The sequence below is a fragment of the Lipophrys pholis genome, assembly GCF_963383615.2.
Source record: "Lipophrys pholis genome assembly, chromosome: 1".
Classification (NCBI taxonomy): Eukaryota; Metazoa; Chordata; class Actinopteri; order Blenniiformes; family Blenniidae; genus Lipophrys; species Lipophrys pholis.
In genome coordinates this window covers 51,604,364-51,748,542 of record NC_137635.1, presented here as the reverse complement: position 1 = coordinate 51,748,542, position 144,179 = coordinate 51,604,364, and the positions used below count along the sequence as shown (strand labels likewise).

Below are 144,179 nucleotides of genomic sequence, written 5' to 3'. Positions count from 1 at the left end.
ACACCAGTGTGAGTCCGTGCACGGTTCCAGGGAAGAAGAAGGCATGCGGAGTCGTGATGGAGGTCAACATTAATAAAAACCCTAAACCTTTAATAACAACGTACAATATTACGCTTGTAATTACACTCATTATCTTAATATCTGCTCGTCTATACCGTACAGGATGAAGTGCGGCTCGCGGCTCTCTGACGCTGAGAACATATGGCGCATTTAATGATGTGGAGAAGAAATAAATGAAATAACTTCTTTATAAATCTAAAGCCGTTGTTTATCTGACCGTGCCACGGGGACTGCATATGTTTCCATTAAAACTGATAAATTGAAATGTTGTTCTTTATATTTAATTGCAGTCATTACCGAGCCAAGTTATTACTTCTCCTGCAGCTTGATTGGATGGATTATATCTCCGTCTTAACTCGGGGGCGGGGGCGGGTGGGGGGGTTCATTGTCAGAGGATGAGCCGCACACCTCCAGAGAAATCCATTGGCTGTGCCACCATTTTCTATAAACAGAATGACTCTATCTACCTGCTCTCGTGCTGTGATGAGATTTTACAAGGAGCACAAAGTGCCGAAGACACATCATTAAAACCGGCCTGTGAAATAGCAAATTTTAAGTAATTATTGTCGCGTTCCCTGTTTTGCTGCTGATCACTGAGACTCTGGGACTGATCTACTGGTCTGTGTGTGTTTGGAGATAAAAAAAAAAGCACAAACCCGATTTTCCACACGTGTGTGTGTGTGGAAGCAGATCAACAGAATAGCACACGCTATCAATGTTGGGCATTTTCTCTCGTGAATGTTGAATGTCGGGTGTGTTCACCAGGTCGTGTAATATACTGGCGCAGGTTTGTGATGAGAGCATAGTTAATGTCAGCCGTAGCCTGCAGCTATAATTAGCATTAGCAGCCTTAAGTAAAATTTACCTTCATGGTAAATGACCGGTTGGTTAAAAGCTTTCCCCCACTCTGAGCATTAGCTTTAGCTTTAGCATTAGCTGAGCCCCGTTTACGCTTTTCAAGTGAAAACAAAGATTATTTTGGAGTTTTCGTTTCAGAAAAGCTTCACGTTTACACATCAACATTTCAAAAACTATCTCAGTTTACACAGAAATGGTAGAAATGCTTAAAATGCCGTTGGCCACTAGCAGGTGATGTTGTTTGTTTTTGTAATGAAACCAAACACGTGTGTACAGAGAACAATCCGCCATAAATAATAACAATAGAAGTACACGGACATTCATATGGACAAATGATTCAGTTATTATAGTTACTCTCGACTATAAAACTGCCAAGTCCCAGGAGAATATCGACTGGGAGTCATGACACTCTGGAGGCCGCCATTTTTGTTATTGTCCATCTACTTGTGCATGAGCAATTTACTTCGGCCGTGGTGCGCATGTCTCGTGGCAGCGATTCAGAAAATCTGCATTTTTCCACTGTTTCCATGGAGACGTTTTTCAAAAAGTTGCATCTTCAATGGCTCCGAGCACTGCTGTCATGTAAACTGCCACCCAAAATGCAACAGAAGTTTTCCATTTTCACTCGAAAACGTTGCAAACACGGTCTGAGTTACTGTTTCACTAAACTACAGAAAACAAAGCTCCACATTCATCTTGATCTCGCTCAGTTCGCAATGAAAACCGCTGATTTCAGCTTTAGCACTCATCAAAGTTATCATCTTAATGGTTACAATTTTGATAAACTCCTGTCTATTGAAGAAATTATGCCGAAATGATGAATGCTACCAATCATGTGTCATGGCAACACAGCTGACAAACACACACACTGAGCAGAACAATGTTCACTTAATAACAACAAGATATTATCAATTTCCATCAGTAGGAAAGTGACCACTACTTCTTGAAGAAGTGAAATACCAATTTACAGTAACATGCATACCACCAATTGGAAATCATTTCTTTCCTACCATGGAAACTTACTGATCGCTTCAGACTGAATCCAGAGAGGTTTGAGAAATCCTATTTATACAGTCTATTGTGTTATCTTCTCTTTTTTTTCTTTCCCTCGTTATGATTTTGCCAATATCTTCATGGTGCAAGGTTACTCCTCCAGCCATCCAAACAACAGCAGCCAGCGTGAGCTTATCAGCTTTAATCGAACACAGCGAGGTCATCACACGCGGAGCAGCCGCCGCTATCGAGGGTGAATCTGCAGATTCACGGCTGCCGATGCGAAACACTGGAAAGACTTCACATCTCTAACTGCTGCATGTCAAGTGCAATAAACGCAGTTCACCGACACTCCGTAAACACAACAGGAAAAGTTAAGACGCTCCGTGTTTGTTATGTTTTTTCGCTCGGCGCGCGAGGTACGTGGCTGCTGTTTAGTGAAGCTTAACCTTGCTCGTGTATATTTAGACCCTTGTGAAGGTGTGAGGGAACTTGAGGGTGGATACTCCTCCGTCTCTTGACCAGAGCATGCAGCTCTACTGGGAGCGTCAGCAGGATGAGCTGGCATTGGATGGTTGGATGGAAGTTGCAGAGTCTCTCTCTCTCTCTGAATAGAAAAATCTGTATTGCCAATAAGAGGCCGTGTGTAAGAAATAACCAAACATAGCATGTACATTGTATGAAGGAGGAATCTCTGGTCCGGAGCTCACCTTGAGCTGGCAGCAGTACAAAGTACTGCAAAACACAGAAATGGGAAGGAATGCTGTTCCCTGAGTAAAACTGGCATTGTTGTTGGTTAAAAGCCTCACATTCAGCCGTGGTAATGTATACGGATGGAGGAAATAGTCATTAAATCCTGACTGCAACATGAAAGATGGACCGTTGCCAAAACACACAAATAAAGGAACAGTTTAAAATTATATAGTAAAATAATTCATTCGGTTTCCTAAAATAGAATTAGTTATCCTTGAACATTCTGAAGTTAACTAGCTTTAAAGTATATACCTTATTAGACAAAAATACAGCACAGCAATCTATCGATCTATCATTACTCTCCTAGTAATCACTGCCTCTGCATTTTAGTGTAAAGAAAGAGTACAGGAATATGTAATGAAGTTTTTTTTGTTTGTTTGTTTTAATGGAACAATTCTGAAATTTAGATAAAATCATGCCTTTTTTTTAATGATGCTTCTTGCTGCAGTGAAAATCCCAAGTTCAATATCTTTTTACATTTTGTTGAAATTAAAAATGCAAGAAATTACTTGTATAAACCTTCTATTTAAAGGTTTATAGTTTCTTTGTGGACCGTGTCGGACACCAATGTTTTATGTGGTATAAAAACTAAAACGTTTAAAAAAAAACAAAATGTATATTAAACTGAGGGGTATTAAATGAAAACCGATTGTGAGTGAAGGCCAGCCTTATGTCTCAGGAAGCCGTTTGCCGGAGTGAGGTATACTCTTGGTAAAGAGAAGCACTGATCCCAGCCGTCTTTGTAAAGAACCATCTGCTCTCTATATGAAGCTCAAACAGCCACATCACAGAGAAGAAATCCTCCGGCTTCAAGTACATCTTGATAAAAAGAGAACACACAAATGGAAGAAGTCCAAGCCATAGGAGCGGTTGGCAGACTACACGCGCCCCTCGTCTCGCTGTTATTTCTCAGAGAAAACAACTCCCGAAGCGTCACCATTGTTCACCGCTCGGCTCCATTTTCTCGGGGCAAAACGAACACGGGGCCGAAAGCGGCAAGCGTCGCGGCGGCGAGCAGCGCAGCCTGACAACCTCTAACCTCAGACTGGACCACACAGAACGGCGCCGTCGCTGCAGCCCAGCCAGCGTTGGATGTATATTTCAGCCGCTTCGTGGGGGAGTGAGGCGCTGCATTTTAAGTGGGATCTGCCCGAGCCGGCTCGCTGGCTTCTCAACTAATATCAAAAACGTCGCTGGAAGTGTTCCAATTATGGGTTAAAAGAAAGAAAGGAAAGACCAGATTTTCTGTATTTATTTCCCTGGAGTTGCTGTTAATTTGCTGTTGGCACTCAAAACGCGCACCTTCACCTAGAAGCAGTAAACCAGATGATGCTGAATTAGTACCGACATTGTTTGTAAAACAACCAATTTTAGGACAGGAGAGTTTAATATTTTGGACATATTATTGAATTGTACTGTTATTGCTCTGCACAAGCTGCACTCAGTGTGCTGAATGCCTGTGCTTTTGGTCTCCATCCATTCTGAAGGTGATCAATGTGGAATGAGACCATGAGTGGTGACGTTCTCCATGGAGCGCAACGCTCCCACAGGCACAAAGTGGAAAGTCAGGTTCAATGGGGAGCAAATAAATTTGGCTGAATTTAAGAAAAAAAAGCCCAATATGGGAGGTGATCTGTCACAGAGTCACAGCTGGGAAAGAGAACTGCAATGGAAGAAATCAGAAAACGATTTCCAGTCCAAGATAATTATTTTCACTATTTTCCACCGAACATGCAAATGATGTGAAATGAAGAGGAAAACCATACAGATAATTACACAGGGTTGCATATATGAAGTGTCATAGGTAGAATTTAGATATATTTTATTACGCTTTTAGATTTTGTAGGCATTTTTCAAGTGTTTTTGATGAACTTTCCTGCTTTAGCCATTTTATGCATCTTGGCTATTTTAGCCTTTTAAGCTATTTAGCTGTTGATCGCTGTTTATTTCCTCGTGGTTAAAGCAATCTTTTTTTCTCTTTCCCTTTATGTTGTTCTTTTCTCTTTTCCTATTTTCTTCTCCCCCTTTTTCCTTTATCATCTTTTATTTTTTTCATTTTTGGTCTTCTTTTCCCATTTTTTTGTTTTTGGATTTTTTTTTTCTATTCCTCTTTTCCATTTAATTCTTTTCCTTGTTTTTTTTTTTTTCTTTACCTCAACTACCCTCCCAACATGCCAACAATTATAATATTTGTATTATTTTTACTGCATGATTTTTACAATCATTTAACAATTTTTTTGCAAATTCCAGCTATTGTATCTTTTATTTTTTGGTTTGTGGCTGTTTTACCTTATTTAGCTGTTTTTAACTTGGAAATTAGACGATTTTTGGAAAATCTATGTGAAATGCAATTAAAATAAAAAAGTTAAAATAATTATTAACATTACAATTGGTAAAAGCTTCATGAATCTCTACATAGAGGCTGAAGAGCCACATGTGGCTTCAAGTTGCAGAACTCTGTTCTCAGAAGTAAAACACCGAAAGTATTTTATAAAAAAGTGTGAAAATAAATGTCTTTTGAGGGGGGGGGCAGTTAAAGAATGTCTCTCAGCATAATAACAGCAGCACCTCGGCTAACAGAAACAAAATAAACAAAATAAATTGCAAATTATACAAATGCTTTCAGACGGAGTAAAAGATATTGAGTGCTGTCAATTAATCGTACATATTTTGTGTTTCATTACTCTGTGAAATCACATATAAGAAAACCTAAACATTGAGGTTGGTAGAGTTAAAATTCACATGTAGGACTGCCACATCAAAATAGTCAAACCCATCTGAGAGGCGAAGGAAAGAAGGCGGGGCCCCCTAGTGGCTGGTCCATGAACGACAGGTCAAAGGTTGAGCTCGCCCACATAATCAAAGCCGAGACGGGAATGTTGACACGGTCCCCGCAGAGGACACAAACGATAGGATTGCTCATTGAAGTTGACATTGTCAGCATACTGGCTGCAGATCCCGCAAAGTCAAGTGTCCATTGCTGTTGATAGTCGTTTCATCTCCCCGAGATTGCAGCGTCTTCCCTCCCATGTCGCCCTAATGGTGTCTGCATTGTTTTTATATTTTCATTCTCAGCTTTATTGATTTATTTATTTCAGAATCCGCTATGACAGAAATTATCTGATACGATCAAAAAAAAATAAAAAATAGAGCGAGAGAGAGAAAGAAACAAAGCAGAGGGAAGCTGAAGCTCCTGAAGTATTAATCATAGTGGTGAGGGAGATGGCGAGGGAGAGCGGGTTGTGTTTTTTCCCATTTATTTTGGATTGCTTTTGTCCTCCGCTCTGGTCTAATCAAAGAGTCAAGCATCACTGTTCACAGCCTGAGACGCAGTGTTTAATGAGGATGTTGTGTCCTGGCTCCCTCCTCCTCGATAACGCTGTCTTCTGTGTCGCTGGACACATAATTGTGCTAATTATAGCTTTTTATTTGGCACTTTTTTTTTTTTTCCACACACACCTTTGATGCTAAGACCTCGCATTGACATCATAGAGGGACGAGTGCGAATGGACATTTCTCACATGGCACGACCTCTGCTTTTGTGTCGCAGCTGCAATGTTGTTTTTCATTCCTTATTTTTTTATTTTGTTATGGTTTTGCGTTTGTGTTGCAACTTTTGTAGTGAAGTTCTGGCGTTCGCATTGTGTTCTCGCTGACCCTCTTGGGGGGATATAATCTTTGAACTCTGCAGATACATAATCAGTTTCAGATAAGTGACCGTGTTTGTGTTTTGCACAGTCCAAGCTCCAGTTTGCTTTTTGTTGTCATTTATGTAAGTGTTCGTGAGACATTTTCAACAGCACCGGGAACGTTTTGTTCACTAAACATGCAAATATATATACAGTATATATATATTTATAGCACTTTACTATGGCTTAATGGTGTCAGTGCGAAGCAAATTGCCATGGTCCATACTGACTTAAAGTCATTACATTCATTGTTTTCAGTTTCTTCATTACTCCCCATTTTGTGACCACAGGAAGCGTCGAAGCCGCTGAATGCAAAAACTTAAAAACCACATTATTTCCAGAGGAGAAAAACCCTCACGCCTCCGTAGGATTTATGCTCGTAGTGGCACATTTGTTCATGCTATGCAAAAATACATCCCAGAGAAAGCAGGGGTGGAGGCTGAGCTATGAACCGGGAATAAATTAAACCCAGCGTATATTTCAGTAGCGGGAGAACTTAAATCTAATGCACTGCGATGATTTGTGCCTCGTTGTGCGTCACAATGATTAAAGTTTCAAAATCTCTCCGTTTTATTGGATTTTATTCAGTCTAACATGTTTCTTCATCTGGCCATGTTCTTTAAGGCCTGTCCAGGATATGTAAGAGTTTATTTTTCTGTATTTCCAATAAATTGTTATTGACAACTCAGGGTTTGTGCTCTATCGAAGGAGACGTTTCTGTGGAGTGCGCGCAGGTAACCGTGTCGTCAGTGTGTGAATAAAATTCTCGGTCCCAACAAAAACGCTCACAAACGGAGATAGACGCACAAAAATAAACCGTGTGGAGCAGCGACAATGTGCAGGCATTTTTTTTTTGTCTGATGGCCGACCGGAGTATTCAGGAGGTCGACGGAGCGACCCGCTACGAGTTTCGGGGATGTCTCCGAGCCGCAGTGTTTTGGATTGACTGGTTTCCCTGTTACTAGTGACCGGCTTCCTCAAGCATCCCCTTTTCACAGCAGATGTTAAAAACCAGACCAGACTCCATAGCTGTCCTGGTTAATGCGGTTTAACCACATTTCCGTTAAAGTATAAAGTATCATACCGTTGGTTTATCTTGTTTTTACATCAGCCGCTACTAACTGCTTGTGGCAGAAGTCACCAGTTAACAGGGGCACCTGTGAAACCGAAACACCGGACAGTGAACAGTGTAATATTATTAATAAATGTATAAAAATGTATACTATTTGATTTATTATTCGAGCTAATATCCCATAGACATTCGCGCCGCATCATATCAGGGGGGGATGACTTGTGCGCGACGGGAAAAATCTGTGATGACTCGGCCCACGCCGTTGTGATGCTATGTAATGGAGAACAAACGAGGCTGAGTCGAGTAGAGGCAAGGTGAGGAGGAGCTGGTGGGAAGCGCCACATATCATGGATCCCTTGATCAAAAGTTGATTGCTTGAACGAGTCAGAGATGAGGAGAACGTCTTGTTACAAGGGTTCGGGTTTCTGGGTTCCTGCCAACTCTTCCAGTCGGCTTTCAGCTCACGCTGTTTTCTGCTTTTGCTTGTGAGCCAGAAGAGATGGTTCTATTTGCTGTGATGGGATTCCACCCCAGAGGGACTAATAAAGGGTCTTATCTCCAGCCCCGACAAAGGTTATGGTCTAGAGGCCCTCATCCGGAGCCTCCTGCCGGCAGCTGAGTGTGTTTCAGGATCCCTGAAGACCGGTGATTTCAAGTTCCCAAGCAGAAAAAGGTTGGATGAGGTCGATGGAACATCATGTATGAAGATCATGGACGACCTGGATCAGGAACCTTGTAGTGTGTCTTTGACAAATTCCCATCTTGCCCAGGTTCTGCTGCTACACAACTCTTCAACTAGAACTACTCTACACAACTAAATACATTTTTACACATCTCTACATACACACATCTAAATACACTTCTACACACACATCTACACAGCTCTATAAACACATCTGCACACCTCTACACACACATCTATGCACAACTCCACAGAACTCTACACAAACATTTACACCCCTTTACACACACCTCTACCTTTACAAACATCTACACAGCACAACTCACTTTTGAACACACACCTTAACAAACCTCTACACACACCTGTACACGTACCCCTTAACACACATCTACATGCACATTCACACACACCTCTACCTCCGAACCCCCTGTCCACTAAATAAGAATGTCCAAACTGCAGAGCCTCGCGGGATGGCTCTATGTATACGTATGTAGTTATCTTGAAGTTGCAACTTCTGTCTAAAACGTTTTTTCACTTTCAGCTCACTAAAAAATATATGGCAGTGACACAGTTCTTAATACCAGAGTTGTTAAAATATAGTTTTACTGTATAACTACACGTGGACAAAAGCTACAGCTTTCAGACCTGAGAGGAGGCGACAGGAGAGGAAACCACTAACAGAGATGATGTTTGATAATGCAGCTCCAGATTTTTGTGCTAATGGCTCTGAAAGCCTTTGTGAGCATCGTCGTTCTCACTTGAAGTCACATTTTGTGAATTTCACTTCTTTTCTCTCGTATTTGAAGACACGTACAGTCTCACACATGGAAATAAGTTTATTTTATTTATTTTTTAGATGTCAGAGCCTTTATAATATGTGAATGTAATCTAGTAGAGGACGGAGAGATTTCAGATGTGGTTACATACCATCTGTGACCACTAGATGTCACTGTGTGACAACAGAAAGCCGCTACAGTAACACAGAAAAACCTCAGTATTTAACTCACAGAACAAGAGAAATGGCTCCAAAAACAACAATCTACACAATTTAAAGTAAAAGTGATCACACGTGTGTATAATTCAACAGCTACGTCCTATTTTTTGCACAAACATAATATGCAAGCAACTAATGGACTGATCAAAAGGTTGCCGTGTGAATGCAAAGCTTTTCTGAAACAAAAACGATAAATTTTTCACTTGAAACATTGCGCAAACGGGGACTAACTGTATGTAGACATGTAGATAGATGTAGTGTGTCTGTTTTATGATGGTTTTGTAATATGTAAAAAATTCAATTGCGATTAAAGCTTGAACGTTTTGTAAGGATTTTGCCGGATCTTTAATAAAAAGAAACAAATAAAGAATCTTCAGTCCGAGGATAGAAAAATCTCATATTACAATGAAAAGCAACATTGAAGATGGCAGTATTCTTTTATGCAAAACTTTGAATATTGTTTGAACTAAATTAAATGTGGTCCTTGAGAGATGGTACAGGAGACAGGAGTCGTTTGGTAAGATTGTGCAACTGTGTCATCATTTCTGTTCAAAATAAAATGGCCTCGGTCCTCAAACCTTCTGTTGCAATCGATTATTGCTTTTGTGTCATCTGCTAAGACCACAACGATTCAATAGCTCCGCTCCTATCTCTGCACTTGTTTTCATCTGGGCTGAAAGAGAATATATATAAGGTATTATCGCTTTTTTTTTTTTTTTTTCTTCTGCTCTGCAGTGTGCAGGCTCTGATACAGAAAACTGTGTGTGTGTGTGTGTGTGTGTGTGTGTGTGTGTGTGTGTGTGTGTGTGTGTGTGTGTGTGTGTGTGTGTGTGTGTGTGTGTGTGTGTGTGTGTGTGTGTGTGTGTGTGTGTGTGTGTGTGTGTGTGCGTGTGTGTTCCCTCATGGTCATCGCAGTGAAAAATTATCTGCAAACATTCCTGTGAAAGCAGACAAACAAAATTAGACGGAGCTGATGCGAAGGGTTTGCAGGCCAACGCCGCGGGTTGTTAACGCCGCAAATTTAAGTGACCGCACTTTGCTGCCCCCCCACCCCCGTTCCCCACCACCCCCCCATCCCCACCCGCTCCACATGTGGCTCAGATTTGCAGGAAAACCAAAGGACCTCTAAGTGCTTAAAAGCTGCTGGGAGTCAAGGACAAATGAACCTGAATTCTAAAGTATTTATTTTTTGTCCGTGGCTGTGCTGCCGGTGCTGAAGTACTCCTAAAACTACCTGTTCCTGCTGAATTCATTTAGCCAACCTCTGACTTGGTTAAAGCCTGACATTCGGATTCAGTGTCGGATCAAAATCTCCAGTGACGCCGGACACATGAGGACAAGCGTCATCCACAAAAAGCAGAGACGCCACCCTCTGGTGGAAGGAAGTAACTCGTGGCTGAAAAAGCTGTTGAGATGCAGGAACAGATACGAGCAGGGTGACTTTGATACGAACCATTTTTAAAACATGTTCGTCCAGCGTTGGGTTAAGTCTTGACTTTGAGCAATGGGGGGGGGGGGGGGGGGGGGGGGGTTGATTCCTGATGTGAGCAGGAAAGGTTTCTGGTGTAAAAACTGGTTGAAAATGTGAAATGTGAAAATGATCAGCCAACTAGTTACTTTCATACTATTTTTGTCCACATTATACGACGTACCCAAACACCTAAAAGTAAAGTTTTGCACACTGGACCATTTTAACATCAAACGGTGTCGATTTTTCTTGCTCCGTCAGTGTAATACGGTAGTTATGGAGGTTTTTCTGTGTCACTGCAGCAGTTTTCTGCATCACACAGTGACATCTAGTGGTCACAGATGGTATGTACAATTGTATTTTTATCACCAGCCTAAGAACTTGTGCCCCATTTACACAACTTTTCAAATGAAAACACATTGTTTGTACGATTTTGTTTCAGAAAACTTTTCGTTTTGAAAACGATGTCCGATTACCCAGAAATGCTGAAACGACATTGTTTTCCCGTAGGGCCACTCGTGGGTGCCGTTGTGGTGAGTACGCGGACATTCATGTGGACTGGCGAAGATGTTGGATTGTTATTGCGCTCAAGTGTAAAACGACCAGGAGAATATTTTCAAAAGGTGACATTACACGTGGCTCCGAGTACTGTTATCATGCAGACTGACACCAAAAACGCATTGTTGTTTGAACATACTCTTAAAAAGTGTGACTTATGGCCTAGAAAATACGGTCGTTACTGGAGATCTGACACACTTCCACTGATCCGCAGGCAGGGAAATGGGCCGAACCATTTCAATGGAGATGCTAGAAAATATTTGAAAAGTTACAGATGCAGCATTTTGTATTAAATCGGCACTTGTGCTTTCAGCTTTTTCTCAACTAAACAGATTACATAGCTTCCTTAAATCAAAGTCCATTATTTGTTTTTGCAAGAAAGAACACGCTTGACGTCCTCCAGCCGACAAAACACAGCGAAACCAGCACAGCATTTCCAAATCTTGGTCTCTTATCAAGCCGCAACATCTGGGTTCGTTCAATTAATTTTTTTTTTGCGGTGGGATGTTTTTGTGAAGGAGTCATGAAAGTAACCAGAGTGGCGTAAAACTTGGGATAAATAGGCAGGTGGTTGTTTGTATGCTAATAACTCCTCCAGCATGAAACATGAATGAATGTGAAATATGAATATGGAGGAGTGCGGCGCTCGCCTGCTGTTTTGGGGCGCCGCCACGTCGCTGCTGCTCCTTCAAGGTTGTGTCTGTTCTTCACGTGTCCTTCTGGGCCCCGGCTGCATCGCTTCGGCATTTAACGTCATTAGCGGCTCCTCTCCGGGAATCAAACTCAGCGCTGGACTCTCGTTTGAATATAAAGCAGACGTATATTCTTTATGCAGCACGGAGAGCAATTTTTTTTAATATATATATTCTGACACTGGAGCCAGCTTCTGGAAATAAGGGAAAATAGATTTTTATGCATTTTGTTTGATTAAGAGTCACCTCTGGGGAGCCGCGCTGCCTCTCCGTCTCCATCATTAAACAGTCTGAGGATTACAGGAGTCGGAACCAAAGCTACAATCTCTGTATAATTACCATCGCTTGGTAACTTTTAAGATTCTGCAGTAGAAGCTCAAACGTCTCAGGACAGATGAGCAGCTCCCACAGTACTAAAGATGTGTATTCGAGTATCAATTCCTAATACATTCGTTGAATTCTACTCAATTTGAAGTCAGTAGCTTCCATTGAGTTATGAAATAGCTACATTAATCGCACATTTCACTGAAAAACCGCAAACATTTGCGCTTTTATGAATAAAAATGTAATGAAGGGGATTACTTGGTGTGTAATATACTTAAATATGAATAATCTCAAAGCTACATTAGGACTGATTTACAAAGATCCTGCAGGAAACATGCTGAAGTACAACAATCATGCAAACAGATTTAGATTTTTGTACATTATAAGGGCGATCAGCTCAGAGAAGATCCATAACGTGTGTGAGACGTCGTGTGCAAACGGGAGTATTGAGACCAGAGTTTTGTGTGGATTATTGATTAAATTGGTGAATGCATTGGTGCATGTAGTAAATAGTTCTTCTTGCACATGCACGTCAAGTTGGACACTCACAATAATGGTCTCCAGAGTGACGTCACTCCCAGTCCATATTCCATACATCCTTTTTAAAAAGTTGCTGCGTAAACAACCGGGCAAAACCTGTAAAAAAATCTGCATTTTCACTTGAATTGGCATATTAACAGTGTATTTGACTCATCCTGCTATTGAATTCCTTTTCCAAATTCGAAATGAGTGAATTAATCCTTTCTTTCATGCATGTATCTGTAAAAAACACGGAAACATTGTAACATGAACAGTGAAACTGAGGAAGAATTGTAAACTTATTTCATCATAAACTTATTGAATAATATCTCTCCGCTTTAATCGTGAGCCAGTGGAAGTGGTTTGGTTATAGCAATCTCAATTCACTCTTTCACTGTTAGCTGGATAAAGAAAGCATAGAAGAAGATGGATGGATGGTCGCTTCAGTGTTTCAGTTACTGCAATTTCATAAATTTTTTTATTATTTTTTTTTAAAAAAGGGAAGAAAAATGAGACCTTGGATGCTGGGAATTATTAATTAAGAGAAAAGAAAGCAATCTGGCTCAGGGTTTGGACACCACAGAAATCACAGCACGGCTGCCAGAGACAATAAAAGCACAGATGCACTTCAACTAAACACACACACACACACACACACACACACACACACACACACACACACACACACACACACACACACACACACACACACACACACACACACACACACACACACACACACACACACACACACACACGAGTCACTGTCACTGTGAGGCCTTCCCATTGACAGAATGCTTTATCTATCCTTTACAAACAGCCCGCAAAAAGCATAAAGCCACTAGGACTGCACACTCACACACGCACATAGATTGTGCTCTCAGTTTGTGTGTGTTTTGCAGGTGATTCACTAATGAAAAAAACATCAATAAAAACAGTGACATAATGTGCAAACTGAAGCATTTAAATGAGGATTATTCACGGATTAGTCTACATGAGACCGACCTGATTCATCACTGCGCTGTGAGCGAAGACTTGAGACGTTATGGAACGCACAGAAAGAAAATCAAAATCTATGATTGCAATGACTCATCTCGAAAGTTCCAATCCAGTGAAGATGACACAGAAGATCTCTGATGATAAAGTCTGCAGGTAAAAGTGGTGGCGGGCCAGCTGAGGAACCGGCTCCCTCTATGACGAGAGGAACTTCTCTTTTACGTCTTTTTACAATGTGAACACCGATGCAATCACAAACATTTTCAGACGTAATGAATCACATTTTGAGTTGGACATTAATCTATTAGCAGGAAAAAACATGCCTGCTTTTACGTATCCATGAACGAAGACGAGCTAAATTGATAAATTTGCACATCTGTCAGATCATCAGCTTTCGCACGTACGCATGCATCACATTTGAAACTGTTTCCATACGTGTAAAGCTTTCCCAGAAAAGATTTAGTAAGCTCAGCCTACATCTTAATCATTTAAAAAGACGAGAACTGCTGTAGAGTTTGACGCATTTTGGACAAAACGAGATAAATGGGAGCATCTAAGTGTGTTGGACTGCGGTTCTGCTGCCTCACAATGAGAAAAATATCACACACACATGCACATTGTCTCTATACAACCCCCCCCCCCCCCCCCCCCCCCCCCCCCCCCCCCCCCCCACACACACACACACACACCCCCTCATTTCTGCTGGACTATTTTGTCATTGTGGGCTTCTGTGTGAGGCTGCAGGAATGCAGCATCCAGCCAGGAGGAGACCCCCGCTTGCCAAACTGACGAGTCCTGCGAGCAATCACAGCACACCGAGTCACAGGCGAGTGGAAAACGCCAGATAAACATCACACTGGGAACGAGCTTCCTCCCTCCGTCTCTGGCAGTTTAAGTGCTTCAGGAATAGCTCCGCAGACGGAGCTGCTTACTTTACGTGACACGCCGGAGTCAGAAGGTCAAACAGAAAAACGCACGAGGTTGGAGCAGGCGAACAATGGCGCTCGGCGGGTCGGGGGACGGGAGGGCGCACGGCGGCCGGTTTTGCCCCGGGAACGCGAGGCCTGCACGTCCGTCCCTCTCGCCTGTCATCTCCCGTTACGTACTAAGGCAATAAAAGGGCGGGGGACGGCGGCCGCCCGCTCAGCCGTCCAATTCACACCTTCACGCAAACATTCACAGAGGCTGCGTGTAATTTCCTGCGAGAGCGCCGAGGAACGGGGGTGAGGAGCGAGCGGCCCTCCCTACAGACCGCCGCTGTAAATCACACCCGGCCAGCTCTGATGTTTCATTTTAGCCTCAACATCTCTCAGCTCATCGACCGCGAGGTGGAAAGCAGCCTGCGAATCGTCTCATGATGTCTTATACAAACCGAGAGGAACTTACACCAAGCTTCCCTTTTTTTTTTTTTTTTTGTAAGTCTTAATAGCTTTTTCACCTGTTAAAGCAGCGAAGCTATATATATATATTTATATAAAAAAAATAAAAAAAAATCTCCTGAAGTGTCAAGTAGCTGAGGAAAGTGTTGAAGTACATTTATTAAAGCCAGGATGAGATGGTTGACAGCTTAATGTCAGTTTTTGATGGCTGGCATCTTCGTTTTGGATTTTAATTGTCATTATGAACACCGTGCATGAAAAACGATGACGTCTCGCTGAAGACACATCGTTTTTATACTCAATCTTAACATTGGGCATTGGGATTATTGTATTTTCATGCAAACTTAATGGAAATAAGGCAGATAATTGCAGAACAAGATGAAATAAACTGCGTTATTTCTGTATCTACAGTGAATATATACTTTTATATTGGTTGAATCTTGTGAAATCAGATTTCCACAAAATTCAGTAACTCATCTTAATAAATATGACATATGTCTCTCTGTGTCTTTTAGCTAATTTGGGTATAGTCTTGTTTGAAAATGAAGAAATTATAAATACTGTTGCAGTAAATAATACTGAAGCTTCTTCCAATGTAATTTTACTTTAGTAATAATCAGATGGGAGTTTTTTGCACGAGATACCAATTTTACAAGGAAAACGTTCATATGAATTTATTGATATCATAAAAACAAATTGCAGTTTGTCTCTCATATTATCACATTTGAGGAGCAGATGTTTATAACACTCATAAAAACATATACACATACACGTGAGGGAATTCTTCATACACTTTATTTGTAGTTTTTTGACATTCAAATGTGTGTGATTACAGTAAAATGTGGGGAAAAAATGTACAGTGAATAAAGAAAGCTTCTCAGATGTCATGTGCTTATAGACTCGACAAATATTAAAATGAGGAAGCACTCATTTTATAGACGTTTTGAGGTCAACTTTATTGAAGAATAGTTGATTGATGACGAGAAGAAAGAAAACTGTAGAACCTTGTGCAATTACATAAATGCCATCATTTTGCGTAAACCAGGCATGCTTTTTTTTTAGTTTGTGGAAAAGCTTTCCAGTTTTAATTATATTTTCAAAGAAAAAAAAATCATGAATTATATTTCTTGTTTAATCAGGGAAAAGGGGAATAAAATGGCCGTACTTAGTATGAATAATGTGGCACATTTTTCCCCAAAAAAAAAAGAATCATATATGTAGGAGAAGTTGAGGACTGTGAGCGCAGCTGGTTTTATTTGTCGACTTAATCTTGTATCCTGTAAACATTTACAACATATTTCTACTGATGACAGCAGTGGCACGTTGGAGTAGTGGTTGGCTTCTCGCTGTGCACGTGTGGATTTTCCTCTGACAGTCCAAAGAGCTTTCCTGGTGAAATACGTTCACACTGCAGGCAAATGTGACCCAATTCTGATTTTCTGCACACAAGTGACCCATATCCCGTCGGTTTTGTGACAGTGTGAACGTTGCAATTCCAATTTCTGCACACCAGACCCAGGCCTTGATTATATGTGGTGCCGAACCGGATATGCAACCGATTTCTTTCAATGCGACCGCCGTCTGGACGGTCAAGTTGAATGTATGCGACCACTGACAAAATGTGTGAGGAAGAATGGAAGAAATAAACATGGTAGGCACAGGTAGTGAACGATCACGTAAAGAAATCGGATCTCAGCAAGAAATCGTAATATTCTGAATAACAGAGAAGAAATAGTATTGACTCTGCGATGGCCCGCTCTCCCCTTCAGCCCTGCAATCTGTACAGCCGCTGCTCAAATCAGGCAGTGACCAGCAACTGTAAGCGCCCAGCTCCCCCATCGCCTTTTCTTGCTGGCATCTGCCAGCCGTGGCAGCCGGTGATCATGGCAGCGTTCCCTCTCCGGCAGGCGGGCTCAGGTCCAGAGTGGTCCGAACAGCAGAGGGCTGCAGAGCTCAGGCCTCCCCTGCTGAGCTGCTGCTGTTTGTTCCCCCAACCGACACGCACTCGTGCATCCACTTCCTGCATGAGAAGCTCACAATAACGACTGTATAGGCATCTTACACACACACACACACACACACACACACACACACACACACACACACACACACACACACACACACACACACACACACACACACACACACACACACACACACAGTGACCTCACAATGCCACGTTCAGTCTGAGGTAATTTCATTCTGCACACACAGCGTCACTTTGCAGGCAGACACTCTGCAGCTCTCCTAGCTCAGGCAGTGATCCTCTGCACTCACACATCATCTCACACATCTCTGAGAAGCACTTCACTCCTCCTCCAGCCTACAAGGAGTATTTATATCGCCGCTTTCAGTATTGGGACACGTGATTGATCGTCACATGGAACGAGTTAGGCGGCGTTTTTACATCCAAAAATGGCAAAGAAGCAACCAACTTGGTTTTTGGTTTGCTTGAGATTAATTTCTACTTTTACGCCTCACTTGAGTTTGAAGTATCAGTACTGCCTCGTCCTCTGACCTCATTGTTACAGGTTTGATCTGTAAATTTCAGACATCCGTTTCAACATTTTCACCAAAGTAAGATACAGAACAGCTCTTTTTGTATTTTTTTATACCATATTTTCTAGACTAGAAGTCACACTTTTATTTGTTGATTGTCTCGTCATGTGACTTCCATTAAGAAGGAACTTATATATCAAAATATATTTGTATGTATAATGTGGGACCACGAGATGTCACTGTATGGCCACAGAAAGCTGCTACAGTATCACAGGAAAAACCTCCATTACTACAATATTTGACTGACAGAGCAAGAAGAAAGTCTCCAAAAAGAAAAATGTCCAGAGTAGAATTTGAATTAAAAACCAAAAGACAGCAGGAGAAAGAAATCAGTGTGTGTGAAACGTGCGATGGACTGGAGAAATAAATTAAATAATATAGTCTGGTGTATACGGTAATTTAGCAAACTGCTTTTTAAAGATGTTAGTCTGGCCTCACCAGCAGTGTTGTAAAAGTTCATATGTAACTACACTTACTCCTTTATAGAGTGGTGGTTACCTTTTCAGATACACCAGATACATTTTCATTTGTCTATAGTAATCTACATTTGATCATTTTAACTACTGTATATTGTTAAACGTGTTGAATCTATTTTAAATGTTTTAAATCTGAGGATGTTACGTGTGCTGTGGACCTCTTTGCCAGGTTACCCTTGAATGAGAACTCTATTTCAATGTTTTTTTTCCCTCCCGGTTAAATAAAAATAAATAAAATAGTTAAAAAAAACTTGTAGTGGAGCCTGCACATCTTCCAGAGAGAGAAATTTAACTTGATTCAAATATCCTAATGCTTATCACAGCTACTATAATCACAGGCTAATACACCCGGTATTTATGTTGCTGTTGGAAGGTGGAGTAAGGCCCAGATTACGTGACGTTTTAAGTAAAAACACATCATTTTTGCATTTCTATTTTGTTACAGCGTAACATTTTGAAAACAATGTACATTTACACGGAAATGGCAGAAATGCTTAAAACCACGTAGTTGGCATGCCGGGCCACAAGTTGGCGCTGTTGTTTGTTTTTTGTGAGCCACACACATGCATGTGCAGAAAAACTGTTTACTACGGCTGTGGTGTGTAGTCTTTAAGGAAAATTAGATTTTTCCCCATTTCCATGGAGACGGAGTCGGAGCGTTTTCAAAAACCTCCATCTTGGCAAATGTTATTGAAAAGTAGAATTTTCAGTGGCTCAGAGGACCGTTGTCCTGTCAAGTTACCCAAAACACATCAAAAAGTTTTCTATTTACGCGGGCATTAATATCTGATTGATGTGGCAATCCTCCCCGAGTAAACAAGGGTTTAATGAAATAGTAATACAGATTCTCTTTAATGGAGAAAATCACCTTGGATAATGCTAATGCACTGCATGGGTCAGTCTAATGATGGCTTCAATCATTACCATCATCTGAAGTGGAGAGAAAATACTTATCAACATGCCGATCTGACTGATGAGTGAACTTTATCATGACCGGTGATGCTAATCGCAACTGCTGTGGATACAGGCTAATGCTTATTCCAGCAACAACGTGAGGCCGGGGGAATATGGTTAGTTTAGGATTAAAAGGGCAACAGCTTCTGTTAATGCTCAAGCCAACAGTTTGTTATCTGCACAGTTATTGTGGCACCATATGCAGACAGGGTTGCAAATGCTGAGCTGCTGAGGTGAATACCTGCAGACATAAGCATTAGTAATTTCCCAGGAAAGAGACAAAAGGTAAGGAGCATCCTCCTGTCAGCTCTTGGCAGAAAGCCACGTTGCATCATGTTGTTGTCGGAACAATATGGTATGAATCTGAAGGTTTTCAGCGTGAGCAGGCCAGTGTGACACCTCATGATGGAAAGTATCAGAAAAGCTTGTCTCACACGAGCAGCTGAAAATGGAGTACATGTCACATGGGGGAAAAAAGGGCAACAGCCGCGACTCCACAGTCCCCCCCCCCCCCCCCCCCCCAAAACAAAATCAATCTGACTCAAGTTAAAAAAAGAGAGAGAGAGAGAGAGAAGGCAGCCCTGTTAGAAGTGAAGTTTGGTCGGTGAGTTTCTCAGGATGTCTGCAGGGCAACACAAACACAAACTCCAGCGAGTTCCCTTTTAAACAGTGGCTGTTTTTAATTTGAGCGTGGGTCCAGCGAGCCGGAAGAGAATTACTGTTTGCCTCTGCTGGGTCTGACCGAAGCGCCAGGTCAGCACAACACTGCAGCTCGACGCCGAGACGCAGATAGATGGATTAGGACACCTCGGAAAACCGCGCGGCTCGCAATGTAGGACACGTTTTCCTCGCGCGCAATTTAAGCTGCTTAGCTAAACAAATATGAGTGAAGCTAAGGTAACGCAGCAGGATGTAATGTGCCTGGTTGTTTTGGTTTTTTTTTCTCCCTCTCCCTCTCTCGCTCTCTTTTTCTTTTTCTTGTCTTGTGCTTTCTTCATTGTGCTCCAGCACTGCTGCAAATTGAGAACAATTGGAGCACATGGCGTGTTAGAAATCAGTTTGACTAGTCTGGCACCGACTGAACTGTGAAAGTAGGACTGGCAGAGCGGCCATATGCTCCATGCCAGATCTTTCTCGGCTATACACGCACACACACGCACAATCGTTATTTAGACGGAATATAATTGATTTCCTTCTTTTTTGAGGATCCTCCACTTTTTAAACCTCGACTTCAAAGGGAATAAAAAAAAACAACAACTGACAATTATCAACAAATCTTTTCCTAAACATTAATATCTAAGGTTTTTTGAGCATTCATGCTCTGATGAAGAGCTCTTGAATCTGTATTTTAACCCAAGGTGTCCAAAATGACATTTAAATTTCTCTTAATTTTATTAGGGTCTGTTTTCATTGCAACAGGATTTATGATAGTACTGGTTAAAAAGGACAAATTGTATGTGTTGAAAGTCAGCATGAATGTCTTTGACAGTTTGCTGGCCTCGGATGATAGTGAGGAGAAAAGAGAGAGACAGCAGTTGTGGCTGCAAACGTTTTTACTACGACAGAAGTTTTGATCTTGGTTTGGATCCACACTCGCGTTAATGCTAGTTATAGATACCTCTTTAACGACGCTCTCACCAGGTTTGTGTTAGTTCAGGATGGATGAGCTCCTCCTCCAGTAAACAGGAGTGTAGTGATATAGTAGGAATTAAAATGACTGATTGGCTAACGTTTAAGCAGATTCTGTGGTTCCGGTTCGGGGTGAATCTGTATTTCACCTCAAAGCTGTGAATTGTTTTGACTTTTCAAGTTACATTTATGTTCTTCCGTTCATGGTGAACTCTTTATGCAACTCCCTACAAACATCAGCTCATCAGCATTGTGGTTTAATAGCAAACTGAGGGTCTGATTTAGATCCTGGATGAAGAGTTCTAAACTGTCAAAGCTGTGGGGAGACAAGAGGAACAGCTTGAGAAAAGACTGCAAGTCTGAAGAAGATGTAGAATAAAGAATATATTGTGGCATAAAGTTGCTGGCAGAAGTCGTGGGAGGCCGGCTCAATAGATTCTTCTCACCACTATGACAGTAGCATCAGAAGGCTGAGCTAAATTACACTCTTCAAATGTGTTTAAAGACATATCTAATCAGAATCTTTTCCGTCATAAAACACATTGACATTACATTCAATTATTAGTATATATATATACATTTTCAAACCCATTTAGTGCATCAGACACAAACATCTTTAAATGAAGTCGATCCAGTCATCATTTTAGCATTTCATAGTCTGCAGCTATAACTGAAAACTATTAAGTGCAATAGAAAGAGACACTAGCCTCTCATGCTAATGCTAACTGTAATGGTCAGTCCAATGACGCTTTATTCATTTGACTAAACTGGATTTACGTCAACAGTAAGGCTGAGATAAACCATCAACCTGCAGACTGGATTTAGGCATCGTTTACTTATGGAGCTAATGCTAATAGCTATTTTAGCTAAGATAAGTTAAGTGTCTCTGCTAACACTGAGCGGAGAGAGAGAGAGGGGCAGCAGCTCTGCATCTGTTTTCACCTGCGAGCTTATAAACTTACTGACACTTGACAAGTAACTGTAACTAATTTCATTATAGATGCAGTTGCTAATGCAACCCTGAACTCCAGAAAGAATGCATAAAACATGGTGGCCCTGAAACGTCCGGCGAGGAAGCAATATGATTGATTTCCTTCTGTTTGAGTATCCACTGCTTCATGGCCTCTAGTTTGAAGGAAGCTTAAAAAGGAGTAAAAAAAACCCCCAAAACCTACAAAAGACAGCTCTTTTCTCGTGGCGTAATATCAATATCAAGGTCATTTAAGTGTTTATGAGAAGATGAGGAGCTCATGAATCTGTATTTCAGCCTCAGGTGCTTAATTGTTGTGACATTTCAAATTACATTTTTGTTTTTGGTTCCTGGCGGAATCTCCCCTCGGCCCGCAAAACGAGCAGGGAATATTTTTCTTGGTAAATGGCACAATTTCCCCTCTTTAGGCTAAATATATGTGGAGAATAATTCATGAGACACACTTTCATAGTATCCGTTTTGCTTGTAATTCATTGGCCATATGGTGTCATTGTGTCTGGATGATAAAGTGAGTGAAAGCCGCGGGGAAAAAAAAAGAAGAAGAAGGACATCTAGGAATTCCTTTGAAGAGCACAGCTGCGCTCATATCAGCTGTATATGAAGTGTAATGAGGGATCTCCTTGTCACTGTCACCTGTGATAGACTCATCCGACTCTGAATCACAGGGCTAATGGAGAGATGGCCCAGCGGGATACCAGGGAGGGAGAATGTTGTTGGAGGTTACTGCGGCACCTGAGCATTGAGATGGGAGGCATAATGGCGGATTTATTTATGGTTTTAATGTATCGGAGAGCAGCTCATTTGTCTGTCAGCATGTACACTTGACTGGAGAGGATGGAGATTAGCCCCGGAGCCAATGTGACCTTTCCGTCTGCCATCCCTCTTCCCTCCTCGCTCAACTCCTACACCCAGCTTTGGTGGTTTTTCTTTTTCCTCAGACTGTGCATGCAGTGACCATGAACTGGGATTAGCGAGGGTCTGAGGCAGCCTTGCTTCTTGATCTCGTGCTTTGGATTAGCACATTTGGTGTTTGTCTAACGGAAGAAGCTCATAGCTGCTGTTTAATTCACCAAATTAAAAAGCTTTTTTTTTTTTTTAATCAAGCTGTCCCATTAAGACCATTACAAAACATGTATTAAAGTATTCTGATAACAAACACGGACATGAAACTCTTAAGAAAAGCAACAACGTCTCTCCTTCAGTATAATCCTAACGCGACCCTGGAGTAGCATTAGGATTTCTTGCCTGGGATCTCAGCGTGAATGATTTCAAAACACACGAGCAGGGTATGAAAAGGTAATGAGGAGGTAGGCTTTTTTTTTCCTCCCAGAGCCATCCAAACCTCATATGTATTTTAAAAAAAAAAAAACACCACATGGAAGAACTTACCTGGTAGCTTATGGGTTTTAAATGAACAGTGTGAGTTTACTCAGGATTACCTTGAAGATGAAAATAAACCGGTGCTAATCTTCTGCTGTCGGTATCGTCCAGAACTCGACAGTGTTTGCATTTAAATGAAGATGCACGATACAATTAATTCATCCTTAATAAATCAAGATGTTGCATACTGATTTGATTACACAATGGATTCAAGTAGCCTGACATCCTTGTGGCATATCTGTGAGTGCCATGATGGTTTTCAAACCGTACCGTCTGGACGTGAACCTTTCCTGAAACAATCAGATTTATGCCGTTTCCACTTGGAACCTACAACAGCAGGTCAGCTGCTGTTTGTGCTTGGAAATACTTAATATGTCTTAAATGATCAAATGATGAATTTTTGAAAAATTTGAGAACTTTGCACTGCGCTATCTAACAGAGGATCAAACTGAAGTTCAAAAAACACTTTACTTCAACAGTTAAATCTTGAAACTCCAAGTGAAAGAAACAATCTTCAAGAACTCTGGATTCAGATTTTTTTTTTTCATGACTTCTTGCTGAAATAAAGTCAGAGATGGCAGCATGTGGACGGATGCAATCATCTGCAGTAATGAAATGTGTCCGTCATGGAAATAAGACGATAAATGTCCCCAAGAATCCAATCCCCAAAAAATAAAGACATGAAAGTTGTTTTTCTATAATGAATACAGGAAGCGGTGGGAAGGGTGGGAGGCGAGGGGGTACCGATCACGTATCGATGGGAAATGTGGTTGAAGTGGTATCAAAAATGATTAATCTTTCATTAGCAGTCGCTTTGGACTCCAGAATCTGTGAGTCTACACCCGGACTTCATCAGATCCGATGGATCACCGCTACGTACATATTTCTATTTGTTATATGTTTTAATGGGTCAACTTTCACATCTTGTTTGCATCACTTTTTGCTTTTTCTAAGGGCTTGCCAACCACTGATCCACCACGCCACCCTCAACACATCAGTTTGTACTTAATACCGTAGGAAGACCCTTTAAAAGATAAATATTTGATTACAGCCTTGACAGGCATCAGAATCAGAGGTCAAAATAAATTTGGAGCGCAAAAACCTTCTTGACCAAATGTATGTAAAGATTAGCCGCAGCCGAACCGGCAGTTTGATTATTTTTGATTGCACGTTATTAGCAGTTTCCGTCTCGCAAACATTTCTGCCTCTTGCTTGGCGAACGAAGACTCCCCCATTGTTGATTTCCTGTTTCTCAGTGTTACCAGAGTTCAGGACAACACTGCTGGCACTGGGATGATTGGAGGGAAAAAAGCGAGCTGTGACAGGCTTGAGCAAACAATCTCAGCATGATCAAAGCTGCTGAGTGGAAGAGAACACTGTGTACAATGATCTGGGAGGCGAAGGAGGAGGAGGAAGAGGAGGAGGGCACTGTAGTGAAACGGATCACCTCGACACAAAGTTTCTCTGACACTGCACTTCATGGGATGGAGTGGGGGGGGGGGTGTAGTTACAATCCATTAATCATTACTACTTTACCAACGTCAGGCAATAGCTTTGTCGCCCATACACCGACTCGTAGTCGAACTTTACAGCCGGTGGAGATGTAATACTTGTTCCTATTAAACTGCACCCTTCATTTCTCCAGCGATTGCACCTGAGCCGTGACGCCCGGCAACAACAAGCGCACGTGTCGGGGAGAGTGTGCGGCGCGGTCATCGCCGTACGTCGTAATCAGACTGACAGGGTAAGTACCACCACTCTGCGTCACGTTCAGCATCTTCCCCTCTTGTGCATAATTACCACATCTCTCCCCTGGAGTGAGCATTACCGGCAGGAGATGCCTCCCTGTAGAGGCAGACAGACATGTGACACCGACCACCATCATTACACTCTGAGTGGGGGCAAAGATCAGCAGACAACTCCCACCTGATGGAGGCACACTGGGATGAAGAGTAAAGCCCTTTAATGAGGGTGCTGGAATTAAATAGAGGCCGTGACTGGTAGGCTGCAAATCTGTAAAGGATGCTCAAGTGTTGTAAGATGTAATCTTCCCGACCTAATAATACTGTAATATTAATAATGCAAAGTAATTAATTACTGATATTAGTTACTCAGAAGAGTATTTTTTCCTTTGCAAAGTACAAAGATGCACAGAATACATATTTAGATATCAGAGTGAGCATCCGTATTAGAAATGTATTTCAATATTGATGATAAAGTAGATCAAACCTTTCAGATGAAAAATCATACAAGTATTACAACCTTTACACTTTCAAGCAAAAAGAGACTGAGAAGAGAAAAGCTATGAAATAAAACATCTTCATAATCCTTTGTCACCATTCAACAAATGTATATTTCAGCTAATTACTTATTACTTTTCATGAAGGCCATTCAATTTAGAGATTGAATACTTCTTTGAAAGAATCCTTAATACAGCCACTTGTATGATAGTATTCATCTTTGTATGACGGTCTTGAAAGGTTGCAACAAATACAAAAGCCACCACACAAATGGGCACAAAGTCTAAGTATATATATATATATATATATATATATATATATATATATACACGCACACGCACACACACAGAAAATCTGTCTTTTGCATTGGTGCCACCTGCTTCTGGGCCAACGTAGTTTTGCATTAAACATCTACACAAATTATAATTTGAATATGCTCTTCAGTTGTGTGTCCTGACTCCACTATTGGCATTCTCATTTAAAATGTGTGTGTGTGTGTGTGTGTGTGTGTGTACAAGTCTTCACATATACATGAAGGTTGATATTATGCGGACACTTCTGGGTCAGATTCTAATCTGCTCCCTCTTTGTGCAATTAAAGTACCACGGAGGAATTGTATTGTACTGCGCCCCAATTATATTCTTCAAATGTTCAGGGAAACATTGCTCCAATCTAGCCCTCCCTCCACCTCCCCCACCCTCCCTCCACATCTAAGTTTGGGCGACAGGCGTCTGAAATACCTCGTCTGTAGAGCCTCTCACAATGCCCCAGATCCATCATTGCGGGGCTATTGAGGCTCATTGTGCGCATCCATTAACTGTATCTATGGTGGAACCTTACAAAGGGGGCAGCTTGAAGAGGGTCATTGGTGCGTGGGCCCCAGCCATCATAAATCTGATGCAGTCCAGGCCTGAACCTCCCCTGTGTTCCAGTAATGGTGCTCTAATCACGGATGCCATTTCCTGGGTGGGATAGAGGAGTGTGTGTGTGTGTGTGTGTGTGTGTGTGTGTGTGTGTGTGTGTGTGTGTGTGTGTGTGTGTGTGTGTGTGTGTGTGTGTGTGTGTAATGGGGGTTGGGGGCCTTTGAGGAGAGAGGGTGCATAAAACATTCTTCATTTGTTTTCAACCTCAGACCAATGAGCTCAAACTAATCGCCTGGCTTTTTGTCTTTGCTATAAAAGTGTTTCTAAAGAGTGTAAATTAGCCAACTGCTTTAGTACACTTCCTTTGTCAAGATATTGATATTAATCATCATCTCCGGAGCAGCACAGTCTTAATATCCATATGAATAAAATATAGACTGTGCACATGGGACGGTCGAATCCCTTCCCTGGCTCGCTTTTGAATGGAATCTCATTGTTCCTCATTATTGAAGTGGGTCAGTGCCTCTTCACCCCCCTGCTCACCTGTGGAAAAACATACGGGGTTGAGAGGGAACTGAAATATTAATGCCCCCATAAAGCAGAGCAGACCTTTTCTGCAGCCATATATCACCGTCAATATAGGTTTATGTTTTGTTTGTCGACTAAGAACAAGCTCGATAAAAACACTGTGGGAAGTCGTTGTTTCCTCTCAGGATTTAACTGTACAAAGTCCAGGAAATAGGGACATTTGTGTTTGGTGAGTTCTTTTTCTGCCCCAAAGGAGGCGTCTGTGCGTCACTTTGCAAATGGGAGACCAGAATACTGTGGTTATTGTGTTGGACCGTGGCGGTGAAGAGAAAGTAGAGCTGAAGAAAAAACTCTTTGTTTACTTGATAGACTACATACTTTCTTTCATCCATAGTCACAAGTCTACTGGAGTAGACTGGAGGCTACTTTGGTCTTGATGTGACTTGAGGTACACTAGAAGGTTTGGAGGAAGTTGCAGTGGACAGAGATGTCTGGTCCTCTTTGCTATATGTACAGACACTGCAACCTTATGTGGACTAAGCCAGAAGGAATGTGGATTGATTGCAATGGATGTTGGACTGTTGGAAAGCTCGGTTATGTCCCTTTTGAAAGGAGTTATGCAAAGTTGAATATGTGGGCTGCATCCCTGAAGAATTGGCTAAATCCTCTCTGCCAACATATCCCCTGTATGCTGATGGCACACTAATATATTTACCTCTAAGATTCAATGGTTTTTCCATCTTTAGATTGTTGTTTTCTTGGCTGATGTCTCAAACTGGGCTAATTCCAAGAAAGCAGATTGTCTATTGTTATGGCTGAACCAACTCAGTATTCACTAGCAGCATCGAGTATCATCACCAGCATTACATAGACACCAATAACTGGAAGTCATCATTTGTTATCGTGGTCTTTATAAACTTGGAACTCCCATTTTGGCTTTTTAACTCTTGACAACTTCGATTTGAGATTTAAATATCCAGTCTAACAAGTTTTCATTGTTTTCTGTCACATTTGTCATGGGGACATCTCGCATGCTCTGCTCTGCTGGTCATGTTTCATACAAATCTGGCAAGTTTTAGGAAGACATAATCAGGCTTTGCAACAAAAATGTCTTGCAAAACGAAACGTTTACTCTTTTGTAATTGATTAATTTAAATATAGAGAAGAACAAATAGCCCGTCGTAGTGTTGATATCAAGCGTGCTTTTAGCTGTGAAACAAAGTGCGTGTCCTTACTATTTTCCACTGTCTACATGACGCGATTGTTTACAGTGTCCACAGTAATAAATTCAGTGAAATTATGCTGTTCTCTGTTGATATAAACATTCATTAAATTTGGCTCTGATTGCTGCCAATTATCTCAGCACTAAAGTGTTTTAAAAAAAAAAAAAAAAAAAAGAAGAAACAAACAATATGGGCTATGCAGCAAAGTCATACCCTGCAGAAGCGGATAATTAGAAAATACGTATGAATACATTCATGTCGTGAGTAAAGTTCAAGAGAAATTTCATCTCTTCAGGATTGTTTTTCACTGTCTTTCACTCTGTCAAAGCTTGAAAACTGGCGTTCATACCAAAGTCACAAATTGTTACCTTGTTTAATGTGCTTCCCTGTGCTCTGAATGCTGAGCAGCATCCCTGTAAGCATTGCCATGCAGGTACAAGTGTCCCACTAATTTGCCTGCAGGGCCCTGGGAACAGTTAATTCCCCCGTGCTCTTGAACAACGTCTAAATTAGGTCATTTTGAGAAAGCGAAGCAGGATATGGATGTATTCTTTAACTGTCAGCATCCGACAGTTTGTCTTCTGAAGATTGGGCAAATAATTTACAGTTTTATTTCCTTTTTTTTTGCTCACCCCCTTTAGCTTTGTGGGGGCCTCAGTCAGAACATCTCCCTCTGCAGTCTGTGGGTGTCCTCTCAAGTGAAGTGAAAAAGAAAAGACGCTCCTATTGGTCTTCCTTTTGCATCCCACCCACACACACATGCAAAGGCGCTTCTCCATTATTCTCCAATCATTCCCTGTAAAAACCTGGCAGTCATCACAGTGTCTGAAACACAAAAGGAACGTGTCTGCCTTAATACTGTCCCTGGGTGCCCGGCGATGCAGAGCCACTATTGGCAACAAGAGAAGAGCGCCGACGCTTCAGGGCCCCCCTCCTATTCACTCGGTCCCCCTTCGTTCCTTCATATGGTGGCGGATCAAACCTCGGAGGAAGCTTCAAGTCAAGTACAGCGACAACAATGGCTTCTTTTTTTTCTTTCTTACCCTCAACCAAACACTGCAGGGGTGACTGGTGGAAAGCAGCCAGTCTTATTCTCACATCAATTACAGTGTTTTCGATAATAGACTGTGTCCAGTGCTTGATTTGCCTTCATGCCTTTTTGTGAAGCTCTAAACTGTTTGGTGCAAAAAGCAATAAATAAACTAAATAACTCATAATTTCTGATAAAGTGCAAATTGTTTCACTCTGAAATTATGATAATGAAGTGCTGTTTCATTTGTCCCCAGTGCAACCCCCCCCCCCCCCCCCCCCCCTTCTCTCATTCCAGGTCACATTTCATTTCAACGCGCGACCCGGCCAGCTAAGGCGAGCATGCAGCCTTGTTGAGCTAATTAATAGAAGTTAGTTACTGTGTCTGTGTCCTCTACTTATTTGCATGGGCTGTCTCCAGCCCGTTGATTCAGAGTTGCATTGGCACTGCCGCTGCTCTAGCCGGGGGCTAATTGGCTGTGTCTGGTAGCAGCTGAGTGGCAGGAACAAACAAGTTCAACAGTAGGATACCAGACATGTTGCCTCCGAGCTCATTGGCCTCCACACAAAACAAAAAGTGCCACAACTCATGAATATAAGTGGCTGTTTTTTAATCTTTACATTATGCCGGGCTGGGACTCATCAATTACTGGTAATTTGACGCCAGGGGCCATTGAGTGTGGTCGAATATTGTGCTGTTGCCTTTGACACAGCGGATGTTCCCTCTGCTTCAGTTTGTGTGAATGTTTCTCGTCAATGTGGAAATCAAAAGACGCTTCCTGACACTGCTGAGCTGCACATGTTGGAACCGCAGGGATCGATTTACTAAGATCATGTATCAAATATCGAAGTTGATCGACCAAGAAAAACACCATTATGACCAACCATTGGATGCAAACTGGAGTTGATCTGACACAAAATCAAAAGAATAGATTCAGAAAAAGATTTCCAAAGTTAAGAAGGGGCACAACTTATAAATATTTATTGATGAAGTCTACAAATAAAAGTCATCATGAGCCAGCTGAGGAAACATCTCTCGTCACAGAACAAGAGAACAAACAGTTGATTTCCGGTTCCTTTTCAACCACATAACAATGGAAATGTTTTCAGACATTGCAGGTCACATTGAACATGAATCTATTAGAATAGACTGCTCCCAGTACAATACTTCATATTTATGAAGGCAAATGACCTCAGTTGGTTGTATTGTTTTTCACATCAGACAGATCTGATTGGCTCATGATTGGCTTCAGTGTGTGTGTTTCTTTTAATATCAGGGTTTCACCCATTTATTTTAATGCACATTACATTTATGCATGAATAAGCACAGTAATTGTGAAGCTGACACAAAAAACAAGCATGTATTTAATTCAATATTTTGGTAAATCAGTAACATTTGCTTCTATACTATTTGCATGACATTACACGTAACTGCAAGTGGAGAATAAATTTATTTCACAGGAGGGTAACTCTTCCATTACTTATTTCTCCAACATCACCATTGTTCTACAGACACGTGATCGCCATCACCAGCAACAGGAACAAGAAACCTATTTGATATATTTTTAATACCATTTCTAAGCTTGGGATCTTTGTTTTTCACCATTATTCTTGAACTAACACCATTAATATTTAGAAACGAAGTGAAACCATGAACTTACATTTTTCATGACATTTTATAAACACCCGAAACTTTCAGTACCTTTCTCCTCTTCGTTCACACTGGAACTTTTATGTGGTGTTCGTGGCACCTGGGAAATATTATCCCAAACTCAATGGCGAGGACAAGAAAAGAAAAGAACCTAGTGAGTAAATGCACCTCTAATAATAGACTCAACATATCACATGTCACACTTTTCAACCAGTTTCATGTTGCCTCCTGCTGACATCTGTGATATTGTGTGGAGCCATGTCACACTGACAAAAATCATTTTAAAGTGCACATGTGGCAATATAACGTGCAAAATTATTTCAGGATTCAGTGCGTTTCATATGCAGTCAGAAACAAAGCATGCCCTTCATTGTGGCTTTTTTTATATTATAAAGGTTCACATGATTTTAGCTTTTACTGAGCTGTCAGCACTGTGTGGGTCGGTATAATGACCGAGTCCACGTGTCAGCCGGGTATTTATAAAAGCGGATAGTCACACTCTACGTTTAAAAAAAAATTGTTTTCACCAGAGTGTTTAAAAACGTATTCATTTCCGAAAATCTCCATAAAAAAATCACAAAGAGCTATGAGCATGCCAAACCTATAGGCGGCAGTGTAAAGACAAGCGTAATGTCTCTGCTCATCGACATAATGGGGCATCTGTCATTGTAAATGTGAACAAACCAAAAGCTTTCAGACAAACGTTGAAACAGGCACTGCTTTAACAGCATCCATTATCATCACAGTAGCCAAACTGTAAACGCAGAATGCACTCATATGACGCCAATGACGCTTCTGTTGCATGCTGTGACGTTAACCCCCCCCCCCCCATTTTTCCAAATCTCCACTATGGCCAGAGTTTTCAGATATAATAGTTTTCGGTGAATTGTAGCTTCGTTTACGTGTAAATGAAAGGCTCAAATGCATTGAAATGTCACTGTTTTTGCCACATGTAATGTTACAGAGAGGCTCTACATCGCTTTCATTTACAGCATTACCTTTACTAGAACTCCCATGAGTGTAACTGCATTACCAATTTCACGATCATAATCAGTTACAAACAAGATTAGTTACTAAATAGAGCGGTATTCAAACGCATGAGACAAAATAAAACTACGCAAAGTATTAAAATGCTGGGGTGCTTTGTATTTGAAATGATGGCTTTTATTCCCGCAATAAACTCAAGTCCAGTTAAACAGAGCTCTTCTGAACCGTGGAAAACAGCTGTGGATAATGCTAATGCTAAGTGTCGTCTCAATGAGCAACAGAGAGACAACAGCTCGAGTAGTAACTGTAACTGTGTTACTGAATACATTCTAGTGTTCGATTACTAACATCTAACTGCCAGAAGTCATTCCAGCGTCACATTATTCCCAGCAGCGCTTGTCTTTCACGCCGATGCTAATTTAATTGTGAGCCCCAGACCAGCCACCGTGTAACTATTCAGACCTACTTTAGCTGATATATGACTTGTCCTTTGTGGTAAAATGTCACTGAGAGAAAAAAAAAAAAAAAAAAAAAAAAAAAAAAAAGCAAAGAAAAAGTGATTTTAGTGAACATCAATATATCCTCTTACTTTCAGGCGAGCGTAGGTCTGTGGGAAAAAAAACCAAACGAACAAGCCCTCATATATATATATTGGCTTTCTTGCTTGAGTAACGTCTTAATTCTTTGGAGAAATGGTTGCTTGTTTCATATGTTGAGCACACAAACGCGTATATCAGGTTATATGTAGTGTATTTAACATCGAAAGAGCGACTGAAAAGGGATTAGGGGAATAATCTCTTTTGACAAAATCTCTACCAGCTCAGAAATGAGCTATTGTACAACACCGTGGATAATCTTATCTCAAACAGTGTGCACACGGTGAAATTCCTCTAACTGCACTGCCGGAATTCCATTTAATAAAGCACATTGTATGCATGAGTGATCCTGAAATCATTACAGAGCAACAACCAACAGGTAGCCATGAATATCCGTCCTTATTTATTTATTTGCCGGCCGGCTTGTTTGCATATGTATTTGGTATTTTAGTGGAGCGTTTCGCCCTGGCTCGCAGAGGGGAAGCAGGACCTGGGCTGAATGTTAATCCCGGCGGGCCGACGTTCACGTTTGGAGGAGCGCTGAATAACACTCGGGCGGATCACCAGCCATCTATCACCGTTGTGGGACTGTTGGGCACAACCTTATCAAGGACAACAGTCATGTTTACACTTTGAAAATTACCTCAGATGAATATCTGATGGCTCTCTCCGGTGTATTATGCCACACGCCTCACTGATAATAAAGTGTGTCTGCGATATATATTACACCTGACAAAATAGTTTCTCCGTCACGAGATGATGGCTGGAGGAGATACCAGCATCGGCCTTCATTAGAAATGTTTTCAGATGCGTCAGCAGTCCCTGGCAAATATGTATTCTGACTCTGACATCCCCTCATAACTCCTAATCAATGAATCAAACTTTATATACATTGCACACTTCCTACAGGTTGATGCAATTCAAAGTACGTCGCGGGCGATAAGGGGAGGAAACAAGTGAGAACAAGAGGAGGCAGAAACTTTTCCAATTAACCTGATCTATCTGAACGAGCTCAGTCGAGTCCTTAGCAGGAAGTGGAATCCATAGGGAAAACCTCACTTTCAGGTAAGACAACTTTGACTTTACAGGAGAGCCTGCTCTCACAGCAGCCGCCCCAACGGCCCAGATTTACTTTCTAGTTTAAGAGCGTCTTCCTTCCTCTAGCTGATGTATCTTCAGCTTACGTCCAGATTACAGAGCATCTTCCTCTCACTGACTGATCAGCTAGAGTTGAGTGAATCAGTCATTAAATGCACACGGCGCGAAACGACGCATGGGAATCGAAAACTGGTACTTTATGAGAACCGGTTCCCCGTGTTTCAATTCCTTCGTTTGCCAGTTTTACGAACGATTCCCTATCGATTCCAGTGGACGAGAAGGTCGTGCCTTCACCGCTGCAGCCAGAAGGAAATATGGCGCCCAAGCGGCACAAACGCTCAAATCTTTGGTTCCATTCCACGAGAAAGGATGACGACAGGACAACTTCTATACTTGCAGGGTGGATATTTCATTAAAGGGAGGAAATACGACCAATATGCAGAAACAGCTGCACGCAAAGCAGCGATAACTTTGAATGGATGTTGCGTTTTCTTGATCCGCTGCAGAGTGAATCTCAACCCAGCAGCGGCGGCGGCAACGTTAGCAAGTCCTCTGCTGTTTAATACTGCAGGTTTCATTTCCAAATGAGAATCGATCAAGAACCGAATCCTTCAGCAGAATCGAAAATGGAATCGTTAAAATGTTATCTTCCCATCCCCAACAGTAATACAGATTTTTACAGATTAAGACAGGACACGCTGACTTTTGAACGGTCAGAAGTAACTATTCCGAGAGAATGTGGAGAATTTGATGTAGATCGTTCTCATCGATTTTGGAAATCTTACAACATAATTTGGGGAAATGAGTTTCGAAAACCTGCAAGAAATACTGGGTTATGGGAATTCAGTGTGCTGCACTGTACTGTATATGTGCATTTTAACTGAAAAGAATGTAGTGGGAAACGATAGATACTTGATAAAAATACTACGAGTGGTATGTAAAAAAAGCTCGTATGAGAAACTGGGAGAAGATCCACCCAACGATGGATGAACATTATTAAAGAAATCTACACAATGGAAAAAGTAACCCACAAACTGACTACAAGGACAAATGGACAGTAAATGGAAAAAAAAACTGATTGAATATACGACTCAAACTGGCAGAATGCAATACAGACACCCGAGCATTGTTCATGTTTTTGTTTTCTGCAACTACTCGCGTGCCTCCAATACTTTTAAAGACGTGTTCAGTAACTGTATAATGCGAGCGCTCGCTTTCAGTGGCCTGTTCGACACTGCTGATTGCCGAAAGCGTCCGCCGTGTGGTGAAACTATTCAATTATTCCTCCGCGTCAGGAAGGAGGTATAAAGTGTTGCTCTGGCGAGAGAAAAGATCAGGTGAAGCAGAGTCCAGGTCGCGCCATCACGTGATTGTACGGTGCTTTTCTTCTGCCCGTGAATAAACTCTAACATTTCACTTTTTTCCTCCGCCAATTCCCATTCAATGTCGCTTGATAACGCCAAGCTCTTCTGGAGAGGCTGTTTTGCATATGAATGCTTAATGACTCAAGCCCACCCAACTACAGCCCAGGCATTATTGGCTTTGCATAGCCAATTCATGACTAATGTGTCTTAATGACATCTCTATGGTTCCCATTTAGGACACTAATGGACAGTAACAGATTTCAAACTGTGGTGTGTTATATTAGATTAATTATTGATCTCGGCCTCTGTGCAATTCGTGTCTCCGTCCTTGGATACCTTGTTATCGATGGATTCTCACCGTTGCTGGAAAGTGTGTCTGAAGATGAAACACATCAGACTGCGGAGCTCCGAGCCGACTCGAAAAAACCAACGCGCCAACACCCTTTCATCTGTAATGATGCAATTTGTAGTTCATATTGAAATGAGGGAGATCAATGAGAAACACACAAAGAGATGCATTTATGATGAGTAGCCCCACTGCATGAGGATGGAAAACTCATGTTACATTCAGTATTAATGGTCAGCAGATTTTGCCCCAGAAGGAAATTACTCCTACAACTTCGACTGATACAAGGAGAAGTGAATGTAAAGGAATTCACGACGGACAAAACGTGGACTTCCCATTGGATTAAAACAGCTACAATGCTTTAAATTTTTCACCCGGTCTATTAATCTCACACTTGAAGCTTTTGCATGAGGTATCGGTATCAGATCTGAGTCTTGTTTGTGCGTCTGACCGGAGCCGCTCGCAGACGCCTGAACATAAAGATAATAAAGTGGTTTTGGAGTTGTGAGCTCTGTGTCTGAGCCTCCAAAGCTGTGAAGGTGATTTATTCCTCTTGGCAGCCGCGCATTTCTGCTTGTTTATAAACTGAGGAGTTTATGAGGCTCTTAGTTTTGGCACTGCTGTCTTCATCTGTCTTGTACTACTACTTTTCTTGTACAGATGAAACAGTTTCTATGCGGCAGGAGATAGCACTCCGTCTAAACATCGCTTTTTTTTTTACAACCCGCACTTGCAGAGGGGATTTACAATACGGCGGGGAAGATAATAAAATGTATAGAAATTCAGATAACTCAGGTTAATCCTGACACTGAACCGGGTAAATGTGGTGGCATCCTGGATTTTCATGTCGGTTTCAGTATGACGACGCTTCGCTCTGCCCGACCGGGCAGCATCTGGACTGTCTGTGTGTTTGTTTGCTCATAATACAATTTCTCCTGCTATAAACAAGTGGATCTGTGTGGTGTGTGTGTGTGTGTGTGTGTGTGTGTGTGTGTGTGTGGTGTGTGTGTGTGTGCGTGTGCTAAAAATACTCATGTGAACAAACACAAAAGGAGAGGAGAGAGAAATATATATTCTCGAGCTGACAATGTTTTGAAATGTTTTGAAACTGTGGAGCAACCGTAGCGTTATGTGTCCTCCTCCCCTCACTTAACACGGTGTGATTACAGATAAATCAGCAGGGTGGGAAACGTGGTATTTATGTGGATGTGTGTGGAAAAGCTCAACTTCAGCATGGGGGTTTGTGGAATGTAAGAGTCCATGCATTTGAGGGATGTGCAGCAGAACACAGTATAAGGACTGTACCTGTGACAATATTGCTGAGTTTTCCAAAAGTTTATGATTCATGACCGACAAACATTGTCACGTGGAAGACATAACTCATGTTGGTGTTTCTTTAGATGGAGTCTTGTTATTGATTGTGGGGAACCCGAGTTTGAGTCATAGTGTCAACAAGAAGAGCATTCGGTGCAACAAAATAAACACATTCAAGTTGGCGTGACTTTTAAATTCTACGTATTACCCCAACATTATAATTTTGCCTCTCGGGGGGGGGGGGGGATTTCATCTTCTGTCCACCAGGTGGCAGTTGGGTTTCAGTCCTACTTTAGATGGTTTGATCCCCATCTCGACCTGTCCACTGAACCCCGGGTTGCTCTCATATCACCACAAGAAGACTCGTGTGTGGAGTTTGCATGTTTTCCCCGCGCATACGCCGCTTTTCTCGCCTCTCAATCCAAAGAACGAGCGACGTTGGCCAGAGGATTCGCGTGTATCCGTTTCTGAGTGTAGAATGGCACTTTTTCGGTCCGACTGAAAATCCCATATTTATTATAGTATTTCTAAAGAAACATGCACACCTTATTTCAATTCTGAGCTCGGAGGCAGCGTTGCCAGATCTCACTCATAAAACCCGCCCACCTCAATAAAAGCCAGCCCACATCTCAACCTCATGCGTGATAAAGAAAATGTCATAAGCACACAACTGCACTAAATAAACAAAGAAAAGCGATAACACAAACAGGCTCCCAAGGAAGCCCGATCGGGCTTATTGGAAACACGCCCAATCTGGCAACACTGCTCGGGGGTCTTTCCATGTTAGATGGAAGAATAAGAGCCTGATTAACTAAAGGTTTTTATAAAAAAACATGCACAAATATGCTATTTTAAACACACATGGGAAAGCGAATCGGAGGAACACATCTGATATATGTGCAAGATAACACATACAGTGGTGAAAATGATGGTGAAAACAAGCTCGTAAACGATACACTTCCCAGCGGGTCTTTTTCATGTACAAACCATTTAAAACCCAAATTTAAATACTCCCATTAGCATGATGTCAATCATGTTTTTATTCTCCATTGATTACCCGCGAAACGCACGCAGCCCAAGACTCAAATCTATTTAGCGCGAGCCTGCAGTGTAGCACATTTTAGTCAGGATTTTAATAAATCAGGCCCTAAATTGTGTGTAGGTATGAGTGCGGGTGCACTAGAACCCCCCCTCCCGTGTGAAAATTATAAAGAAGTTATTATAGCTGCAATAAAGCGGTTGCAGCTTTGTAAGCCATTTAGCTGGATAATGTATAAAGTGGGCCGCTGTGAGGATTTCACAACGACTCGATGTATGTTTTCTCAGTATTTTTTTATTACTTCCCTCCGCAGGAGACATGCAAATGAGTGAAGGATTTCAGGTTAGCAATAAGCCTCAATGTGACACTTGTGAAAATCTCCCTCGGGGGAAAATTCGAGCTCGGACTTCAGACTTCTAAAGGACACCGCTTTGTAAAAAAAAAAAAAAAAAAAGAGAAAAGATGCTTCCCTCCGTAAGCCGCACTGCTTTTGAAGCTCTCCTCCACTCAGGATTGAGGCTAAAGGGTCAAATCATAGGAAGGAGACATTTGTAAAAAATCAGGATGGCCTGAAGAGAAATTAACCAGCGGCAGGTGAAAACTCATTTACAACCATGTAAATCTGTTTTACACTTTCTGAGAGCAGCCGGGGCTGCGTCGCACGACCATGAAATACCAGTTTGAGCTGTTTATTATATCACAGGAATTTTGTCAATTGAATTTAAAGAAGGAGAAAAAAAAAAAAAAAAAAAAACAGGTCTGAAAGAAAGCTTTATTCCACTTTTCAGCAAATCACAGTCGAGTCACTGCCTCATTGTAATAGGTGACATTAAACACATGTCAAACAAATAAAAAGCTGATTAAAACACGCTCGAATTGACTCTCACATGCGCTCCGGCATCCTCTGAATAAAAAGTGATGTTGTGTAGACGGACCCCGGCTCGGGGAGCTTTTGTAGACGGCTCGTTCCTCTCGCTCTCGGCTATCCGCACTACAATGGAGTCAGCAGACGGGAAACTCTGGCCTTCCCAGTGGCCTCCTTTCTCCTCCATGTCCACAATAATGAAACGACCCCCGCTGTACAATCAGCCGCACATTGATCTCGGGGCTGTCTGCCCTTCAGCATGTTTATGTCCCACACTGCATTCTGAACTATATTACACGCAGGGCCCAATCCAAAAGGACTGTATTCGGCACCGTGTTCTGATAAATCAGCTTCTTAATTACCAACATTCTATGAATTTATGTGTGAGAATTGATATGTGTGAACATATTTAATTGGATTAAACGTTTTACATAAATACAGTGTTTTGGTTTAATGACTCCGTGTATTAATAATCCAACAAAATCAGCTGAGAAAAAAATGCTCTTTATTGTGGTCACAGTTTCAGACACTGGATGCAACACATAACAACATTGGATTAATCTTGAAGAACCCCCACCAAACTTGTTTAAATTCACACAAAACTAAGCACTTTAAAAAGATTATAATGAGCGGTGTAGTGGTTTGCACTGCCACCGAACAAGGAAAACATCTGTGACTCCAAATTGCTTAAATGTGAGTGTTTGACCTGCCCAGGGTGTAGATTGAGATCAAACCATGAACATTAGTTGTTTTGAGGCAGAGCTGTGTAGAAACAACAGAGGAACAAACGTGTTATATAATGCAGTACCATACAGAGATCGGCTATAAACCACATGGATAAACCCACAAATGTTGACCGACGCGAGATGCAAAGTTCAGAGTTCTTTAATTCAAACTGGGTCAGTTCACCAGAGGCAGTCGAATGAAGCAGCGGAAATGGAATCGGCAGGCAAAAAGTACAAAATCCAAAGAAGGTCAGAAAACACACAGGAGACCAGACCCGAACGAGAAGACATAGAAACTGAGCTATTAACTAATTAGGAAAACCACGGAAACCAGACAAAACACACCAAAGATTAGAACGGGCACACTGAGCAGGGAGCATCTCCATGGCAACAGACGCTGATCTCCTCTGATCTCCTCTGATCTCCTCTGATGGCTTCCATGATGTGTCTCTCTCATCCGCTTTGTTTAGAAAAAAAATGCTCAGTTTTTTTGGGATTTACTCAGAAACAGCTGGTAGCGTAAAATACATACATACATACATACATACACACACACACACACACACACACACACACACACACACACACACACACACACACACACACACACACACACACACACACACACACACACACACACACACACACACACACACATACATACACACATACATACATACATACATACATACATACATACATACATACCAATAAATAAAAACACGCAGGTGACCGCAAAACCTTCTCGAAAAGCTTTGTTGGTGCAATGTAATTAAAGCAAAACTGTCAACTCCCACACACGGATATTAAAACTCACCCCCCATGCTTCACATACTTTGTGTAAATGCTTGACGTCTAGATTAAGGCCCCAGTAACACAACAACATTTCAAGTGAAATTGCATCGTTTTCGCAATGGGAGTAAACGGACATTCTCCCACGGAGTTGGAGCATCTGCGCAAAGTTCCAAGAGCCATTTTCAAAAAGTCACTTATAACAGCTATTTGGATCATAATAAAAAGCATCGAAGGAAGATAGTTTGAGGTTTTTCATCGTGCAATTAATACAAGTTTTTGTGTGAATCCTGTCGTTTTTCTTTACTAAAACACGATTATTCACATTCGCCTTTCTACGTAAAGTGTTTTGCTTCAACATGAACACTTGTGTGGATGTTTTAATGTCTCTACAATGTTATTTTCGGTTGGTGTGTCTGGTTGACTGTCGTGTGATGATGTTAAGAATTCACGACTCATTTGGAAGCCAGATGTTTAATCTCAACGGGCTGTAGAGAGAGAGAGAGAGAGAGAGAGAGAGAGAGAGAGAGTGAGAGTGAGAGAGAGAGAGAGAAAGAGAGAGTGAGAGACTGCTGAGTTTAGAGTGAGTTTCCTAGAAATCATTGTCAATGTAATGGCTTGTGTCTGCATACATGCTTGTGTGTGTGTGTAAAAGTTGTGGTACAATGCTGTGTGTGTGTGTGTGTGTGTGTGTGTGTGTGTGTGTGTGTGTGTGTGTGTGTGTGTGTGTGTGTGTGTGTGTGTGTGTGTGTGTGTGTGTGTGTGTGTGTGTGTGTGTGTGTGTGTGTGTGTGTGTGTGTGTGTGCGAGTGTGATTGAACCCGTAAAGAGCGCTGAGACCACAAAGGTGAAAATACACTCTATAAGCCAATTAACCATTTGCAATATCACAGGATTCAGAACTATGCATTTATTTAAGTGGCGGTTGAAGGTCCTCTGAATTAGTTCGGCCAAAGTAAAGTATTTGTTCTTTATTGGAAGAAATTACCCCGTTATTGCGCCGGTGTGACCGAGGGACCTGAAGCCTTAATGACAAGAGGGTGATGGAGTGTCAAGTGTTTAAAAGCATGAATAAATCTAAAGGCTCTCCAGGGATTCTTTGTTTCCCACCTTATGCTGTTTTTTTGTTTTATTGTTTTTTTTTTTAATTTCTTCCTCTCTCTTGCATATTATATTTCACAAGAGAGTAAAAATATATCAAAAAGTATTTCTCTGGAGTGAGTAGCTGCTTAATGTAATTGCTTTTCTCGAGCCATCGTCAGGTTTGAGATAAAGATGGTTGGCGAGTGTGTGTGCGTGTGAGAGAGTGTCTTTTAATGTGTGCACGCTCCGTGATTATTTGTGGTGCACATCAGCCGGAGAGGCGGTGAGGAAGTGATATTAAACGTTCACGTGTGTGTAGGTGGGGGTGGGGGTGGGGGTGGGGGTGGGGGGGTTCCTCACGCAAGGCCGATACGCATCTCAGGGAAGAATTCAACGTTCATCATATTTGTCTCAGCGTGACTGCTCCCTCCAACACCTCCTCCACATCCTGTGCCCACAGTGTCACGACTGTGTGCACGGGCTGAGAGTAATGGCGGGCCGCGGCCTGATAAATGAGAGCTGATAAATCAGCATCGCCAACACGGGCCTGAACAATATCTGCTGAAACAGAGGGGGCGAGGCGTCGGAGAAATATCTGCCTGCAGTCAGCGGGAACACTGGGGGGCTGTACATCACGAGGGGCCTGCAAAATAAGAACGAGGAAGACCCGGAGAGGGCGGGGCCGGGCGGGTCGTCACCGCTTCTCCACTGCCGAGCCGAACACACACACACACAAAAAAAAAAACCACACTATCACAGTTTGGAGGATGAGCGTGCTTAAGTTGATTCCACACAAGTGATCGGCTCTGCCTACAAATGCATTGAAGGCTGCAGGTGAACTGGCTGTCATCTCCTCGACCGCTTACTTACTTATTCATTCCAAAGAGGGGGGGGGGGGGGGACCATATGAAATATGCTCTGCCTGCTCCGGGCCAGAAATTTCTATCGATAGCCTGGATAACATCCATCTTCCCAAAGTCCACCAAAGGTCAGGAGCAGCATAACTTAGAAGCTGGTTTGCATCGGATTCTGGTCTGTATTCTGCATGTTTACTGACAGCACCCACACGGAGGCTGGGTGGCTCTGTGACACTTCCACAGTCACACGCACACGCACACGCACACACACACACACACACACACACTCACACACACACACTCCTCTCCGAGGAAGCTGAGGATAGCTGTCTTGTAAATCTGCTGTGGTGAGGGGGTGTTGGTGAGAGCATTGTTTCACAGTCAATAAAAGTGGCCCTGGGGTGCTTGTAAGAACAGCAATCTGCAGCCATTTTCCAAAGACAACATCTTGGGAGTACTTCAGCAGGGGGGTGGGGGGTGTCATGAGTCGAGTTCCTCCTCGGATTTGCAGTTAATATTTTTATTTTTATTTTTTTTAAATCCCAAAATAATAATCTGCCCGGCACATATTGCAGCATCTAATGGGAAAAAGATATGGAATCAGTGGAAATGCAATACGCACACACCAGCCAGATTTCACTCCAGGAGAGACAACAAAGCCCTCAGTACCCGCCAACAACTGATAGCACATTCATTATTTATTTATCGTTTTGTATTCCTGAGGTGTTTGCTTTCTTTTTTTCCCTTTTTTTTCTTTCCATGTGCACATTTCTGTACGTCAAAGACATCCACACACGAAGGCACAAGGAACCGAGTGTCATTCCCTTCCAGCTTAATTAGCCTCCGCAAATAATATGCCCGCACATTTAGATTACATTACTATTTTTATGGGCTTGTCAAGCGAGCTAAAATGTGCAAATGAGATACTGTTTTTGAGCAATTATTTCGCCCAACCTTTTCCGGACCATATGGCAACAAAAAGAAAAAAAAAAGAAAAAATGGATGAAAACATGCTCCTTGAACAATACTTAGTCTAATTACTGCTCAGTCAGTCAATGTCAGTGATTATGAGCCTTGAAAGATGGCGTGTTGCGCTGTAACGTATTCCTGCTGCTCCCTGACTGGAGCCTTTCCACTGCATTATTCCTCTAACAGCACATGTCTATAAATGGTCGCTGTATGTTTTGGCGGTGGATATTGAAGGAGCTGTGCAGCAGCTGCCTTTATGTCCTGGGCTCTCTTAGATTGCCAGCGTACCTTCGGGGATAATCCATGTTGTGAAATTGAAGTGCAGCACTGGAATATCAATTCTTTTTTTTTTTCCCGTTTTTTTTCCCTTGGCCTTGGTGAGGGTTGAAAAATGAAACAGGACTTGACTGCTTGGCGGAGATGAACTCGTCGGAGCAATCTGAACATCAAGATAACAATCCCAGCCGGGTGGGAGATCCTGTAGAGGAACAGAGCAGCACGCAGCCACAGCGGGGACGGATATTCATCTGTGTGGATTGGAGGACCGAAGTGTGTTTCACATTGGGGGCGTCACCATGGAGCTTAAGATAGCTTAGCATGACATGGCGAGCTTGGAAGCTAATGAGGCTAATTCATGATCTCAAAGCATTTTGAGCCCACTTGGCCGGTCACACACACACACACACACACACACACACACACACACACACACACACACACACACACACACACACACACACACACACACACACACACACACACACACACACACACTATACTCAAGCGTGCAAACGGCCATATAGACGATAGATTTGTTGACATCTTTGATGTTTTTTATACTATAGTGCAGTAGTAATGTATAGTATGATGAACGGTTCCTGAAGGTTTGGGACATAGAAATAAAGTGATTGAATCACAAGACTCTTCAAACTCATCAAAACACCGGTGAGTTCTAATCAGGACAATCCACTGAGTTTTTGTTGGCCAAGATAAACAGTGACATTTCAATCAGGTTAATGGAGTGATCCATCTCAGGAAACAAATAGAAGTCGGTCCAAAGAAGACTTAGCCTCTTCCTTTAATGGTGGGAAAATCTCCTGAAAGTCTGTCCCCGCTTGGATGCTCAGCTCGGAGGCCCATCGGAACCATAAAAAGGATTTGATGAAGCTCCTTTAAGACGTTGAGTCACTAACCACAGCTGTGCCTTCTCCGAGATCAAAGCACAGCCGGTAGTTAGCCCAACGTTTAAGTGGTGTAAGTCCTTCTATCGGGGAAGCAGAAACAAAAGCAAACACGTTGAAAGCAGACGTCTGGTTCGAGGAGCGCGCCGTGTCGGGGAAGCGATTTGGTAAAGCGCGTCTAATTCAGCTGAAACAACACTCGGAAGGTCAAACACTGCGTTGGTGAACATTTTGTCCCGAGAACTTGTTGCTCCTGGCAAACGGAGCGCCAAACCCTACTCCGAGATAAGTGATGTGCAGCAGACAAGGTCCTTTCAGAAGGAGTAAGTCGTTGGCTCGTGATCCAGAGTGTGTGTTCTTAAGAAATACAGGATGTGGAACTGATTAACAGGGACCAGCTCACTGATTACAACGGCTGAAAAACAAGAGGCGAGCACGGTTCGCTGCTTATTCTCTAATAGACATTCGGCGTGTTTTGTTTGAGGACGACAGAAACCAAACTAGCTCCTGTCTAATGTTCTTTAATTAATAAGGCATGTCTGCACCTATTCAGCACCGTAAACACCGACTCTGTGAGCTCCAGGTCAGAACCGAGGCTAAATGCTCCCTGACGCTCATTAACCAACGATGCTAACACACACGGCGGCTAAACACACACACACACACCACACACACACACACACACACACACACACACACACACACACACGCATGCATACATGCACACAAGACATTATATTGACTTACATTTAATTCTAACCAACTCACTCTAAACTCAACTGTACCCTCTCTCTCTCTCTCTCTCACACACACGCAGCATTACATTGACTTACATTTAATTCTTGCTGACTCACTCTAAACTCAACTGTACTCTCCCTCTCGCGCTCTCTCTCTCTGTCTCGCACGCACACACACACACACACACACACACACACACACACACACACACACACACACACACACACACACACACACACACACACACACACACACACACACACACACACACACACACACACACACACACACACACACACACACAATGTAAGACCTTGCATTGACCTACATTCGATTCTTGCTTACACACTCTAAACTCAAAAGTAACTGCAATCTGCCAAATCTTATTTTAAGACTCAACTTTAAAAAAAAACGTTTTATCAAACAAAGAGGACATGGGTCACATGTCGGTATGCCTTTTAAGGAAATTGCATTGACTTACATTAATATCCAGCTAGTTCATTCTAAACTCAGCTTCTGGTATGGTTTTCCCCTCGTGGGGACGTTTTGTGTGCGTTGTGTTCATTAGCATAGCAGGGTAATAACTCTCACGTTTGTGTTTCAATGCCTTCCAGTGACATTTTATTGACTTTCGTTCTTTTCCCGCCGTGCCACTCTCACCTCATCTTACCCCATAGGACTTGTGTTTTTGCTACCAGATATAAGGAAAGTCACCATGTACATGCATTTAATAGTGAAACACACAGACTTTGTTTTAAGGCTGGTGGCATTGCATCAACTGACATTTTAACAAACTCAACTGTAACCTTCAAAATCCTAAATTCCCCCCAACAAGTCTTTGCCAAAAGGAAAATCTTGTTGTTTGTTTTTGTTGTGAGACCGAACACACATGAAGACAGAACAATACACGATCAACATTAACAATGGTGAGTACACGGACGTTCATACGGACCGACAGCAAAGTTGGATTGTCATTACCGGCGACTCTCAACTCTAAAACTACATGACACTTTGGAAGCAAACGATATTGTCCATCGACTCGTGGATGTGCAGAAGAACTATTTACTATGGCCGTGGTGCGCATGCACAGTAGTAGCGTTTCATAAACGTTGGGGTTTTCTGCCGTCCACACAGAGACAGTCGGAGCGTTTTGGAAAAGTTTTCTCTGAGCGCCGTTGTCATGTAAACAGACGCCGAAAACACGACAAAAGTTTTCCGTTTTCACTTGAAAATCTTGCGTGAACAGGGCTTTAGTCCAACTCTTAAAATATCTGTACGCTGGTGAGACATGGACTCGTTGTCTTCTCAAATACTGCACAACACCTCCAGGACACACACACACACACACACACACACACACACACACACACACACACACACACACACACACACACACACACACACACACACACACACACACACACACACACACACACACACACACACAGAGACACGTTGTTGTATTGACTTGATGCTACCTCACGTGAAACTCAGCCGTCACCTCCCTAACATTGATGTTACCTTAAAACATGTCTTTACATTAAAAGAAAAGTATGATGTCCCTCATGGGGACTCTTACAGCGAGTCTTTAATGCCTTTCGGAGACATTTTATTGACTCGTCTCTGAAGCCAGCTGTAGCTGAATTTCCTTCGAAATGCGAATTTAGTGATTATCCTCATGTGGACCACAGTTTCTGTCCCCACGGTAAAATGAACTCCCACGTGTCAGGGTGCTATCGGGTTGATGTCCCCACTAGTACAGAGGAACCAGACCGCTCACACTAATGTCTTTTTTTTTTTTTCCCTTTCGTCACCTACATTCATGTCGACATCATTAGAAATTCCTCATGAAGAGTCGATGTACATCCTCAGAAAGACAATGAGCTCCGATAATGAAAGGATGTAAACATGCTTTGTCCTCCTCAAAAGTTATAATTACACACACACAGTAGATCTCGACTAAAGAACCATATTCCCGTTGGCATAACGGACAAACATCAAAGAAAACAAAAGAAAGCCTAACCTTGAGCAAGATTTTGAATCTTCTCAGCCGACGCGGTAGGTCACCTTCAGAGAACATTGTGTTGACTTCCACTGATTTCAAGTTGACATAATAAATGTAGCTTTAACTTTGCTGTAACCCTCAGTCTAAATAAAAAAACAAAAAACAAAAAAACACCTTCACAACAAATTCTATGGTTTTCCTCCACAATGAGAGTGTGTTAGGCGATTTAGGTCCCTGCGTCACGTTCACAACAAAACTGTTGTTGTTTTCATCCTTTCCAAAGTCTCAGGAGACCAGATATGCAGCGAATCCCCAGACGCAGACACACACAAAACACTTTTTTTTTTTGTTTATCGTGCCTTCCAGGGACAATACATTGAGCTACATTAATTTCTTGATGACCTACTCTGAATGTCAGCTTTTAGAAAGTAAGCCAGTAGACTGGTTTAGTTAAACATCGTGAGCTTGTATTCATGAACACACCTGAACATTCCTCTATTTCATTATACAAAAGATTGACTTCCATTCATTTCTGCCAGGTTTAATCTAAAGTCAAGTCATTTCTCCACCTCGCCTACAGTTACGCTAATCATAATGGGGATCTGGGTTTTGGTCCTCAGTGGGACATGACAGCCAATCAGTAGAGGAAAAGAACAAACACACAAGGTGTGTTTTCATGACTTTTGAGGACATTTTTATTGACTTTCATTCAATTCAGGGTCACAGGGGGCATGGAGCCCATCCCAGGTGACTGTTGGGGTGAAGGAAGGTTACACTCTGGACAAGTGTACATTGAAGGACGTGCACACACACACACACACACACACACACAAGTCAATTTAAAGTCACCAATTAGCCTCAAAGGCATGTTTTGTTTTGATTTTTACTGTGGGAGAAAAAAACCCTCTCATGGAAAGACTTATCAAACCCAGCCCAAAATTGACCCGGGGATCCACTTGCTTTGAGATGATAGTAATAAACACTACATGACCTCCTCAGCTGAAACCTCTTTTTTCCCAGCTCTACCTTAACCAAAGTCCACTTGGAGTTTTCGTATAGAGAAACCGCTCATTTCTTAATCCAGCCTCCAGTGTATGAAGCTGAAAACACCGTGTCCTTTTTGTTTTCAAGCGATGATACATATTTGTTTTGTTGCAGTTTGAGCATCTGTTTACATGACAACGATGCGCCGAGTCACTGAAAATGCAACTTTTTGAAAATGTCCTTATACTCCCATCGTTAATAATTATGGCGTATCGTTCTGTGCCCGTTTGTGTTTTCAGTACAAAAACAAGCTACAGCACCCACTTGTGGCGCAAAATGAGAACTACATTGTTTTCAGCATTTCTGCCATTTCCTTGTTAATGGATATGGTTTTTGAAACACTGCCATGGAAACGCAAAACTTTTCCGTAACGAAAATGCAAAAATCGATTGCGTTTTCACTCCTGAAAATCAACATGTCTCGTATCCTGTTTGTCTCCACTTCAGTAGTGTTTTCAGAGGTTTGGTGTGGATGGACGCATTTCCGGATGCAGTTTAATACCGTTTCCTCTCTACGTGAGCGGGCTCGTAGCCAAAAAGTACTTCTTTTTATGTCCGCAGAAGGATGAAAAGTCATCTTAATATGAGCTTATAAACAGATTCATGTCCCCACAACATCCCTGAATACACACAATCATGGTTTCCATCCTTCCTTAAGCCTCAAGAGGCCAGATATACACCGAGTCCCCAGAAGCAGGTTTTTCTTCATTTGGAGGTCAATTCCATCCTGACCTGCCGTACTCAACTGTACACTGCAGCGATGGCAGGACAGGTGCTGGACCGATCCGGTTTTGGCCTTGACTCGGCTTCGGGACACGTAGATAGCATGAGAAAATGAGCTTATTGTTTAGTCCACGTCCCCTCCAGCCACAATACACAAGCCTCCAGCTTTTACACAGCGTGTACAAACAACATGGCCCCAATGATTTATTCTCCCTTCCGGTAAAATACTGCGCGCTGAACTTCTTTTTGTTTAAAGCCCGGGTCCTTTGAGATAGATTACGCAATTCACAATCTCATTAAGCCTCTGCAACAATGCTGAGTTTGAGAAAAACAAAGAGGCAGTTTTTAGCTCCAAAATTAGCATTTTATTTGGATGGTCGGGGGTCAGAGATGTATAATTTGTGTTCCAGTACACATAGTTATCCACAAGGCTTTTAAGTCCAAAACCTTTTTTTCCAGTCTTAAAGCTGATTCGGAAAAAAAAATTTGTGCCGACCGCCCCAAGCCCCGCCCCCCCACCGCCAGCCCTCCCCGCCCCCACACCCCGCTTTTTTTGGTACAAATTCAACAGTTGTGCTGACAAGATCACTACTAATTATTTTTTTTTTTTTTAATCTTTTTTTTCTCCTCCATTTTTTAATACAAAAAAAACTCTTAACTTCTACACATGTAATGTCACCCAGATTTTTATTTTTTTTTCACTTTGTAAATAAATTTGGGAAACAACATTTCTTTTTTTTTTTCCTTTTTTTTTGTCCGCTTTGTCGTCATGAAAAGATAAAAACATGCAAAAAACTTTGAATTTGCCGTCCAAATCATACATTTACAAGTTTGGAACTTTTTGCACTTCTTCATATACTACATCAAAAAGAAAAGAAAAAAAAAAGGTAAAGAAAAAAACAAAACATTATGTACACACATCTTTTTACAGTGAAGTAAAACTTAGAAATATCAGATGATGACTAAGGCAAATGAAGTGTACATAGATTAGACCAAAACAGATTTTTTTTGTTGTTTTTTTTGTAAAGTACTACATCACCTCAAAGAAAAAGAAAGAAAGAAAGAAAACAAAATCTGCTACAAAAGAATGATTCACAACTCCCTTTATTCGCAACCAGCTGCATAATTTTAAATTTTTTTTAGTGAGAAAATCTAGAAGTCTAGCGTACTGTACAGTGCTGCTCGTAATCGTTTCTCTTCCCATCCAAGCTAAATGATCCTTCATTTCTTTGTGGTTTATTTAAATAATCTTTAACAAACAGGAGCATCGTGTAACCAAAAAAAAAAGAAGAAAAAAACAAAACAAAGAGCATGTCGAAGCATACCAGAGTGTAACATACTTTGTCTGAAATCACTCCAAAAGTCAGTACCATTAAAGCCTTGAACATAAAACTAATCATTTAGATCCAAAAAAATGTACAAAAAGGCACATTATATCCCAGTGCTTCTGTACTGTGAAATTCAAGTGTAACTGAGCGCATTCAATACCAACAATCTGAGTGGCGACAGTCCACCAAGAGTTCCCTCCCACATCCTGCAGAACCGGACATCTGCCTATGGCCTAAGCTTTCAACAAGCATATGTATGCGGAGACTACAACAATAAGCCGAGGTTGGTTGGATTTCTTTTCTTTTTTTGGGGGGGGGGATTCGGAATCAAATGTGTGTTGTTGTTTTTTTTCTCTCTCTTTTTCTGTCACAGTTTCTATCACTCTCTCCGGGAAATATCAGAAGCTGTCCGTGTCCGTCAGTCAACAGGAAAAAAAAAAGATCTTTCCTTCATTTATTTATTTAATTTTCTTCGTCGTGCGTTACAATCCGTTTGTCGCCTCCCCCTCCCCGGTTAGTCGTCGCTCCCGCCGTACATGTCCGCCAGTTTCCTGAAGCGAGGGCCCCAGTCGTTGAGGTAATCGTAGTCCTGGTCGCCCCCGCTGCTGGAGGAGTTGAGGGAGCTTAGGGAGCCGGCCGTGGAGCCGCTGCCCTCGTAGTCGAACACTAGCAGGGAGTCGTAGGGAGGCGCGGTGGGGTCGTTGTCTGCTGCTTTCAGCCCCTGTTGAGAGAGAGAGAGAGAGAGAGAGAGCGAGAGAGAGAGCGAGAGAGAGAGAGAGGCTCATGGTTAGGCTGCACAAGCACTGGAAATCTTTGACAAGCTTATAAGAAAACCAAACAAAAACAACAAAAACAAAACACCCTCTCACATCTGAGCTTTTAGGCACAGATTCTGCACAGATTGGAGATCTCAGCGGAAGATTATTTACAAGAGTACTACGAGAAATCCTTTTAAGACCCCACGGAGAGGAACACACCATGTCTGACTCAATGGAAGACAAATATTTTGTGGAAAAAAGTGTTTTTTTGTTGGGTTTTTAAACGGAAAACCTTTAGATCATAGAAAGAGAAGCTGGCTATATGTGCCGGATGTTCCTGTTAAGTGGTTAAGGCCTCCTTTAAAAGACCATGTTTCGAGTGAAAACATCGGTTTTGTTTCAGAAAGGCTTTGCGTTTCCATGGCAACGTTGTGAAAACGACGTAGTTGGCATGCCAGGACACAAGGTAGCGCTGTTGGTTGTTTTGTGATGAAACCAAACATGCGTGCAGACAACAATACGCCACAAATATTAACATTGGCGAGTAAAGAGACATTCATTGAGACAGTCATTACGTCGACTCTCAAATATAAACCTACCAAGTTCCAGGAGAACATGGACGGGAAGTCATGACACCCTAGAGGCAAACATTGTTGTTCTTGTCCATCTACTCCCGCGTGTGCAGAACAACTATTCATTACAGCAATGGAGTGTTTCAAAAAGTTGCGTTTTCCCGTTTCCGCGGAGACAGAGTCTGAGCATTTTGCAAAAGTTGTGTTTTCAGTGGCTCTGAGCACTGTTGTGAACACTTGAAACAAAAAACAAAACCCCCCAAAAAGAAAAATCACTTCCAGTCGACGGTTGTAATATAAACGGAGCCGCAGAGTATTTCTTTCACCCACCCGAGAATATTCTGCATTGGCAATAACAGCCCGAGTCTCTCCCACCTACCGCTTCACACAAACAGGCTAATCCATCCTCAAACCAGTCAGTGTTTCTGTCTCCATTTGTTCAGGAAATCAGGTTCTCGCCCCAATTAATCACTCTCTAATGTTCCTGTTAGCTCCGCCTGTGTTTCAGCCGGGATTCTTCTGATGTTTCCCCGAATGTTGGATTATCCTCCGTTTGATGAAAAGCCAAGATCGAGCATGACCAGCGGCAGCCTCAGATGAGGGGGAATCACCGCCCCCTTTCAACCCCCACCACCACCACTGACCCCTCCACCACCCCCGCCTGCCTGACACACAGACGGCACAGCTTGGGTACTGATACCACGTCATCTATCATCTGGACTGTATATCTTTAATATTTCACATTTATCTAAGCAGTTCAAGTAAGCTGAGCTAAGGCAGCTATGAGTGTGTGTGTGTGTGTGTGTGTGTGTGTGTGTGTGTGTGTGTGTGTCTTTCTCTACGCCATATCTCCAGTCTCTTACTGCTGCGGCTGGGGAGGGGGTGGATCTATTTTGAAGATTGTGCTTGACATTCCCAGAAATCCTCAGCGCGTCATGAGAGGTCCTTATGGATTGTTATTGATTTCCAGGCTCATTCCCTAACGGGCCTCTGGAGACTTGATGGATTGCTAATCTAGAAGTTGAGATGTGCTTTGGCCATGAAGCACTTTGGACCCGCGCCTGGTTTCTCCCTCTTATCGCCACAACTGAGGACACCCGACAAATAATAAATGAATTTTATTTTTTTTTTTAAAAAGGAGGAGAAGACGTGGAGCAACATAACATAGAAACAAGACCTCAGCTCATTGGTAACTTGTCAAAGATTTATAGTTTCCTCTGCGCTGCCATTATAGTGCTGAAATGCTCTCAAATAAAAAGATGGATTGAATTAAAGTGTCTGGGCACTAAGCGATTATTTTCCACTTGTTAGCTTTTGTTAAGTATTTGCTCAGGGCCGCAGTGCTGATAATTTTGTGGGAAATATGACAGATGGATCGTTCATTACAATTACAACCATAATCGCTCTGCGGGTTATTGCCCCCCCCAACCTCCTTTCATCTCCAACCAGAACCCCCCCCCCCACTGGCAATTTTATAAGGTTAGTCTATCACAGGATCCAGCCTGGTAATTTGGTTATGAGTGAGTCATGGATGGAGCTGCAGACAGTCTTTGTGAAAAAAACTCCTCACTTTTTTTTTTTTGGAGTCGCTCTGCCCCGCGGATAAAGAGGAGTGTAATCCAACCCGCTGCTATCTGCACTCTCACAACACAACTGGAAACGGGGCAAGACAATGAGTGCAATCTCCACAGTGGCACCGAGTTGACGTGGGTGCCGAGGTGTTTAATGTGTCTGTGGGAAGGGGGAGGGGGGAGGGGGGGGGTTAAAGTCCTCACTATAAACTCCAAACCCACGCTTCATTTTCAATCCTAGTGATTTAATTAAAAGCCCCAAGCTCCCGGGGCACGTACCCAACTCAGAACCCCACCCCCCTCCGCCTCGGTTCACTGTCTCCCCTCTCCTCTGCCAGCAAACCCCCCCCCCCCCCCCCCCCACCGGTTCGGTCAGATTCGAGCTGCCGTGACTGAAATTTCCAGGCTATAAACAGATCGACGCCGGCCGGGTGCCGCGAGCGCTTTTCTGGGTCAGGACGCTCGGAAAATGTCTCGAAGGTCTTTCGGGAGCGATAAAACAGGAAACTGCAAAGTTTGTGTGACCACAGATAAAAGTTCAACGTGTTACAGGAACCATTAAATCTCTTAGCGAAAAAAAAGAAGAAAAAAAAATAAAGTTAGCATGTAAGTCGAGGTACGCTCGCTCCATCCCTTACGGGCATCAGTGCGGCAGAGCTCGGCTCACCAGACGATAAAACGATCAGGAAAATGTTTGGAACAGTGGAAATACAGAAGTTAAACACTGTTTGTTTGTTTTACGCTGGGAGCAGCCATTATGAAACCTCGACTCAAATCCTCAAACCTGCCTGAAGCCCCGTTAAACAATGTTAAGAGTGAAAACGTAAAACTTTCGTTGCATTTTGGGTGTTTGAGTACGCTGCTCGGAGCCACTGAAAACACAACTTTTTGAAAACGGATCCCAAGATGGAACGTTTGTTAAACGCTGCGACTTTGTCTTTCTTCAGTTCTTCTGCACATGCGAGAGTAGATAAATAACAACAATGGCCGACTCCAGAGCATCATGACTCCCAGTCCATATCCTCCAGGGACTTGGTGGTTTTACAGTCGAGTGTCTCCGTTAAAGCAATCCAACTCCGTCGACTGTCCGTGGACTCGCCATTGTTAATGTTTATTAATGCATGTGTGAACCTAACAGAGTCCCAACACGCTAAAATGCTTTCTGCGTTTCTGCCATTTCCGTGCAAACATTCATTCACAAAAACAATGCCTGTTCATTTAAAATGTTGTGTAAACGGGGCCCCGAGTTCAAAACGTACAACTTTTAGAGGGCGGAGTTTATCAAAATTCTACTTTTGCCGTTGTGTTGTGGCTTTTGGTGTTCCAGTGTGCATTTTGCCGTCGGCCATTCTGGGCCACCAGATATATTGCAATAGTGCAATTCCGGATTTTTCTAAAGGTGACTTATTTTTTCTTCTATGGAGTAGCGGTTGTGTAACAACAATAAATCCAAGACCTGACCAACAGATGGCAGCAATGCACAGTCCATGTGTGTGTGTGTATATATATGTGTGTCACTTGTATTATTTGGATTAAAACTGATAAATTTGATCTGGCGTGACCTTTAACACCACTGACAAATGCACACGTTAGCATTATCGCTGCTAACTCTGCTGCAAATTCTTATTCCGGCGCCTATTTGTTGAAATTTGCAGATTTAATGTGTCGCAGCAGGCCCCCCCCATGTTAAATTTGTCTGGGCAGCAGCTGTTAGGACGAGCGTACCGAGGTGTATTCATGACTCACGGCGAGGCAGAAAATGAGCGGCGCCTCGCCGAAAGGATCTGAGAGATGGATGTTCTGGGGAGCAGAGCTGAAAGAGCGAGTTCTAATCTAAAAACATGGGCGCCATCCAAAAAACTTGCGAGGACTCCATTTGTAATGCTGGTGAAACTCTTGTCTGTTGGAGCTTGTGAAAAATATATGACTGCTCTTTTCATTTTACATTCTCCCTTCATGCTGGAGTCAATGATGGCCTCAGGCAAACGAGGGCACTCCGATAGAAAGCCAATGTATTGCTCCTCTCATCTCCCATTTCTACGCTGACACATCTATAACTCTGCTTTGGCGGAAAGTGAGGAGAAAAACAATTACATCCAAGTGAGTTAGCGTCATGTACTTTAAGGGTATTATACATGTCGGGGCTGATATATGTGAAATGAAAAAACAAAAAAAAAAAAGTTCTTTACTTTCTGCCGGGAAAAGATGAAAACGATTTTAATAACAGTTGATTTGAAAGGCTTTTTCTCCCACTATGAGGCGGTGTTGTGATGCTCAGTCATACGAGCCAAACTGTTTATTTAAAGGGGACATATCATGCTAAATCCACTTTTTTAGCCCTTAAATGCATTTTGTTGTATATTTAGAGTGTTTAGAAGTACAGAAAGGTTCAAAGTAGTCTCTTCAGGTGCTCCGTTGATACCTTTATATTCTGTTTTGGTCATATTTTGCGATCGGTTTCGATTTTTCTATTCTCTATTACGTTTTTTGAACAATGACGTCACAGTATTCTCAGCGGAACTGCCAAATTAGGACATCGACATTTCGAGCAATCCGCCATTTTTGTTTCTCGCTGCGATTTTGTAGTCCAACCTAAGGGTGCCGAAGTTACGAGAGGATAAGTCGAAATGTTCGGTTGTTGGATGTAGTAACCCACAAGCTTCGTTACACCGTCTCCCAGCATCAGAACCTTTTCCAAGTGCCTGGTTGAGTTTTATTTTTCACAGAAATGTACCTACATCTGTGGGTAAGGTCATTTTTGTGTGCGCGAAGCACTTTAAGGACGACTGCTTCAGCAACCTCCGCCAGTATAAAGAAGGATTTGCCGAAAGACTTGGTCTGATTGAGCGGTCAGTTCCTTCTATCTATGGAGACGACGAACAGAGCACTTCGGTAAGCTGTATATAACGCTAAAAAGTGTGATGATAAGACGTCCCTGTCATTGTTTTGTTAGCATTAGCAGTTGCACCATCTTCATATGTTAGCGCTGTGTGCTCGTTTTAGATTAGAATGTAACTTCTGTGTTAAATAGTCGTTGTAATACAGGCAGTATTGTAGTAGTGGGCATGGATGGAGAAGTTAGTGTAAATATAGTAACACACCATTGCGTTACATCCATATGAAGACGTTGTTCTGCAGGTGCATCATGGTCATTTTCATCTGGCTCCGCCGGGTCCGACTCTGGCTCCAACATGTATGGCTGGATGGACAAATCTTCCGTTGTTGACATTTTGTAAATAATGTGTGAATATAAAGTTTCGGCGCCGCTAGATAATTGTATCTGTTCTATCAAACTACAAAGATGGCCGAACAGGGTGACGTTGAACCGAGTGTGACCTCTGCAACCTGGAGAGGAGGCGGGGTATGAAGTGTCTCATTTGCATTTGAAGAGACCGCCCCAAAACGAGTTGCTCTCAGAAGCGCATCAGAAAAGGGGTTGAAAAGGGGCCTGTGGAGCTCTAATAATGAGGAATTCAGACCCAAGCATTGCAGTTCCGCGTTGTATAGACCACAACTGTATGATTTATATGTAAAAAGGAAGGATTTAAAAGCATGATATGTCTCCTTTAAGGTACAAGTTTATAAGAAAACGCATTCCACTTGAATGAAATTCAAGCTACGCGACACTACTGATCTTTTATTTTCTGAAGAAATGTGAAAAAAAAGAACCTTTTTTTTTTTTGGTGACTTCTTACCTCGTTGATGAAGTCTCCAATGTCTCCGGGGTGGGGGGCTGCTGACCTCATGGGGTACTGCGGCTCGGGGTGGAGGGGTCTCTCGTCTAGACGGCGGATTCCCACCGGCTTGATGGCATCGGGCTCTATCGTGTCCGGCTGCTGGAGCTGACTCAGGTCGTAATCCTGCAAGGAACAAGACAGATGGGACTTTAGCTCAGGGTGGCGTGACCAGACCCCCGACCCCTGACACACAGAAACTGGCGGCATTTATTATTATTAAAAAAAAAAAAAAAAAAGTAAACACCCCCACATGCTGCGGAGAGCAGGAAGAAGCTCCACCGACTTGGAGGGGAAACATTTTTCAAAGTTGCAGCGAGGGAGAGCGGAGTGAACACGAGGGAAACTTTAATCTTCTCGTCTGTGAAGCACAATCCCAGGGACGATTTGACACATAAAAGGAGAGGAGACACTGAGGGGGTCCGAGATGAGGACCACATCACAGGCTGCCGAGTGTTTGTACTTGTGCCGCGTGTGCTGCAGGAAGGATGTGCCGGGCGACTGTTTTGCTCTAATCAATGCCCAGACACGGGACGGTGGATATGCATAAGCCATTGCTAATCCTATTAACATTACCGAGGCAACCTGAATGGCTCGCAGTTTGTGCAAAGTCATGGGCAGGGAGGAAGGAGGAGGAGGAGGAGGAGGAGGAAGGAGTGAAAAAAGAAAAGAGGGCGCAGTAGAGAGCAGAGCTGGAGGAGGACTGAATGCTATCCGCGCTGCAGCAGCAGATATAATAGAAGAAAAATGCCACTGGAGAATCGCTGTGTGCCTAATAAGCGTACATGATGGATTGTCCCTCTTTAGCAGATTTTCGGTAATCCATCCATCTCTAATACCCCCCCCCTTTCAAAACCGTCTTTGCTCAGTTGCACATGTACCTACACACAGACGGTAGCAGGGAAAAAAAACAAAAAAAACCTGTGCATGATCCAAAATAAAAATAAACACGCGAAGTCACTTCCAACAAACACCCTGAAAAAAAAAAAAAACTTCAATCCACACGAATCACAATCTGCACCGATTAGTAAGAACATCACTCGCCAAAAAGCATTCAGGGACGAGTAGAAGCGACACTCCAGAATAATGTGCACACTAACATGCCTTTAATCCACTTTTTATCCAACAATCATCTGTGAAGCTGTTTTGAATTGTACCGACCTGAATGAAAGCCGCGACACAAATACTGTTTGACTGCGATCGTCGCCGTTTCCCCGATATGGGCTTTAAAATTAAATATCTGAATCGGCACGAAAATGGAAATCTCTGCTAATATGACAGGCTGATAAAAAAATCTGGCGTTAATTATGCATAGACGCCGGAAAAGTAGGTCAGAATCTGCTGCGTAGACTCTTTGAAAAGCATTCTCATGACTGGATCTTCAGCTGGCCTTCAGTAGAGACCCGATTTTGTTTGGGAGCATGTGGATGCAAATATGCTTGTATATCAGCGTCAGTTGCAGATTTCGAAAATATATCATACTTGTTTAAGAAGTCGGGCTGTAGGACATCAGCTCAAAAAATATATATATATTTGTATTTATTTAGTTTGAAAATAAAAGTTTATGTTTCACTCCTTATCTCAAGACTGCCCCCCCACAGCTACTAGCGGTACTGCAGGGTTGAATCCATATGCCTATGGCCTCGTTTGAGTTTTCACGGGAAACACTTTGCCGTTTGATCGTCCCGTTTACACGACAACAATGCCTTTTTTCTTCTTTTTTTTTAACGCATTGACTCTGTCTCCGTGGAAACGGGGACAAAGGCAACTTTTCTGAAACACGACACTGAGACCCTTAATACAAACTAAACACAGACAAAGATTTGTGCACATCCGTATTTAGAATAACTGTTTCAATAGTTGGTATTCGGCTGCAGCTTAGTGGCTGCAGACACAAGGAGCATCGTCATTTCTCTTTCAGCTTATTTCAGGAGTTTGATGATTTAATATTAGGTTAGCAAGTTACATTTGTATGGGAGAACGGGTGTCTTAATCATTGCAAGCACAAAGTGCTTCTGAAAACAACAAACTTTTGGACCCTTTTTCATAGTTAATACAAGCCAAATATTAGGAAGAGCATTATTTAAAGAAATAATAATATTTCTTAATCTTAATATCTCCTTCTATCTTGGTAAATAATCCAGTTTGTGCCACCAGGCTGGGACCACTTCATCTGGGAATAGCTTTAGCTTGAAGACTTGTCTGGGTTAGGTTACACATGACAGATTAAGTGTTTGCATACTAAGTGTGAAGAATAATGTAAATGTGTCGCCCCCCCCCACACCCCACACACACGAACACACACCTTATTCATGACAATACAGTAGTTTCCACCCTGTTAAATGCATATGCCCACGTCACAATGACAATAACCATTAAATAATTCGGTCTGCACCCACCACAATCTCAAATCCAAACCAAATATATAGATTTTTTTTTCCATTTGATTTCACGGGGTATGACGAAAGCCCCCGAGGCTAGCTGGAGGACGACGATAATCATCACGCTTCATGCAATCACGGCTTCTTTCATCTTGGCTTGGTTTTTCAGTCTGACTCACATTTCACCTTGTCTGAGGGTCGCAGCCGAGAGGGGTCAGGAGTTGGTGACAGTAATTGCAACAGAGCCCTATAATGGCTGAACTAAGCAGGAAGGTCTAATGACATACCAGCTCCCTTCAGGGAATCGACTCCTCGCACGTTGGCCGCGGCCTGGCGAAATGGCCGCCCCTGGCACTCATGACCCACATTCAAACACGGGAGGCTGAACACGGCTTAGCCTTACACACTTTATCTGCTCCGAGACATTCAAAGTGGAACCGAGTTTATCAGTGCGCATACGGAGGACTACAAGGCCAAACGCACCCGCTGTACGATGAAAGGGGGATGGTTGGAGGATTAGAGCTTGTGACTGAATAAAGTGAAGAAAATGTTTCATAATGCTCAACAGGGCCAGATTATGTGGTTTGGTAGGATGTACTGAGCGAGCACACATTTAGCTTCGCATCAAGACAAGAAAACAAAGAGACTTATGGGAAGATTTTTTATGCTTTTGGACACATGGAAGTGAGATTTTAAGCCCAATATTGACACGAAGACGACGGAGAGTGCAGTATTGTAAATGCAACAAATAAGAATAATTCCTGAAGTGGGTAAAGTAACGTAAATATGCCACTTTTAATGGTACGTCCAAGTTATCTCTCAACTTGTAACTTGAAATAATGTTATGTTTGATTTTGTTTGTTTTTAATTCACCATTGATTTTGTCCATGTTGTGCTGCTTCGAGAACCACAAATCCCTTGAGGGACCTTACCAGAAGGAATTGAAAGTATTTTTCAATAATCCATCCATCCAATGCCGTTGAGCCGTTGACATTACATTTTGAATATAACAACAATATGGATGCTAGCCGTTTCTGAGTATTGACAAAAGCATTGTAAGAGCACAGTATCATCAGGAAACACTACAGCAGATCAGTATGTATGTACAACAATCATTATAATACTAACTGAAAAAAACAAAAACAAAACAACAACTCAAAATTCTCCAATTTCATCCTGGTAATTCCGTTCTAGAAAAGCCCGGACTCCCTGAATTACAGTGTGGATGTCCGTGCTAACAGCTACGTGTTTAGATGCACTATACTGTACATTCCTTTCAGGTCACATAGCAATGCAGCCAAGGCATCAGGCAGCACACAGACACCTTGATGACTATTTAGCTTTTATTCAGTCAGGAGAACCACATTGAGATTAATAATCTCTTTTACAAGTGTATCTTCATAGCCGCCATGTTGGATGAGGAACCGTTTCATCTCTGGTGAATTCACCTCAATTCAAATAGCTCTCAGATTAAAATAGTGTCAGGAGAGGTTAATTCACTATACAGAGATGTTTCTCCACCTCATCTCAAAAGTGCGTTTGCCTTCTTCATCCAGTGAGGTGAAACTCATCCTCATGCAAAATGGTGGCCATGATGAACATGCTCCAGCCGTCATGGAGGTATCTACTTTTATACATCTATGATCGGGTCGTGCTGAAAGGAACTTTGCCTGAGCTGAGAACAGCTTTATAAAAGGAGTGCTAAGAGCATTATTCAATCTTCCTGTAATCAGTAAATTGAATTTAACACATTAAAGTCATACAATGTAGTTTATACACTTCCTTAATTTCTATCCATATATATATATCTTTTTGTGATTTCCACAAGTGCCCAATAAAAGGTTAAAGTGCATCTGGGGCAAAAACATACGGCTGCTATTTTGAGAAATCAGAGATTAAATGTTTCCTCCAAAACAGAACTTTCTATGTTATCTGTTGTGATGAAAGCAGGACGCAGTTATCTGAGTAACAGGGCGGCTTGTTCTCTTTCACTTACAATTTGAGATTAAAAAAAAAGAAGGAGACGAAAGAAAACAAATCAAAAGTGGGTCCAAGGCCTGCCTGCAGAGCTGAAGGTTAATGCGAATGAAATTATTCGGTGGTCATTTTGGAGATGACTCATCTCTCTCCCTGCGAGCACGTTGCACACTCTCAATTGGCCCTTTTTTTTTTTTTATTATTTCCGCTCCGTGTCCGTGGGGAACCTGATCAGCTGTCCGCCCGTGATGAAATGAGTGCTTCACAAACCAATACGAGGCAGGGCGATGGCTGGCGCGACTAAAATCATATAGTCTGAGAGCACCCAATGGCCCGACACTTCAATTTCCTCCCCCGGCACGAGATAGGGAGGAGAACAGAGGTAGGCATTATAAAGACCACATGGCAGGAGTGGGGTGAGGGTAAAAGCCGGGTCCATGTTTTTTTTTTACCCCGACGCTGACGAACCCATTTTCCCCCTGGCGTCTTGCCCTTCTCAGAATGGAAGCTCGTTTTCCCCTCGATAAATCGCTGCCGCCGCTCATTTGCCTTTCGTTATACGGCGCAACAGTTTCGAGCAACTTTGTGCATCTCGCACGTGGGCGCACTCCCTGCTGCCTAATCACTGGCAGATGTGTAATGGCCTCGCAGTCATATTGTTACCTTAGACAGGGCTTCATTATAGCGCCACAGCAGATGCCTGTCTCTAAATGACATCGGCTCACCAATTACAAGGCTCCCAGGCTAATTTGGCAACAGTGGCGGGTCAGACCGAGGTCTCGGCTCTACCTGAGCCTGCAAAGCACTTCAGCCAGCCTATCTGTTTTAAAAGAGGCTGTAATAAAGCAGAGAGAGAGGGAGAGAGAGAGAGAGAGAGAGAGAGAGAGAGAGAGAGAGAGAGAGAGAGAGAGAGAGAGAGAGGGAGAGAGAGACAAAAATGAAATGATTCCGTTCTGCTAACAAGGGGTTATTAGGATGATTGAATTTGTGTCTGTGTGCGGCTGATCGGTGCAGGACGGCGCCGAGACGCGACTCCAATGGCGCCCGTGGCGCTTCCGTGTGTTCGGGGGCCGTGGAGCGAGGAGGAGGTTCCAGCCGACGGGGCATTTTCAATATTTCCAGAACCAATCGGATCAAAATGTGTTTGCCTTATTGATCGCAGTTTCGATTCTAGACTCCTGTTTAGATTACTTTTTTTTTTTTTTTTAAAGAAGAGAAAGGGCCTCTCTTCCTCCTCCTTGTTTTTCTTGTGACTAAACTTAATGCTTCAAACAAGCAAGGCGAATGTAGAAAGAATAAAGGTGGTCTGCTTTTGTCCCAGCACTGCTCTGACCTGAATATTCACCCAACAAAGACCACACACACACTCGCCTTCTGTCGCCCTTTCAAGGGCACGGTACGGCTTCATGATTTGTACGACTGACTGTGTTCTCTCGCATTGTTCTGTACTCATGCGCGAAGAAAAGAAAAGAAAAAAAAATCTCAAAGTTTTCCACGAAAACAAAACTAAAGACTCGCCACAAAGGCTTAACAAAACTGTTACCTCCCATGAATAACTTTACAAGCCAAATTCCTCACGGGGGCGATGTGAAACTCCTGCAGCCTTCAACTCTTCAATTTGATGCCATATTTGATTAAACGGGTGGCAGTTACAGTGTGTTCATTATTCAAATATGCATGCAGACATGAATGTTTGTTCCTTCAAATAACAGAATATATTAAATGAATGGTTTGTTTCTGATCATAGTTCAACACATATTTATGGGATACGTGCGTTCATCGGTCCATCCAATGTTGAAAATGTGAAGGATCTACAGAATACGAATATATTTGAAGTAAAAAAAGTTTAAAAAGAAATACAATATTTCTAAAATGTTCTCGTATTGAAGCTCTGTGAAGGGTCAAGCATTAAAGTTGATGATAAAACAGGTTCAAGTTCAAGTTTAGCGATAAATTCACGACTTAGAAACTTCACTCCTATTTTAACATTCAAAATTAAACTTTTATGAAGTTTTAATAGATTTCTTTGACTTCTATTGTATTAATAAATTTAACATTCAATATAACCAATGTTTGGCAAGTTATCCATTAAAGCAGGGGGCAAATTGGAAACATTTCAAAGAAAACATTGATTTCTCCAACTTGTTTCTTAGGAATAGCGGTCACAACACTGAGGTTTAGCCTAGATATCGTTGATTCCGCCATGAAAGTCATGCTCCTATAGCTAGAAGAGAAGTTTTTTATTTCAATACATTTTACTGTATTTTGCAGAAAATGTCATTAAAATTGGCTTTTTATTGAGAGTGTAGTTATTTTTGGTAGTAATTATTTAGTACTAGAGCAAAACTTTATACACTTTCATCACATATACTCTTCACCACAACAGATTTTTTTTTTTTTTTACTTTTCAAGTCGATATCAGGCTGTATGTGGCCCCTGAACTAACACCCCTCCATTAATGATTAATTCCAGTTCTAAGTTACTTTTTTTTTTTGAAAAGTAGTACAGTTGATGTTGAGTTTTAATGGATGTTGTTTAACATCAACTTCTTGGTGATTTTTTTTTGGTCAACGTTATTTAAATAGCTCATTTTAAAAACAATCAAGGTTGACCAAAGAGCTTTACAGTTCAATAGGAAAATAGAAGACATGATCTGTGAGGATATTAAAAAAAAAAAAAGCCACATATCAAGGCGTCAGCACTCAACTAGAATTAAAAGCCACATGTCTTTAGAAAGTACTTGAAGACTGAGTGGTTCTAATTTGAACAGGCAAGCGGTTCCACACACCTTTTCTGTGAAGCCACAGAAAAGGTCTGGTCACCTCAATTTCTGAGTCTGGATCTGGAAACTTTAAGGACAATCCGATTAGCAGACCTCAGCAATAAACCTGGAGCATGGACATGTAAAAGCTCCGATAAATAAGAAGGCGCCGACCCATTTAACACCTTAAGAACAAGCAATAAAATCTTAAAAACAATTCTGAAGCAGACAGGAAGCCAGTGGAGGAGGCCAAAACGGGAGTGATGTGCTCTCGTCTCGTCGTCCCCATTAGAAGTCGGACAGCAGCGTTTTAAACCGTCTGGAGCCGACGGACATCTGATCAAGACCAACATACAGGAAGTTGCCGTCGTCCAGACGAGATGTGATAAAGGCCTGTATGACTCTCAGAGTTGCTGTGGGAGAGGTTGGGCTGTACTTTGGCCAACAGCCTCAAACTGAGAGACTCCAGTTTTGACAACAGAACTGATTTGTTTGTCAAATTTAAAGGCACGGTTTAAAAAATCGCGCAGAGATTCTCTCTTTGCGGAGGGTCAATTATTGGTCTGCAAGAGTGCCGGCGCCATCAACTAGTTGATCTGGATGGTGTTATTTTTACAAAAGATGTTGTGTGCATTCAGGACGTCCTACCTGATCCTCCTCTCCGCCTCCTTCCTCGTCATACTTGAGGATGTTGTCTCTCACGTCGTCCTCCGGATCGATGAGGAGCTGCTTGGCCTGACGTTCCTTATCGCGGCGCTTCATCCACACCACGAACATCAGCACGAGGACTGAGCGAGAGAGGGATGAAGAGAGAGAGAGAGAGAGAATTCATATTAAAAAAAAAGATAAAAAAATAATAACTCGCATATTTTCATTGGCGTGTAATCGGATCTGATGTTTTAGAGCTTGGATGTGTTCCTGATCAAGGCTATCTTTTGTGGTAATCCGGCAGTAATCTAGTGATATCTCAGATCACGTTCAGCCGCTTTTATAATCCCCGTGTGCGCCGGTGTGGCGACACTCACTGAGGAGGATGATGATGCAGAGGAGGATGGAGATGATGGCGCCCGTCCCCAGGCCGGCGGCGATGATGTGCTGCTGGTCGGTGCAGTCGCCATTGATGTCGCACTGGCACACTTTGACGCGCAGGTAGGACGTGTTGGACATGGGCAGGTTTCCCGAGTCGGTGATGATGATGGGGAGCTCGTAGATGCCGCTCTCGAGGAAGCCGATCTTCAGGCTCACCTGAGCGTAGTCACCTGCGGGACGGAGGAGGAACAGACGGGAGGAGTCAGCGAGCCGCCGTCGACTTTACCCGTCAGAGGCAACGCTCTATCGAGGCGAGGCCACAGATTCAACAAGCGGCGTGTTTGAACGCAACGTCACATCCCGTTCCACCAGCAGCCGCGTCTTTGAGAGGGGATTAAAAAACCTGAAGTCTGAACAGTGGTTTGTATAAAAGCGTCTTCGCGGCGCGATTACGCTCCTATTACCGCCGACGTGCGGCGTACGAGTCGTACCTGGAAGTTGCATCAGCATATCTAATCCAAAACACGGTCAGGATTTGGATTTCGGAGCTTAGAAATGTACCGAAAACCTTGTGATAATGCTGCTTAGGCTAAATTCCCAGCTGTGATAATCCAAACGCTGTTATCCTATTAAGGTATATTCAACTCTTAGCTAACAGCAAATGCACCCAACAAATGAATTCTTCCACTCCTGTTTTTTTTTTTTTTCTTCCTCTCTCTCACACACAAATTAACATAAACAATTAATGACTGTTTGGTGAGGTTAATATATTATAATGTTGTTGGTCTCGGCTCTGACACTTCCGCCGTGTGCAAATTACACACTTCAGAAGTGCTCACAGATCAAAGTCTTCCGCTTTAATTACTAAACTGTTGAATGGAAGTTTGGAGAGTAGTAACGAGGTTTGACAAGATGAGCGACTTGAAAAGAAAAGAAAAGAGAAAAAAAAACAAGTTTGAAACGCCTGCGATCGGTTTGTAAACGCGTACAGTTCACGTTCATGCCGGTTTTCTGCCATTGGAGGCCATGACTGCGGCAGTTTTTTTAATCGATGACGCATGAAAATGTCAAATCGGTGCAACAAACGACGTACATACAGTTTTATAAAATAAATTCAAGTTTCCAATAAAACCTCCGGACAAGCGTTACAGGTACATTAACGGCTTGGACAAATAAGCTGCTTGCTTACTGAGTTTTAAATGGATAAACGCACCTTGGGTTTATCTGGTAATGCTTTGCAGATGAAAATATACCTGCGCTACGAGTACTTCGTAAATCCCAACCCACCACATCATGGTGTTTAAGGGACTTTGCATTTCAAATAGAGCAAAAAAAAAGGGGGGATAAAGATGCATAATAGACTGAATCTCGATAGGATGGAAGAGGCTGCACGCTGGTGGAATATTTTTACTGGAATGAATCGATCGCAGTTACCACTTTCCTTGGTTGATACGCGGCCAATTTTTAAGGAAGATTTCACTTCAAAATAAGGTTTTTTTCAAATACATGTTAAATGAAACGTCCGAGATAAACATGATCCGAATTTTCCAAGTGTGTATATACAGGGTAAAGCATTTATTGTAAGCTGCAGTAGTGAGAATGTAAAAATGTCTTCATAGGACTCATGTTTGGAAACCAGACGTTGACCTTTGACCTTCTGAGAAACTTAAGCGAATGTGAAATCCATCGGATGCAGTTTGTTAAATGTTTTCTGTAGCTTTGTGGACTTCCTGTTCTACCAATCGGACACATGAATAAATGACAGTATCCTCAGCATATCAAGGTATATTCTCACAAATATTCTCATCCCTGATTGATGGATCAGGATGGTTATTCTTTTGTAAGTTGGCTGCAATAATCTCTGTTATAAACAGCTAATAGTGTTGCCTGATAATCAATCCTGTTTGCTTAACCCCAAAAATCAATATGTGTTAGAGTTTACGAGTTAATGTTTGAATAATAACTGTAAAAGCTTGATCTGGCTTCTCTTGAAGTCTTCATGCAAACACACGTATAATATGTAGACACCAAAAAATGGACTTCGGAAAATTTGTAATGTTCTACATGCAATGTAAATTTCTATAAATCTTTTCAACACATGTGCAAGTTTAATGTGTGTATATAATCAGGGTGTGTGAAACATGCAGCTCACAGGACAAAACCAGCACGTAACAGGGACGTACGGAACCTTCCAATGAAAGTATCTGATGCTGATTGAGCAGAGCCACAGCATGAGGGCGAGTTTGAAGCTACAAGCCTTTTTCAAAAGCCCTGACCCTTTTTCCCCCCTAACGTTTAACGTCTAAATGCATTGAAACTAAAGGAAATATTGTACTTTTATTTACCTGGCCTGGCCCACTTAAATTCAATTCCACTTTAAATATATAGCACCAAATACAACACAGTCATTTCTAGGTGCTTTTTCCAGAGAGAAACCCAACTTAAATTGGGTTGTGGCAACACTTGAGTGTAGTCTTGTCAAAAATATCCCATTAATCTAATTAACTCTGCTACTCAGCTTTCTTCTGTTTGTTTTTACTTACCGCTAACCCATAGGGGCTTGAATAGAACCAGAGGAAACTGGTGAAACTGTGAATATCTCAAGCTTCCTACCGCTGACTCTCGTTATGGTCCAGTTCCTGCGAACGTCGGAGGGCCTGTGGGCTAACTCAAAGGCGAACGGCCCGGCGTTGGGGTTCAGGTCTCCGTCCAGCGCCGTGATGTTGATGGCGTTGGGCTCGGGCTTCTCGCATATCTCCGCCCCCTGGGGGAACACCTTGGGCGCGTTGTCGTTGATATCCAGCAGGTAGATCTGGAGAGTGCCTGTGCCGCTTGCTGGCGGCACACCTGTGTGAGCCAAAAAAAAAAAAGAAAAGACACGCACACACTCAGTGCATCCATATTTATGAGAAAAGGGACTTCTAAAAAAATTTACATCTGGACGACAATATATGCGGCTGAAACGCCGTCATTATACAGTCGGCAGAGAGGAGTATGAAGTTTATTCTTTGGCCATCTTGCTATAATAAGACACTCTAAGCAGCTATTTGCTCTGGGGGGAGACGACCCATACAAACTGCATACTGATCTGAGAGTCTAATCGCGAGTGAGGACAGAAAGAGTTGGATACGAGGGCGTTCGGTGGGTGTGGGGAGCGTCTTCCTGACGAAGGACACGGGTTGGGAATACTAAAGCCAACAAACAGAGGCCACTGTCGCTTCTCTCAGGCTCCTCTATGTATTCACTGGGCTAAGAGGCTTTTTTCTTCTTCTTTTTTTTTACCATTCAGACCACGCTCAAAGGAGCTAGTCATCCAATCCTGACCCATTAATGCTGAGAAACCTCTTTATTGGTGGGGTTTTTAAGCCTATTGGCCCGAGCTATGCTCCGTGGAACAGGGTAAACCTGAACAGAGGTAAATCCACGCCCGCGCAGACAAGAGGTGAATGCATCCGCATGCTGTGCGGTTCTGGGATCGCTCGCACATTAACCTTCGACCGAGGCGGCCGGCGCTTGCAGACGTGCCAAGTGGCCTCTACAAGGTTGACCTTCAAGCACGAAGGACGTCTTTGTGGCTCTAAGTGAGATGGATTTTTCCCAACAGATAAAGAGTGCATTTCTGGCCTGACTGGAGGTGAAAAACACCACGCAGGTAGTCAAAGCAACGCCGGGTGGAGGATTGACCTTTGAGCTGGGCTACGCTAGACGTGAAAATTTAGAGGAAGAGGAAGATAAAAAAAGGCGGCATTATCTCCTCCTGAATGCGCCCACAATAACTGGATGGGAGGCGCTTGTGTAACAACCTGGAGAAAAACATTCTGACCGTGTAACCGGTGCAACACAGGAGCTCAGTGTAGTATTTTTAGCCACTGCAGCAGCAGTCAAATGGTTACGTACCGCTGTCAGAAGCCAGGAATGTGGCATTGTACAAACTGTTCCTCACATAGGGCGACTCTCGGTCCAAAATGGCAATTGTTGTAATCCGACCAGTGTTGGGGTCGATTCTCAGCCAGTTGGCCGGATCTGAGAGTTTGGAGTATCTGAAATGGAAAAATAAAACAAACAAAAAAATAGATTCACATTTTCAAGTGAAGAGATAGAAAGAAGGGAAAAGTCAAAAGAAAATCCTCCCAATTTCAAGTTTGGCATTTTGTTTACACCGAATCAAGATTTCAGACATTGTGCATCGTTCTTCCAACGTTGCAGAGCTGCCTCACAGGGGACAACAAACTGGCTCGCTCTTATCGACAGCTCAAACTAATTTGTAGGACAAACCGTGGAATTACAAAGCTCGCTTATTTCTCATGGACCGTTTTCAGGCAGATAAACACTCTTCACGGCCAAAAAAAACTGTGATGAAAACGAGAAGAATGAAAAATAAGACTTGTTGGGAGAACGAGCCGGCAGCTTGTTGTTATTTGACTGTTCAAAACAGACGAGTAACTCCGCTGTTATTACAGTTTACTGTCGAGTGGTATTTAGATTAGAGGCTTTTAAACATCCACTTTTGAACGACAAGCTAAGAATTCCTTAAAACTTCGCCAAATTAGTCAAATCAGTCTCTTTTAAAAGGAGTCATATTCTACAGCTTTCCAACACGTTCACATGAGCTTTGTTGGTCCAAAAACGTTGTATTCAAAGTGCATTGCCCCAAATCCTGCCTTGTTTTCCCTCCATTTGAATATTGGATCATAGGAGCTGCATTCAGATTCTGCTGTGTTTGTGTGAGCTGGACTGGCTCCGCCCACCCATGCCCATCTTGGGAAGAGGAGGAAGTACTTCCTCTCGTGGTGCCAAGTGCCAGAGTAGAACTGCCTGATTGTGGGAGGAGTCAAAGGGAGAGCCTACCTTGATTGGGAGTGGCTAAACCCCCGCTGACACTATATAGGGTTTGATTTCTGATTGGCTGCTTGGAGCAATACACTTTTTAAAAACTGAAACAAGCCGGACAGAGAGGACAGACTGTCTTCACTTCTGGGGCGTCATTCCAGGTATGGGGACGATTAGTACTGTTGGAAAACCTTTAGAAAGGGATTTTTGCATAACATGACCCCTTTAATGAATTCTTGAGAAAGATGTCAGATAAATGCCTGCTAATGTGGAAGGGGCGGGATCCAGATGTGATTGATATTTTCATCAGCCAATCACTGACGATGTGTATTAAACATGCTTCCTGCCAGTTTGAGCCAAATATGGTTTGTCTAAATTTCACCATTTGGTTGGAGGAAGATGCTGGATGATAGGAATTTATTGAAATAGTTCAGATCCATTTAGCAGAAAAGAGACAGTGGCTTGTTAGTTACTAATGTTTTCCTGTTAACATCGGCTGCATGACAGTAACTAATGACTTTCGAACATCGGATTCTCCAAACGAAACAAGATATGTTTTTTTTTTCTTTTCAAGTAGCACAGAAAGTTCAATGTGAAAATACTTAAAATATTACTTTTTCCAGTTACTTTGAACAGATCAGAAGCAAAATACCCAATCTGAAAAACTGAAGATAAATACAGGAGAATCTTTATAAAGTCTTTTGTAATTTGGAGGCGTTTTCAGTTATTCTTTACCGGATGGTTTGCTGCATGAAGCGATCGGGGTCCTGCGCCGTGAAGGTGGTCAGCGTGGACTCGGGCATCATCCCCTCCTCCAGTTTGATGAGTTTGGGGTTGGGCTCGAAGTAGGGACTCTCGTTGACGTCGATGACCCTGATGGAGACGGTGGCGGTGGACTGGCGTGGGGAGTGGATGCCTCTGGCCAGGGGAACCTCGTTCCTCGCCTCCACCGTCAGCACGTACGTCCGACTGAGCTCGTAGTCGATGGGCTGGAAAACAGGGAGAGAGTAAAATTAAACGGCTGAAATATCCTCTGCTTACCCCGATCGGAAGCTTTTTATTCCTGCGATTAAATAAAACATCCTGTTGTTGTCGGCTCAAGAGCTGCGCATCCACTCTGTTCAAAACGTGGTTTGGATTTAATTAGAAGGTTTTTTTGGGGAGTTTTCTGGGACAAACTTTGAGCTGCTTCCAAGCTTCCCACTGCAAGAATCATCTGTGCAGAAGTAATCAGAGTACATGGAGGCAAACAGCCGCAATGATTGGCACTTTTATCTGCATTAAGGATAAAAATGAAAAAAAAAAAAAAAAGCTGCTTCACACTCAAGTAATTTGTTCTCTACATCAACAGAAAGCAATATGACATTTAAAATCAGCTTTACTACCCTAAGTGAGGGTACTTCATATAATCAATGCAAAAACACAACAGAAAGTAACTTCTGTGGCTCTTTAAAGTTTTTCCAAAGCATGAAAATCATGCATATTTCATGTCTTGTATCTTAAAAATGTCTCCAGTATGTCTCTATGAAAGGATACACACTTATTTTTTTCACTTTTGATAAACGACTGATGCCATTATTCTGCAATATAATGTGTCATTTCGCAAAAACAATAGCCTAAATGGCAGACCAATAAAAACCGACTGTATATGTACCGCGCATGTCGTCAAAACTGCCGTCAAAGAGGAAAAACACCAGTTTAATAATAAAAAGCATGATATAAAGTACACCTGCGATAATACAACAAAATTCACATTATATTGAAACACCAGATTTTCATCTTTGGGCTTTGACATGTGTTCTTTCTCTCACGTCAATTTATTCAGCTAAATACCAAATTTTGGAGAATTAATCGCAAATTATTTAAAATTCTGTCATTTTGAATTTCCAGAGCATGAATGCCAAGCGCATGCAAATACGATAATCATCAGAAAACCTACAAAAGTTCTTTGTATCTCAATGTTGAGCACTACTTAAATTAACAGTATGATATGATTTAGGACTGCACAATATATTGAAATATTGTGATATCAACATGCACAATATACATATTGAGTGAACTACAATAAATCGTCCTTAAATCCAATGTGCATTCAGGCTCTGGAAATACAAAATGACAGAATATTAAATGTTAAAGAAAACTGAAAAATACTTAATACTTAATTAGTTAAGATTGACAGTTGTCATTATTCATGTGGCCACAGGGCAAAAAACCAGACAAACAAAGGGAAAAATAACACAAAAAAACTTCTGTTGTCTAGAACAACAAAACACATTACCATTAACATCATCTGCATACAAGTGTGTACTCATCCCACATCCTATTGTCGTTTGTCGACAAAATGACTGCATGTTCTTATCATGCACCCCTACGATTTGGCAATGAGAAATAATGAACCAAACATGCATTTCCTGATATTTTGGAGCTTTGAAACACGTTTCAACAGCACATCCTCAACATGCACACCTGCATACACACACACACACACAGTCGGAAATTCTTCAAGTGTGCATCTCCATGTGATTAAAAGGCCGAGAGTGGAGAGCAAGCCTCACCTTGACAACCGTCACCAGGCCCTCGTTAGTGGTGGGATCAGTGGGCACCGAGAACCTGCCGGTGGGGTCGCCCCCGGTGATTTTGTAGACGGCGTTCCAGGCCGGCGTGTTGGGCTGGTCCTTGTCAGTCACTGTCAGGTTAGCCACGATGACGTTCACGCGGTTCTCGGGCACCTCGCCGAAAAACTGCATGAATAAAACATGAAACGTTAGCGATATTGCTGCTGCAGCCGGAATAACCCCGCCCCCACCCCCTCCACACCTCGCATCGTGTAAAAAAGACATCTAAGGTAAGTTATCGTGTCGTCGTGGTCGTCTCATTCAGGGTCCATCGAGGTGCAGTAAGTGCTTCTCTCGGATGCACGTGTCAACATTTGCAGAAGGGGGCTACGCCGCCAACACGTCAGCTAAAGTGACTGCGTCGGGGTGATTCGGGGGTCAGCACCTTGGAGGGGTGGCGCCGTTTCTTACCGTCTCCGCGGTGAACTCGGGCGGATTGTCGTTGACGTCTGTGACCCTGATGACTGCGGTGGCGGTGTTGGAGAGGCCATACATGGGGTTGCCCTCCATGTCAGTGGCCTGGATGATCAGCGTGTACTGAGGCACTTTCTAGAAAAGGAAAGAGGGGGGGAAAAAAATATTATAACATTTCAGTTTCCCACTTTTTAAATGCTAAAACCTTCAGGCTTTTTTTCTTTTTCATTTGGTTTGTACTGTCAGGCTGCATAGTAACAACAAGGGTTTAAATCAACAGTGTCCAACATGGAAAAAAAAAAAAAAAAAAGTGGTTTGACTTAGAACGATTAAATCTGCGATGTACAGATGTAAAGATCTGCGTGCTTGAACAACTCGTCAGCCTGACAGGAAGTCCGACGCGAAACAGGAAGTGATGTGCGACTCTGCTCGACATGCTGCAATCTGCCCAAAACTCGACGACACGTTTCATCACAGTCCTTCCCTGATCACATCCAGACGCTAGTGTCCATTCACAGTCAGAGCGCCACCTTGTGGGACCAGAAAATTGGCATTTTTGACACTATTGGTGGCCCACATTTCCATCGCACTCTGACGTACACCAAACCTCACCATGCACCATCATGTTCCAACGAGCGAGGGCCCGTCTATCGCTGCTTGCAGCTTTAATTGTCAATCTTTTATCCAAAATGCTAAATCTTCGCTTCAGAGCTAAAACATTAGTACTCGAGAGTAACATGAGCCATAGAAGACACATTCTTTAGTTCTGAGGAAGTTTAACTGCAAAACCAAGTGGCGATACTTAAAAAAACTAAAATACACTTTTCCCCTTCGAGACAGCTGGCTCATGCTAAAACTTCAACTTCACTTGTAAAAATAAAACAGAGGTTTTCCTCAGGCTGCACTGGACTTTACAACCCTTTTTCATAAGGTAGCAACACATTGTCAAACAAATCTAAACTGGCTTGCTTTTTAATGACGGAGATGAACGGTTGTGCGCATGTTTATTTATTTTTTTTAAATATATGTATATATATATATATATATAAAAATCAGATTTATTCCCTCGGAGGTGATGCGAGTTTACATGTACACCTCTGCCGTGAGCGCCATCGTGCCGCTAACAAATGACTCTTTTCACATTAAAAACCACTCAGGTGACGGACCAGTTGCTTGGTAATGAGAGCAGGGCAAATTACTTTCACGGTGGCAACTGGCGGACGTAAAAACGGCCGCTTCGGGGCGGATGTGATTGAACGGCCACCTCGGCCAGATTGCCCTCACTAGGTTTGCGCCAACTGGCTCCAGCTGTATGTATTATTTTACCCCTCCCCCCCATCAAACAACCGTGGAGCTTCCAATTAAGTTGCAGCGTTGGGGTAGAGAAAGAAAGAAAGGAAAAGCAGTTTTTAAGTGGGGAAAAGAGGCAGAGGGATGAGGGAAGGGAAACATTTAGCCGCTCGGTGATGCACGCCGCCTTCTTGTACGAGTAAATAAGTGTGAAACAGTCCACTTCTACTTCTCATTTAGTTGGTAATAAGCAAAAATTCACTTCGGCTCATTACTTCTCGCACAGTCTGGATATTAGCTGCGTTTTGTCATGGCATTAAAAGAAGAAGAAAAAAAAGAAATAATTATGTAAACAGAGAATATGTTGGATGTACATCTCCGGCAAGAAGGCAATGAAAAACTACCCATACAATGAATGTCCTTGCTAATGAGAACATCTTTTGAATCTATTAAGCCTGCCTTCATGCTGATGAGTCACAAGAGGAAAAAGTATGACAGAAAAACTCAGAACGGTGGAATACCTCGCGGTCCAGGCCGGCCGCCACCGTGATGATGCCGCCGGTCTTGTTGTTGATGGTGAACATGTTGGAGGTGGGACTCTCTGGGTTCTGGGACAGGATCTTGTAGCGGAGCATCCCGTTTGCCGTTTTGGGGTCATCTTTGTCCACGGATGTTACGGTCATTACGAATGTTCCTGTGAGACAGATTAACAGAATTATTCTTATAGTCTTCATTTTTAATTTTTTTTTGCATAAACACCCTTTATGATACTTCCATCTTATCATGTAATGTATTCTTTACAGGGTTAACATAGCTATTTTTAGCAGTAACTAGTGGTTTTATCCATCTTGGTTAGATTTGAGTTCATTTTCACAATTTTAAATGCTTTGAGCTAATTTAACAATTTCAGTTTTAGACATTTTAACAGTTAGCCACTTTTTCCAATACATTTTCAGCCTTTTCCCCCCAATTTCCGCCTTTAAGTTTATCGTACAACCTGCAGTGGGGGCAAGTTAGAAATAATGGTCAACAGCATTATTTTCATGTGCACAGTATTAATAAGTCCATTCCTCAATAAGCAATAACCAAAAATACCATTCGTAAATGATCAGAACCAGGCAATCACATAGCCTGCGATGGTCATTCATTATTAGTTTGCAATATGCGAACACTCGCTCGATTTAGAGTCATAATATGAACAATGGCTTTGACACAGAAGACTGGTCAGGATCAGTCGATGTCGTTTGATTTGCTGAAAAAAAAAAAAAAAAACTCTACCTGGCTTGGAACCCTCCGGAACGGTGCCGTTCCAGATCTGGTGGGTGAACTCGGGCCTGTTGTCGTTCATGTCGATCACATTGATCACGATGTCGATTGGATTTTCCACCTGGTTGCCGTTCAAGTCCACCGCATGGGCTCGTAGCTGGAGGAAAAAAACAAATACGTGAGTGGGCGTTTCATAAACTGCACGGAAAAAACCGCCGCGAGGTTTCACGTCACCGATACGGTACAACCGTTCATCCAGTTGATGAGAAAGTCTAGAAATCCACAGGCTGTGTTTAATTTTCATCAAGTGATGGTTTCAGAGAAGAGAAAACTGGACAATAACATTCATCCTCTGGAATCCGTCAGACCGACATGGTACAAAAACAGGCTAAAATGGCTAAAACAGCTAAATAGGGTAAGACAACTAAAATGGTTGAAGCAATTACCAAATCTAAAACAACAAAAAGAGGTGAAATAGCTAAAAAAAAGGAAAAATGAGATGGCTGGATACAGTGTCTGACTTGAAATATTTAATTTAAAATGAATGCTTTCATTCTTCACATTAGACTTAAAATTCTGGGATTTTTCTTGTTAATCCTGGAAATCTGAGCAAGTGACATGAAAGTGCAGAAAATGCAGGTTTGAAGAGTCTGACGAAGAGACAAAAGTTTTGTTTTCCGAGCAACCGGTGATGCAGTGAGTGGGTTCATCCCGAAAAAAAAATAAGAAATAAAAAAAAAAATTCTTCCAGACACATCGCTCTCGATTCAGCTCAAAGCCGGTGAAGATTGCACATTTTAACTGTGAAAACTGGCTTTGCACTCAATGGAAAAAGCTGACAATAAAAACCAGGATTGAAAAACGAGTCCGATTTGTCTGCAGGGATTTAAACGGACCGCCTCATTTTCGGTTTGCTGCAGCTCTGATTTCAGAATATAAAAGCTCCAGCCACATCAGTATGGCTTCTCCTGTGGTTCACCTGCATGATCAAAGCAAAATGGGGCAAGATGAAAGATACAAATAAATTAATTATCACCAAATTTTATAACTTCCCGTTTTGATTTGTAATATCTTTTAATGCACCACCTGACTGCACCCCCTCCAGTTTGTGGCAAGATGCTTTCTTTTAATCTCACTTGTTGGAGGGAAAAAAAAGTTCAGAACTTATCCGACACACACGGAAAATCTCTGAAATTCTCAGACGGATAAGTCAGACTTCCTAGGAGACCCCTCCACCCCCCCGTTTTTATTGAGTCTGAGGAGACTGTTGTGGCTCCATGTGACCCTGAAGCACATGCCTGTTGACGCCGGCAAAGCGTCTCCTGACGAAGCCCCGGAGGAAGTCAGAACATTTCTGAATCACAGTGAAATTATTGGAAGAGAAGTTGGTTTTTGTTTTCTTTGACTCACATGGAAGTTGGAGATGTGCTCTCGATCCAGCGGCTTGTTGACTGAGAGCTCTCCAGAGATGGGGTCGATGATGAAGATGCCGGTTGGAGGCTGGTCGGCCCCGGGGCCCGTTACGCTGTATCGCAGCGAGCGGTTTTTGTCGTGGTCCGATCGGATCTGTGGGTGGGAATACACGTTAGCCACAGCACCGAAACGTCACCAACAGCTCGATTCGTTCGTTTCCGTCTCTTAGTACACCTTTTCCCTCTCTCCAGCTCACCGTTAGCACGGGCATTAGCATTATAAGAAGCGGTTATTCCCAGTGAAGAGCCATTATGAACATAGCGGGAAGTCTGTAGCTAAAGTTAGGAAGCAAAGTTTTTCAGGCAAATAGTCACTAAATAGTTAAAGTAAATGGCGCACATAGATAGCTACATTGTCGAAAAAGTAAATCCAAGGGCAAGTGTCCCCTGAAGACAGGTGTCCTCTCTTCAGAAGGTCATGAGGACAAATTGTAGGACCAGTTGATATTGAACGAACCAAACACCAAATATGTTATGGTTCTTTAAAAGTACACAACTGAACCAATACAAAGATGTATACAATATAAATGCATATATACATATGTATATAAGATGTATACAAGATAATTATTAAATAAGATTGAATTTACTTTAGGGACCACATACAGTCCAGTTTCATCCCGAGTGGACCAGACGGGTAAAATATTCCTGTAATAACCTTTAAATTTAACACTTCAAAGTTTTTCTGTGTTGTGGTCACAGTTTATGTAATTAACTTATCTATATTTTTGCGAGATCAAACAGTTAGCACTGAAAATGACTACAATCTCAACATAAAGTCAATTTTAATGAAACATTCTGGTGCAAAATACAATGAAATGTCAAAAAAAATTAATTGTATAAATCCTATATAACCTCCTTGCTTGGTGGGACCAGATTGGAGCCTTAGTAACAACTAAGTAATGAGTAAGTCGCGAGAGCATGAAAGAAAAATTCCAACTTGGAAGCAGATACGAAAAAGTGACGGTTGCAGGGTCTGCAAGGAACGCTGAGGTGTAAATGTGTTTATATGTCGACTTATAACTTGGGAAAATGATCATAAGTCATTTTTGACTCACGTTGTTTCATTAGAAAGGCTGTTCATATGATGTGCATCAAAGGGTTAGCACATCAAATTACATGAGAACTAAAACATGAGGCGATTGTTCAACATTACTCCGATGATAATAAGTGCGGATGCCAGACATGATCATGTCCAACCACAGAGGTCATCTTCAGCTCAAAATCTAATAATATCCACAGAAACGGAAATCCAACATCTGAGAGGCCAAAATCGGCATGTCTACCATTTCTGGAAAAAAAAAAACCTGCCAATAATTTCCATGTATATTCACTTCCTTATTGACAAACCAATCACAGTATTATTCTAAAAATAAGGCTGCTGGCCGAGTAAACACGAGCTTATAATGAGAGCCTACATGATATTGAAATTCTGTCTATCCGGTTTGCCGTGTAAGCCGAGAGCCGCTGTTCCTGCAACCTCCATCCGTTTTTCAGAGCCTCTCCTCTTTCTGATATCAAGCACTAAATCCCAGAAACATCCCGGATTAAAAATAAAGCATACATATGGCATGTACCGGACTTAAAACTTGCGGATCGCTTGTTGCTTTCCTCTGGATCCTGACCCTGACCGGAGAATAGCAGCGAATGAATTATCTATCCTACAGTCATGAAAAAAGGAAGTACAATACCATCAACAATTACACCCACGAGTACTTGGGATTTTTTTTTTTTTTCTGCTTCTCAATAATGCCTTTTTCTACTGGAGCACACTGCCCTCAAAACAAAGGATAAATAATAGAGGAGGAAGGAAAAACCGTGACCTTTAGCGAAGTGCTGTAAATATGAAGCGTTTTGTTGAAGGCTGATGTCTACGACCCTTTGAGTGCTACCTGAGGGCACGGAGAGGACCTGCTAGGTTGTCATATCAAGCAAGGAGCATTTACTTTGAAGTCGAGAGAACAGCGTGTGTGTGTGTGTGTGTGTGTGTGTGTGTGTGTGTGTGTGTGTGTGTGTGTGTGTGTGTGTGTGTGTGTGTGTGTGTGTGTGTTACGTTACCCGAACGAGCTCCTGTGGGAACGGGCCTCGGGAGTTCTCAGGGACGTTGATTGGGGGGATGACCCAGTCTCTCTTCATGCGTTTCAGTGGGCTGTCCGCATTCCGTGATGGAAACGTTATTTCCTTCAAATCCTCGGACATGACCGGAGGGACGAGAGCTTCCTGGATCTGAGAGAAGGGTAGCGATTCAGTCGTCAGACGCAGTCGAGCCGAGGTACGTACATTTTTAGCCACGCTGGCGGCGCGGCTTCACAAAAGGCGAGGCACGACTTCTAGGTCGATGCAATATAGACTGAAATGTTTCAACTATTACGCAGATCGGGAGGAAATCGAGTGCCGACATTCAGTCATCCTCGACCCCCGATGACTTTGGTAGTTCTTTGACTTTACCTCAAACACAACTGTGCATTTCGCAACAACCGATAGCGGCCTTCCAAACACAGAAACTTTCCCCGAGAACCAGGAACCATCAAGTAAATATGTGTTTTGATTACTCGAATCATAGTTGCAATATCTTCTTGGTTGATATTTTTTTTTTACACTCCCAATACGTCCTCTAGTCATTTGGTAGTACTTCCAAAAGGTCCTGAAACTTTGGCGGGATGGTCTGATGTGAACATATCCGATTGGATAACTACTTGACGAATCATGTTTTACCGGCCATATTTAAAAACAAATGGACCTACAGCAACGAAACGCAACTCAAAATCGTCCTTAATCGTAGCCGTGGTTATTGTATAACCTCAACGAAGCCTATTCAGTCATTATTCTGACTGCGGATTTTAACAAGCATTACAATACAGACTATCAGGTCCGAGTTGAAAATTGCAGTATGATACAGTTCAGCTGTAAAACAAAAAGAAAACACTACAGAATCAGAATAAAATGTGTTTGTAAGAGGTAAAATATATAGGATTTCGATTTGTTGGGTTTCTCTCTGTTTAAAGCACCTAGAAATGACTGTGTTGTATGTGGTTCTATATAAATAAAGTCGAATTGAATTAAAAGAGTCACAGTGTCTTCACTGTGACAGATTTTAATGCTGTATTTAGCATTTATATCTACTAGTTGAGTTTTTACGGCCAAGATAAAACCACTAAACCACTTGTTAGTATCATTACTGGGTGTATGGTAGCATGCTAAAAGTAGCATTTACCTGTACTAAAGTCTTATTGCCAAATTACAGACCCTATAAACAGCTTGTTGGCATAAATGGTAGGAGCATTTCAGCACACTTAAGTGAGTATTTACTTCACTGAGAGAAAAAAAACATGCTTATTAATAGCATGTACACGTCAAAAATATTTACTTGGTAACATTTTAAATTACATTTTGATATTACAGCAAAAAAAAGGAACCTCGCCGGCAGAGTAATGCTCACTGAGAGGTTAATAATTTATTTAATTTAACTAGAGACACTTTCTTTCCACTGACATCAAATGTCTTATTTGTTTACTATGCAAGCACAGTATATACCATTTTTCAGTATCCAAATTTAAAAAAAACTAAATCACTTTTGCATTCTACTTTATAATACTTTGTATTTTCTTCTTTATGTTTAGTTGTCGACCGGGCCTGGAGTCCGAAATTCCGTACCAATACGTGTCACGTGTACCGCTAGGACAATAAACAATCCTTGAAAAACAAAACGAGGCTACAGTGGAGGAAAAGAAAACACTGATATTTTCCGCAGGCTTCTCCAAATGTCGGTCAATACCAGTTTTCCAATGCATGTTTGATCAAACGCCCCGTCCGACCGCGCCTTGCTTTGTGGCTTGAAACATAAACACGGCACTACATGTGACGATGAGCCTTCGGACTCGCCGATATCGCTGCCGCGGCAGACGCACACCTCCAGCGCTGGTTGGAGTTGAAATGGCAGACCTCTTCTTATGTCCCGATAAAACGCACCCACACAGATAGAGCGGCTTCCATAATGGATCTGCCATCCTCCCTCGGCTGTAATGAATGAGGTTTGAAACAAAGGAGGATGGTACCTGAAAGCCAGACACTAAACACACAGATGGCTCAAATTGCCTCAGCAGCTCCAGAGACCGAGGAGACTGAAGTGGTGCCAGAGAAACTTAAAATAACCTTCAACAAAACAAGGCGGGAAGGGAAACAGAAAAATGCAATATGTAAAATGTGCCAATGTCAATAAATGATAGCCGGGATTGGAACAAAGCTGCGGCGCGCCTCGGAGTACGGTCCCTCCCGTTATCCGAGATTACTTTGGATTATATGGAAGGTAAACGGGCGAACTGCCAAAAAAGTTCACGAAGTCAGTTAAACCGCTGCACAATGTGTCACAAGTTTCAGGCCAACATGCGATCGTGTTGAGTCCTTAAATGACGATAAAGGAAATATATACGAAGACGATGATGACACTACGGTCATTTTGCGTGCGGCAGAATCAGACCCCTAAAACGGAACCAGTCAACAGCTAGATGACTTTACATACCAGATGAAAGTGTGATTGATTGCAGTTAATTCAGAGATTTAGCAATTAGCTATGGGGCATCAATCAGAAGCAAATACATCATGAAAAAAAAACCACATGTATACTGTGAATGTTGATGTCACATTGGATTTGCGAAATATCGGGAGGTGCCTCGCATTAAAAATTAATTACCACTTCCTCACCTCATAACACGACCCACATCCCGCCCCCCCCCCGTCTCCTCTAACTAACATCTGGGGAGCCGTCGCAGAGTTTCCACTAATCATGTTTGAAATCCGATTATTCTGCTTTGAAAATGCAGAGAGGCGTGCGGGACAGATAGTGAAGGAGCACGCTTCAGAAATATCTATTACCCTATTAAAACGGGCCCCGGCCAGGGCGGTAATTATTCGCGACTTCGCGTCGGGACTGATGGATGACGCGGTGGGGTTTGAGGATCTATCTGTGGTGCGCTGGAGGTCCGAACCCATTTGACGCTCTCCATCTTCCCACCGCTTCCGAGTCCAGGAGAGCTTTAGCCTGAGTGATGGTGGGTGAGCGAGCGAGCGAGCGAGCGAGCGAGCGTGCGTGCGTGCGTGCGTGCGTGCGTGCGTGCGTGCGTGCGTGCGTGCGTGCGTGCGTGCGTGCGTGCGTGCGTGCGTGCGTGCGTGCGTGCGTGTGTGTGGGGTGCGTGCGAGGAGCTTCAGGATCTCTTAGGGCAGACTGCGACACATCCGGACCCTCTGATGGCGGAGGTGGAGATGGCGGGCACGGCCGCGTTCAGCTTAACGAGGACATTGCTTTTCTTGTCATTGATTAAAATGTTTCCCTGCGCCTGTTGCATTCACGGCACCAATAATTGAAGAAAATAAAAGAAGAAGAAGAAATTTAATGGCCGATGTGATTAAGAGATGCATGATGATTCATGACAATAATTGTTCTGGGGGGGGGGGGGGGAGATAACCGCTCATGACCTCATGAACGTGGAAGATACGGGAAAGTCAATCCCTGATTTCATTACCGACAAATTAGGGCAACAGATAACGGATCGGATCGCAGCTCCAGATAATGCAACTTCGTGTCCAACCCATGCGAGATTGTGACTTTAAATACATACTTATCTGCACTCTGTAAACACACTAGCACTGTTTCTTATATTTACCTTTGACCGGCTGACAACAGTGAAGAATGGGATCATTAAAATCACATATACCTGCAGGAGTCCCGATGGTAAATGATTGTCAGCGGCTAACGGCGTGTTTTTTTTTTTTTTTTTTGAAACGCCACTAAGTTTAATTTGGTGTGGGCAGACCACTGCGCCTGCAGCGCCGACGCTAACCACACATAACTGTCAGAGTTAACGTTCAAAAAAAAAAAAAACCCAAACAAAAATAAACGCTGCTGATTTTCCCTCCTGAGATTATCGGCTGCACATTTAAAATGATTATTGGCTTTATTAGAAAACCCGGTTAGCGAAGATGTTAACATGTTAGATGTGAACTTTTAACCCTCCAGAAAGGGTGGGTGGGAAAACAAACTACTAACATTAAACATTTTTAATCATAGAATGTCTTTATGGTGTTTCTTTTTATTCAATATTTTGTTTTCATGCATAAAAAAAACTGGGGAATTGCAAAGATGAAACTTTTAATTCCATCGCAACACATTTGTTCTTTTTTTTGGTTCATTTTTATTTCATGACCTTGTGCATTATGATGTTATTTCATTAAGAAAATACTTTTAGACCATTTTACCCTTGATTCATATTCGTTACAGGCAATTTTTTGAAATGAATATTCTATAGTCTTGTTTACATACATTTTATTGCTTTCATTCCATTTTTATTATTAACTTTTATTATCTTTGCAATTTAAACATATTTCACAATATTTTCAATTCAGTATTAATATTTCATCAATTTTAAAAAAATTCTAAATTTGATATTATTTGGATAATTTTTTTCAATATGTAATATGTGATAGTCTTTTGTTAAATTCCACTGAATTATTTTTTGTCAATTTCACTCACTTCATATTTTATTTGAAGCTTATTTGCTCTTGCTTTTCTTTAAGTGGCAATACATTTTTTGAAGTTATTATACTTAAATATTTGTCCGTATTTCTTGACTTTTTTTTTTACGCTATAGCAATTTTTTATTATTACTATTTTTTTATATATTTTAGTTTCTTGGACCTTTATTTTAGATTTCTGCTCCCATTTTTATAAATCTTTTTGAATTGTTAGTTATTTTCATCAGATATTTTGTTATATTCTTTTAAAATCACGTGTTGCTTGTGTGATATGCCTGCTTCTTTCTTGTAAGAACTCTTTGAGAACTTTGTTTTCAAAGGTGCCCCATACGTGAGGGTATTATGGCTGTTATTAGAAACCGAGTTAAAGACCCCTGTGAGTTTAAAGCAGCAGATAACATCGACTTCAGCAGGATAACTTAATCCAATCTTTAGTGGAAGCTGAAATTTGTACAATAACACAGCCTGCAGAGCTTCTTTTCATTTCCTGGTTGAAATCCTGACAGTTATTACATGCTCTGCTTTTTCCTCCCTTTATTTCTACACTTTCCTCTGATCCTGATCTGATGTTGACATAAGAGCGCGCGGCCATTCCGGCTAATTGCAGCCAACTGTGAAACATACGCGGTAGAGCCGCTCGGGCAGATGCTTCCCATCTTTAAAAGCGCTGACAGAGGTGCCCGGTGCCCCCCCCCCCCCATCCCCCACCCTGTTTGTTTTTTTTGGGATGATTGCAATAACTTCTCGGTGAGATCGGCTTTATGGTGAACTATTCTGCATCTGCTCCCGCAACCCACTGACCACGTTGAATATATGTTTGTGTGCCTGCTAAATCGACACATTAAGTTTTAATTAGCAAGCATCCATCCAGTCTCAGAGAACACCTGCTGTGGTTTAAAGAGCTAGTCGAAAGTGCGAATGTGACGAGTTATCCGAGGGAACAGCGGGGTCGTTCCACCCTTTCTGAGGCAGCAGCAACATCAGTCAGGTGTTTGGAGGTGAACTCACCTGTTGGCCGAAGGATGTCAGCATGACTCTGGTCACCCACTGCTGCCGAGTGGCGGCGTCACGAGCCGTGATGAGCAGTGGTGACGCGGGGAGCGCGGCGCGCTGCAGGGTCCTGGCGGCGTAGGCGGTCCCGTCGGCTTCTATCCGGAAATCGGACGGGTTGCTGCACTCGAACAGAAGCTCGCCGCCTCGGCCGCAGCTAAGAAAACGGACTGAGGAAGACAAACAAGGAAACATTTAGCTTCAAACATACATCGACGGTGACTAAACACTCAACTTTTTATTGGGCGAATCACTATGTGGCTTCTACTAACGCCCATAATCTATTACCTGCCAATAAAGTAAGAATTTTAGCCAATTTAAATGTAATAAATCCATAATAACATGATCATCATTGAGCTTATTGCAGAAAACACATTATAGGACACCAGGACTATTGTAGGAGATTTGGAGAAAGAGGAACATAGTGTTTTATGCATCTTCATCCCCCCATTTAAGAGTATTTTCAAGACAAGACGCATGAATTTGGCTCAGTAGGTCAACTTTTAAAAGGGGATGTACTTCTGTTTGTTTCTTTCCTGGTTTTGAAAGTGAAAATTTTCTAACAATAAGGTTAGGTCCTAATGTTGGAAGGTATATCTTTGGGCAGTGAGCTCCCAGCACAGCTAAGACGCCACACATTGCCATAATTTAACCCTTTACAAGGTCAGTGAAAAACAACCCTTTTGTAACATTTACACAATATGAATCATTGGTATAGTTAAAAAGCGCTATACAAGTGAAATCCATTTCATTCCATACAACAACAAGTTTGATATTTCACCAATCCTAGCTTTAAAAGTCTGGATACATTTGTATAAAACATTGGCTACATGGTAGTGAGCACCACTAACCATAAATATTAGTCTATTAGCATTTTTACTCATGTACAAGGCAAAGCTCAACTGTAATACACCCGCCTGCCTTTAGTCGGAGGTAAAGAGTCTTCAAGACAGCAGAGGTTTAAAATCCAGTATAGTTCTTGAAGATTGTGGTCAAAGGCTCAAAAAGGCTGGGATGATGCCCCATGTTTCTACCAACTACGATAAGTGCTGTTATCTAACGCTCCCTGGAACAATAATAGGCAGTCCTCTTAAAGCTCCGCCCCTGCAACACGTATGTTTGGTCCAATGTGAGTCCAAAAAGAGAAGTCCTTCAAAGGACAAATGGAGAGACATTCACACCAACACAATTAACCTCACATTTATGGATTCGAGGAAGACCTTTCAAACTCCCCAAAGAAAGTGCGACCCGACAAGAACTGGAGCCCCTACACCACCATACAGTGGAGGCCATCGTTTTCAAACTCAACAAAGTTGATCGGGATAGTTGGTGACTTGTTTTGAGTCAAACTTTGTGTTGCATAATTGAAGTCCTTCACTGCCTATATGGATATATATATACGTATATATATATATATAAAAATCAGGGGTACAGACAAAGCAGGAGGCAGACAGGCAGCCGAGTAGAAGGTCCACAAAGGTTTTCTGATTCTGGCTCATACATTATTCACGTCAAGCTGTGCCCCAAAGGTATTGCTCAAAACAGGTGCAGTGGAGGAGAAAGATGGTGGGATGGAGAAGAAAAAAAAAAAAACAAGGTGGAAGTTTGCCCCTTAAGGTGTATTAAAGACAAAACCGGGAACCCAAAGCGGCACATTAAGAACTGAGGTGTTAATGAGGCTTGTTTGAGGCGGTGTTTGAGGGACTATCCCGAGCACACGCGGAATGAACGTGTCCACCTCCGCGGGACAAGTCCCATCCTATTCCCAGATTTCCCAGCTCAGGCCATTGCATGCTAGCTTTGTCCCCCATGACACACGGAGACGCCTCTCTGACTGCGATCCTCGCCAGGCTTGCATGAGAGGCAGATGTAAGCGAGCGTGATGTTTATTTCATAAGCAGCAGAGAAAAACACACCGAGACTCGAGCGTGTGCGCGGCCCGACAGGTGGCTCACGAGGAGGCGGGGGCTCCGGTCCCACAGGTGCCCCGGTGGCTGCGCTACAACATCGGTTCCTGTTACAAGTGAGTGACAGTATAGCACAGCCTCCGCACACACCTCAACACCTTTGTTGTGCGATCCTTTAGTGTAGATGTGCCCCCCCCCCCGCCAACCCTCTCTACACACACAAAAAGGCATAAAGTGGGGGATAAAAATTCCTCCAGGCCACCGAGATCACAACGTTCCCGTATCCCGCTTATGTGAAGGTTCTGTTGAATTATTAAAGCACATGTGGAATTACTTAGCAAAAAGCCTTGAAGCTGGGTGCCTAATCTTCCTTTGTGCTGGTTCCGCCGAGACCCACCGTGGTCCTCAGAGCATCATCGAGTTCCTCTGGGCTTTACAAGGAGATGCAGCCGACCAGGTTTATGGGGGGTGGGGGGGTCTCTCAACAGCACACAAGCACCCCACCGCTAACAAAATACCCAATTATGACAGCTGTGAATTTCACACTTTTGTTGCAGATGTTTTCAGCTTCATGGTTTTAAGCAGAAGAACGCAAGTCTCTTTTTAACCCTCTGGTTACTGATCGTTTTAATTGGACTTCAAATGCCCCCGATAATGCTGATTTCTGAAGAATTCCGACTCTGTATTCCCAGCAAAGTGTATATCAGCTTTGTGAACGTGACATTTGAACATGTATCACATTTCAAATCACATGATCAGTTGCAAATTATTATTATTATTATTGTCTTATGAAATATGTTGATGTTGCTATAAGACTGGGAATATGCATATTCCCATAACAAAATTTCACCTATGAAGTGATTTATCACAATTAATCTAAATAAACTGCAGGATTAACTATTTCAAATATTGATTGACGACTAAAGCTTTATATAATTGATGTTCACAAGGCAGAAGTTGAAAGCACAAAAAATCAAGGAAAAATAACCAAAGACAAAAAAATTTTAACAAAAAATTCCAACAAAAAACAACTTCTGGTGGGAACTAAAAAGCAAATAAAAATGAGTGAAAGACAAAATACAAAGATAATCATCATAGATAGAAAACAATGCTAGGTTAACATGTGATAAAGTGGTTGAGTACTGTGTTCACGATGTGATAAATAAACACTTATGCAGATGATGTTAAAGTATTCAAGCTTTAAGATCTATTCTTCCTCATAGCAGTGCTTTGTCTCTTGCCCCTAATTTACCACATCTGTGACTGTGCAAAATGTCACAAGTTGGTATTATAAGTCAGTTAGCTATACCATCTGTGTAAAAGTGAATACTTGTCGCGTATCATACAGTACCTAAGATTCTCTCATGTTCACCTGATGTTGTGCAGCCAGTTGTTTGTTCGTGTCGCCACAGACTTCAACATTCATCTAAACACTTCAACAGCACACAGAGTCATCATAACACGAGAGCCAGTTCCAATAACGAGGACGACGTCTGTCTTCAATCCCTGAATGCAATTTATACTGCTCGTCTCCCTCCTGCTTTCTCTGTTCAATTATCCTTGACCAATTAGTTTTTTTCCCCCCTCTTTGAACCAGACATCAGATAGATGACCTTTTCTCTCTGCAGGTTTCACCCTTAAAGCCAGGTGCCTGTAAACTCAAAGCCTTCAGGCAATCACCAGCCGTCCCAAGTCAGCAGATACCCGAGACGGAGGCAGAATACAAAGCGAGGGTCTGTCAAAGGAACTCACAATAAAAGCACAAGACAGTTCATAGAGTGAAGCTTCGCCACGTCAGAGGCGGTTGAAGTCTCAGTCCCTCTCCTCTCACTTAAGCTTCGGCATTAGGAATGCGATATAAAGCTACTCGGCCAGCTCAAATAAGATGTTGATTAATCGGTTGAAGAGGTTTTATGACTGAAATTTTATTGAAGTCATTTTCCAGCAGATTGATTGAAGGGGGCAAAAAAAAAAACCCAACGAAAACCTCATTATCAACGATTTAAATTAGCTGCAGTTAAAAGAAAAACGATGCATTCAGGTACGAGCCTGGTTAGCGGCCATTAATTATTAAAACTAACTGTTCGATATTCTGTCTGCCTCTGCAGTCTGGCGGTCCTCACTCCTGCGGTTGTGGCCAGTTTCCACCCCCCACTTCACGTTGTACAGTCAGTATACCATCAATACGCAGCGACAGGACACCATTATTGTAACATCGACTTGTCTGACCTTAAAAAGAAAACAATTAATAAAGAACACATGCCCATCTGGACTGATAGTTTCCGTCCACTATTTATTTTTTAGGAGCTATCAAGTAGCTACGTTCCTCCAATTTCATCCGTCACCAGAAAAATTTGCCGATCCTTCGCTTAGTCGAATTATAGATTTGCCTCCGCAGCCTCTTCATTTCCAACTTTTGTTCCTCGAGTACAACTTGTGGGTATCAAGCTGTGTCATAAACACTGCGGTATGAAGTAACACGAGCTGTAATGCCAGGATATTTAGCAGAAACAAGTCAGAAAGTTATCGTAATGAATTTTGTATATTTAGTGTTAGCATTAGCATTACCCAAGCTTGCCTACCGAAGTAAGAAGCCGATATTAGCTATTAGATATTAGCTTCTGATAATGCTTACGGGTCGGACAGAGAAAAGAAGACAATATTTCTCTGTTACTACTTAATAAACTCCTGTTTACCGAAAGGATGTATATCTTCCTCATAAATCATGAACCAACTCAGTCCATAATAGCCATGATGAGCATTAGCAGCTTCAAATAGCATTTAGCTTATGGTCATTGTAGAAGTTTAGTTTTAGGGGAAAAAAGTAACTAGTAACTGTAATCCCTAACTTTGAATAACAGCAGCATTAATACAGTTTATAACACCCCCGGTGCGGGCTATTTAAGCCCCTCATTGTTGTGCGCTTCAGCTCTTTAACGTCGTTCTGAATTTGTGGCCATCAGGGCTCCGCTGAGAGGCCCTGCAGCAGCCGGGCCCCGCAGCAATCGCTACACAAACTCCCAGCAGGCGCAGCCATTCCCAATGATAATGAATGGGAATGTCCTGCATGTGTCTATTCATTTATCAGACAGGCTCTGGTGGCTTATAAAACCAAAGAAATGTGTAGCGCTGCACTGCTACGACTTATCCATATCTAGATGTATGAGCTCCCCGAGCTAGAGGGGTTTAAAAAAAAAAAAAAGAAAAGAAGGGAGTCTGGCTGCCACGCCCTGTCACACATGTCGTCATAGGCTGAACAATAAAGGTTTGAATTGGACAGAAATGCCGATGCAGCACTGGGGGTTGGGGGTTAAAAAAAAAAAAAAAAGAGAGGCATGTCAGCAGAATGGCCTGTCGGAGTAATGCCCTGCACCGGGGCCCAAAATTACCTCCGATTCAATGATCCCATTCACAGCTCAGATGGCCCACCACCCCCTCCCATTCTCGACAACACAAAAACCCCTGACAAACCTCTCCACAGTGCAAGAGTGCCTCTCTATTGTCTGCTGGGTCACGTGATTTCTCAAACTCGGACAGACACGGATAGCTGGGAGTGAGGCGGGGAGATACATTTAATTTGGAACGTGGACCCGGCGACTCCGCCGAGGCAAAAAGAAAATGTTCCACGCTCTCATCTTTTATGCCCGTCTTGCCAAACACGCCGGCTGCTAGTGAGCAGACTGCGAGTCCCTCTAATGTGCCGTAAATGTGACAAGACTGAAACCCCTCATGTGAGCTCATCCCCGCACCGTCATTCATTTGTGGAGAGTGAGATCACCAATGCCTGAGAAATACTCCATGGAGGTGTTTCTGAAGTCACCTTCAGGTGTTCGTTTGGTACAATTCAGCCTTCCGTCCTGTAATCCTTTCATCGTTATATCACCAGCAGTCTTTTTTTTTTTTACGCTTACTTCTTTTTCTTTTCTTCCCATCTTAGTCTCCATCTTGTGTCTTCATCTTGTTCTTATGTTCCCTTGTTTATACCACTCTTTTCAGTTTCTTTCACTCTTGAGCTCATCTCTTCTCCCCCATTGTTTGTTCCTTTTCATCTTTCATTCCCATTCTTTCGTTCCCAAATGCCCTTTCTTTCCTATCCATCTCCATTCCCTTGATTCCTTCTTTATTTCCCTCCCTTGCCATCCTTCCTTCAGGTCTTTCGTTCATTCTTCCTTTAGGGCCTCCTTTCCTTCCCTCCTTCATTTCCATCTTTAATTCAAAATTTTCCCTTCTTTCCTGTCAGTCCTACTTCCATCATATTTCTCCCTTTCTCCCCATTTCCTTCAACTAGTCCCTTTCTTTTTGGATCTGTCCATCCCATCTTTCTTTTCTTCCTTCCCATCATTAGTGCTTGCAGATAAACGCCTCCCCATGCAAATGCCCCAGTGGCAATCGCCCCCTCCCCTCCCTCCCTCACCCACCCACCCACTCTCCCCCTCCCTCGCCCCTGACGAGATGCATTCTTCACAAATGAATGTGAGCAGCTTTAGCACCGAGTCGGGCCTGGCAGTGAGACAAAGCGATATGAAGCTGGGGCTCCAGCTGAATGTGCTGCGCGAGACATCTACGCCAGAACCACTGTTTATAAGATCCTGTTAAGCCCCACTGGAGCTCCCACTCTGGTCCCTCAATTCAAACCGCTCTGATATGAAATTCTCATCTCGCCCAAAAAGAAAAAAAATAAATAAAAAAATAAAACTGAGGAGAACACACTGAATTAAGGTCAGCACTGTCTCCAACTGTGTGCCCACCACAATAACAAAAAATATATAAAAACATCCTTCACAGCAAATTCTATGACTGTCCAATTATTACATAAACTGCTAAGAGCACAATGCAACACCAAGGAAGATTACTTCTCACCACGCATAATTGTCCATTTTTAAGCAATAATGTGGTTATTATGAATGCATGTTCTACAGCTTAAAGGCTGGTGAATAAACAAACACCATTGTGCAGCTTAACACTTCCTATTTATTGCAATTATAGCTTCTTTCATAAAGATGCCCCGACATGGATATTTCTGAGAAAGTCATCAAGCTGAAAAACATCGTTTTGTCGCTCTCTGGTTTCATGCAACTCAACTTTGGAAGGAAGGAAGGATTCTAACAACCTTTTAGTATGAATGTATTATGTCCAACTTCAAGGCTGATAGACACTATTATATATATAGTTATTTCATGAAGAAGCCACAACATTTAAGACTATTTCTCAGAAAGTCATCAAGAAGACTCTGAAACGCCATACAGCATTGAAATGGTTGATTTACATAAGAAATAATTGTATAAAGAATGATGATGATTCACATTTCTGCACATTAATAATGGAAAAATGTCAGAGCTGGGTCGTTTCTGATGCCCGACACTGGTTAGCCGTTTGTTTACATCAACAGAGATGCAGAGATGAGAGACCGAGGTACATTTTTGTTTTTTGTGTTGTTTTTTTTTTCCTCTCTTTTCTTTCTGGAAATAGGGTATTCTTCAGAGAAACTAAACTGTTTGTAGCTGGGGCTTGGATCTGGGGATGATGATACTGCCTTTTGCCAGACTAAGCCCTTGAAGGCGTTTCACTAATGCACTGCACTTCAAACGCGCAAAGCATTCCGTGCATTTATAGCTGGGCCTAAAATATGTAAGGGATTTGCATGAGAAGAAAAAAAAGAAAAAAAAATGCAATGTTTGTACTCCGTTCAGTGTCTCTAGCAATTAAGAAAACTAAAGAGGAATTGCATCAGAGCATAAACACATTTAACAAGCAGCTGGCTGCTTCTCCTAGCATGATTGCAGAAAGCATTTCCCCCCTCCAGCCCCGGATTGATGGAGATTGTTGCTGGTGTTTCCTCCTTCCTGAACCTGCCGCAGAGCGATGGCAGGGTTGGAGGGTGGAGGGTGGAGGACGGGGGGTTGCCCTCTGAAAACACCCCGACGTTTACCTCCACGCTCGCACACATTAGCACACAGACTGAGGAAGTCTGAGCAGAACACTTATTTGAGTTCACTCAATCTCAAACACAGAGATGCTTAAGCTGCCTTGATCTGGCAAACTGGCCCCGAGGCGAGTTAAAGCATTTAAATTTGTTTTGATGTATTTCGTCTTTTCCCTTCTTTTTTTTTTTTTTCTGTTGCACACTCTATATCACATTTGGTCATTTGTTCTCTCGGGCTATGGCTGCCTCGTCTGACTCCACTGTATTCACGACTGTGAGGAAAGTAAACTCACAACTTCCCCCGGCGTCAATTCTGGTACCAATATGGACTCTTTCTTTCTTCACTCCAGTTTGTCATTTTGCTCTTCCATTCTTTTTTTTTTTTTTCCATGTTTCAATCCAACCAATCCCTCCGTCCTCCCAATTCTCATTTGCTTCCTATCCTACACTTCTTCCATCCCTCCAATCTATCTTTTTTTCTTTCCTTCTGAACTTTCCATTCCATCACCCGTCTAGTTTTTCCACCCTATTTGGAAATTGTGTCCATCTTTAATTATTAATTGTCTGTTCTTTCCATCTTATCGTCCCTCTTTTCTACCCTTTGTTGTTCTTTCCCTTTGTCCTTCTCATCTTTCTATTTTTCCATCGTATTGTTCCCGCATTATCCTGTCCGATCCTTCTTTCATGCCCCGATCTTCCAGTTTTTCCATCCAATCTTTTTCTTGCGTTTCCTTCCCGATTCCCTCCTTTCTTCATATTATTCTATAATTTCTATGATCGTTCTTGCTTCTTTCCATCGCACTGTTCTTTACTTCCGCTCTCTCTTTCATACGTCTCTCCATAATTTACCATTCTCTCTGCCCCATCTCTTAGTTTCTTACCGTTCTATAATTCATTAATCTATTCATTCCCATTATTCCCTCGCCTCCCTCGACTCTTCCCTGCATTCCCTCTCCATCTCCTTGTCCTGGGCCATGAGAGCTGAAAGCCCATCACGGTTTAAATCAGGTGAAAGACAGGAAATCCTGCAGTAATTAGGTAAAAGAAGCAGCGAACATTAGCCGTCTCCACAGGTTCACATCAGCTGCACGCCCTGTTGAAACCAGCAGAGTTCTGACGGAGCTTAATGAAAGAATAATAATAATAATAATAATAATAATAATAATAATAATAAAAACTCAACACCTTTAATCTTCCCAAAAGTATAACCACTAATCAACCGTTCACTCCAGAAAAATGTTCCCTAAACGGTGACAAAGTAATTTGAGGCAGTAATATTTTCATATTTAAACACTCGCCACCTCTCCTGGGTTGTTGTTGTTGTGGTGGTAGAGAAGGAAACATCACAATAACTGGCAGGTCTTTGTACTGGAAGACACCGAATCAGTTCATTTAGCCAACAATGACAGTGGAGCATTGTGCGGGATTAGCGTGCCACCGGAGCCAAGAACTGATAAGGCTAAGCTACATCCCTCTGCAGTTATCAGCACACGGCGACTGGGATTTTCCTCCGCGAGTTATTGAGACGAGCACTTTTGATACCCGGGCGTGCGGCTGCGCCGTCGAACTGACCACATTAGCATGACGCCGGGCTGTCGCGGCAGTCGGGACGCTGTTCGGGAGAGCGGCGATGCATTTTAAACAGATGCAGGTCAACTTCTCATCAAAATATGCAGGAAAAAAATCTAACTGAGGTGATCAAATTATAGACCCGAGACGTTTAGTTATTCCTTCAACTTGAGAGACAAAAACAGGAAGGCTGATACTTTTCGAAAAAGGAAACTTGTAATTACTCTCCAATGTGTGTGTGTGGGGGGGTTAAAGTTTGTGCCGAACATCAAACGCCACGCGCCTCCACCCCCTGATCTTAATGATCATGATTCCCCGCAAGTAAATCTTCCAAAACCTTGTGGTTTTCCAAGTGAGCGCCACCGAGATGCCACGTCTGACGCCACATTTAGCACGAGGCACCATTAACACGCCCGTCGCACACGGCAGGGAGAACTGAAGCTTGGCCAATGTTCTGGAGCTTTAAACACCTCCGTCATGATTGCAGTTATGGGACGGTGCCTTGGTGGCTTTGGCATTCTGCTTTAGCGTTCACCCCGAAAACATACATTAGCTGCCTCTTTCTGGCAAACAACCCTCGGTGGATTCAGAACGGGTCCATGAACATCCAGCCTCCATCTCCTTTGGGAAGTTTTGAAGAAGTTTGAAACGCTAATGTGACTTGGGTCAAGAGGAATATGTGCATGTGAAAAGAATTGTTCAATGGAAATAACCAGATTCTGAGTTTACATATGTAGTTATTAAAAAAAAAAAAATACAATATACATACAAGTGACATCAACCAATAACACTGACAGAGCAGTGTGTTGACCCATATTAAAGTCGGTTTACTTTAACATGTAGATGTTTGTGGGGTCCACATGTTAAGTTAAGCCACCTACGCGGGGAAAAAAGTCCCCAACCGCTTCTGATCTAATCAAAAAGTTAGCCAACAGTTATTCCATATAGTGTATTAATCCCGTATGTTGATAATGTCGATCATATTTGTGATGAATCAACACTTGTGCAGATTGTGCTCACTTTGCTTCGAGGTTTGTTCTTCCAAATGACAGTGCCATTTCTCTTGCCCCCAATTTATCATAACTGGGTTCAGTTTTTTCAGCATTACGGGTCATTGTATGGTTATGTAAAATAATAAAAGCTGCCTATTGCAGTTTTGTTGTAATTCATCACGGCTAAATCGCATCTTCCTTCGACATTTAAAATTTGGTGATGGAACAACGTCGTCATTCAATCTTTTGTACATTCTGTGTGTTGATAGTTCCAATATTGAGAAGCCATAGTTTGCATCGTCTCTGCAAAACCTTCAAAATCAGAATAAAGTCCAACGAAATGAGCTGCCAATCTGCTGAACTTTGACCTCATTGTGTTTCTGATTGGTTCCCGTATCATAACTGTAGTCTGAGGAAAATAAGGCGTTCAGGCAGAGGTTTTATCAGTAAAGAAAGTAGTTCAAATAACCCGTATGCGGATGTAAACCTCACCCAGGTAGACTGAAACACAGAGATGCCCTCTTCTAAAATATCACATTGTGAATATTAGGCCATTTAAGGTCTTCACATGCATCACTTTTTATAGTTTGGGTATCGCAGAGGTCATTCTCTCGTGGCTGAGCACCTCAGACATACACAGTGATGCACATTTTGGGGGACGCTCTGCTGCGCCGTGCATCCATCACCGCCGGCTGCTGGTTTCGCCACAGCGGTGCTGCATCTCCGCCCGTTTCGGGGTGGACAGAAAATTAACTCCTGCCTCAGGTCCTCCAGGTGGCGAGATAAAACCATAAATATCAAACATCAAATACTAACCTTACCTTTTTTTTTTTCTTCCCTTCATGCATCTGCTGCCATTGAAACAAAGAGGCTATTTAAAAGAGTTGGAATAATACCAACCTTCAGCTTTAATCTGAAGACTGAAGCCATTTCTATGGGAACATCATTTTCATTTGTTCTTTTTTTTCCCTCCCTGCAAGTAATTCTCGCAAGGCGGTGTGAACGCCAGAGTGGCAGCCGCAATTAGGATACTGTAAAGACTTTGCTTAAATTAGATGAAAGAGCAGCAGGTATGCAGGTTAATTTCTATTTGGAGACTCATGTTTGAAAGTAATGCTTCTAATGGCCATATCCGCTAATCACAACGATGCCGCGCGCCTCTGGCTTCAAGCTGAGCTGATACTTTGTGAAGAGGCCGATCACGAGGGCCAGGCTCTAAAACTGCCTCGGTGCAACCTGTAATGTGACATTATTGGTGCCTTTTGATCTCAAAAGCACCGACTCAGAGCCGTTTAGCTCCGCTCTTTGATCATTTGTGTCAAAATACCGTCATAAAAATCAAAGAGACAAAAAGCAGCGGCTGTGTCCAGAGATGAGATAACCTCTGCCGGCATGTTCGCCGGGTCCCTCTAAAGGCTTTTTAATCACACCAGCGGAGTAATTCCTGTCTCTGATTTGTTGCCGAGAGCGGGAAACGGACAGAAAATGACTGCAAGTCTGTGCCCAGAACTGTACCAATCATTGTTCCTCGGGAACAGTCATTATCAGGGGCAGAATAGGTGACTTTTTCCCCCCAATGATGTCAATGCTTCACGCTGGTTTTAGCCGAGTGCACAAGCACAAAAGTTGAACTAGTAAATAGGAAGCCTTTGCTCCTCCGCTCCTTTTCAAATGCGTCGACTGTTTAGGCTGAGCAGTTCGGGGTTTTTGGACAAAAATTAAGTGAAAGAAAGTGTGTTTGTGTGATATATCTCAAAAATCATTCATCTAAACATTGACTGAACCATACTGGACCAATCAGATGGAGGCTCTGTGTCGCCAACAGATTGGAGTTCACCATCATCTCATACCTGCTAGTGGGAACTGCCGGCGCAATTTTTGACCGAATTTGTGTCCGGAAAAAGAGAAAGAGCACTGTTATTCAGAAGTAGAAATGCAATAAATATCATGTACTTAAATGTTAACCTATCGCACGTCATATCGCAGTACTTAAACATGCAAAAGTCAGAATGTTGAAGTAATATTTTGCGACTTTAGAATCGCAGACTTTTTTTTTTTTAAATTGATGGTTAAATCTGGTAAAACATCCACATTAATTGCTTATTAGCCAGTTTTGTGCTCGCTATGATCGACTTTTTGAAGAAGAACCAGGTCAGGCTAGACTACAACACTGCCCCCTTGTGGCCACGCTGGGAAGCATGTCCAAAGAGAATTTGTCAGCGAGTGTAGAGACAATTACTGGAAAACACAAAAGGTCCAAACTTTGAAATATGTGCTTTTCTTTAGGAAATGTGTCAAAACAGTTGTTTAGATATTGTGAATCGATGTTTGGAGATTTCTCCAAAAACAAATGTGGAATTGACAACTCAAAATAGGCATACATTGGTTTTTTTCTTTACGCATTTCCAAAAATAAGATATTTGACAAGTTGAACTGATTAAAGAGCAGAATTTAGCATTTTATACACTCTTTAATTACACAGTTGCTCAATCATTAGAAATCTGATTTTACAGAGACAAAGTGGCTGTATTTTTCCATATGCACGAGTTAAAACTGCACACTCACTGTTCCTGGACAGTGGGAAAATTGGCAAGACATTTGAATGGAGACAACAAACCACCGTGTTAATTAAAACTTTGCTTTGCCCTGGACAAAGGTTGTGGAAATGAATGTCGGAGAAGACAGAGCCATTTCCCGGGAGATTGACCACCGGAGGAAGCCATTTGTACATTATCAGTTTTGATAAGATTAGCGCAGTTGTTTATTAGAATGTGATTAAATTCGGACAAATTGCCTAACCTCTTGTGTCACCACTCGACACGGAGTTCATTTAAACGAACGAGCGAAGCGGATCCGGCCAGCGTAAATAAAGAGGCAGCGAGGTGGGCGCTCCCGCTCTTCAGGATGCGACACGCCGCGCTACGTTTTAAGCACATTTTAAACTTTCATTACGTAGCGCTGGAAAAAGCCACACAGATGACCAGCTCAGAGCGGACACAATGGGCAAGGACAGCACGCCACATCCAGGGCGGTGTAACAGAATAATATGAATAATATTCCAATTTACATGCACTAGTTCCCACTGTTTAGTGAGTCACATTCACACATTTGCAAGTGAGTGGAAGTCGAGGCAGCCTATGAGAATACGTGCAAGAAAAAGAGCGATTTTAATGAAATCAGTTTTAATTCAGTGTGCACGACTCACATCCAGCAGAGCTTAGTATGATTTTTCTTTTTCTTTGGCCACTTCCACATTTTTCTTTGTACTTCATTGACACATTTCTAAAATTTGGAGCTTTTCGATTCCTTTTTAGGAAGACTTGGACATTTTCAGATTTTTTTTTTTTTTTTTTTAGATGCTAGACCAAGAACAGTTAGAATTCACCTGATCCACACAGAGTATTCTCAGTTACCATTGGGGCATAATTCAGGGTAAGAAATGTTATTATATTTTATTATTCTACTTGTTTTGGTGATAGAATTCAATGCTTTCCCGGGCTGCATGGTATTAGGTTACATGTGATGATGTACAGCAGTCACCACTTGTGATGAATACAAACGTATGCAGATGATGTTGATGTCTTTGTACTTGGAGATTTGATCCATTTCTTTCACAGAATATATGCCATCGATTAATTATTTTGAGGAGATTTTTTTTCCTGACGCTCCTGTTTTAAGACCATTCACTCTCCATCTGAAAGACTTGCAACCTTTTTTGTTTCAAATTGGTTCAATAAGACAAATGTACATGAGCCCTGCTCAAAATAAAGTCAGAGCCGACATATTAAAACGGCCTGAGATGCTCTGATAGATAGGCCAAGTCTAAAAAATGATTGATGCAAATTAAATGTTTATCATTCCGTCTACACAAATGAATGAGGACGTGAAAGCTTTGTGCATCCTCACTACCTTCAACTCTGGGTGACTGTTCTGTATTTGATTAACTTCTTTGAATCCTTCAGAAAAAGAGTCGATAATCTGAAAGCTGAGAAATTTCAGACTATTGTTTTTGACTCCATTATGTCCAGTAACTCCCCTCAGAAGCCCGATGGGCGGGACGCGTCTGAAAAAGATTGATGCAAACTATATTTATGCCATTTTCTTAGCAGTGATGACTTAATACTAATTACCAAGGAAGTGAAAGGTAATGGAAAAGGCATGGTGTGTGCATCCCGTCTGCCTACACGGGGAATAAAGCCCAGACCTGCTTTGCATAGCGCTGTTGTCAATCAAACTAATGCAAATGACTGGCTCAGGTAAAGACTGTTACAGTCCACTGCATCCAATTACAAAGCTAACCACACACACAAACATGCTGTTTCTGTTCACTCGCCACATTTTTTCTTTCTCTGAACACAAACACACACACACATTTTATCGTTTTAGGTGCTTTGAATAAAATTTAATGCAGATTGAGAAACTTGTTTTTTTTTTTCAACAAGTTAAACGAACAAACGATAGAGAAATGTGATTTGCTCACCTATAGCATGAGATGTTTGATAAACGCTGCAGAGAAAAATTAATCTGTGTGTGTGTGTGTGTGTGGGGGGGGGGGGGGGGGGGGGGGTTCTCAGGTTATTATGTCACAAGTTCTGATAAATTCCTGCATATGTGCTTCTCGCTGCGGAGAAGTGGGCACACGGGGGGGTAGAAACGGGGAGCGGGCATGCTGGCTGGGAGACAAAGAGACAGACAAAGGAAGACGAGGCGGACAGCCTCTGGAGAAGACTATTATACTGTACGATCGAGGCGGCTTCCACCACTGTCGAGGAGAAAAACGATCTGCCGAGTCAGCTGCACACAAATATCGCGTATAATACAGAGTATGGATAGTGCAATCCGCTTCACCGGACAAACAAAACTCCCCACATGCACAATAATGCAATGTAGTTTTTATTGTTGTTTTTTTTTTTTTTTTTAAACAAGTGCAGTAGTTATCAAACTGTGGGGAGGAAATTGCCTTTTCCTATCTTTGAAAGCCTAATAAATAAACAAAAAAAAAGCCAACAAATTTTTGTAATTTAGGTGAAAGTTTCTGACACCTTGTGTTTTTAACTTCTTTTTTTTTAATCCCAGTGTTGCGTTTTGCTTCTTTATTTTTTTTAAGTGTTGCTTTAAAATATAGAAAATTGTTCTATACTATGAAAAAGAAAAATTGATTCCGTGCAACATGATGCAAGAGAATCATAACACGGTAAAAACTAACCTTAAATTATTGGTCATGAGTGCTATCTCGCCCGAAAATTCTTCAACTAGTTTGGTCCACTTTAAACTCAAAAACAGATTTTCTTATATATTAACTAAAAGTAGCAGCTGAGCTAAATGGGGAAAAAACAAACATACAAACATAATGTCTGGGGTTTGTGAATTTGTCTTGTATTTGAATAAGTGTCCTATAAATGGTTAAGATATGACACAACGGATGTGTGCGGGGCTTATGAATCAGAACACGCCCCTTCGGCACCTGATAAGTATAGACTTTTGAGCCCGTTTTAATTGACATGAAGAGCATTTAATGAAGAAACACCACAATGATCATCTTTTTGACAATTATCTGTGATATAAAGAGCTAAATGAACCTCTGGGACAGAAACAAGATAAAACATGGAAAAGGTCTTTAAGAAAGAAAGAGGAAAATAGCATAAAATGCCATTCGAATATCAAAAAGGAGATCCCCCCCCCCCCCCCCCCCCCCCCCCCTTAACAAAGCGAATGAGTCATCGTGGATAGCCGACCATTACGGCTCCAAACTATTATCCTCATTTCACCCACTTTTTGCCCTGCGCCACTTATCAAGAGACAAAATGCTCCCTCTTTCAAATAAACACAGAACTAATGCATGCAAAATCCCAACGCTGCAGAGTTACCCCGTTTATAAACCTGCATCTGTCCTCCCGGAGGTTGGAGAGAAACAAAAAAACTATATCTTTTTTTTTTTTTCACAAAAGCAAATACAAAAAAAATAAAAACTCCATCGTCAAAACAATGACAGCAAGGAAGAAATAAGCTTCTTCAAAGAGAGGGATTAGGGCGTCTGCCAATACAGCCAGTGTGCACGTTTGCCACCGCACATTTGAATCAATACGTGTCAAATTCTGCCTGAAACACAATTAGCCCGTGCTTAAAGGGGGGGGGGATTAAAGATAAGTTCCTGCTCATCGAGACACACGACTGTTTGCTGTGTGCTGCAAAGGGGGAAACGCACGTATTCCCCCCAAACGCCGACTAAAGCCGGCGAGCTTTTTGTGCAGCGTCGCTTCCTGCAGACACCGACACATCGCACTGCTGACTGGCTTTGACCCGTTTGACCCCCCCCACCCCCACCCCCACCTGCACCTCCACCTCCACCCCGACACGCAGTCTGCGCTCGGAGGGATCAGCAGAGGGGAATTAAAAAAACAGGGTGAAGGAGGAGGTGCAGAGCAACTTCAATCTGTGTGAGGCAATTAATGTGTCTGCAGGCTGAAATCCTGCCAGGATGTATATGCATCTCTTGTTTTTCAGACTTCTCTTGTGTTTTTCAGGCGGTTTGAAGACAATTCAGAGACGTTATTGATCGAAGTTGCCTTTTTTTTTTTTTTTGTTGTTTTTTGTTGAGTTAATTTTTTTTTTCGGTCTTTGAATGCAGAAGTTCAGCGTCTGACACTCGACGCGGCATCAATTTGTAAAAGAGACACATCTTTCTATTAAGGCTGCTCGCTTTCATATGCACGACTTCTCCCCCTTTTTTTCTTTTCTATTCCTCAGCAGAAGCAATTTAACACAATCCGACCCGACAAATTGACGCAGTGCACCGGAGTCTCGACATAATTCAGTGTTGGGGGGGGCAACCTGAGAACTATACGGATTTTAAAAGTTTATAATTTTCCAAACAATGCCTCTATTAGTCCACTGCAACACTTTACTCGGGTGAGGATTGATCGTCTCGTCTCTTGGTGTCCTAGGTGGAAACAGCGGTTAGCACCGGCACCTCACGAAGGGAGTATCCTGGTTTGATTCCAAAATCTTCTGATCTTTAAAAAACAAATTCATTTCTACGTTATGCGTGTTATATAAAGTTCAAATAAGTGAGGTTGCTGGATTAAATTTGGAAATTGACATTGAATGCAATTGATATGCATTCTGATGGTGACACCGTGGTGTAGCGGTGAGCACCGTTACCTCACATGAATGAAGAATGTGCATTTATTTATCTTCGACACGCAGCGTCTCGGTGTCACAAGGTAATTGGAACCTTTCTTTGTTGGTCAAGTGTTCCACCCAGAAGATATTCCTCCTATACTCTCTATAAAAACTGGACATGTGACCAGAGTAGCTCCAATAAAGTTAAAGTTTTCAGAGACGGATCAACACAGCCAGTCGATGCGATTCCAGCATGTATACCAAGCAGTCGGTCTGCAACAAGACCAAATGTTCTTGAGTTTGGGGCCAAATCCTGATCCCAAGTCCAACAGCATGTGAAAAGCTAAAGAAGCGATTAAACAGAAGAAACTAAGTGAAAACCATCTCCACAGTCCTGCTTCTGGATTGCCATCTTGCTCGATCCCTCGTAAGTCCACCAGGAATAGCTCAATAAAAAGGACACCATTTTAAGAATAAATGACACTCCCATGGATGGAACCTGTGACGAGGCAAAAGGTTAAATAAACGACTTTGTGCTGCAACTATAATGAACAAACATCAGAGCTAAATGAGCAAACTTGAGAAGATCCAGAACTCCAATGCTGTCCATGAAGAGTTTTCATGTTCTCCCTGTGCCTCACTAAACAGTAACCCTAACCCTAAAACAACAGGGATGGACCACAGGTAACAGTTGTAGATGTATCTTATACAATAATGTTGGTATAGTACAGCTGGCAGGAGAATCAACTATTGTGCAGGCCAATTTTCAAACAGATGCTCACTCATTTTTCAACATTGTGTCTTGCCAAATATTCAAATTTTTATGAATGCAATGCTAATTGAAAACACAGAACATAAAAGAAGAGTAAATCTTGAATAGCATTGTAATTTCTTTGGGATACGGTGTTAAAAAAGAAAGAAGCGACCTAAAATGCTGTCCTTTTATTTCGAGTCCGTACAGCTCTCGGTCCCCATGTGGCAACAGTTGCTGGGTGCAAACGCAGCATCAGGTGTGAACAATTAGTCCTGGCACGAGTCCAGCCGGAGGAAGTGCACCCCCACCCCCCCACCCCCACCCCCCACCTCGCATGCATTCTGCGTGTTGAGGAAACAGTTGAGCATTAGCATGAGCAGTGCATGTCTGAGCAGAGCCGGACTGTGTGGGAAGGGAGTCCTCTTTCCTCCAATGTAATCAGCTGAGCCGAGCGGGTTCAGCGCAGGGATCCGTGCAGCTGTGCTTTATTACAGACACAATGACTCCCAGATTAGGGAGGAGGAAGAGATGACGGCGGGGGAGGAAGAGAGGGAGGGAGAGGGGGGGCTCCACACACACACATCTGTCCTCAGTTTGTCTGCAGCTCTAAACACCAAACCACAAGCATGGCCGCGTACAAATCTGTCCGCCCGCGGAAACGATTCCAGACCCGAGGTTTTTTTTTGTTTTGTTTTTTAACACGAGGACTCGTGGGAATACCGCGTCGCCTCGCGGTGATCGCGGCGCTCGTCAGGGTCACCCGAACATCGACAGCGGTGGCGCAAACAAGCAGGTGGTGCAAGCATGTGAATCACTGTTGACAGCTTCTCATGCTGCAGCGTCGCTCCTCTGCATGGATCTCGTACAAACGGTGACCCTGCCTCATTTTCTTTTTTAAATCTTATTTTCTAAACCACAAAAATCTGCCTAATCGGTCACACAAGGGGACAAATCTTCCCCGGTTTTACAATGTCCCCATCTGTCTGTGCATCTCTGGGTCTGTGGAAGTTTTTTTTTTTTGGTTTTTTTTCACGCTTTGAAGAATGCACTGCGATCATGTCGTCTTCACCTGAGTCACCCGAGCCGACCCGCTGAGCGCGACAGGCGGATGAGAGGCACGGAATTGAGATGCTATGTTTGGTTGGTGCTGTCGTATCATCATTCCGCTCCAGTGGAAGCTCTCCAGCAAACAAAAAACAAAAAATCCCCCCCCCCCCCAAAAAAACAGGTCAGATTCACACAGTGTTGTGCCAACAGAGGAGAGATTCACCAGGAAGATGTCCCGCTGCCATTAGAGCGCACAGAAAAGCCTTTATATCCGCCTCTGAACTGCTCAAGCATAGGGAGTGATTAAACATCAAACCACACTGTTGCACCTCAAACCCGCCACACAGTCCCTTCTGTGTCTCTTTTTTGTTCTGCTTCCTTCCTATATGTGTGCATAGCTACAGAGGACACTTTTTAACACCGTTTAAAAAAAAAAAAAAAACACAGCCTACAGTATAAAGTAGAATAAAAACTGCAGGTGATTTTCTTTCTTTCCTTCGCTTTTGAAGACCGTACAATTTTAACAATCTGTATCACAACTCTGTGATAAACCGCATGACCTTGGGGACATTAAATGTGACTGTATGGTGTCATGATAGCTATACGTGCAAATAACATGATGGGAGTGGTTCTACATATTTTAAACATAAAGCCATGTGTCGTCTGCATAGAGTGAAAATTCATTAATAATCTCAAGGCTTTGTGGCCGCAGCAGTTCTTTAAATCAATACCAAACTGAACTGTGCATCCAACATGTAAGGATCTCATAAATCTGGGTGAGGCGAGTTTAGTCGGTCTGCAATGTTTAACAGCCAACAGGAAGTAGAAATAGCTCGTAGCAACAGTCACAATGTGAAGTCTAGTGAAAACAACCATCCAAGCGGAGTTTGGTGCGTTCACGAATGTGGGAGGCGGGAAAAAACACACCAGAGAGCAGTTATACTGGGAATTTCCTACTCGGAAAGTCAAAAGTTTTAGGTTTTCTGGCTCTAAAGCGATGTCATTGAACATTTTACATGAAAACTGAATTATTGCAATGCATCATTTCATCAGTGTGACGGGTTGTGTGAGTGATGACATTTTCTAGATTATTGTGCGAGTGCTCCAAACTTGGAAATTAAACTTTCCCAGCAGTCTCCAGATACTCAAGTCTTCTGTACATATCCCACTGGACAAAACTTAAACAGCCACACTAAAAGGACCGCACCACATTTACCCGTCTTTCGCCAGACACAGCCCAAAATTGCACATTATGCAGCCGCATTCACACAACTGAAGACATTTCCCTTTGTTAAATCCCCTCTTGTTCACCACAGACCTACATGTAACTTAACAAACTGGGCACAATTCTGCTTCTGTGGACTTTTGATCAGCTTTTTCATTACAGAGGAGGAAGCCAAAGTTGAAATAAATTGGCAGAAAGTGGCAAACAGACTCGTGACAAAGGTGGGAAAGACTGCTGCTGCTTCTTTGTGGGAAATAGTTGCCAGGATTAAATTGTTCCAGGTGGGGTCCCATTTTCTTTAAAACCCCTCTGCTCAGCCTGCAGGTATAAAGAATACCAATCCTCAGTACCGAAAGTGATCCTTTTTCTTTTTTCCAAGCACATGAACGAAGCAGCAGGAGTGATGAGGGCCGTCTGTATCTGCTGGTCTGTTTCTCATCTTTAAGGCTGTTTCTCCTCACATGTCTCAGATTCACGGGAATGGGCAAAGGAATTTTTTTTTTTCTTTTTCTCTCCTCGCTTAATCACATTACTTGCATATGCTGATAAAACCCTGTGCTGAAAGTAAGCTTATTATTGATTGTTTTGAGCCAAGTGTACCTCCACCAGGTGTGTGTGTGTGTGTGTTTGAGGGACTGCACTCAGATGTGTGAAGGGATTGAGATGAAGAATCCAGAGGATATATTAATAAGCTTTTATTTATTCATTTGTTTAATCGCTTTTGAGGTGGGCGTGCGCTGGGGGGGAAATAAAAAACGGACCGCATTGTCTGTTTATTTGAAGGGAAGTGTGTGCAACGTTGTGTAGCCATGCCTTCAAAATAGATTACCACCTTAAATTAAAGTTGGATTCATCCAACTTGTCTGTAAAACTTTAAAGAAGGACACAGTGTTAACTTGAATCCGATTTTTTGGTTGGTTTTACAGGTGAAACGTGAAATGTCCCGATCAGATCAATTGGTCTCATGGCGGCTACAACATTTTGTCCGTCTCAGACGCAAGACGGACAATCGCGACATTTTCTGTGGCCGTGGGTCGCACAGTGAGACGGGTTTGATGTCTCCGTCATGTGACCGTAATGTTATGACAGTATCAGAAATCCCACGATGACCCCATGCAGAGATTCTGGCCAACTGACTGAAATTGATTGACATTGAAGGAGAGGGAACTCCTGCAGATCTTTGCAATGACTTTTCCCTGATGCATCAATGCAACCAGCTTCTCCAAGTTTGTCATACGAGGCTTGTTGAGTAGAGGGTTGGATGATAAGGGTTTTAGAAAATGTTAGTCGGTAGAGGGATTCCAACTTGGACTTCACACGCCAGCAGTGATTCCAAGGTTCGGACCAAGTCGAGTTTGACACTGTGCAGTAAAACGTGTCGTCATATGATAGTTTATGTGAATTCCATGCAGCACAGCAGGTCAAGTGAGGAACTCATGAGACTGTTGAAATGCAATGGTCTCTGGGAACTTTGCTAATTGAGATTCTGAATTGGGATTTTTTTCCCCCCCGTTTTTGTTTCATAAAAGTTTTGCAATTAAAAGGCGAAAATGCTGTAGTTTCATGCTGAGCCACTAGTGGGTGCCGTTTGGTTTTGTAAAGAAACCGCACGCATGCACAAAAGTTTTCACGTTTCACGCAAACGTTGTAGGCGGGGTCTAGAGTCCAAATCCGACATTCCCTTCCATCAGACCCTTGTTATTTACACTAAGCTCACGTCTGGGTGTGTGAATAGTTCAATGGTCAAAAGTCGGGGTGAAGCGGTTCATGTAGGTGGGACACGTCCACACCACTGAGGCATTCACATGCAAACAATAACAATTCAAACACCTCATCCGCTTTACAGGAAACTGTCGGGAAGAAGCAAGAGCAGGTGTGCCATGTTCCTCATTTCACGTATCAGTTAAAAAGGCAGGCGGAAGGATTTCGGTAATCAGGATGTTAAAACAATCAGTCGCTGTGTTGCAGTAGTCCAGCCACACGGTAATAAATATATTCATGGCTCCTTCCAGGTCTTGTAATGAGAAAAAGGCCTTCAGCTAAAATCTGCAGCTGGATAAAGTTAACTTTAACAACTCGTAAGTCGGGGAAAAAATACAACGAAATAAGGAAGTTACCAAATATGGTCATTTAAGAAACTGTTATGTGTAAAGTGATGAAGCATGTGTCTTTTTTTTTTTTTTTTTTTTACAGCGTGCGACCCAGGTGTTCAATAAGAGCTCCTCTGCTACTCTATTTTCTCCAGGAGCACACCGGACACAGTAGGCAATATACATGGACACCGGAGATGTACGGCCTAATAACTCACATTATATGAATTCAATAACACGTGTCTATAGCGCTGCATGCTTGTTGATGGGAGCTGTAAAACAAACTTTAATATCCCAGTGTGTTAGAAGCGTTAATGACCGGCGCTGAGGCCGGTCGAGCTGTAACTCAGTGTCCGCGTCCACCTTCCCGCCGACCGTAATTCTCATACTAACGCTTGTGCGAGTGCCCCTCCAAAACAGGCAGACACAGCACCTTTAAATAACACCCGGCTGACATTTTTACAGGCTTACCAGCTCCGTGACGTCAACGCTGAACTTATGGAGCCTTAAAAAACTCCCCACAATGCCTCGTACGCCATCTTCTTTTTTTTTTTTTTTTGGTTTGTTTGTTTGCTTGCTAGTTTTCAGAAAACTTCATAAGGTTATTCATAAGCCTGCTATTTGGCATCCGGGAGAGAATAATTAGTCAGCAGAGGTAGGGCTTTCGACGAGAGATGTTAAATCCAGCAAAATATGGGGAAACATGTCATGCTATGAGATCACAGCCTGCCTGCCAGCTGTGGAAACCTTTCAAGCCCCTTCAAGCATATGGTTCGAATCAGGCACATCAGAGGCACACGGAGTTTCGAAAGGAAAAAAAAACAGATAAAAAAAAAAAAAACACACACAAGCCGACAACCCATGTGTTTGCAAACGCTGGATTAATTAAGACCGCAAAAAACATATTCTGAAATTGATTCTGACGGGCTGGCAAAGCCCACACTGTACTTATGCGACCACATAATTCAAGACAAAATACTTGTTTCGGTGCAACGCAACGACCGTTTTGCATCAAAATCTAAACAGCGAGTATCAATAACTCCAGTCTTCGACCTTTATGCGGTGGCTATCATTGAATTACGGGTAATCTCTCTAATAATGACGCACGTCTTGTAATCCAAAATGACAAATCAGATTTTTTTTTTCCAACATTTCTTTCTACTAAAACTTGACCACTCATGGGTTCTTGGCCCGAAGTTAACCATCAAACTCACAAAACATGTGGAAAAAAACAAGAGCTGCACTTTTATTTTTTTATTGTTAATATGTTGAGTTTTTAACTGTTAAAACAACATCAACTGCTATGTACTTCGTGATTGGTAAAACCACATTTACCGTTAAGTGTGCACACACCGTTTATTATTTTCAAGGACCTTGATTATAGTTGTTAAATATCATCAACGCTACACGAGCGACAGTTTTGGTATGTAAAGCACAACAACATTTAAGTTTAGTGGCCATTTTCTTTATTTTGAAGTCTCTTCTATTTTTAACAAAAAAAAAAAAAGAAAAAACACACAAAAATTTTTAAGTCTTTTGGTTTCACAGCGCGCTCGTTCGGCTGCATTTAAAGAGGAGCCTGTATGGTGAAAAGAGCTTTTTGCATATTTCCTCTTGACTTCAGGTGAAACCAAATTGGTTTTAAAAAATCACACAAAGAAATAGACACGACCCGTTTCTATCAATACAGGAAATGATTGTGTTTATAAACGCACCGCCGCTCGCTCCTGTACGCGAACAACAACCCCCGATAGCGCAGATGTAAAACTTTATCGAGTTTGAAGGCCGTGCATCATTTTAATCTGAAGCGCATCGCAGAATAGAGCGAAAAAAATCAACATAAAAGCAGAAAACGAGGAACAAAAATAATACAATTCAGAGCACGACGAGCCAATAAGTCCAGCTGTGTAACATCCATTACAGAGGTGTCAAACTGGGTGCTGTTATAGTCATTAACAATACAAACAAAGGGCAGGATTTCCGTCCGTGCTTAAAGCCGACGCAGCAACATGCTAAATAAATGCCACCGTGTTTTCATTAGGCGCGTGTTACGAGCTCGAAAGTCACACAGACGCTCAAAAAGTGCCGACGATAACTCGCATATCAGCCGCCGGCCTCTCCTCACCTCACATACGTCATCGTGTTTCAGTCAAACTGCAGACAACCTGTTGTTAGGATGCAATTATGTCCAGCTGTCAGGAATGTATGAACACACCGGCTCAATTTAGCTTCACTTCACCGTCTACTACGATATTTCACAGGTTTGTGTGGTAATTTAATAGATAGGTTTCAAAGGATTTTGGTTTAAATCATAAAATAAAAACAGACACATTTTGATAAAAGCATGTTGCCATTTAGAATTAAATTAGAAAAAAAAAAGATCTGAACAAAATCATTACATGCTTGTCACTTTTTCATTAGTCCCCCAAAAGAGACATTTCTTACTGTTGCAGCAGCAAGTGGATGTTCTAAAAGAACAACAATAACGATAAATATTAACAAGATAATAACCATGACAATATCTTATCAATGATTGTAGTGATTGAATACCAGAGATTGTTATTACTGGATAGAATAAATAAATGAGTAATGCACACAGACCTCTTTTTAAATAATGTTTATTCATCTACTTATTTGTGCCAAATAATCATCAAAACATTATCGGAGTATTCGCATGTTTCTTTTTTCAGTTTTGAGGTTTGAAATAAAGATTCATAAAATATCATGTGAATTTCCAGGTTTTTTTTTTCTACCTATAAAACTAAAGTCAGGTGTGTAATGACTCTTGCTGCATAGGTTGTCGTGTCATAGTTCTACATCCAATGGGAATGCTTATTAAAATGTCTAAGCCCCGCCCCCTTTCTTTATGCTGGTCATTGGCTACAGAGAATGACAAACACAGCTTCCTTTCACGTGATATCACAAAATACGGAAATATACAAGCTCAAATATCACTTAAATATATTTCTAGTCTATTTAATTTTTTTAAATGTTGAAAATCTAATATAATATGTTTATTCTTCATTAAATATATCATATATTGTATTGTATTTGTGGAGCAGTAAAAAAATGAAAAAAGAAGAGTAAATTTGTCACAAATGGCTGTCACAGTTGTGGATTATTTTCAAAAGAGGAAACAGGAAGCAGCTCCAACTTGATGACTTTCTAACCCGGTGACTTTTGCTCCACCATGACTCAGACTTCCAAACACGCAGCGCTCATAAAATCTGCTTCGTCTGCACGTCTTCCTCCTACAAATTTGCAGTTTCCTCAAACTAAAAAAACGAAACAAAAAAAAAACACAGCAGTAAAACTTAATTTCACACAAAGCTATTTGCAACAAACCAGCAGATCAAACACGTGCCGGACCGTTATACCGCAAACAATAACGGCGAAGACGCACCGCGGCTCCAGTGATTGCAATGATAACAAGTGGCATGCAGAGCGGGGAGAAGTCAAGAGAAACGAAGACGCGAAAGCTGAAATCGAGTGAAAAAAGACGCACGGATGGCATGTTCGGTGTGAAATGTAAAACCTCAAAAGGTCAGAGGTGGTTAGCCGATACTCTCAGATACAGTCTGGGAAAGGGCGTTGTCCATGAACCTCAGTGTGTTGCTCGGGCTTGCGTTACACCCCCCCCCCCCCCATCCTTTGTGCAGGGGGACAATAACAGCGTTTGAAGGGGAGGGTGTGTGTGTGGTGGTGGTGGGGGGTGGGGGGGGGTCTGGTTACCGTCGCAACCACTGCCTTAACAACACCATGGAAGAAGAAGCTCGGTTACACTACAACAGGTCCATCCATCTCCCCTCGTATTCCTGCCCATGCTGTGCGAATGCCTGAGGACAGCGGCTGCTAAGCAGTAAACACTCCAGAAAAATAGAGGGACAAAGATCTAACGTCCACTTTAGCGCCGAATCAAGAGTGCGAACTCTTTATCAGACGCGCTCATAATCAAAGCGCACATGTGCGCTGGCACTCTGTGGAGAGAGAGAGAGAGAGAGAGAAAAAACAACAACAATGTTTCATCCCTCTCTTATTGTGCACTCATTTACATAACGTGGGCGTAGTGGGGGTCAAAGATCATCCCCATCGCAAATCCCTTTGAGTGAGCGCTCACAATGGGCAGGAGCTGGACGCTTTTAGCCCAGCGGCCAAGGGGAGAGCAGCTCATCCCTTTGGTGCCTCGTTCCTCCATCCGTACTCCTGCACCTCCACTACATCTCCCCTTTATTCACAGACTTTACCGTTTGAAAAGTATCTTACAGCCTGCTCTGTAACCTGAAGCGCTCTCTCGCATATCAGTTTTCCGGCGAGCGGGGAGAGCCGTGGAGGAGCAAGAATAAGGCAGAGTAAAAAAAGAAAAGAAAAAAAAAGCACCGTGAAACAAAAAAGGAGGAGGGGGGCTTAAAAAAAAAAAAAGAGAGAGAGAGAGAGAGAGAGAGAGGGAGAGCTATTGGTGTTTTATTGTGTTCGGGTCTCTGGTGGAGAATGAGGGTCTCCTTTCAGCTGTCACGCTAAAAACACCCATCCGTCAGAAACTGAGTCGAGTGAAGTCCCTGAAGGCAAGAGAAGAGGGGGACGCTCTCCGCGGCGCCGGCCAACACTGCTGAACCCGCCTCGAGTAAATCACATTTTCATTGCCACTCGTTACGATCAGGAAAGGAAAACAATTAAATTAGAGACCGGCTCGCAGGGAGGATCCTCACATACAAACAAGGCGTAGCTAACCAGAGGATTTATTGTCATTTACCTTCAACAATAATCAGAGGAGAGCTGCGCCACGACGTTGTGCAAGTGCAAAACAGCCACGACTCTTTTCAAGACTTTGAACAAACAAATCTTCACCTCACAACCTCTTTTCAATCTGTAAACTTTCAGCTTTATCTATTCACGCACCAGCTTCCATGTGAGATGCTCAACCTGCACTGGGGTTCAAATTCTGTCCAAGGACACTCTGATCCACGGTCTCAATATGCCCATGAGTCAAACTGATGACCTCATGATAGGACGTCTACGAGCAGAGCCATGGACGAAAAGGATGCTGCGTTAGGTTGAGTCAACACGTCAAACTGATGGTCGTGTGTCTCAAACCATTTTGCGTCAGGGTGCATCATCCTGCTGAAAGAGTATCAGAGAATACCGTTTCCATGGAATATGATACATGCTGTACACGGGTGTGCAAACAAAAAACATCTATATGGATAAATCCAAAGCATCCTGCTGCTCCACACGTTTACCAGTTGGTAAATTCCTAGTTACATGTTGGGAGTGTTTATATGTCAAGAGAAAAACTCTTTTTTATTGTTACTTCACTTCCTCACGTTTGAAAATACAGTGGTTTTTGTAGGAAACTAATTTCTTCCAAATAGACCTCAAGTTGTTGTTTGCCCAGTAGGGACTTTGTTCTTTAGGAATACTGCTGTGTCAGAAGTTTACTGATTAAGTACACAAAGTTTTGCTAAAAAAAAAAATAAATAAAAATAACGGGAAAATATCTGAGAGCGTCCGCAGCTGTGACACGAGCCAACGTCCTGTCGCATTTTGACCTGCAAGTTATGTGCAGGAAGGAGGGGGAGGGGGGAGATAACGTGACAGCTGAAGCGACCCGGGATAACGCCAAGACCTGGAAGCACAAACATTTGCCTTTCTGCCTCACTGGAATCCACATTAGGAGGTCACTGGCATTACAGAACGAACCCCCCAGACGTGCCTGGGTGGCAGCTGTGCATTGAGGGGGTTAACAGCCCCCATCCCCCCCACCCCGTGCCACTGCCAACACAAACAGGAGATAGGGTGTCTCCAGGAAGGATGAGTGTTGCCATGCATTTACTGTACGACGCTGTCACACTATGCCTCCTTGCGTGCCCAGAGTTAATTCAATTACCATCTCATGACAAGCAGTTTCATGGAACCAAGGACAAATTTACATATATTTACTGAGAAGATGTTAATCAGGGTGAAAAATTTGAATAAAATATGAGAAAAATGTATTTTTGGGCACGGCGTTGGGGGTCAGACCTGAAAACCCGCATGTCCCTTCCCGACTTTTGAAATGACATTATTGGGCGGGCTGAATGTCACCCAACTTTTAAAAAACAAAACAACAAACAAACAAACAAACATACAATTCCCTATATGTAATTAAAAACCTGTTGTCGTTTCATAAACTGCAATACATGAGGTATTATTCTGATCTTCTAACGTAGGGGTGGAGAGCTGCGTGTTTTAGCGCTCTCCCCGCTTCAACACACCTGATTACATCGACAGGCTCATTTCTGGGCTTTGTTAGGTGCTTGGTGATGACAGAATCATAAGATTGGGTCTGTTGAAGCAGGGATGGAGCTACAAACACGCAGGACTGGAGCTCTTGTCCTACAAGCAAACTGTCCTACTCACTTACAGACCGAGCCAACTACATAACTTCAAACAAAAAAACTTAACTACAGACAAAAATGCCAAATTATCTACCTGATTATGTGCAGACAAAATGTCTCATTTCCCCCTACATTTACTAACATACTGCTCAATGTACAAACCAAATAAAGTAGATAACCACCCATGTAGAAATGTACAGACTGACTTATCTGATCTCAAAAATATAACACAATATACAACATACAGACCTACGGGCAAGCCATTCTACTTACACACCTACCTGGTTGTCTACACTCAAACGTACCTACCAAAGTACAGAGCAAACTCCCTTCCTTCCTAAAGAAATGCCTGACATATATGGCGACTTACAAACACTTTGCCCGCAAACCTACTTAAGTGAATACAGATCAACCCGTGTATAAACATGCATAGCTACCAAGATACAAACCAGTCATCACACCGACCTACTCGCCTCCCTGTAAAACGTAAATGTGTCGACAAAGCTAAATGCGCGAATGCCCACGTACAGACAAACCGACTTTCCTCTCAGAAATATCTGTCTACCAACAACTATACCTCAGTGAGGATAGACAAAAGAAGGTCAGGCGTGGCTCAGTTAGAGTAGGTACTCTTTCAATTGTGATGTTGCAGGATCGATGCCCTACTTCCTGCCGTCTTTATCCTGAACGGTCCACAAGCAAGACACTGAACCCAAAATCACTACCAATGGATGGCCTGAGCTTCCTCACCATTGCATCACCATCTGCTCTGTGGATGGATAAATGCCACTAATTATGACTCCATTGACCAAACACCAACCCCTGTACACATCTACATAGATACCAACCTAGATCCCTAGCTTTCTATCTGCCTACAAACCAACCTAACACCCAACAGAAACATCCAACTACATAAAAAATAACTTACTGTATTTCCATATCCATCTACCTGCCTAGACACCGACACAAACACACTGAAACAAAGTACTGCAGCATAAAGCTCCAGAGTTGGCATGTCATGAATAATGGAACAATGGGTTACATAATTTGATAATAAAAATGTGAGCAATAAATGCTTTCCACCCACTGGGCAAACGTCTGGTATGCGAGACGGCCAGTTCGACACAGTCTCAGCTCAGTTTCCAGAGAGTAATTCTTGGATTATAACGTTGATGTATGTCCAATGCATGCATAGTTCTGCATTCATTGAATGTTTAGGTTTGGAGGGCTGACATTTCAAAGATTCCACTAGTTGGGCTCCCAAATAATATAAAATATTACAAAGTCAGCATTGAGAGTGGCTGGATGAATGTCATTTAGGAGATGTAAGACAAGGAGGTGACAATACTCAAAAAATTTTAAATTGCGTTGAGTGTAAATGAATAATCTTTTTGCGGGGGGGGAGGGTTGAAAAACAATATCCATTTGTGGTCTGCATACATGTACAACACCAACACCTCGTGCTTTACATCTGTTAGTAGACTTGTGCTTTTGAAATCAATCACGTGATCTCACATCAAAAACTCAAATGTTTGATGTTGTCCGTGCATATGCCGCACTCAATCAGCCGAAGACCTTCTGCTGAAGGAGACCAGTGGGAGCTCAGCTTTTTCAGATCAATGTAGCATATGGAACACACCAAACTTGAGAAGGGAGTGGCGCTTAAGGCTTGGATTTAAAACACGGACAGACAGCTGGTGCCATGAGCTACGGCAGCAGAGAATTTGTAGGTAATTCAATTCCTTGTTTTTTTTTTAATTCCTTTTTTTTCTTTTTCTTTTTATTCCAGCTGAGGTCTTCTGAGCTTCCCTGGTAAGAACATTAAAGTGTTTATTTTTACGAGTCTGCAAGCAGAGAGGATCTGGTCACTTTGATGAGGGGCAGCGTCCGTACCCGTGCTCCACGTGTTGGACCCCCTCAGCCACATTGGGGACATCTGGCCCCTCCATCAACAAACATGGCCTTTAATGGGCAATTACAAAACCCAGATCCTGGGAATATGCTTCGATTTATAGTTCCAACATATCCCATCCTCGGATCCTGTCTATCGTGGCCACATTAGGTTATATGAGACAGGAGGCCCATCAGACCTAATAAGCCTCATCCTTTCCAGAGGACCGCCATTAAACTCCTTCCTTCCATGCCAATGCAACCATCAGGTCCCCAGTCGAGTGAATTAAACAAATGAATGGCATCCTCAGTATTACGATTGAAGCATAAATCGACATGAAACTCTGAAGCACGTTGACTCCATCTACACTCTTAACAGAGCCTGGACAAATCCAATTATAAATCATTTATAAAGGCATCCAATGTGTGTATTTTGTTTCAGCCTCTTAGTGTCGGCTCATATTCAGGCCTACGACATGTCTGCATCGCAGCACTTGAAAGAGGAGGGGCCTCCCCCCTTTTTTTTTTTTTTTACGCCGAGCTCTTCTCGTTGCCCCTGACAATCTCTGGCTTTTGGCAAGTTGAGCCCTCTTCATTTAAGTTACCCTGTTCCTCCCTGTTTTGTTTAGTTTTTTTTTCCTCCAGCCGGGGCCTTCCTGCTTTTATTAAGTCCCCACCCCCCTCCCTCTTCTTTCGTTACAAACACAACCACGTTATCCATGTCAAATCCATTGGAGTCAGCCCGGGGAAGTCAATATGGAGCCAATAGATTATCTGCCTCCACTTGCATGACTCGGAGGCAAACGGCAGTGAAAACCAGCACAGAAAGCTTAAAGGAAGTTTGTTATTTTAAGGCGAGAATAAACTTTGTGTCACTTCTTTGCACATTCGGCTATGATCTATTCAGGTGTGACAGTGATGTTTCAACAAAACAATTTCTATCTCACGGTGTAGAGGCAGGCTGCTATTAGTGAAGAAAACTGAGGGGGATGTTCGCCACTGGGACGGGGGGGGGGCTTGCTTTTCCTAGCATGCAGTCTGTCTTGTATATTTTGAAAAGAAATCAGGTTGAAAGGGAAAATAAGACAAAATAAGACTTTATTACTTTGACGTAACTGAAAATGTGTGTTTGAATAGAGCAGCCTTTCATTGTCATTGCATGAAGCATACAATTGGATTTGATGAAGGGTCGGAGAAACACGTGTGACGCTTTCAGCCTGATCTGATCATCTGAGGTAGGAGTGAGCCATTCAATGAACCATGAGTTTAGAGCGAACAGCGAGAGTTTCAATTCAAACTTGGAAGAGTCAGCTCTGATTTACTAAGAATTAAAGCTGAATTTCTTTGATGGGTTTGATACGGTTTGCTGGTGAAGTGGCTTTAATCAGTATGAAGGTGGATAAAGGAGGAAGGGGATACTTCATGACCCCCCCCCCCCTGAAAGCCTTTGAAATGAAAATCTGGAAAACGGTGCTGCTGCCTGCACTTTATGTATCGAGTCCCATCCAGATTACAGACCGTTTCAAAAAACAGTTACTGCATGTAAGAACAAAAGATATTGATTGGAGGGACGAGTTGCTCCCAAAAGGCCTTCTCCCTGGAAATCAAGATAAACTGTTTCAATATATACCACCATGTTTTGAAAGTGAATATTTTGGGTCACCACAAAAGGTCACTGCGATTTGTACCACAAGTAGTAAAACAAAAGAAGTCAAATATATTTGATCGTTATACATCAGGGATAGAGCCATGAGTGACACGCAAGGCCAAGGTAAAACACTGTGTTCAAGTTATAAATGGTTTTCGTGATGTTTTGGGTTTCCCTTTACACCACAACGGTGCTCAAAGCCACTGAAAACGCAACTTTTTTTGGCAGTTGTGACGTTTCCCTGTAAATGGACATTGTTTTTAAAACATCGGCATGTAAAAACAAAACTTTTCTGAAAACGTGTAAACGCAGTCTTAAAGTTCTAATAGCTGCAGCCTGGAAACACACACACACACACACTCACAAGTGGCTCGGATTTTGAGTGAAATGTTTTAGAACGGGCATTATTTGTATACATGTCTAATACTGAGAATACAACCGTCTCCAATGTTTGTTAGCTCAAGTCATTGAAAAGGATTTTAGTGCTCATATATTAGTGTGTTGTGCCTGAGCAAACAGCAAATTCAAATAAAAACCACACAAATAACTTCTGGGAAAAAAAAAAACTAAACTGTTTGCTCCTCCTGTTTAGATGCAAAACAATCAACACCGTTTCATTTTCTTTTTTTCGAGTATAATACAGTATCATGCCTTGTTTGTGCATGTGTGTGTGTGTGTGTGTGTGTGGGGGGGGGGGGGGGGGGGGTCCAGCAATTATCACCTGCCAACAGCCTTTCGCCCTCCTGTCCTGAGCCGCAGGTGTGAGGAGGCCGACGTGTGACCTGACGAATAACACACCGCCAGCGTAGTGCCAAACAGTCATTTCCCCTCCCTGATAGGCCATTCTTTATTTAGCGTAGCCTAAGGAGGTATGCTTAGACCTGACACACACCGGCACCGACGCTAAAAATAAACCACCGCCAGTGCTGGCGTGGCGCTAGTCACATATTAACCACAGCAAACTAGCCCTTCTCCTTTGTCTGATGTAATGGCGAGAGAGAGAGGGGGTGAGGGTGGAAACACAGGTGAAGGCATGAATCACCACCTGTAACAACGCTGCTGCCGCAGCCGCCCCCCCCCCCCCCCCCGTTGCTTAACCCGATGGCCGGGGCTCTGGCAGTGACAGTGAATACTAACAATGCGAGCCGCTGTCTCCTGGGCCTCTGTACAGCGGGCGCGGCGTGGAATCCTAAATGAGCCATTTTGACAGAAAACACATAGGCTTATGGAGGAGGGGGGGAGGAAACGGGGGTGAAGGATGAGCAGCAGAGGAGGCAATGAATTTCGAGGATGGGGGATTTTTGATATGACAGGGGGTAGTTATTTGCTGGCAGCAGCGAGCCCTTTACCAACAAAGGGCCTTTCATATTTCCTGTGAACAGAGACAGAGACTCCCATTAATCCCGAAGGGAGGGCTCATCTCGGGCTGCTCCTCCACACATAAATTACTCCGCTTATGCCCTTCCTCCCATTACTGCTCAGTGTTTACAGCGTAAAGAGCAAAGAGAGAAAATCGAGGAGTCAGCCACACATCTTTAATGTGTTAGGCCACTCTTAAAAACAGTTATGTCGGCGCTAACTCATAACACATGTTTCCGCATTTGCCTTGCTCCAAGCCACAGTCGGGGAAACTGTGGCTTCACCCTCTGTCTGTGATGTCACTGCGCCCGTTCCGTCTCTCCATGTCTCATTTCTGTCCGTCTTGCTCATAAGGGTGGAGCTAAAAAAAGAAAAGGGGCAAAAAAAAAAAAAAAAAGAAATCCTCTACCCAGCTGTCGCATTTTTGGAGGAGATGAAAACCCGCTCCGACGGGCAGAGAACATGCCAATCCCCACTTATCCTGCACAGAACTGAGTTTTAATGGCGGTGCACGGCATCCCCACCCCCACCCACCCCCGGAAAAAAAAAGCCCAGACCCTCTAGGTGGTTTGTCGGAGAGAGGACCGTCGCCTCCGATGTGTGGCGTGCCGAAAACAGATTTGCAAGAAGCTGACGAGCAAGAAAGACGTGCAAAAAAAAAAAAAAAAGCAACCATTCATGCATGTGCCCAGTGTCTGCATCGCCTTATTTCAAACGGACACAAATCAATGGCGGTGCAATCACAATTTCCAGGCACACTGCAGACAGTCCAATAAATGAAGGCCAGAGATCAGCAGATAGGCTAAGAAGAGGATACACTGTATTGTCTGTGGCCAACCTTTCCACAATACTGTTCCAGGTGTTGTTATGGTCACACACTGCCACACACACTGCCCCACACACACACACACACACACACACACGTTGTGTCTTCACGCCTTGCAGGGACATTACATTGACAGTCATCCATTCATTTCCTGCAGGCGAACTCGAAACTCGACAACTCTTCGCCTGATCCTAAGTCTTCGTCTCGAAAATGCATATTGTCATGAGAACACACAATTAGTGCAGAAGAACCCCGACACACACTCCTTACCTAAAAGGGACACTGCATTAACTCAATCCTTACCACTCTCTGCCGTTTTTCACTGGAACCCAATTTAGAGACGCAAATGTCGAAGAAAACTGACTAAGATGTGCTTTTGTACTCTTCAGAGACGGTCCATTCAATTACACTTCTTTTTACAAGCTTCCTATAAAAGCAGCCACATCTACCGACTATCCCAAACTGTAATCATTGTCCTATAGAGGACCTGGGTTATCTGCTCCATCTGTATGGAAGAACCTCGCAGATATACCTTTCTGGACACAATATGTTGAATTACTGTAGCCTCACTCTAAACTCAGCCATCACTCCGGCGATCCTAAAACTCAACTCTAACCAGTCTGCCTCATAAACAAGTCTTCACCTCCAATTTTAAGGTGCTTTTCTTGGAAACCCAAATTATCCACTGACACTTTGTGTTTTCATACTTTCCAGGTAGATATTTTTAGCTTACCATTCCTTTCCTGCAGGCTTACTCTAGTCGTTATGGCCGAGTTTAATTACCCCTTTTCTAACTCTTACAGGCTTTAAAACAAGTCTTCACACACAAAGGGAGCCCACAGTTACATGAAGCCTCAATTGTATACTACACCGTCTCCAAGCATTCCAGAGACATCGCATTGACTTCCAGTAATTTTTCTGTAGGCGTACTCCAACTTCAGTCGTAAATACTACTTGTCCAGCTTTAACGTTTCATCCTGACCTTAATCTTGGTAGCCTTCACCTGAAGAACGAGTCCCTATTAGTGCAGAAAAACATGTATACCGACACACACATGCGTTTTCTTTCATTCATTTTACGCCCAGCCAAAATAACAAGCTGCCCAATTCTTACCTAAAATTTCTTTATGTACAGTTGATTTCTGTTCCGAGAGGTTCACACACACACACGCACACACACGCACGCACACACACGCACACGCACGCACACACACGCACACACACCTTTAAATCCCTGCAGAAGCCCTGTTCATAAGGCTCGCTTGTTATTAGTTTTACCCACCATTAAGAGCCACAACAGCCCCATTGTTCCAGCGAGACTGCACTGATTATAGCTGCAAGTAGCTGAAAAAATGTGGACGAATTGTCTTTATAGTTTGGTGATTTGTTGACCTCATTAGTCAGGATATTCATTTAAGCAGGCGTACTTCAGTGCCAGCTTCTGGAGCCACTGCTATAAATAATTAGTCTAACATTTTAAGTCGTAGAAAAGAGGCAGCACTGCATGTGCCCTCAAATTGGAAAAACAAAAGTGGATTTCATTGTACTCCGTCGTGTATCATCAAATATCTATTACTGAAGAGCCACAGATCTGTGCCACATATCAATATGTAACTGACTGCGGTTCGTGAATCTACTCCATTTAGGCTGTGTTTTTTTTTTTTTTTTTAATGCCGCCAAAAAAAGCTCACCATCCAAAACTTCAATATATTCTAATTTAGCGGATGTGTGTGCGACCGTCTTGAAATAAAACTGATATACAGCAGTGACGCTCATGAATAAATATTCTCTTTCAATCAACTACACCAATCTCTCAACCAATGTGGAACAATGTGCACCAGTGTTGCCGACTGCAGTCGCTCTGGTGCAGAATAAAGCCTGGTGGACGTGGAACAAAACCCTGTTTGTGTCTTTTGACCTCCGCTCTCCCAGACAACACATTCCTGGTAGGACGGAGGGGAAACATTCGAACGGGTCCGCCGCAGTTGTTTTTCCGCTAATCATCCAATAAGATCTCCTTGAAAAGGGCAAACTGCAGCTTTAAACAAACTCGAGCTACGAAGGGAATAACGTGACACCGATTCTTCAAGTTCGACGCTGTAGGATATCAATGACAGCACTTTGCGCGTACACCCGAGTTGCAGCCATGTGGGAAATCTCAGTTTACCAATCTGAACTCGGAATTCCCAATTCAGGAACTTCTGTTCCTTGACTCCAAAATCATCTTCGAATTCCAAGATAATTCCAACTTCTGACCCCAATGTGGGGGAAATTTAGAAACTTTATATTAAGAGAAAGTTTGTCCCTTCACAACAAACCGTCTGGGAATTCCCACCACAAGGGGGCGGAGCTGGCAGAAGCTATGTTTTTCATTGTCAAAAATAAGCAAGGATAACAGGAAGGCATAACAAACAAAACTGGAGTCACTGTGTGATTCTGACGAGCAGCTCGATAAGCCGATAGAATGTTTAAATACAAACTACATCAGTCAGAATTCCCATCTTCATAGGTTGAATGAAGTCTTTGGATTATCTGTCAATAATCTACAAACACAACTGGGAATTCCGACTTTAGTGGATAATTATAGAACAAACGTCTAACAGTTTGTTTTCTAGCACGAGCAGAAACTTGATTTCCTGATGTGTGCAGGTCTTTCCCAACTAATAAGTTACTTGTAAACGGCTCTGCTGTTAGAATCATTTGTCTATTTTGGGGGAGGAATTGAGAGACACATTCTGACATCAACCAGGGAAAGATCTTGTGAAAACTCTTAATTCCTAAAACTTGGAATTACAAGGACAGCTGGAATCCATCCTAACTGTAAAGACTTCTTTTTTTATGACTGACAGCTCTGTCGCATTTTACATTACACACCTCATCAAAACACTTCAAAAAACACTTTCATCACGAACAGCCGTAACCACGGCAACAATACAAATTTGGAAACACCAAAACCCGAAGGCAGTTGTGTGAAAAATGTTTTTTTCTTTTTCTTTGCTTGATTGTTCCAGAGGTGTGATTTTTTTTTTTTTTGTCCATGTGGCTTTAATGTGGCCCCCCACGCGACACATTTAGCACCTTTCAGGAAAGGTTTGGTTTAAAGTGCAGCATTTGGTCTCAGACCACAAAAATGAGCCACACTGAGCAGCTCCAGTCCAGAAGGCTTGAAGGTGCAAGGACGCCACGTCTCATTGTCATCGCTGCAGAGAGAATTCCTCACCATTTTAATATTTAAGTATCACTACGACTCGATAAAATAAATCGTGTCGGGCAAAAACTAGACTGTGGATACACAGGAAGTGGGAGGGATAAAATACCAGTCGTATCTTCGATGTTGCCCAAACGCCGTTTCAGTGCACATGGTGGATATTTAAAATCAGCAGGCACTTTAAATTTCGCTTCTGCTCGTTTAGCATTCACTGGTCATCCTCTTTTCTAACTGAACCGAGTGTGAACCTGAGATTTGGAGTGACGGCCATATTTAGCTAGCCGCAGTGCGAACACAGCCTAAGAGCATGTTCTCCACCCCCCCCACCCATCAACCGGCACCCACTTGTCCATAGTCCCAGCTCGAGGTTTACGTCTTTTTTCGCGATATGGAGCTTTTCAGCTCCAAAATACTCTCCCACTCACATGCACCCCTGCCACCGGCAGACCGAGATAATTTCCCTTTTAGCACATACTGTACATTTTGATAAGTAATCCATTTCGCAGAGCGAATAAGTCCCCTCCTCCTTCTCCCCCTCCACCCGCTTCCTGTCCCTCAGCCCACCGACGACCAACCAAACAGCACACTCCAGCTCACAAAACTCAAATGCATTAGTCCTTTTACCTCATCCTTCAGCTATCTCGCTGCGAATAAACAAACACTTGAAAAATTCAACAAGCCCCTCTAAATTAATACGACAGAGGGGCCGGCTGGAGTAGCATCGAGAGCTCTGTACCCCCATCCCCCTCGCTCTCTAAATGGGTCTTGCACAATGTGGGATATATGCACGAGCTCAGCAAATGTACAATATTACAATTGCCTGTATGAATTCGGACCACACTTGAGAGGTCTTTCAATAACTTTTTTTTTTTTCTTTGATCATTGCTTATTTCCACAGGGGATCCGATTGTGGTCGTACGTACAAACAATGCATGAGGCGGGGATATCTTCTCCAGAGTCAATAAAAATGGTTTTAGTTGAACCTCCCCAACACCCATAAGGGATTTGATGTGATTATAAACACAAGTGGAGGAGCTGGAAAGAAATACCATCATAGCATGTTGATCCAATATAAATGCACGCCTCCCACCAGGTTTTTACAGACCGGGGAGCTCCGAGGGAGGACAGCGCTCCAATAACACGTGCTCAATCTTCTCTATCCGCAGCATTCTTTACATGCTTTCTTTGATTTCAGAAGCTTTTCCGCCTCTTGTGGCGTGCCTCCATTGTCTGATGATCTTCGTGTGCGAATGAATCACAAGAAACGCAACAACAAAAATAATAAAAAGATTTGTGATGGAAATGAAATTCTGAAGCAAGCTCAAATCTTCCCGACAAAAAAAAAAAGAAACTCGTGAATCCTCAATCTGATGATAATGACCTCAGTTTAAGGAGAGCTGCTGTAATGCAGCTTTGTGTTAATCCTGCGGGCTGTTGGCACATTACCGCCTGATCTCACCCGGACATGCTGACGGCCGAGTGCAACTCCATCTGCATGAGGTGCCGTCAATTTCTAATTTAGCCCAAGACGACCGGTCAGACAATGTGAAGCAGGGGTGTCAAACACTCAGCCTGCAGGCTGCTGAATAAACACTTTAATTGTATTTTGGACTTATCGACGAGGGATCGCATTACTTTAGAAGAGGAGAGCAGAGAGCTCGGTGGTGGAGTGGTTGAAAATAGCGACCTTCCTGCTTGCAATTAGGCAGTAACACTAAATTTACACAATGTGGGAAGAATTCGTGGGAATATACTGTACAATCTTTTAACATAATCCCACTGCACTCAAAATGAAGTAATTTGTCACAGAAATCAGGGCTGTAATGTATTATAGCGATAACGATGTGATCTGTGATATCCACTTATGCAGATGATGTTGCAGTCTTTGTGATTTAAGATCTGTTCTTCGAAACACAGATTTATTTTTCCCCACATCAGTCGTGACTCGACTGAAGTTCACACCTGTAGCACTTCAGAAGTTTGGTGGCTAAATATGCATTTATGCAATCATAATTAATCTCACTTTTCTTTCAGATTGAAAACTCAAAATCTGTGTGCAATTTAATTAGGTCTGTTTCGCAATATGCCTCAAGACCAATAAATCTGAAGAATATTGTGTCTGAAATAGCATCAACATGCTTTCTGGAGATTTTCAATTACATTTTGCATCATATTTATGAAATTGTACTTAAAATATTGGAACTCTGAGGGGTTTAAATAAAGATAATAAACACATTTCCACAATGCATGTATGCCTCTTTGCTCCAGCACTAAGGGAAGCTTCGAGAGTTGACAGTTTTTATTCCATCCTTTCGCTCATTCAGCCCAGTCCAGACAGATATATATATAAAATCAGTTTGACACCTCTGGTGGAAAAGGTGGTGGGGAAAAAAAAAAAAAAAAAAGCTTGGGGGAGTTAAGTTCCTCCCCCCCAGGTCTGAGTCAAAGCCCAGCTCTCTTAATAAGACCAATTCATGTTTCCTCCTGGGCCTGGCTCCTTCTATCACCAGTGACAGCCGTGAAAGGTCAATAACCTTGGCTCATAGCCCTCATATGGTTAGCAATGCCGTGAATTAACGGCTGAGGCTGTTATTCCGAACTCTTCAAGTCAGCCGAAGGAAGCTTATCTTCTGCAAAAGGTCACGGTGCTTAGATCACTTAGTGTGAGAGCGAAGCGCCGGCACACAGGACCTATAGAAGAAGATGGAGTGCATTGTGCCGGGGTGAAATCCGATGAAATGTACTCGGCGCATCGGTCAATAACGGACGATCACGGCCAAGCAGATGCTGCATAGAGTTACGAGATGAAATACAAAATTCTGCACGTCGATAACATTTTAAGGCTTTATCAAGCGTTTTCTGATATTAAAGGGAAGCCAACCTTGAAAGTTTTGGTTGAGACCACTTTCTCTCCAGGAATGTCCTGGAGGATGGTTTGCCCTTGAACACGTCACGGTATTGAACTTTCCTTCGAGTGCTGCGCCGATGCTTAGATTCTAAGATGTTGAAGGCAGCTTAAGGTTCATTGCAAACTATTATTTTCCACCCAAATAAAAGTGACGGCGATTTCGATAGCAGAGCGGCTTCTTGTCAGAGCTCGGCCGCATTAATACAATCGAAGTAGCGCTTGTCCTGCAGTGGCTTAGTTTCTTATAAATTTCGGTGCGTTTGGATTAGCAAGGGATCAGACGCATCGAGCCAAACAAAGAGAAAAATCATCTTTGAGTAATGTACACAAAGATTATAGATACACTATTTCAGTGTAATTAATGGAGCAACGCCAATGGGAAGCGACACAACATGAGCTAAATCTACCTGCATTGTAAAAGCTGTATTGTCAACACCGACTTTAATTGAAATGCATCTGTTCAGAAGGTTAACAGGAAATTAGACAGTGAACAGGAATTATGATGACGGTAAATCACGTGTGTGTAAACTGGCTTTCTACTACAGATATACATGGTTTAAATCATAACATTTCAAAGATGTTGAAAATTGTCCTTGATAGAGAGATAATAATCCTTATGTAGGTTGTCTGACATAAGTTCTACGCTATATTGAGCCGTAGTCCTGCTCATGTAAGGTAGGAGTCATAAAAATACACAAGGAGAGCTGGCAAAGGTAAAAGGAAGTTTAGTGAAAAGAGATTTCTATGAAATAATAGTCTTACTTTGTTTTTTAATTGATTAACCAGTAAGGTGCTGCAATAGATCAGTTTTCCGAAGGTATTTCTGCGATACATTACTTGTATATCACTTATCCTCCTGCAATAAATGATGTTTCCATGCATTCAACCTATATAAATTCATAATGGCACCATTTTAAATATGAAAGAAAAGTGTGATTCGCTTACAGAAACTGTGCAATTAAGTGAATATTATATTATAACTAATGGAAAGAGCAAGAGCAGCCTTTTTCTATTTCAAGCTGGAAACCTTAAACAACTCAGATCTTTCATATAATTTGACTTTTTCCCATAATCCTTCACGCAAATATTCCATATACTGTAGACATTTTGGCATCATATACTGTATAGACTACAGTGCAGCTGCTACTACAAATCTTGCCATAATCCTACAGTAATACATCGATACGCTGCAGTACTGACCTGCATTTTCCCATAATCCTCTAAAGTTCACTGTAAAATACTCTACACAGTGCCTCAGAGCAGCTTTTTATTGTACTGACCAACTCTTCCCATAATCCTGTTGATAAATGCAGTAATATACTGCAGCAGTAACATACTGCAGCAGTAACACTGCATTTACCCATGATCCTTTGTGGTTCACAGTGATAATGTGAACGTGACATTATAGCTGTGGTAACCGTGGATTTCCCATATTCGTGCTATTTATTATATTTCTTTGGGCTGTACAGTATCAGGTAAACATGTGAATACTGCAATATCAATGGCTCTGCGATTAATACAAACACTTATGCTGATGATGTTGAAGTGATTGTGCTTTGAGATTTATCAGCTCTATCTCTCTCTTTTTGAACATTGTTTGTGCTTTTCTGCCTTGTGACTGTTCAGTTAATCACAAATTTGGTGAATTAATTCCTATTAATTCCATTTTTCTTTTAAAATTCTGTCATATGCATGGAAACAATTTACTGCACTATTCGTCTTTTGTAGCATTTATATTTGCATGCGTTGATATATTGTACAGCTGTGGTACATATCATTTTGTTACTGTGCATAACCGGAATACAATGGAATAAATCTATGATAGAATTTAGCAGGTGGTGATAACATGTTGCCTTCACTGTTTAATAGCTTTCTAAACATAACAACCGACATTAAGAATAAATACAAGTCTTAAATTAGAAAATCTTTTGATTTAGCCATTTCTGGCGGCTCACAGTAATAGAAATCGGCCTAATTGCGCCGAAACCCGAGGCTGAAAGTCATTTACAAGAGTTGGAAATTCAAATCAAAATCACATTAAAGCTGCTGCACCACATGTTTTCTTCTCAGTCACCAAACTGTTGCATCTTTCATGCAACACGCTTGTTGAAATTAGCAGCTCTGGCTTGTGTAGCATCGAAATTAATATCTGCTTCCTCCTCCGGGCGCTGGTCCGGCTGAGGAGGCAGTGCAACAGGAAATAAAGCAGCGACAATGCTGCACGCCCTTTAACGCCTCAGTGAATATCGACGGAGGAAGAGATAATATAAACTCAAGACAACGAAGCGATGCGTTGCTGGCCGCTACGGCGCGCGCTCTTATGGGGGCCAGAAATTGCCGCGGGTCAATCATAATATCCGCGGCGGTGGCAGACACCGGTGTCAGCAAGGCCGAGCAACACTAGATCACTTGGGACAAGTAATATGGTGCGCTACATATGCTTATCTGATGAGCCAACAGTTTTGAGCAAGAGGGTGGGGAACAGAAATCCCCACCACCAATCAAAATCAGCACCCAAGCGTTCACTTTTAAAAAAAGAAAAGTGCACCAAGATAAAAAAAAAAAAAAAAAGTCTCGAGAAACTATCAAAACCTCTGACGGCCATCAGTCAAAGATATTACCCACAGCACTAAAAGTCACAAATCACACTCATAACAGAAGCCATGAAGCGAGCAAGGTCAGTCCAAGAAACAAACTCACTTGTAGATGGGGGAGAATAAATGCTACACTTCTGTCCTTGCATTACCCAATTAAGACACATCAATCATCGTCTGGAGAGCCAAGGGAGCTCCTCCATCTTAAAGCTGGCACGAAGGGGGGGGGGGGGGGGTACAAAAAAGGATCTCTGCAGGGATGTCACGAGACGCAACCTAGCAAGTCATGGGAGGGCCGGCGTCCAGAGAAGCGCTGGTGCGTTGAAATTGAAGCCAGCGCCGGGGCACAATGGCCGACGTGGCCTGCAGAGGGTAGACGCTTCTTCCCAGGCAGGACATCGGCCTTTTGTCAACGCGGTTACAGTATCTGGGTCAATTAACGCCGCCCGTGCTTCACATCTCCCTTTTTCGTTGTCGGGGCAATAATAACCCATGCGTGCCGCCTCTTCAGCGCAGCGTGCGACGCTATATGTGTGTCAGAAAAGGGCTAAACACAGACCTGGCTCCGTTTCCATTCCCCACATTTTTTCGCACAAACTGCCTCATTAATATATTTATCCGAGTATCGGCTTCCTTGTTTGACCCTGCACACAAAGGCACCGTTGTCTGGGTGCAATCCGTTGCCCCCGCGGCGACGTGAGACAGGTAAATCCTGCTGAGTCTACAACTGGGCAACTAGTGAATGCACTCCTGTCTCTGTGTGGGTAAGGGGGGAAAAGAAAAAAAAGAAAAAAGCTAAATGTATTGGACCGGCGAACAAAAGATTTAACAAGCGAGAGGGAGAGAAAGGAGACGGGGAATGGGAGTGGCTTCTATTCACATGCCTGCCAATGCAAAACGTGAGGGCGCGACTGTCTACGCTCTCATCGAGCTCAACATAATGAGACCAAACAAGCAGAGAGAGACACTGTGGGCAAAATCTAACACGGTTAATGCACAATAAACCGCTGGAGGAACGGCTACAAACCGAGCTCTGCAAGGAAAGAATCTGTGAAAGAGATATGGACTTGTTTGCTCTGTCAGAGTCAGACCCTGTGAATATACAGAAGAAAAAAAAAAACACGAGGGGGTGGTGGGTGGGGGGTTCCCAGGGAAGAAAAATGGCATCGAAATGCACAAATCAGTCCCTGGAAAAGTAAACAATTCAGTCCACATTGCTGATGTATTGTCTTCTAAGTGCAAGCTGGCATTTTCCCTTCTTGCACTGGTTCCAGCTTTGTGAAAAATAACACCAGCCTAGTTATAAAGGAGGCATATATGCAGAAAGTCAGGTCAATAAAGCTATTTATATACGACCTCATTACATAGTGGGGTCACACTCTGCACCGACTGGGTGTTCTTCACATTAAATAAAAGCCATCAAAGCCACAGCACAAAGCGCTAAGAGCCCGCGTCTTCTTTAATATGCAATTCAACGACAGGGATATATGTGCGTGTATTGTTGCGTTTAAATCCTTCCCCGTGCAAACACGGTCTTGTCCCCTGGTCAAAACACATAATACCTTTTCATGTCGTGACTGGCGGCGTGGTGGAAAGATTGATTTCCGGGAATAAATAAATCTTTTTTTTTTTTCCTTCTTCTTTTTTTGACAGTCTTTTTGATGAAAGTGCACACATCAAATTTAAAACCTTCTACAATGCAGGGTCAGAGACGGAGGAGCCCAGGTGTGCTGCAGAATCAAATAACCTATAAACCCCCTCTTAACCTTCACATGACTGTGTGAAGGGGGCAACCCAGTGAAGTGGGGGGGGACTGCTTTTCAAAGCCGTCCCTGCGGATCATAGCAGTCACTGTAATGTGGAAAAAAAAGTGGCTACGAACAAGTATGCTAAATGCTAATCCTCGTCATCCATCCAGCGTCGGTGAGAGAGCAGAGCTCGCCTTCAGTCTAATCCTGCGTTGACAGCCGTTACAACTACACAGATCTGGAGAACTGTCACCAGGAAATTTGCCCACCGCCATCAAAAACTCTCGGAGATAGAAGCTAATTATAAGCCAAGGACAAACACCCCCCCCCCCTCACTCACACACACACACACACACACACACACAGACGAGGAAAAACACCTTAACTAAGGCCGAGAGTCACAGGCATGTGGTCAGGCGCCAGCAGTAGAGTGCAGGAGGCCTGCAGCTGATAACAGCGATAAGAGCATGGAGTGATGAGAAGCTACTAATGATGTGTTCCAGTCTCCTCAAAGAGACGTCAGGGAAAAAAAAAAAAAAAAAAAAAAAAAAAAAAAAAACAGTCGCATTCGATTTGATCAAAATCTTGCAAGTTGGGAAAACACCGGGTCTTTCTGAGTTTGGATATGTGTGCCAGACGCCCTTGAGAGTATCGTTTGGATCTGCATCATTCCAAATAATCACAAATTTGCAAGTCAGGAACCAATATGGTCGCCTCCGGTAAATCGACTCCATTGCCAAATTTGAGTTTTTGGTTTGTTTTTTTATAAAATAAACAAAGCTACACCTATTTCCAGCTGGACACCCAGGGGAACTCTATGGCCGAGCTGGATGATGATTTGAATGGTCAAAACAAATTCAAAACAGTTAAAAAATAAATAAATTTTCACTTCCCAGCTCTTCTCAGAACTTGGAGTTGGGAGCGTTTCAGACATTTCAGAGTTGAACTTTTACAATGTGGCGTTCATCTCGTCTTCAGACGTTGTAACTCAGACATCACGTTAAGAAATTACTGGTCAGAAAACAATTGTGCCGCCACCAGTGAAGCTTTCCCTGTGCTAGAACTTCCTGAACACAGATAAACACAATATATTTTCTACTATATATAACAAGAATGATATTACAAGACTGCAGGTAGTTACAGTGGATTCCAGTTCTCCTTGGAACTCAGAATATTTATTTTTAGTATTTAAGTTACAAGTAAAAAAACAAAAAACAAAAGTGGCTTATGCCAACATGTCCTACCCTAAGTTTTTTTTTAAGTTTCCCAGTTCAAATTTGCCTCAAAAGGTATTTCTTGAATTAGACCCAGTTTACGTGTAAACACTTAAAGCGATGTCCATTTAACACGAGAGCATCACAAACGCTGAAAACGATGTAGTTAGAATGCCAGGCCACGAGTTGGCGCCATTGGTCATTTTTGTAATAAAACCACACACACTTGCAACGTTTTGAAGACGATGTCCCTTTACGGCAGAGACACAGAAAACGATGTAGTTTTCACGTAAGGCCACTAGTGGGTGCCGATTGTTGTTTATTTAACGACTGGGATCCATTTTCTTAAAGTTGTGTTTTCAGCCGATCCCAGCACCGTTGTCATGGAAGCAGACACCCAAGACACAACGGCTGTTGTCCGGTTTCACTGGAAAACATTGTTGTGTAAATGCGGCCTTATTGGACTCAAGTTAATGGCAGGATGTACTGCTGTGACGGTAGTACTGCAGCTATTAGGTTCATTTAGCAGTAACAGCAGATCGGCCATGAATCCCCAAACATTACCCAGTGTACAGATCTCACACCTCAAGGGTGCTTTTAGAACCATAAAGCAATACAATTCCAAGTTCCGAAAAGAACTGGAACACTCCAATTCTGCTTTCTTTGGGGATATTAGGGAGAAAAAAAAAGAAAAAAAAAGAAAGCTGCCTCTAAATATGCCTGGATAATATTCAGACTGCCCCAGGTTTGGTTTAAAAGCCTAAAAAGGTCAGACACAAATAAAATATGTCCTGCTCGGTCGTGCCGCCCCGGCAGGCTCGGAAAAGCACACACAATTTAACCACAGATGGGTGCACTCGCTGTAGTACGCTAACATTATTATTATTTCATTTTTACGATATACCCTCAGGAGCTGCAATAGCGCGGCGATCCCCTGACAAACGACTGGAGCGTTGTTACCAAACAGGACGCGGAGAACTCCGCTCCGGCGCCACATTGTAGGCACGGCGGAAAAGGTTACCAGCCATGCAAGATTCAATCTGTCGTCGCCACACGCGGCGGTTATCTAGGCCAGCGAAACAAGTGGAGTGAAAGTGAGATGAAAACAAATTTATGCCGGTTGATAACAATAAAGAATGAAACAAATTCTCGTCGCTGCCAGTGAATCTTTAGCTGGGAATTGGAGCGCAGGCTTCATTACAACATATTGATCTCGGCAAACAAAGACCCTGAATTCATTGATCCACTTACAGAAAAAAAAAAAAAAAAGGCGAGGGGGTGTGGGGTGTGGGGGGAGGGGGCGGGGTCTGATCTTTCAAAGAAACCTACAGTGAAACTGCTGCATCGGCTTAAAAATAGCGGGGGAGTTTGAATTTGAACTCAAGCAAACAGACAAGTCGGTTAGAGGTTGCTGTTGAAGTCCCAAAGAGGCAAAGAGAATACATGAAGCGCGGCGCAGCTGCCATGCCGTTATAAAAGGAAGCTCTTCAAAAGTGCCTCGTGTTTGTTAATTTTTCTCATCTAATGCGCTCCTCCGTACGTATGGATAGTCTTCTTGAGAGGGAATTCGAAAGATGTCGTGCTTGACAATTAAATTATTCAGCGCAGGCACTGAAATCAATGCACATCTCATATGAAGGAAAAAATAAAAAATAAAAAAGTAAGATCCCAACAGCAGGAACACGGTTGGCTTCGGGCTACTGTCTAAAATTGTCGCTGAATGCTTTTTAACAAAAGCAAAACCGTACGAAATGTGTGGCTGGGAGGAAAAGTACCAAGCAGCCCGACAGGCCCAGGTTTTGTTTGTTTTGTTTTGTTTTTCTTAGTGATGAACGAGGTCAGGATAACAGAGGGTGAAGGTACCACGCATTTGTGGCCTCCGCGGTGACGGGTCGCGACCTCTTTGGCTGCTCTTTCATCCATCTGTACCTCGCAACCAGCACCACCAGCCTCGCTCCCAATCAGAAAGCAGGGGAGGGGGAGGGGGAGGTTGCCGAGTCCTTAGCCTAGTTTACAGGAGAGGGTCGAGCAGGGTCACGGCTCGCCAAAACGCAGGGGCCCCTTAAACACATACGAGTGGCCCCAGCTGGATTCAAGAGCAACACCAAACCTCAACAGAGCGTGGAGAAGCAGAAAAACAAAGACCGCGTTCAGTCTGCGCAACACCTCGGCCGTCTGCGGTGTTATTCCTTGAAACTCGGTCTGCTTGAAGAGGGTTTTTTTTTTTTTTTCCCTCCCTGCCCGGCGATGACGGGTTATTATTCTTAATGACAGATTAACTGCAAAACTCCTGAGATATTTTTAGACCGAGGCGGCCTCTCCACTGACGTTGACACTAATTGTTTCAATCACTTTATCAAACTGGTCAACTGTAAATCCCTCCCCCTGGATCATCTGTGGAGCCAGCTCAGCCCCCCCCCCCATCTCCTTTAAAGCACTTGAACCGAGGCCAAAGCAGCCTATAAACATACTTCTCTTTCATCACGGGGCGCTCTCCTTATTGTCGGGGAAAATAAGTAAAAGTCTGGTCCGAGGGGTGGAGGAGAGAGAAAAATGAAAGCGGGATACAAGGTTGGGGGTAGGGACGGCAGAACAGCAGCATAAGAGAGTGTATTAAGCTCAATTAAGCTTTTGGGCTTTTCATTAACCCAGTTTTTAGGGAGGGGAAAACCTCTGCTGAATAATGCGCTGACTGACTCACACTGCAACCCCGGCTTTAAAGGCTGCGTGAGGAGGGAGGGGAAGAAGAAGAAGAAGAAGAAAAAAAAAAAAAAAAAACTTCCACAATGTGTGTCAGCCCTCCAAAGCCACCAGAAATCCATTAGACACCCAGGGGCAAACCACCCGCAGCCGCGGCCCACCTGAAATTAAATGCAATTTCGTAAAACAAGTCACTTAATCAAACGGCTAAACAAGATAAGAGGAGGCCTCCAGGCCCGAATGTTTAAAGACTTTGGCTGCTTCCTTCTTGTATGACGGCGTGATAATAATGTTTGGTCATTTCTGTCCGCTCGCTATCGGGTCGGAAAGCAAATATTACGGCTCCCAAAGCAATGTCTTGTGGGGGGGGGGGGGGGGGGGGGAGGAGGACGGGTGACCATCTGCAAACAATAAGCGTAACCTCTCCTTCATGGATCATTGGACAGGAGCCCTCATAGAGCGGCGATTCGTCCTTCCTGGCTCGTCGCTCTCACGCAACTTTAGAGAAATTCATTTCAACAAATCTACTGGGAATCAATGGGGCGTCACTCGGGAAGCCAACAGTTAAAATCTCGTTTAAGCCACTAAGAAGGCGGTTAAATCTTACTGCTAACCAGCTAATGTTAGCCGTCTGGCCACAATTACCATAATCAAATCCACAGGATGCCCTTAATTCGGAGTGCATACAATGTCGGCCGTTTACATGTGAACTGCCACCATTTCCAGGTTTTATGGGCCCCGGGATGTGGATTCCCTGCAATCGGCAACAAAGGCGACGCCGCAATTAGCTGGGAGAGGATATTTTAATGGCCCGCCCCCTGCTGTGTCTGACATATAACAGGGGTGGGTTAAAATGCAATATAATAGAAGCTCGGGGGTCACATTAGTGGCACCTTACACAAACAGATCATAGTATTACACAGATCTGCTTTCATATCTGAAACAGAAGAGTGAGGCAGGGATGAAGAGTTTGAAGGACACATACAACCAGGGTGGGGTTACCAAAAAAATGTAATCAAAAAAGGAGATGGGTAAAAGAGCTGGAGTGTGAACAGTGGAAAAAATCAATCATATCTCAATACAGTCCCATAGGAAAGTAAACTTTTGCTCACTACTCTTAGCAGGTACATTCATTTAGCTGTTGAATAGCATCTTTACCAGGCGGTTGTTTCCTATTTTCTAACCAACTGAGTGTAACATGAGTTCTTGTACCAGATGGGAGTTGCACTCCATCTTCACACACATGTAATGACGAGGTGAAGATGTTTAAATTGCCACCATGACTCTCATTGAGTGGATTTAGCAGCACAGGCCAACAACTGGAGGACATTAACCACACAACTCCAGCAGGAACCTTTCAGCAAGTGCAGTGACGCTTAACAATCACGCAAGACAATGGAAGTCATTTAACACAGCAGCCCGAAGCAGCGGATGTTTATTAACCAAGATTATTGGTAACGAGTGACAACTTTTGTGTTATAGGCTGGTGATTCTGGTCCACGACTGGACGGTTGTATTGCAGGATCACTAGAAGAGTAAATCTCCGTTTCTCTGATTAGTTGTCGTCATTTTTTTTTCTTGAACCCTTTTAGGCCTCTTTTACATGACATTTTCAAGTGACAACACAAAACTTGCGTTTAAGGTGTCAGTTTACACAACACTGTAAACAACTTTTCAAAATGGTCCAACTCGGTTTCCATTGAAACGAGAAAAAAAACCATTTCTGCAGTTGCGCACCACAGCTGAAGTGAATAGTTCTTCTAGATGGACAACAACAACAATGTTTGCCTCCAGCGTGTCATGGCTCCCAGTCCATGTTCTCCTGGTACGTGGTAGTTTTATAGTTAAGTCACACGGTACAACAATCCAACTTGGTTGTCTGTCCATGTGAATGTCCCCGTACTCGCTGTTGTTCATGTTTATAGCGTACTGTTGCAAACATGTTTGTGGTTTCATTACAAAAAAAAAAACAACAACATGAAAAACAAAGTTTTCAGCATTTCTGCCGTTTCCATGGAAACAGACAGTTTTCAAAATGTTGCCATGTAAACATGAAACCTTTCAGAAACGAATGCAAAAACGGTGCGTTCACTTGGCCTAAATGAGCTTTTATTGGAATAGTAACATTACAAACGTGTGACACACTGGTTAAGCCATCGTATTGACTAGATAACAATGAAACGCTTAATTTCTCTGCATTATTTTTTTTCTAACCTTTTAGATATCTAAAATGGTGTCAAGAGTTCATGGTAGGACAAGCCTGTTAGCGGCAACAGGGTACAAGCAAAACGGTGGAAAACGTATACAATTATCCATTTTTAAAACTGCAGTTAAAGCTAAAGTTTAAGCTAAAAATCTTTTTTTCACTGTATATTGCAACCGCAGCGACGATAAAGGGACTCGATGGCTGATTTGCAGCGTGTCAAAGTCTCTGTCTTCTGCTCTGACACTTCCACACTTTTCAGGCAGGCTTAAGGATTTCCACCTTTCAGAGCCACAATTGGGAAAGTTAATGGGATGCAAGGAAATGTAAAGCACGAGCCTGCCGCATGCAGCCAAAAGAAGCATCGGCTCAAAAGCCTCTGGCTGAAAACAATCATCTGAACCAGCATGGCGAGAGCAAAAGAGTTGAAAAAACTTCACTCTGCCACACTGTGGGGGCTTTGTCTTTCAAAACATGCCACAGGAGATTTTTTCATTAGAGAATCCAGTTTCATTAGCATCATCCCACGCTGCTGAGCTCGGCTGCATCACAATGACACAGGAGTGCCCCTCTCTGTCCAGGAAATCTCCTCATCGAGGAGAGGGGAGGGGCAAAGTAAAAAGAAGAGGAGAGGAGGTGAAGGAGAACGGTGGGAGGGGGGCAAACAAAAGAGAACCCGATTACCCGCGGTCACGGCTCATCCACAAGCCAACAGAGGGAAATCCATCACCTGCGGGATCAAACGGAAACTTGTGCACGAGGTAGAGCCCAGTGAAATCTGCTCCCACCCATCTTGAGCACTCTCTCCTTTTATACTCTTGTCATTGCCGCTTCCTCCTCCTCTTCCTCCTCCTCCTCCTCCCAAACCAACGGCAGCGTGCAACTTTTAGGCGCACACTGTGAAATCCAACACAAGTGAGAATGTCTTCTGCTCGGAGTGACCTCCAGGCTCCAACCCTCTCTAATGGCACGCTGGTGATATATTCCACTTTTTATTACCGTCTGCAGACCTGCGTACCATTTCACGGTAGCTGCATCCTCCTTTTTTTTTTTTTTTTGCCAATATTAAACTCCAAAGACGCTGCATTGGTCATGGCTGACGCAAAGTAATGGACTACAGCAAAAAAATATATATTGTTTCGCTCTTATATTTTTTTTTAAATCCCATCATACCAACTTCAAATGTTAAAAGAGAAAACCTACAACAGTTTGGGTTCGAACAGAAGGACTATTGCTGCAACAAAACATTTGAAGAGATATCCGAATTGCAGTTATTACTCTCATTGAGAGGATTCAGCAGCGTAACGCAGCAATCGGGAACATAACCACATAATTCCAGCAGGAACCTTTAGGCGTACAAGTGTTTTAAAGCAACAGGCAGAAATGTCTCATAACTCAAATCTGTGCAGTCAAACAATGGCACAAGATAATGGAAACAATTCAGCGCGCCGGCACCAGGCACAGGATGTTAAATAGCGTGATTATTTGCTCAATTAAAGATGCATGAGTGTTCAAATCTCTGTGTAATTGATTTTTACTCACTGCAACAAGATGCACAGTGCAATCACCAAAGTTTTTCTACTTCTAAGCTGTCCGGGAGAAAATAAAGTGTCGTCACAGTGCGAGTCTCGCAAAACCGGAGAAAAGTCGGTCAAACTGTTCAGCCTGGGAAAAAAAAAAAAAAGGGAATGGAATGGGTGGACAGGAGCCGTGTAAAGTCGAACCACATTTCAGGGGGTTTACAAGGCGAACGACATGACATCGCAATACTATACAACTGCACCGAAGCTAATTGTTTAAATATGTAGGCCTTGTTCCGATCCCTTCTGAAATGTAACACATGGAAGGCAAGCACGCACAGCTGGAGTACATGCATGTACCCCCCCCACCCCCCGACACACACACTCAATCAAACGCAGACATAACAGGCACGAAACAGCACTGGAAATATTTGGGCACTCACCGTTGAAAAGGGGCCGTCCTTTCTCTGTGATATCTGGCACCTCAACCGTGTATACATCTTCAGAGAAGCCTGGCCTGCATGGTGGGGTGCCCCTGCCCTCTGCTGCAATCTGTGATGGGGAGGGGGGGGGCAATGAGTCATAAATCAACCTTCAAAATAAAAAAAAACCTCTTGGTCACGTTCTTAAGTCCCCACAGTTGTACAAAAGCATCTGTTGTTTTTATAGCAGGCACCGCAATTAGGATAATGAGGCCAAAAGGGTTAAGCATTAGCCAAAAAGCACGGCTAGGCAAGAACAAGCTCCATTTGTCCCCCCCTCCCTCCACCCCCCTCCACTACTACCCCTTCCACCCCCTGGGTGAGTGGGGGCCCATGCACAGGGGATAATAGCCCATGCTTTCGGCACAACCCCTCTGATCAACAGAGGCTCTGGACAAACACTCACTTTGAAGTGCAGAAACAAGGGAATGGGGGAAGAAAAAGAAGTAAATGCTCACAATCCACAGTGGGGGGGGGATAAACATTTAGGTGTGAGAGTCTGAATAAACAGTCTAAAACACAAACAAAACAACAGTCTGCAAGGTGGGCCCTGATCAATATCTCAACTCCTCGGTTTTAGTGAAACTGTGCTTGAAGGGGAGAGAGAGCGACTGGGAAAGTTGCAAAGCAGCACAAAAGAAACATGAATCACCGAGGTTCGTTTCAGCAAGAGAGAGGATTGACCAGAAAGGGAAGCAAACAATGACCATATGAAGAAGAAGAACAACAAGAAACACACAAACAGGTCATAAAATCCCCCAAAATGCACTCCATCACAGAACCCCAAGCATTGATCCACACAGGCCTGGTCCTCTTTATTTATCTGCATGCACTCGGTTTAAGAGAATGTCTAAGAAAAAAAATAAAAAAGAGCCAGAAAGAAAGAGAGGAGTCCTGCTGAAAACGAGCATTGTGAGTGTGTCCGTGCCACTTGCCATTCTTAATCAGAGGAATTTAAATGGGAAACTGCTTTGCAGGGTGGGGGGAGGGAGCAAAGCTGCAGGTCCTGCACATTACAGCAGCAGGATGTACATTTCGGCATTAAAATGCTTCACACAAAACATGAATCCACTATGCAAGGGGGAAAAAAAAACCCTGATGATTTATTTTTATTTTTTTTTAAATAACGGGGCTTGAATCAGCTTGCAGGGCTGCTGCAACCAGGGAGCGATTTTTACAAAAGTGGCCATATAGTGAGAAAAATGAATTCTATCCACACACAAACACTCAAGGGTTTCCATCCCGTTGTAGTGAAGACAACCTCACTCGTGTACAGAAGCGACTTTTCATTGATTTCTCCCTCATAAGGAGTTTCTGTCTTCTTTTTTTTTTTGAACCATTGAGGCAATTAAGTCGCCGGGAGGAGAGGACACGCTGCAGCAATCTACATAAATATACAACTAAATATAACCAGGTGAGAACTAGGTTAATGTGGGCCCTGTGTCGCCCAACTTCAACACAATAAAGAGCGAGCAACACCCGAGTCTTCCAAATCCGTTAATTAATTACTGTGCGTAAAGCGAGCGAGCATTACGCACGCATGATCTGCTTCGGCTTTTTTTCTTCCCCTGCTCGTTTTTTTTTTTTTTTTTTTTAACGCATTTCACCCCCAGATTCACACACAGTCACGGCAGAGAAAGGCTGCTCCGGGATCGGCTGTAAAAATAAAAAAATAAAAACCCAACGCAAAGTGTCCGGATGCGTAAAGTCCGCTGTTAAAACGTTACGGGAGAGAGAGAAAGAAAAAGACGCACAATTACCTGCAGTCCTGCCAGGAGCACCAGCGGCAGCAGCAGACCCTCGTGTCGCGTGCACATCGCTACGACCGCGTTAATCCCACCCGATCCGGAATCCGCAAAGAGGAGGCAAAAAAAAAAAAAAACAAGACCAAGAAAAATATCCGTGTGTGGTGGATTGAGGAGAAAGATCCGTGTTGCGGCGGGCGGTCGTGTCGGTGGTCGCGGCGCGTCGCGGCAGCAGCGAGCAGCCTCCTCCTCCTTCTTCTTCGTCGTCTTCGTCGTCTTGTGTCTATCCAGTCCGTAGTGAGGGAGAGCCGTGCCTGGTACTGAGGCTGCTGCTCCCTCCCATCCAGTCCAACCGACACAAAAACAAAAAAAAAAGAAGCCGCCCCGGCCACTCGACTATAAAGCGCCCATCTCACTGTCTCTCCCTACCGGCGACTCGCACAATTTCAGCTCCGCGGGACGCAGCGTGCCCAACGCCGGGGCAAAGAGTATTTATTTACTCGCTTTACTTCACGATTCATCCCAAGATGAAGCATTTTTACAAATATACCCCCTCCCCCTGACCTTGTTTCATACAATTAGAGTTTTTTTCTTTGCCTCATTATGATCCATCGGCTGCTTTTACTGATTTAATAGTGGGAGTTAATTCAAGCTTTCTGTATATTGTTATTGTTTTTAGTGTGTTAAATACAATAAAAGGGAATGAAAGTTTTTATAGTCTTAGTTGTGTATTTCACTGTAGGTTGTGTGTATAGAATAGAATAGAATAGAATAGAATAGAATAGAATAGAATAGAATAGGCAAATTGTTTTCACAAAGCACCACAAGGAAATTCACAGTGCTTTACAAAGAAATCAAAGATATACAATAAAGCAAGCAATTAAGAATCTTAATCTTAAGCAATTAAGAGTATGAAATACTTTTAGAACCTCCCGCACACTCCAATCGTTTTCATTAAAGCGACTTTACTCTGTGTTTTTCCCATATATGATATTTGCCATCTCAAATCACCCACAAATATTACGGATATATCCTCCGGCTCGATGCATCCAACATACAGATAATACATTTCTACATGAGTGGAGGAACTTTCGGAGTGGAGTTTGCAAGTTCTCCCTGTTTGTGTGTGTGTGTGTGTGTGTGTGTGTGTGTGTGTGTGTGTGTGTGTGTGTGTGTGTGTGTGTGTGTGTGTGTGTGTGTGTGTGTGTGTGTGTGTGTGTGTGTGTGTGTGTGTTTGTGTGTGTGTGTGTGTGTTGGTTTCCTCTTGGTACTCTAGTTTCCTCCCGCGGTCCAAAAACATACATGTGAGGTTTATTGGTGACCCTGAATTGCCCCGAGGTGTGAATGTGAGTGTGTGCGGTTGTTTGTCTCCGTGTTTGTCCTGTCCAGGGTGGGTCCTGCCTTCTGCCATTGGCCATAAGCCAATATATATATTTATATATATATATATATATATATATATACTGTATATAGTAATGAAACCACAAACATGTGCAACAGTACACTATAAACATGAACAACAGCGAGTACGTGGGGATATTCATATGGACAGATGACCAAGTTGGATTGTTGTTCCGTGTGACTTAACTATAAAAGTTTTCCTATTATTGGCTCTGAAATCGTCACGTGTGATGATATAAACGTGCACAAATTTACACTTCTTCACAAATCAACATTAAGGACATGCAGGAGGCCACACAGAGCACATTTGGCAACTTATTTTGAAAGTAACACCTCAAATCTTTTAAAATATTCTAAATAAAGCCACGCCACCAGTTAAAGTCAATTATAAAGCTGTTTAAGGAGCTTCTTTTTTTTTTTCCAGGTGTTTAATGTATCTGTGACAGCTGTGAAAATCGAGAATATCAAAGTCTGTGAAGTGGTTTCCAGGACTTTGAGGTCAGTTTGACGCCAGCATGTTTTCTCATACGCATACACAAGACAAACAAAGAATCCTCGTGAAACGAAAACAACAAATTTCTATGCATGTCATCACATCTTTCAAGTGCAATTTGTCGACTATACATCATGTTAATATATGTCGCCATAGCATTTTGAAGTTGCGCTTGTTATTTCTGATTGGAATGGGTGCCTCATTGCATACCCTCCATCCATATTGTTTTTCATTGAAATTCTCTGGTCATCAGCTCCAGACTCCTCTGAGAAAAATGTGTTTTGAATGTCATGGGCATCAGTACATCAGGATTCAGCCGGTTGTCTTGTCAGCCTGCATAAAGAGCAGCCCAGACTCTATTGATCATTAGGTGTGAGGATTCGGATCACACCAGCCCCTCTGATAATTGCTGTTTACTGCGCGTTTGATCTCAAGGATTATTAATTGTCAGTGATTCTGTGCTAAATCAGTTTCTTTCTCTCTCACGCGCACACTCTGTTTTAATGAGCTCACTGTTTGACTAATGACTCAATCAGGTTAGGATTCTGATTTTTGTTCATTGCTCTTCTCTTAAACCCAGAATTTGTAAGTAAAACCCGTTTTTTTTTTTCCTCCACGATCCACTAAAAGATGCAATGAATAATTCCCTTATATTATCTTCTCATATGCTGCAAACTGATGAAGGTTAAATTACCTGAGTTGTGCTGCTGACACCTAATTAACTATCACGTGCTGGAATAGATCGAATCTGTGAAACTGAGAGGTTTCAGTTTGCTAAGCTGTGCACAAAATCTGGCAGAAAAAAAAAATGTTTCTGAGATAATATTTCAGTTGTAATGATGCATCTTGTCAATAAGTGGGATACTGTTGGGGAAAGAAAGAACATGTGAAGCAGAGGATAGTATTTTGAAATGGAAAATGTTGCCAAGGTTTCTTGCAGGGCTCCTGGATACAGTGTGAGATGACGTTAAGTGAGAAGGAAAAGAAACCAGAATTTCAATTTTCTTCTTATTTAGATGCAGGAACTTTTTGAAAAAAAACTATTTTTCCTGCAGCAGCCAAGTGGTGTGTTGAAGGAGTGATGGCAGAGTGAGCGGAAATCGAAATGTATATGTCCTCGGCGTACAGGTTATCAGTAACATTTCAGAGATTAATGTAGCACAAAACTAAGAAAATCTGTGTTTGACTGATAATTTATTTGGATCATGGGAAGGACACATTGTGAGATAGTATTTATTGATCTCATTAGATCAGTAGCTGTTGTTACATAGACCAAACCCGATTACATTTTCATCATATAAACACTTCAATCTGATAATATTTGCACTATCGGATTGAAATTACCATCAGATTGCATGGGGTAGGTGTCGTCCGGTTTTTGACCCGATCATGGTTTAGTTGGGTTCTGTTGTACTCTATCATTGGAAGACCGCTTTGAGATGTTTGTTGATGTGATTTAGCGCTTTACAAATAAAACTGAATTGAATTGAATTGAATGGTCCATGTAAATGGCACATGGGGTTACTTCCTGCCAAAGTCGAGTCTCAAGTCTTTGTGCTCGAGTCTCGAGTCGAGTCCCAAGTCTGGACACTCGTATCCTGAGTTGAGTCCAAGTCCTCAAATTTTCACTGAAAAAAAGGGTGGCCCAAATATAAGATATGAACTCATAATTTGACAAGAAATTGACTTCAAACCAGTGAAATCCTCTGTCCAAGCAAGAAAGTAAATTTAACTTGATAAGAAATCTTAAAATAAGATTTTTACATCTAGATTTTATTAAGTATTTAAATATTAGCTGGCGAGGACATTTTTGCCTGAGGTATGACTTGGTGAACTTGTCAAGTCAAGTCGAGGGTCAGTGAGCTTAGAGTCCAAGCAAGTCTATTTTTATTTTTATTTCATAAAGTCAATTCAAAAAGTCGTTAAACTCGAGTCCAAGTTTCGTATCTCTGCTTCCTACAGACTTAGCTTCGCGAGCATGTCTGTAACGTCAGTTCGCAAAACGACATAACTTGGTTCAATTTGACAAAAATGGCAGCGGGAGCAAAGCAAAACAAGAAACAACTCTTAGTTTGAAAGGCTTGACGAACGTAAAGTTCGCAATACTGACCTGTTGTAATCACACGTCTGTGTCACAAAGAGCAAACGTCACAGCGCAAAGCATTATGGGATTGAGCCATTGAAATGAATCAGGCCACATCTTGGTGAATAAAAATCAGCATCCTGATCGAATCGGAAAGACATCAAGAATCACTTTGACAAAAAAAAAGTGGCACAGCTAGTGTAGTTACGAAATGTAGTGAATTCAGTATATCAGTATGTCATCGGCATACAAGCGATCGGCAAAATTGTGACTTTTGAAAGACGACAAGGCAGTATATCAAGAAAATAGAAGGAAATGTGCTTCGTCTATTTTCTTTTTCTATGTGTGCTTCTCAGTGAGTTCGCTGTGGCTGGTTCCAGCCTGCTTCCTATCAGTAGCTGAATTTAAACCACGGGCAAACAATCAATCACTGTCAGTTAGTTGCTGTGGTGCCCTGGTTATTTAATATAGACTCGGCTAAAACTCTGTTTTGGAGAAAAGTCTGCACACCTTGTTAGATTGCTTGTATCTCGCACTCGGGAATAAATCTGCCTCATTTTCCGCTTGTACGAGTAATTTAAAGTAACACAGCAGCCATATCGGGAATCAGGAATCTTCAACCAACCGAAGAGTTAACTTTCATTTGGTCCATTCCAATGAAAATCAGCACCTCTTTGTTATGCTGCACGATGTTTTTTATACTGCAATCAGCATCAGTAGGAACCGGTTCCTGTTGTCGTCCAGTTGCCACCCCAAAGCCTTCTGTAGTGACGTGAGAAGTATACGTTTTTTTTTTTGTAGATTTCATACTCTCATAGGTCTGTAGAAAATTTTTTGTTGCCAGAGCGGCAACCTTGGGGAAATTTGTTTTAATTAGCTTAAATTCAAGATGGCCACCAGCTAAACTTTGAAATGACTCCACCAACCATAACTTCCTTATTAATTATGATAGAAACATGATTTTTGGTCCTGGTGTTTGGTTTTCATGGCTAAGCAATCCAGGGGTACCATTAAAATTAAGCTGTGAAAAATATTTGACCAAAAATCCAAGATGGCCGCTGACCAAATGACTTCCAAACTTTAAAAATAACACAATCAGCCATAATTTCTTTGGCCATTGTGATGGAGCAAGAAATTGGTGCTAGTAGATTCGTGCTACTCTATGGTTTATCAGCGGTAAGTAATCCAAGTGAGGCAATAACATCAAACTCTGGTAAGTATTTCGCCAAAAATCCAAGATGGCTGCCGAATCAAATAGCTTCAAAATCACCAAAAAAACGGGTATACCTTTATCA

The 144,179-nt window shown here is 42.5% G+C and overlaps 1 protein-coding gene across 2 annotated transcripts; it reads right to left on the bottom strand.

The window, feature by feature from the left end:
• Positions 1–48,631: 48,631 nt before the first annotated feature.
• cdh2 (cadherin 2, type 1, N-cadherin (neuronal)) lies at positions 48,632–139,327 on the bottom strand. 2 transcript variants are annotated; one of them, XM_080468994.1, is made up of 16 exons: positions 138,917–139,327; positions 137,124–137,232; positions 83,819–84,030; positions 78,341–78,508; positions 76,221–76,376; positions 74,823–74,967; positions 74,066–74,238; positions 72,252–72,389; positions 71,781–71,966; positions 69,961–70,214; positions 68,293–68,435; positions 67,009–67,242; positions 64,392–64,625; positions 64,015–64,154; positions 56,209–56,373; positions 48,632–50,333 (listed from the first exon to the last, which is right to left on the bottom strand). In XM_080468994.1, exons 1-16 carry the CDS (start codon positions 138,977–138,979, stop codon positions 50,127–50,129), a joined length of 2,727 nt encoding a protein of 908 aa, XP_080325120.1. In that variant the 5' UTR covers positions 138,980–139,327; the 3' UTR covers positions 48,632–50,126. The 2 variants fall into 2 exon arrangements, with proteins under 2 accessions (XP_080325120.1, XP_080325121.1); XM_080468995.1 differs by having other exon boundaries at positions 138,923–139,223.
• Between the last annotated feature and the right edge of the window lie 4,852 nt (positions 139,328–144,179).

Coding starts and splice junctions, on each gene's coding strand:
- cdh2 (XM_080468994.1), bottom strand. CDS start 138,979: ATGTGCACGCGACACGAGGGTCTGCTGCTGCCGCTGGTGCTCCTGGCA. Junction 84,031..137,123: donor AGGACGGCCCCTTTTCAACG/GTGAGTGCCCAA, acceptor TGTCTTCCTCAG/TCCGTTTTCTTAGCTGCGGC. Junction 70,215..71,780: donor GCCTGGTGACGGTTGTCAAG/GTGAGGCTTGCT, acceptor CCTGTTTTCCAG/CCCATCGACTACGAGCTCAG.